Below are 140,111 nucleotides of genomic sequence, written 5' to 3'. Positions count from 1 at the left end.
TTGCACTTGGTCCCCATTAGGTTTAGGTCTTTGAGGAGTGGTCTTGCTGGAGGAAGTATGTCACCGGGGACAGGCGTTGAGGTTTCAAAGCTTTGTGCCGTTCCAGGCTAGTGCTCCCTGCCCTGCGCTTGTGGTTCAGGATGTGAGCCTTCTACTTCCCGCTCCAGCTGCCATGCCCGTTGCCTGTCGCCATGCTTCCCTGTCATGGCAGACTGTTAATCTGGAACCATAAACCAAAATAAACTCCTGCTATGAGTTGCCTTCCTCCTGGTGTTTTATTACAGTAATAGAAAAGTAACTAATACAACCACTACTAACTAACTAACTAAACAAATAAATAACTAAAGCTTTATAGACAGACTTGGTACCTCAAATCCAACTCTTGAATCTGAGGCAGGAAGATTACGATGCTTTTGAGGCCACCTGGGTAACAGAGTGAGACCTCATCTCATCACTTCTCCCCAAACCAAGAATAAAAGAGAAATGTGCAAAATAAAGTTAACTATTAAGAAATGATAATACATAAATATCACAGCACAATTGTGCACTTAGCATGTTGCTAAGTGATCTATGTGAATTGTCTTTTTATTTTCATCATAATCTTCTTTTCACAGATGAGGAACTGAAACACAGAGCTTCGGATTAAATAACCTATCCAGTGGCACACAATTCATAAATAACAGGGTTCATATTTAAATCTAAATAAAGGGCCAGCAAGATGGCTTAGTGGGTCGGACAGTGGTGGCGCACGCCTTTAATCCCAGCACTCGGGAGGCGGAGGCAGGTGGATCTCTGTGAGTTCGAGGCCAGGCTGGTCTACAGAGCAAGATCCAGGACAAGCACCAAAACAACACAGAGAAACCCTGTCTCGAACCCCCCTAGCCCCCCCCCCAAAAAAAAAGATGACTCAGTGGATAAAGGCACTTAGTGCCAAACCTCACAATGTGAGTTGGATCCTCAGACTCACGTGGTGTGGAAGGAGAGAACCTGCGTCCTCAGGTTACCCTCTGACTTACATTCATGTATCATGGTACACATACATTGTGCATGTGTATATTCAGAAGAGGTATATATCTAGGTGTGGATATATTATAAAATAAATATGAATAGAAGTCAATTATGTATATAAGCTCAAGAATCTAATAATAGAAAGTTAAAATATAACTGAGAGAAAAGTTGTTATTTAAAAAAATCCTGAAAAGAATGAAATGAGGGAGATAGAGTATGTTTGTATAAAACTAAAAGTTGGTTCTTTGAAGAGAGGCAGAACAATGCCAGAAAGTGTGAAATTCGACCAAGGGAGAGGAAGCTAGTAAAAGCTAGAGCAAGAAACCAGCCTTAATTATAGATTCTAGAATGTCCAAAATGGTTATTAAATTTAACCTCATAATTCTTGTTTGTTTGTTTTTGAGATAGGGTCTTATTATGTAGCTCTGGCTGTCTTGTAACTCACAGAGATCCTCCTGCCTCTGCCTTCCGAGTGCTCGGATTAAAGGTATGTGCTACCACACTCAGGCTTTAAGCTCACAATTTTTAAAGTCCAGATTAAAATTTATGATTTCTATAAAACATAAATTGTTCAAGTTAATAAAAATAGAAACCAGGAACTGGAGAGATGGCTCAGCTGTTAAGTGCACAGGCTACTCTTCCAGCAGATGCTAATGCTGTTTCCAGCACATTCATGGCAATTCACAACCCTGTGTAACTCTAGCCCGGGGAATCCAACATTCTTTTTTGGCCTCCCTGGGCACAAGACATGAATGTCATTCACAGACATACATGCAGACAAAATTACCACATATACATGTATACATATATATGTATATATGTGTATATAGTTATAGTACATATATATCTGTAATATATTTATTGTACATAATAAAATAACTATAAAAATTGAATCAAGAGGAATACCACCTTAAAAAGGAAGAAAATCTTAGCCACTGCAGCCTGCTCAAGGACCTTAGGTGATTTAAAAATGAAACAACGTACTGCTTATATTTCTGGAGAAGTCTGAGGTCAAGGCATCAGCCTATCCAGTGCCTTCTGAAGGCTTCTCTCCTTCACATATGGCACTTGCTAACCATGTCCTCACACAGTGATATGAGCAAAGCAGCCCCATCCTGTAGGCAGTTAATTGGGGTTACAGGCCCAAGGAAAACAGATGATCACATGTCCTAGTAAAACCCACAGTCAACCCTGAGGACAATGAAGTGTGAACTCTGCACAATTGGTGAGCCAGTGGGGGCCCACAGAGTCTCCATAGTAAGGCCTTACTCAAGGTCAGAAAGTCTGAGCTTGCTTTGCCCATCAGGGATGCATAATGGGATGATTTGGCCAAGGGCGTGGTTACTAGGTGTTTTAAAGGGTCTACACTTGTTGGTACTTTATATCTCGACCTTGCTGAGTCTTTGCCCCTCCCCTTGCTGATATATTAAAAGCCCATCATGATTAAACTCTGAGCTACTGGGTATTGACCCAGGGCCCTCCCGAAGCTATCCTGTGTCTCTGTCTTTCTCATTGTCTCTGCCTATATTTCTATCTAATACTTCCTCATTCCTCTCTCCTCCCCCCAAGAACCCTTCGACAGGTCAGAGCTAGACTCCTATGTGAGCCTCAACTCATCAAAATGATTACTAACCACCAGCCTTTGTTCTTTTTACTTTTTGGTTCTCCCATTCCCTCCCCTCCCCCCCATTAGGGTTTTTGGAGGATCTTTTTCTTACAGAGACTACATTCTTTCATCCTAACCCACCAAACAATCAGAATCCCTCCCCCATACATTCAGATTAACCTACCACATGCATCACAACTCCATGCCTAATGCCTAATTTACATATGGGCAGGACCAAATTGGCCTGTTTCCCCAGGATATTAAAACGACATCCAAACTGCTACTTACTAACACATCTTTCCTGTCCTTCATCAGCTTTGCTTTGCCTCTCAGTAAACGTTGCTTGTTTACCTTTTTGCTGTTCTCCTTCTAACTATGAGATACTGAACTGACTCAGGAGTCTGGCAGAGTGGAGCAGGAGGGGCGACCTTGCTCCCTGGGGAGTCTTTTAGGAGGGTGCTAGTAGCAGTAGTAATGCTGGAAATACAGTCCTTGGATTGGCTACCACTTCATGTCCATCATGATCACTTAGGTCATTCTTTTGGATGGGGATTGATACTTACCTTATGCCTTCCTGCTGACTAGTCATGAGAATCCATGTACTTTTGTTTATATTCGCTTTCTCTTTATAAAACATCCTTTCTTTTTGGCTAATTGTTATTTTGTATGCCTTTTTACTGATTTGTAGGCACTTTTACATGTGAGCTTATTTAGTGGATATATTCGCAACATACAAGATATGTTGTATAAACTATATAGCAAATATCTTTTTACTAGACTGTGTTATCTTGATGTCTTTTAAAAGATTTATTTTTTATTATTTTTAATTACATATAGGTGTATGTGTATGCATATGAGTATGTGTACTCAAGTGCAGGTGCCCACAGAAGCAAGAGGTGTGGGATCCCCTGGAGCTGGATTTGTGAATGGTTGTGAGCCACCTGATACCGGTGCTGGAAACCAAACTCCTTAATGCTAACTTTTGACAAACTACAAAATTTCAGTTTTTCAGTCTTTTATGACTCATGCTTTTGGTGGGATCTTATTTAAGGACTTGATGCTTGCTTATTCTATAGACAGGTCAGAAGTATAGGATCCATATGGCTTGCTTCCTCTTTTGTAAATAAATTTGTATGGGAGCTCAGCAATACCCATTCATTTATGAGCTGTGGGACTGCTCTTATGTGCTAGCAGTCCAAGCCCATATGGCAGAACTTCGTTTGAATGTGGCCCTTTACAGAACAGATTTCCCAGCTCTTCTAGACTATTACCTTCCCTCCCATGTTTAGGCATGACATAACTGGAAGTGATTTTTGTAATTTTATGAAATAGGGGCTGTAATTTGAATGAATGTCTTTCAAAATTGGTATGATGGAAAATTTGATCCCCCAAGAATAGTGTTGAGACATGGTTATTGAGAGGTTCTTAGGTCATGAGGACCCTCCCCTTATCAGTGTATTAATATCATTATTGTGATAGCACTGTTTGCTGAAAAACACCTTATCACTACAAATTGCCATGGTACTTTTGTTGCATAACAGTTTACTGTATATGAGCTGGCCTATTTGGGGACTGTTTTCTGCTGTACTAGGCTATTTATGATTGTAGTAATACCATGAGAAATATTATGGACTTGTGGTAAGTCTTATCTCTGATATCATAAGTCTCAACACTGTGTCTTCACTATGACAGGTCATTTGCATTTCCATATAAATTTTAGAATTTCCTAAAAAATTTCCACACACACACAAAAAAAAAAATCTGTTGATATCTCAACTGGGATTGCATTGAATCAAGAAATTATTTCCAGGGGCTGGAGAGATGGCTCATTGTCTAAGAGAACTTACTGCTCTTCCAGAGGACCTGAGTTCAGTTCTCAGCACCACATCAGGTAGATCACAACCACTTACAACTTCAGTTCCAGGGGATACAACACACTTTCCAGCCTGTACGGGTCTCTGCACATATCCAGAACACACACACACACATACACACACACACACACACACACACACACACACACACACACACACACACAAAGCTAAAGAAAGAAAAAAATTATTTCTGGCAGAATTGACAATTTTTGCATCAAGTGTCCAACCCCATGAATATAGTCTACCTGTTCACTTACTTACATCTTCTTTAAATTCTCTGGAGTGTTTTGTAGCTTTTAGTTTATTGACCTTTCAAGTCTTTTATCAGATTTATGAAAATATAGTCTCTTAAATTGAGATGCTATTAATAATATAAAATTTGCCATTGTAATCATGCAAATTTAGTGGCTTTTAGATCATTAACAATGTTATAAAGATTTCATCTCTTTTTAACCCCAGAACATTTCCTTTTAGTAGTCAATATTGTCTTTCCTCTCTCTCCAGCCCTCCCATAGCTATTAATCTATTTCTTGTTTCCATGAATTTGCATGTTCTATTTATTTCACATAAATGTAACATACAATATGTAGTTTATTGTGTTATCATGTTTTGATGTGCATGCTGTAGCCTGTATTATTATTTCATTTCTTTTTATGGCTGAATAATTAAGTAGTCTGTTGCATGGAAATACTACATTTTACTTTGAAATTTGTTAGTTGATAAGTATTTGGCTTGTTTTCACTTCCCAGTTATTATAAATAATGCTGCTAGCGTGCTCATGTACAACTTTTTATATAAACATTGCCTTCGTTACTTTTCTGTTGCTGTGATAAGACACTATAACCAAGGCAACTTATAGAAGATAGAGTTTATTGGGGGCTCACAATTCCAGAGGGTTAGAGTCCCTGACCATCATGGCAGGGAGCATGGCAGCAGGCAGGCAGTTATGGTGCTGGAGCAGTAGCTGAGAGCTTTTATCTTGATCCACAAGCATAAGGCAGAGAGAGCTAATGAAGTGGCATGGGCTTTTGAAACCACGTGCCCACCACCTCAGTGATACACCTCCTTCAACAAGGCCACACCTCCTAATCCTTCCCAAATACCAACTAGGTACCAAGAATTGAAATACATGAGACTGTAGGGCCATTCTCATTTAAACCACCACAAACATGTATTGTTGTTGTTGTTTTGAGACAGGATCTCTTTATGTAGCCCTGGTTGTTCCAAAACTCACTATGTTGCCCAGACTGGCCTAGAACTCACACTTCCTGCCTCTGCTTACCTAGTGCTGGAATTAAATACATGTGCCGTCACACTTGGCTCAATATATGAACATATATTTTCAATTCTCTTGGGCAAGTACACCCAAGAGTGGAACAGTTGTATCATGTGGCAAGTCTATTTTTAACTTTCTGAAGAACCAACAAATGGTTTTCTATAGTGACTACATCATTTTCCATTCTCCATACTCTGACTTGATACAAAATCTAAAATTTCTTTGTTTAATCTCTTTAGACAGTTTACAATAATAAAATTACCAATACCTGATTTAAGTCCAGCATCTTGCGTGTTGTTTGCTATCTAATTGGTTCTTTGGTGATTTTGTTGTTGTTACTTGTCATTTTACAGCCTATTAAATTGTTTTCTGAAGTTCAGTTTTGTCTCACTTTTTGTTTATTCTTTTTAATTTTTTTAGTTGTTTTCTGTATCTTAGTTCATCATCTTCATCCATATCATACTGCACTGTGGTATGTGTAACATCGAGCTTCATGGCAGGTACTCCCAATTCTTCCCTCAATCTGTGGGTTTTGTGCCTTTCACCCTTCTATGTGTTGTTAACTCAAACACAGTGTTTCTATTTCGGTTGTGTGTGTGTGTGTGTGTGTGTGTGTGTGTGTGTGTGTGTGTGTGTGTGTATCTGAGCGAGGCCAGAGGTTAACCTCAGCTCTCATTCCTCAGGTACTATCTACCTAGTATTTGTTACTTTTGAAATGACTTCATCGGTTCGTTGATGTGCATGCATGATGATCAGAGGACAGCCTTTAGGTGTTGGTTCTCTGTTCCTACCACATGAGTCCCAGGGGTCAATGTCAGGCTTGATGTCAAGTGCCTTTACCCACAAAGTCATCTCACTGGCTCTATCTTATTTGTTTTGTTTTTTGTTTTGAGTCGGGGTTTTTCATTGCTATGGAACTCACCAAGAAGGCCGGACTGACTGGCCAGTGAGCCTTAGAAATCCACCTGTCTCTGCCTTCCCAGTGGGGGGGCTGCGAGTGCCATCTTGCCTGGCTCTTTTTGTATGGGTTCTAGGGAATCTAGTGAGGTCATCTGCTTGGCAGACAGTGCCTTCACCATCTAGCCATTTGCCAGGTCTGAAGAAGTTTCTTAAACATCTTTGCAGTGTGGGGTTCAGTGGTAATATCTTTTCTTCGGTTATTTCTGGCGAAAAGTCCTTATTTCTTCTCCTCACAGAAAAGCAGCTCCACGAGATATAAAATTCTACCTCTCCAAAGCTTTCCTTCCAGTACTCTGCAGCTTTCTTTCCACTGTTCATAGCTCGTGTCGTTGCTGTGAGTTGTCTAATTCTGATCTGCATTTCTCTGTTTATAACATTTCTTCTAGCTGGCTGCCTTTGTCTTTTATTTTTAGCAGTTTGGATATGATGCTTCCAGGTGGTTTTATTTTTGTGACTCCTATTGATCCTGCCTGAGATTCCCCGATGGCTCTTGTCGGTTCCTTTTCATTGCTCTAGTGAGTGCCTGAGACACTCAGCTTGTGAAAGGGAAAGGCTTGTCAGCTCCCAGATCTGGAGGATTTAGGTCATGTTTGGTGGGCCCCATTGCTTTCAGATGGTTATGTATGTAGCACATCATGGCGGAGACCGTGGTGGAACAGAGCTGCACTCCTCATGGCTGGGACACCAAAGAAGAGACTAAGAGCCTGGGAGTTGGGGTCCTGTTCTCCCTCTTAATGATGATAAACCTCAGTGACAAAAAGACTTAGTACTAGGCCCACCTCACCTTCTTCTGCCTGCTTCCCTATGGCACCAACCAGGAAAGTCTTGAACATGTGGCCAGCCATTGGGGACAAATTACAGCAGCTAGCCATTACAGAGTCATATCCCCTCCTCTCCTCTCTCCTCCTCTTTTCCATCCTTGGACTCTGGAACCTGGACCAGTCAAACTCTCAAAGCTGAAAGACTATAGGAATAGCAGGGCTGAGTTCCACCAATCAAAATGAATCCTACTGATGTCATACCATAGAGCTGCCCTGTCAACCCTTCTCCATGCAGGGTCAAACCTCCCCCATCCATCTGCCCTCATGTGAATGACAGGAACTGAAAAAAGAGAGCAGACTTGGGTGAATCCATTCACCTTTTACAACTCCAGGCCACCACATTACCATCTCCACAACTGGCTGCGGGCCAGAACCTTTTGCTGCCAGTCTGAGCTTTTATTCTGTTTAGTGCTCGTCCGCGTGGGTGACAGAGTTGAGAGTCATCCCCAGTGTGTGAGCCAGCATCGTGGTCGTCTTCCCCGCCGGTGGCTCCAACCTGCAAAGGAACCAGCACAGAGCCTCTTCCCAGAGCTGGTTGCTTTTACCGGCACATCCTTTATGGCTAACCTCGTGGATCCTCCAGGTCTTCCATGGCACATAACCGTGAGGTGGGTTGTGACTGGTTTGTCTGATGCTGTCTTACAGTGTCTCTTTCTGGAGCTGTCTTCCCTGGGCAGTAGAGTCGGTCAGCTCTGCACAGACCGCCCTGGCTCTTTCAGTACCGCTGGGTGAGCTGTGCTTGGTACTTTCTTCTTCTCGGGTCCTCCTGTCCCCAACCTGGTTACCCCCTGACCTTCAGTGGACTCCTCCCTGAAGTACTTATCTCAGTGCTTCTGGGAAGTGTTGGATCATATCCTGTGTTATAAAGGAAAGCTGCATTTTCTTAAAGCAGTTGAGAGTTGTAGCTCTCAATAGGGAGGGTTTGACTACTTCAGCAGACTCCTATGTTTTAGGTAAATCTCAGAATTCAAGATTCCCATTGGTATCAACCCAGATATTCCAAGTGTCACAGTCCAATTCAGTACACATAGGGACTCAGCTGTAGTCGATTACAGGGTTTTTTTTTTTTTTGTTTGGAAACTGTTGTCTTTGGAGAGACTTGTCAGCTAAGTTTGGGGCTTAGTTGTAAGTTTCCTCTGTCCTCCTGCCATTGGAAACAGAGCCACTTCGTATGCTGCTAAGAGGGCCCTGAGGCTTCCCCCCATCTTTTAATTGCTTGTTAGTTGCTCTCAGTTTTCATCCTCGCCCACAGCACCAATCCAGGTTAGCATTAGCAACAGAAACTCATGAACTGCCACACACATCAGTCTAGCTGTGATATTTATTTTCATTGACATGTCTTCTCTGTTGACAGCTGGTAGGTTTCATGGTTGCAAAGCTGGATGCTTCCCTCACTGACAGATATAGTGGCTTTTCTATCAAAGCTATGGTGAATGATGTGGCTCCAAATCCCATCATCTTACCTATTTTCTTAGATGTCATCAATGCCAACCCTGGCTGGGCTTCCTTGTTTTCCCTTGTTCAGTATGATCATATGGAACATATTCTGCTATCATTCATCCCAGCCTTTAGCCAACATAGCCTCAGTGCCGTTAGTATCCCAGTTAACTAAGCTTTGAATGAGCATCGCAAACACTTCTCCCTAACATTTTCATCCAGTTGACAGTTAACTCAAGGTTTTGTTTTATAGTAAATCAATTTATTTTTCTTTAACAAAATGTCTTAAACTGTAGTTTATAAACAATAGAAATGCCGCATCACTCCCGTTTCTGGGGGCTGGAATCTAGGTCCAGACAAATCCAGTGTCTCACTAAGACGGTTTCAGAGATGGTGCTTTACATGTGCTCTCGACCCATTTTGTAGGAATTCCCACACCATGAGAACAGACCCTTCCCACCTAGTCATCTCACAGGGCCCTCAGCACCACTGCAGTGGGATTAGCTTTCAACATGTAATTTTGAGAGGACACAACTACTTAGACTAGAGCATAAAAATAACATACAAATTTACCATTTTAAAGTAATTAACTATTTTATAGTAATCAATAGCATTAAGTATATTCACAGTAGTGTGTAATCATCACACTGTCTGCTTCCATAATTTTCAAGTTACCTTGGAAATCAACTCCATGCCCACCGAGGAGTTTCTTCTTAGCATCTCTTTTCCTCATTTGACAGCTACAAATCTGCCCATTATTTCTACGTCTTTGCTTGTCCTAGATATTTCAAATAAATGAGATCCTGGGAAATTTGGCTTTTTGTGTCTGTTGTATTTCACTTAGCATAATGTCTCTAAGGTTCATCCACATTGTACCATGTTATCGATCAGTATTCCATTCCCATTTTACGACTGAGTACTATTTGTTTGTATGGATCTACCACATTTTATTTCTAGGCTCATCAGTTGATGGACGGCTCAGTTTCCATCTCTCGGCTGTTGTGAACAGTGTTGCGGTAAACAGGTATGGACAAGTTTTTGTTTGAACATCTATTTTCGGTTCTTCTAGGCGTGTACCTAGGAGTAGAATCGCCGAGTCAGACCTGGTTATAGCCCATGTTTAGCCTTTGGAAGAACTGATAAAAACAGCAAGTGTTTTGAGACTGGGTTCCCCTCTCTCTGTTGTTTCCTCCCCCCACCCCACCCCCATCATGGTTGGATAACTTTAAAATTTCTTCACTACCACTAAGTTTTGCTCATTCATTGCTTTTCCAAAACCTTCTAAAATAAAACCTACGTCAGTGTTCTTGGTGAGAATCTATCCCAGTCTTTCTTTTAACTCCATCATAATGTCTTCTCCCAGTGTAGCTGCTTCCATATTTCCATCCAGATTTCACCCATACATCTTTTTCCAAGCCTCCAGATAAACAAGTTCACTCATAATTACCTGAACACACCGTTTTTCCAGTTCTTCTGGTTTTCCTGAGATGTTTCTTCATTCAGCCCTTAACCAAGGATAGATTATAAAGTGTCCGTGACTTAATTACTTTACACAAAGCCATTTTCTCTCCAGTTTAGATCACCTTTGAATGTCAGAGTATTTTGATATGGTTAGAATTTTATAGATCCAGTTAGAGAATGTCATAAAAATTCTGGAAAAGAAAGTTTCAGAACATATTATACATTTTAAAATTACTTTTTAAAATGTTGTGTATGTATGGGTATTTTACCTGCATGATTTAAGTGTACCCCTTGTATGCAGTACCTAAAGAGACCAGAAGAGGTCATCAGATCCCCTGATGCTGGAGTTACAGTTGTGCGCTATCATGCAGGTGCTGGGGATTGAACTGGGTCCTCTGGGGGCTGAAGAGTTGGCTCAGCGGTTGTTGCTCATCATACAGGGAGGACTCAGGTCCAGTTCCCGGAACTCACACGTTTCACAGCCGTATGTGATGCACATACATACATTCAGCAAAATACACGTTAAAAATAATAATAATAATAAAATGAACTGGGTCCTCTGACAGAGCGGCCGTGCCGTTAACCAGAGCCATCTCTTCAGCCCCAGATCGTACAGTTTTAAAGAGAACAACGTCTCTTGGGAATGGAAATCATTTTATGTGAGAGTGTAAGGAAGACAGCCCTATCAAATTATGGTAGTAGTTAAAATAGTATGATGTGTCGCCTTTCGGGTGTGATCCCATGAAAAGAAAGTGATTTCTGAAAATACAAGTTATCTCTGAGAATTTTTTGTCTCTAAAGAGCAAAGATATTGTGTAAGACTAGAACCTCTGAAGAGACCATAAGCTCTCTTGTTCTCTAAATTTATCAATGGTAATGTCAGTCAGTCATTTACTTTAAACACACCAAAATGAGTTACAGTAAAGAGAAAGACTATTGGGAAAAGAATACAGTTCAGTGTATGTAAATGATTCTTAGAAACATTAAATTGGTTAAAGCCATGCAGTAATTAAGTAAATAAATTAAAATGTAAAAAGTAAAGCTAAGAGGGTCTTTATGCTACCTGAATAGATTAATAAATTATTTTGTGGCAAGTTGGCTACCCACACTACCATTTTTTTTTCTTTATTTGTATTTTTAATTGACAAGCACACACACATACATAAAGTTTTTGAAACAGATACTATGTAGTCCTGGCAGGCCTGGAATTTGTTGTGTTGACTAGATTGGTCTGGAATGCACACGGATGCTGGAATTAAAGGCATGTACCACCACACTTTGTGAATAAGCAAAGTTTCTGTGGATTTATGTTTTGGCAAATATGGACGAATATCTTAATCAAGCTAATTAACAATGCATTACCTCATACACTTATCTGTAGAGAGTGCTTAAAGTCTTTTCTGATAGCAATTTAAAAGAATGTGGTATACTGTTATTAACTGTTGTCAACATGATATACAGTAGGTTTCTAGAATTTCCTTCCTGTATAACTGAAATATTTTATCTCCTTTGTCAACATCTTCCAATCCCCCAAATCTTTTATCTTAGAGCAAAAATCCCTTCTCGATGTGGCTGCTGTGGGTGTGGATGAGTTTTTATTTCTCACAGTGCCTTGGACAGCTCTGCCCTCTGTGGGGGTCACAGAATTTTTGACTTATTGACATGAGATCTCAGATGATACCTCCTTAGAACAAAAGACTCACTTCAGAGATGGACTATGCAAACTAATGATCCTTTTGTACCACCTCCCTCCAAGAGGTTGCTGACCTAAGCGTGAAGAGGCAGGACTACTGGAGAGAAAGAGGACTGTCTTTCAGCATGTTGTATACATCGTCAGGCCGTGATTGGTGGATGGTGCTGTGCCCCTTTTAACTAGAACACTAGGTTTGGTAACGAAGGATGGGAATCACAGTGTACCTGCTTAGCATAACTCAGTGTGTCTTATGCAGTGGCAGAAATCCCTGACAAGAGAAACTTAAGGAAGGAGGGGCTTGTTTTGGCTCACGGTTTGAGGGGAAGAAGGCGTGGGGCAGAAACTTGAAGTCAGTCAGGAAGCACTAAGCTTGGAGTCTAGTGCTCTGGTGCTGGGCTCTGCTCTCCTGCTCTCCGTTTTATTCAGGCTGGGACCCCCGCCTGTGGAGGATGTTGTCCGCGGTTAAGATGATGGGGCTTCCCACCTTAATTAACCTAATCCAAACAACCTCTCAAAGGCATTCCCAGAGACTAACCTAATCTAGATAACCCCTCACAGATGTTCTCAGAATTTTGTCTCCCAGATATTTCTAGATCCTGTCAGCTTGACACTATTAACCGTCACACCCCAAGTGAATCACTTGGAGAAAGCATTCCAGTTTTGTAGTTTTTACGGTCTGTGGGTTGAAAGGCCTATACTTCCAGGGAATGAGTCCCTTTTAAAAAGGAAGGTAGATGCCCTCTAAACTTTCTTTTTTTTTTTTTTTTTCTTTTTTTCTTTTTCGAGACAGGGTTTCTCTGTGTAGCTTTGCACCTTTCCTGGAACTCACTTGGTAGCCCAGGCTGGCCTCGAACTCACAGAGATCCACCTGGCTCTGCCTCCCGAGTGCTGGGATTAAAGGCGTGCGCCACCACCGCCCAGCACCCTCTAAACTTAAGACTATAGCTGCTTTTTGCTCACGCAGACACTCTCTCCCTCTATAGCAGCTGGCAGATAAAAAGAGCAATGAGCGAAAGAACACACTGGGAGGGATCATTGACCTTGATCATCATGAAGAGGTAGGATACTGATACACACAGGGGCATGAAGAAATGGGATTGGTATTCAGGGAACCTACTGGACATTTCTTAATATTCCTATGCCCGGTTTTAACAGTATGTAGACAAACATGGCAGACACAGACTGGAGGGCCTCAGCCTCCTGAGCACTGGAGACCTGAGATATTCCATCAGATAAACCTAAGCCACAGAGAATGCTTGTCAGGAGGAAGATAATTTTAGAACGAGTGGTAGGAGAAAATGCATTTCCTCTCGGGATGCCACCAAGTGGCTGAGGTTGGCTCAGAGCTGCATTCAGCTTCAGAAAATTACATCGGGCTGTTAGCTGCCTCACCCAGAAATGCCTGGAAGGTGTATCCAGGCTCCTGCCCATCCCTGGCCCACACCCTGTGGTGGCACACAGTTCATAGCTCACAGATAGGTGGGTCCAAAGCCCTCTGCATCAAGAGTATAATTCCAGCCGGGCGGTGGTGGCGCACGCCTTTAATCCCAGCACTTGGGAGGCAGAGGCAGGCGGATCTCTGTGAGTTCGAGGCCAGCCTGGGCTACCAAGTGAGTTCCAGGAAAGGCGCAAAGCTACACAGAGAAACCCTGTCTCAAAAAACCAAAAAAAAAAAAAAAAGAGTATAATTCCAAGGCTCAGGCATGCTTAAGAGCTTCCTATAGAATAAGGCAGTGGCTAGATTTCAGCTTTTAGACATTTCTTGTTTGACATTTCTTTGTTTAGCCTCTTCTACATTGCTGTCCTGCCTACTGTCCCCCATCCTGATCACTTTCTCCTAAGAACACTCCAACACATCATTTGTAGGAGAATCCTGTGTCAGGCCCTGCTTCTGGGTCCATTTTCGTTTACAAAAAAGGACCTGCTTGGGAACAATGTGTACTTGCTGGCATGCAGCTAAGAATAAACCTTTTTCAAGGAGAGGGGAGGCCTTTCCCCTGACCTACAGGAGACTGACCCCTAGGTCCTTGGGGTGTTCCTGACTCTTAGATGGGCCTTCACTTCCCCCTCACCTACAGGAGACTGACCCCTAGGCCCTTGGCTGTCCTGTCTGTTAAATGGGCCTTCACTTGCCTTGGTGCTTTCGTTACCAGGTGGTAGGAAAATGAAGTGATTTATGATGTTTGGTGTTTGGGCCATGGGGTGGTCGGGGAAATGAAATGGTTTATAGTGGGGGTTTGGGCCGTGTGGTAGTCGGGAAAATGAAATGGTTTATAATTGGGGTTTGGGCCGTGTACTGTCAGTATTGCCTGCAAGAAGGACTTGAGAAAAACTATTAGCCATTTTGTATGTGATCAAACCATATAAAAAACTCTAGACATAGGCGATTGAGATGGCTCAGCATCAGCTAAGAGTGTTTATCACTAGCTTATGAGGTCTTTCATAATTTTCATCTGAGTTTTTCATCAACCTAGTTAATCCCATCACCTCATTTGTTAGTTTATCTTGCCCCAAGTGTCAGGGGCAAGTGCTTGAGAGTAGCTTGGAAGGAACACCATGGTAACCTTTGGGTATGACCCAAATGCTCAGAGGAAATATAAATTGGAATTTGAATACTAGAAAATTCAAACCATGTGTTCTAGTCTGGTAAGGTGTAGCTTAAGAACTAGGAAAATGGATAGGGACTGAGAGGATGGCGCTATTGGTGAGATGTTAGCCTTTCAAGCAAGAGGACCTGAGTGTGATTCCTAGAATCCAAGTTTTGTTTTGTTTGTTTAAAAGCATGTCATTGTAGTCCCAAGACTACTGAGGCAGAGCCAGGAAGTCCCTGGGGCTCTCTGGTCAGCCAGTCTGCCCTAACTGATAAACTCTAGGCCAAGAGAGACCCTGTCTCAAAGAAGGTGGATTTTATTCCCAAGGATGGTACCTAAGATGTCCTCTGGCTGTCATAGGCATCATACACATTTGCACATGAACACACATGAACAGACACATAGACACATATATATTGTATATGTACATATATACATACATGTATATATACATACACACACACACACATATAAACTTTGGAGAAATGTATATTCCCACCTGGAAAGTATAAATGTAGACACCGAGAAGCTGAGATAGGCTGGGGAGGTGGCACAGGAGATAAAGTACTGGCCTTGCAAGTGTGAGGACCTAAGTTCAAATCCCCAGAATCCATGTGTAATAGTCAGAGCTCTCTAAGGAACAGAAAGGATAGAATGAACATATATCTATATATTAAAAAGGGACTTACGAGTCAGACAGGCACCAAGGCTCTTCTTGAAGGATCGCCGCGATGGCCGCCCAGGCAGAGCTGCAGGTCCAGTTGAAGCTTGTCTTGGTGGGTGACAGTGGCACCGGAAGACAACGTTCACGTTCGAGAAGTGCCACTTAAAGGGCAAGTTCGAGAAGTCTGTAGCCACCCTGGGCGTGGAGATGCACCTGCTCGTCTTCCATACCAACAGAGGACCCATCAAGGTCAACGTGTGGGACACAGTTGGCCAGAAGTTCGGGAGCCTGCGCGATGACTACTACATCCAAGACCGTGTGCCATTCTAATGCTTGATGGAGCATCAAGAGTCACCTACAAGAATGTATCTAACTGGCCTAGAGATCTGGCCCGTGTGTGTGAAAACATCCCCATTGTATTGTGTGGCAATAAAGTGGATATTAAGGATAGAAAAGTGAAGGCAAAAATCTATTGTCTTTCACCGAAAGAAGAACCTTCAGTACTGATATTTTTGTCAAAAGTAACTATACTTTGAAAAGCCTCTCCTCTGACTCACCAGAGAGCTCATGTGAGACCCTAATTTGGAGTTTGATGCCATGCCTGTTCTTGCCCCGCCTGAGGTGGTCACGGACCCAGCTTTGGCAGCACAGTATGAGCGTGATTTAGAGGTTCCGGATGAGGAGGATGACCTGTGAGATGACCTGTGAGAACGTAATGCTGGAGCCCTGAGTCAGAAGTCTAGTTTTATAGGCCACTGTCCTGTGACGTCAGCGGTACAGCCTGTGAGCCACCTTATTTAGTTAAGCAGATCGTGTACTTCATTGGGATGCTAAAGGAGATGAACGGGCTTCTGACTGAATGTGGCGGTTAAAACATAACCTTTTTTTTTTTTTTTTTTGGACTTGCATATTCAACTGTTTGGAACACAGTTGTTTCCTTTCTGAATTTCAAAAATAAGAATTCTATAGCACATGACAATATTCAGTGGTGAAATCTTGTTTGTTACTGTCATTCCCGTTCTTTTTGTTTAGAATTAGAATAAAGTTGTATTTCAAATAATCTTAAAAAAAAAAAAAAAAAAAAAAGGATTTACTAGAGTGGCTTACAGGCCACGGTTCAAGTAGTCCAACAACGACTGTCTCCTAATGGGAAAGAGTCCAGGAGACTGGATTTCACATCAGTTCCATCTGGTGCTGGAGTCCCAGGGAGGTCCTAGGGCTGTGGTTCTCAACCTTCCTAATGCTGCACTCGACCCTTTACTACAGTTCATCATGTTGTGGTGACCCCCAACCAGAAAACTATTTGTTGCTACCCTGTAACTGTAATTTTGCTGTTATGAATTGTAGTGTAAATATCTGATATATAGGCCATCTGGTAGGTGACCCTTGTGAAGGGGTCATGATCCACAGATTGGGAACCGCGGTCTGAGAGAGTTGGCAGTTTTTAGTCTGGTTTGGAGTCCTGAGGAAGCAGGGCTCACACTGGGGAAGGAATGGCTCAGGGTAGATCAAGTTGCCAGGGAGAGTGACGGTAAACAGACAGGATGCCCAAGCTTCCTTCTTCCATGTCCTGTTATGTGGGCTGTCACCAGAAGGTGTGATTTAGTATGTATCTTTTGACCTCAAATGATCCAGTTTTAGGGTGGGTCTCCCACTTCAAATAATCCAACCAAGAAAAATCCCTCACAGATGTGGGAGCTTCTTGAGTTTTAGTTGATTCCAGATGGAGTCATGTTGACAACTAAGATTAGCCATCACTCTACATTAAGTAGATTTTGGTAGCCAAGTAACTCTGAACAGTTCACTACTTTGAAGGTTGGTTTCCTTATGTGTGAAATAGAAATATGTTTATTACTACCTTCTAGAGCTATGAGAGTATCATACAGAATCTATGAAAAAATTCTTAACTCAAATGAAGTGCTTAGTAAATGTAGCTATTCTAATAGCTTTCGTAATTGGATTTGAAAATTTAACTCATTGAGTATCCTAAAGGGCACTTCCCTGGTGTTCTATCTGCATGTGCTAAGCTACAGAAACTGCTCCATTTGGGGTGCCCCATCCTCCTGATGTTATGGATAACGTCTTGAGTTCCAAGCTGCTTACTGGCATCCACTTTCCTTGGTCCTGCTCATTTAAAGGCACCTCTGTGTGACATTCAGCTTTTCTCTTTCTGACCATCTTACCACTACGGTGTTTGTTTTTCTCCCTAAGTTGGAAGTGTTTTATCAGTTGAATCCAGACGTGTTCAAAGGTGAGATTAATTTTTCTGATCTAAGGGTGTTTTGTGTGCTTGGGGAGATAGTTAAGTTAATTGTCAACTTAACAGAATCTAGAATCACCAGGGAGATGGCCCTCTGGGCGTGACACTGTGGGATTATCTTGATTACATTAATTGATGTTCCAAGACCCATCATGACTGTTGGCAGGACCATTCCCCCTGGGCTGTTTAAGAAGGAGAAAGCAGCCTGAACACTAAGAGGCACTCATCACTCTGTTTCCTGACAGTTCATCCGTGTGACCAGCTGCCCCAAGCTCCTGCTTGCTTGACTTCCCCACGGTGATGGACTGTCCCTTGACATAGAAGCCAAAAGAAATGCTTTCTCCCTTGAGTTGCTTTTTTGGGAGTGAGGAGGGGGACTAAGTCACCTGGCTTTTCACGTGCCTTCTTATCCCTCTAGATTATCCCAGGCCATGTTTATGGGATTTCTGCCTCAGTCAATTGCTCAGAATTCGAGTTCCCTGTTGGGAACAGTGAATCAAACGCATGTGGAAGAGGATGCTAACAGCCTGCTCTTGAGGGCTTGAATCCAGTGCTCCACAAACTCAAGCTTTTGTTAGGCTGCTGCTTCTGTAATCCCAAGTTGCTGGCCTTTCTAGATCTCCTATTTTTGTCTACCCAGGCTCACTGGCAGAAATTCAGTGCCAATCTGACTTGGTAAATTTGTCATATGAACTTTGGCTTGCTGCCCTGTAACACAATCTTATAACTGGGTCAGTCCCTCCTGCTGACCCACCTGGGACTCGGCTCCCTGTAGAGCTCAGGACAAAGCTCCTACAAGCCTCGGCTCCATAAGCAACCTCCTATTTAATGCCCTGAAGAACTTCTGCTCTGTGCTGCATTACATGTGTGCTTTTAAAATCTCCTAATCACCTGATTTTAGGACAGACACTAATTTGTTACCGAGCTTCAGATTCCATTTTTGTTTTAGCGCCCAAGGAAAATTGCTCAAGTTGCTTTAATTAGTATCAATTTGGTTGTCAAATTTTCAAGATGAAGCTATTGTGTTTCAGCATTATTTAAGCTAGGGCATTAAAATTAGCTGGGGATTTTTTTTTTCAAGAATCACTAATTATGACCCAATTTTAAATGTAACATTTACAAAGAATTATTAATAAGTCTATATCCTATCTCTTTGGGCTATAATATCTCATAGTTATATAAAAAGTTAATTGCTAGCCAAAATTTGTATCCCTATTCATTGTGTAAAATATGTCAACGCAATTGTCTGTATTAGACGAGGCAGAATGTGAGTAATTGCAAAGTAATTTATATTTGTCTTTGGAGTGCATTTGCTCTTAAATTTGAATATGTCTGAGTCTGATGTCTAGGGAATTCATATCAAAATAATGAAGCTGTGTTATAAAGATCTCAAATCAGGAGATCCCCCCTCCCCCCCCTTTTTTTTTCCGCTTTCCTGGGTTGAGAAAAAAAGCCCAAATGTCTTCAGTAGATTTGTGTGTTGAACACAGATGTGCAGAAGTTAAATTATTGGTCTGGGAAGAATTCAATAGCAGAGTAAAAAGCTGTTAAAGTGGGAAATTTTAGATCTTGATTTTATTATCTAGTAAAGGTAAAGAAAGAGAATAAAAAGAAGAAATGTAGGAAACAAAGAAATTATACCAGGAAAAAATATTTAGAAAAACATTGCAGAATTCTGTAGCAAGAACAGGGAGGTAGCTGGGCAATGAGTGGCATGCCTTTAATCCTAGCACTTGGGAGGCAGGGGGAGGGGAATCTCTGTGAGTTCAAGGCCAGCCTGGTCTACAGAGCGAGATCCAGGACAGCCAGAGCTGTTACACAGAGAAATCCTGTCTTGGAAAACAAAACAAAACAAAAACAAACAAACAAAAAACATAAACAGTGAAGCAAAACTGCCCAAGAATTAGGCAGGGTTGGAATATATCCACCAAGTTCTGTATGCTATAGGCCATAGAGACAGAAGTAGAGATGGAGGTGAAGAGGCAGTAATCAGCTGCTGAGGTAAAGACTAGTAGTTTTGAAAATTAGCTCATATCTTATGGAAGGGCATCTGTTGATGTAAATATCAAAATAAGGCCGGGTGCCGCCTCCGCCGCCCCGCCGCCGCCGCCACCACCACCACCACCACCACCACCACCACCACCACCACCACCACCACCACCACCACCGGCACACCACACGCCTTTAATCCCAGCACTAGGGAGGCAGAGCCAGGCGGATCTCTGAGTTGAGGCCAGCCTGGTCTACAGAGCAAGATCCAGGACAGGCACCAAAACTACACAGAAAAAAATGCTGTCTCGAAAAACCATAAATAAATAAATAAATAAATAAATAAATAAATAAATAAATAAATAAATAAATAAATAAATAATGTTTTGGAGCTGGAGAGATGGTTCAGCAGTTAAGCGAACTAACTGCTCTTTCAAAAGACCTGGGTTTCATTCCCAGCATCCACAGGGTGACCATAGTAACAAATGATTTTTCTAACTGTAACATTCTATCCATCTAATTTGGTTTTCCATAAAACTTAAAAATGAAAGACATATTCATCAACGCCTTGTTTACTTTCTCTAACTACATGCCCTGAGACTAGTTACTGTGCTATAGACCTTCATATTTAGAAAAACATTTGGCACATATTAGTTCATCTTTGAATGAATAGAGTATATTAATGCAAATGTATGCATGTCTCTAGGTCTTTTTTGATGTCCTGAATGCCAAGCACATATTGTCTGATCCTCTCAGCCATTTTAAGGCTTCACCAACTTGCTTCCTTCATGTTGATTGTGTGAACTGTATGCAATAATTATGATTAATTGTGGTTTACTTTATTTGTATTGCATCTTTACAAAAAACTATTTGATATGGCACCAAAATTATTACAGTAGCCTAGCCACTCTGCTTGGTTGCTTTCTTCTCCTCTTTCTCCTCCTTTCTTCCTTCTAGAAGCATCTCTGTTGAAAGTTTCATGGTGTGGGGCTAGAAAGACGGCTCAGCAAATGACCAGCACCTGCTGCTCTTTCATGGCTCCCAGCCTGGTCCCAGCATCCACATCAGGAAGCTCACATCCAACTATAACCCTAGCTCCAGGTGACCCAGCGCCCTCTTCTGGCTTCTGTAGGCACTGCTCATACACACATCTGGTGCACATACACACACGCAGGCAAAACATGCATATGCATAAAATAAAAATCCATTTGAAATGTTTCTGTGAATAAGGAAAACACTCCCTAGAGAGAATCAGGTAGTTTTTCACATTGAGTTCATGAGGGTGTTTCCAAAGGCATCTGGCAAATAAGTCAGCAAATGGAGGGTTAAAATCCACTCTGAGTTGGGGGTGACACTGTGGAGTAGTCTGGCAGTAGGGATGAAATGAAAAAAGAAAAATAAAGCAGGAGTTAGCTGGCCAGTGAATGAGTGCAAGCTTGATTCCCTCTGAGTGAACCTGGACTTGGTTGCTGCCATCACTGGTGGATCAGCTTCATCACCTCTGAATGTGAACTCACACCAGTGTCTCAGGAGTGTCTGGCTTCTCTAGCTCTCTGGCCTGTAGATGGCCACCATGGAACCATTCAGAGTCTGACGGAGTAATCCAATCTCATCTCTTTCTCCCTCTCCCTCTCCATCTCCCTTTCCCCGACCCCCATCTCTGTCTCCTTATCCACCCTTCCATTATATCCTTTTCTCTAGAGAGCCCTAGGGGCTGGGGAGGTAGTTCAATGGTTAAAGCACTTGCCAGAAACTTGAAGACCAAAGTTCAGATCCTCAGAACCCATATACATGCTGGGTGGGTGTGGTAACCTATTTAATTGGGGTGCCTTGCTTACAGTTTCAGAGGTTCAGTCCATAATCATCATGTCAGGGCCCATGGCACATGCAGGAAGACATGGTGCTGGAGTAGTACCTGAGAGTCCTATATCTTGGAGGTAACAGGAAGTCGACTGTCACACTGGGTGGTAGGTATCCTGAGCATAGGAAACCTCAAAGCCTCAGGAAGCAGAGACAGGATCCCCAGGACAAGCTGACTAGCAAGATTAGCTGTATCAGCAAGCCCCAGGTTTGATTGGGAGTCCCTGCTTCAGTAAATAAGCTGAAAGAGGATGATTCCTGACAGCCTTGGGCCTCTACATACATGTGTACTCATATGCACAGACACCCACATGTGTGCCTGAACACATGGAAATGTATAAAAACGTACATACCACACATACATGCAAAAAGTTGGGGGAATTGGGGAAAATGGGGAAAGAGAGAACCCTGATGTGATAGTTTGAATATAATTGGCCCCCATAATCTGATAGGGAGTGTCACTTTTAGGAGATGGCTTTGTTGGAGTGGGTATGATGTTGTTGGGGGAAATGTGTCACTGGGGGGGGGCAGGCTTTGAGGTTTCCCATGCTCAGGATTCCACCCAGTGTGACAGTAGACTTCCCATTGCCTGCAAGATGTAGGACTCTCAGCTACTACTTCAGCACCACATCTGCCTGCACTCTGCCATGCTCCCCATCATCATGATAATGTACTGAACCTCTGAAACTGTAAGTGAGCCACCCTAATTAAATGTTTTTATTTTTATTTATTTATTTTTCTTTATAAGAGTTGTCAGGGCCAGGGCTGGGCGGTGGTGGCACATGCCTTTAATCCCAGTGCTCCGGAGGCAGAGTCAGGCAGATCTCTGTGAGTTCAAGGCCAGTCTGGTCTACAGGGTGAGATCCAGGACAAGAACCAAAACTACACAGAGAAACCCTCTCTAAAAAAAAACCAAATAACAACAGCAGCAGCAGCAACAACAACAAAAGAATTGTCATGGTCACCTGGCTGTTTTAGTACATGCCTATAATCCCAGCTCTTGGGAGGCAGAGGCAGGTGGATCTCCATTAGTTTGAGGCCAGCCTGGTCTACAGAGTTCCAGAATAGCTACAGGGAGTACACTTAAAAAAATGTATATATGTATACATACTAAAGTATTTTTTTAAGGAGTTGTCATGGTCATGGTGTGTCTTCACAGAAGTAGAAATCCTAACTAAGACACCTGATTAACATACCTGGATTGAAAATGGTTGGAAGGCCATGCATACAAGCAGTGGGACATCTGCCCTAGCTTTCTAAAAATCAACCATCTACCCAAAGAAACTTAGTGGGGATTAGGGATGTGGACTAAGGTGTCTCCAGAAGAAGAGAGAAGCGTGGAGAGATCAAGTCAAGGAAAGCCAATCAGGAGAGCCACCATTAGAGACCAGAAGGAAGCAAAGAAGGCTCCTCCCCCATTACAGGCTTTGAAAGGAACATGGCCCTGCCGACACCAGGATTTTTCAATGTCTTACCCTTAGGATCATGAGACATTTGTGTTGTATTCAGCCACCAATTAGTAGTACTTGTTAAAGTAGCCCAGAACTTCTATTCTTTTGAAGTGTGTTTGGTGGCCCAGAATGTATCTATCTCAGTGAATCCCTATGGCTTTGTAAAGAGGGGTTATTCTGCTGATTTGGGATGGAGTTTTCAATAAATGTTGATTAGCTTAAGCTTTTGTCTAAGCTAGTGCCGATTAAGATACCCGTGTCCTTCCTGGTGTTCTGCCATGTGACCTGTCAGTCACCGAAAGAGGCGTGTTGAAGTTGCCATCGGCAATACTGGGGTGAGTTTCCGCTTGCAGTTTGCAATCATGTTAACTGTACCTGGATACTTCTGTGTTAGGCAAATGCAGGCTAAGGATTAATACATCTCCTTGAAGAATTGAGCTTTATCTAGGTAGATAGATGGTAGATAGACAGACAGACAGATAGTTTTATTTATTTATTTATTTATTATTTATTTATTTATTTATTTATTTATTTATTTATTTATTTATTTATTTATTTATTTATTTATTTATTTATTTTTTGAGACAAGGTTTCTCTGTGTAGCTTTGGAGCCTGGCCTGGAACTTACTTTGTAGACCAGGCTGGCCTTGAACTCGCAGAGATCCTCCTGGCTCTGCCTCCCAAGTGCTGGGATCCAAGGCCTGCAGCACTGTACCTGGCCACTATAATATACTTTAAAGTACTTTTGTAGTCTACAAAAATCCTTCAACCCCTCTGTCATCTGCCAGCTCTAGACAACCATTAATCTACTTTCACTCTATGGATTTGGCTATTCTGGCCACTTTATAGTCATATTGTCATGTTGCGATGAAATCATATACTTGTGGTCTTTTGTAAATGGAATTACAAAATATGGTTGATTTTTTAATAGTTTCTTTTGCTTAGCTTAATGTTGTCAAGATTCCTCTATGTTGCAGCAGGTATCAGACATTTTGTTCATGTTTGTTGACTAATAATATTCCATTATATAAATAGATGGTTTTAGTTTATCTGTTCATCAGCTTATGATAATTTGGTTATTTTTCACTTTTTGGTTATCATGAATAAAGTTTCTATACACTTCTATATATAACTTTTGGGTAGTTATTATTATTATTTGTTATATACATATTATTTGTTATATACATATTGCATTAGTTACCTTTCTGTTGCTGTAAGAAAACACCATGACCAAAAACAACTTATGGAAGAGTTTATTTTGACTCCTGGGCCCAGAAAGAGAAGCTTTGCTGGCAGGGGGCGTGGCAGGGGCGTGGCAGGGGCGTGGCAAGAGGCAGCCAGAGCAGGAAGAACTGCAACCATGAAGTCTAGACAAGGGACTTGAAGTGTGGTGAGGCTAGGAACTCTCAAAGCCTACCCCCAGTGACCCACTTCCTCCAGCAAGGCCATACCTCGTGAAGGTTCCTAACATCCCCCCAAACAACTCCAACTAGGGACCAGGTATACAAATAGTGAGCCTATGGGGGAATGTGTGGCATTTCTCTTCCAAACCGCCACATCGAGGTGTGCATTGCTAGATTATGGGATAACTGTATAAAGGAATTGCCAGACTGTTTGGGTTGCCCAGCTACTGCATGAGCTTTACATCACCACCAACAGTATAAGGCTCAAATATCTCCACATACCCCCTCACTCGTCTGTCTCCTTTTTCTTATAGTGGCCTTAGTGGGTATGAGAGGGTGTCTCATTTTGATTTTGGTTTCCATTTCCCCGAAGACCAACACTACTGAGCATCTTTTTATATATTTAAGTATTTGAGTATTAGTAAACACCTATAAAAGGCCCTTTGGTTTTTTCCTTTTTTTGTATTATAGTTCTTTACATGTTGTGGACACATGTCTGTTTGGTGAAATTTCCAAATGTTCTACTGTGGTTTGGGTTTTTGTTTTATGGTACCTTGTTTTCATGATGTCTAACTCATTTTTTTCTTTTGTTGCTTATCCTTCTGGGGGCACAGCAAAAACTCCCTTCATTCAGTCTCTACAGTTCGCACACGTGGTGCTTACGGACAGTTTTTCATTTAGCTATGATCTTGAATTCCTTTTTGTATCTAGTGTGAAATACCGGCCGCAGTTACTCTCTGCGCGTGGACATGCTGTTGCCTTCCATTGCTGCAGAACAACACTCTCTTCTCCTTGAACGACCTTGGCATGCTCCGGCCAGGTGATTGTAAATGGGAAGGCTTATTTCTGGACCCTCGGTTTTATCCCGCAAACAGTCGGGATCGTTGACCTGTGTTGCGGGCAGGACTCTAAGCCTGAGCCCCTGTACTTCTCAATTACTCGGTGACGTTGACGCTATTCTTAGTCTCGCCTTGCAGAGGAAGTAGCTAGCTGAGATCGTGGATAGTCTGTCTGGACGCAAACTCGTGCTGACACGGCCAGCCTGATGACACTGCCAGCCTGAGCTCTCAGTCGTAGCGCAAAATAAATGTTAGCCACCGGAACTGTACTGAAAAATCCATTTAAACAAAAACTACCGTGCGTCAGATTGCTCTGTTGGGCTGGAGAAACACCTCCGACAGAGGCTTCTCCGTGCTTGCTGACTCTGCGTGGTGGGGTCAGAAACCCTTTTCACCTCCAGGCTGAGGACTCGTAACCTGAGTCAAAGCGCTAGTCTCGGTGGGTTCCCTGGGGGACTCGGAGCTGCTGATCACAGCCCACACTGCGACTGCTCTAGGTGGAGACAGAAAGGAGGCTGCCTTCTGGCGGGAGGCTGCCCAGGACCCGAGGACTCTCGCGAGAAGACTTGTTGTTACCACGGCAACCGCATCGCGGTTTAGAAAGATGGCCGGGCGAAGTGTGGGAGTGCCGGTGAGTTCAGCCCCAGGCTCCTGACCGGTGGCTGGGCTGCGGGCGGGCAGGCGGGACGGAACCCAAACTCCCTTGAACTTGAGCTCTGCCGTTCTGTCTGCAGAGACGCGGTGCTGCAGATACTCAGTCGCGCGCGCAGCTTGCAGCTGGACGAGACCTCCTCGCCCGCGAGCAAGAGTACAAGTGAGCATCCCTCAAGTCCCAGGGAGGTTGCTGGGATGCCTTTCCTGCAAGGTGGCTGCATCTGGGGACCCCCTCCCTCCACATCTGCCCTTAGCCTTGGCTATTTCACCAGAGCAGTCTGAGAAGATATTTGTAAGGGCAAAAATGCAGTACAAAAACTGTGTTGGGCGGCAGGAGGGTTCTCTTGGAAGTGGCTTGGAACACACGAATTCCACCTCCCCACCCCCCAGTCCCGTGAGTGGAGTTCCTAGAGTACAAGATTTTGAAGATCCTCAAATTACTGGAATTTACTTTGTGCAAATTTCTGAAAGGCTTGTCTTCTAAATGAATCAGGTCCTGGCTACAGAAGGAGGGAGAAAGGAGGATTTCTCTACTTTGTCTTGTTCTCTGGCATTTACAATGCTCCGCCCCCACCCCTACCCCCTTCCCCAGGTTGCGTGCAGCAGCCAGAGCAACTCTTTCATTTTCAGTTTATCTTTTCGTTGCACGGCTTAAAACTGCGTTTTGTTGTTGTTGCTGCACTTGCAAAGCTTTGACGGCTCGGCCTTCTTTCTTTTAACTTTCTGCTCCCCTCTCACATATACAGTGTGGAACTCTGCAGCCACAAGGGACACTTTTCTTTTCTTGAGGGAAATTACATCTGCCTTTGGATTGAAAAGCCCAGAGAGGCCTTTGACCATGCTAAACAGGGCCCTAGTTGTTTAATAAATGTTATTTTTTTGTAATTAGCATATTCTGTTAAACTCACTTGATAGCTTGTTTTGTTTTTGTTTTTAACCTGAGACAGGGTCTCTCTACATAGCCCTGGCCGACCTGGAACTTACTCTGTGATGTATGTGGCAGAGGAGTTTTTAGCAGGCAGGTCACGTTGGTGGATCAAAAAACAGAGAATTGAGGCAGAAAGTGATGCTGGACAATAAACCTCAAAGACGTCTCCAGGCGCCTACCTCCAATAGCCACACTTCCCAAAGCAGCCCCACTAGCTGGGACCCCAGTGTGGGGAACAGTTCATTTTCAGACCTTAACTGTCTCTGTTCCTACTCTTTCCCTCTCTTTCAAATTAGAATTCTGATTAAAAATTTTTATTGTCTTTACAGTGTCAATCTCCCCTGCCCATTTTTGTGCCTTCCTACTCTCCCTTGGTGGCTTCCGTGATTTGTTATTCTTTTAAAGTCGTCTCCAGCAGGGTTTGTTTTCGGAGCCCTTATATTCTAGATGAGAAAATACCCCTGTAACCTGGCTTTAAATTTCCCTTGACTAGCTTAGCTTACCTTCTGCACTGTCAAAGTTGGCAGAGTGTCTCCGAACCATCTGGATGGAATGAATCTGGACCCCTCCTCTGTGTGTGTGAATTACAAGGTGGTCTCCCCACCCCACCGTGGCCCCTCACCTGAGACCGTGGGTGGAGTCTTTACAGCCTGTGTTCTGTAGGTCATGACTCACATGCCCATCCACCTGTAGCTGCTAGGCTGTTTTGGTTTCATTTCCTCTTTGTGGCTCTCACTTAAGAGTTTCGAGTCATTCTTAGTGGTAGGGCATTTCCCTCGAGTTTGAGCCTAGGGATTATTTCCATACTTACATTTTATTTCTCATTTTAATGGATTTAGAGTAGAAAAATACTCTTGGTTGACCTGCATTGATTTAAAGTTTCAATTGAAGTCCTCCTGATTATTTTTAGAAAAATTTAAACATCACTTTAAATATAATAAATGTATTTCTTAGATACTTTCCCCTTAACCAAATAATCTTAAAATATGAAAGTATTTCTTAAAAGTAAGGCCTTTTTAAGAAAGGATGTGGTGCTGCTGTCCTTCCCCTCCTCCACCCAGTCCTCTTTAGGGTAGGGATGGAGGTGTTCATGTTATTTCTGAATCATGTACCAAAGGGGTGGGGGAAATCCCATAATGAGTCTCCTTGAGAACTTTTTGATAGAACTTCAAAAAAGCCATTATTGTTTGGAAATGGGACCTTTCAATAGGAGAAAAAGATGTGTCTCATAGTGTGAATCTTTACCAGGGAAATGTAGACAGGACTGGAGTTTAGTGCACTAGGCTAACTGTGCTCTCTGGACTGTTGTGAAGCCAGTTAAGATGCTGACCATATGGAGAGAATACAAACGTGTGTGTGTGTGTGTGTGTGTGTGTGTGTGTGTGTGTGTGTGTAGAGAATACAAACGTGTGTGTGTCTGTGTGTGTGTGTAGAGAATACAAACGTGTGTGTGTGTAGAGAATACAAACGAGTGTGTGTGTGTATGTGTGTGTGTGTATGTGTGTGTGTATGTGTGTGTGTATGTGTGTGTGTATGTGTGTGTGTATGTGTGTGTATGTGTGTGTGTATATGTGTGTGTGTATGTGTGTGTGTATGTGTGTGTGTGTATGTGTGGTGTGCGTGTGTATGTATGTGTGTGTGTATGTATGTGTATGTATGTGTGTGTGTGTGTGTGTGCGCCGCTGCAGATGACAATGGAAGGGAATATTAAAAATAAAATGGTCGCCGCCGCCGGGCGGTGGTGGCGCACGCCTTTAATCCCAGCACTCGGGAGGCAGAGCCAGGCGGATCTCTGTGAGTTCGAGGCCAGCCTGGGCTACCAAGTGAGTTCCAGGAAAGGCGCAAAGCGACACAGAGAAACCCTGTCTCGAAAAACCAAAAAAAAAAAAAAAAAAAAAAAAAAAAAATGGTCGAATGATGTTAGTAAACTTAATTTTTCCCTTTTAAAACATTTTCCTTATAATCATTCTTAGGCTTACTTGTATCAAGTAATAGCCATGCTTTTTGCTAGATTACAAATGACAAATGGAGGCCAAATAAATCCCATATTTCTGGTGATATTGGTACTGAGTGTATTGTATGGCTGAGTTGTGAGATGGCTCCCCAAAGATAGTAACACACAGCCCAGGCAGGCCTCCCTGACCCTGGCCACTCTAGTCATCAGGAGGCAGGATCCACCTGTCCTCTAAAGATGCACAGTTGGAACTTGTGTTCTCTACAGGTAGGATAATCCTGGAGCTGAGTTGAATTCCCCCAGTGTTCTCTTGCCTAGTTTACTAGTCAGATGACTGACTTCATGGGGATATGAGTAAAGGGCCATAGGAAGGCAGGGCAATGATTACATTCCTGCCAGAGGTGGGAAGAGACAGGCGTTCTAATAGCTGTGTTCATTGTAGACTAAAAATGTTGTGTGTGCTTTGACATACATTGATTATAATGTAATTGCCGAAGTTTAATTATTTTATTTTTGTATAATTAGAGTATAACTCAAGTACTACTTTATTTTCTGCTTTTAGACGTTTAAATGCAGAATTGGAGGCCAAAACTGCTGATCTGGTTAGACAAGCTGACGAAGCAATAGTAAGTAGATGTAGTTTTTCCATGTAAGTGCTAATTTTTAACTTTAAATTTAATACATAACATGCATATAAAAAATACCCAAAGCATCAATGATCAGCTCGATGAGTGACAAGCTAAACATGAATGTGTGCGCATAGGTCTAGTTCCAATGTGTATAATAAAAGCAGTTTCTGTTTAGATGCTCCAAACATGTAATCAATAAGAACATTAATGTGAGTAATCTTTTCTAGTATCAAAATATTTGAGATTGGCTATATAGTTAAATTAACACCAAAAATTCAGTAGAGTTGAAAGTAACAGGGCTCAAAGGTGAAAGCTAAGTAGTGAGAACAGACATTGAGATTCTAATGTTAAACTGCTTCCTACACTCTGTAGTTGCACGTACATGAGATTCTTAGCGTTAGAATCAATCACATAGGCAGGAAAAATGTAAGGGCATCTCACCAGCCCACGGATCTAAGCATCAGCCTCCATTCTGGTATCAGATTGGGTATTCATTCTTTAAGCATTGCCCCATAAGCACCAGCGTTCCCAATGGTAATTTACCAGATGTACAGCCTTCCTAGAGGGGTCAAGTGACGGCTTTCCAACTTCCTACTTCTTGTCCTGACTTCACTGATTCTTTCTTTAAAAATCCCGTTGTGGGGGCGGGGGGGGGGGGGAAGACCGTCAGAGCCAGGAGACCAGGGTGCCTGCGACTGGATAGCGTCCCCAAAACCTGACACTCTCAATAATATGGTTGTTTGAATCAGACAAGCACAGTGACAATACCAGCTGGCATGCCAACATTGATGGGGAAAATTCAACATGGTCCTTTCATGGATGAAGAACTACAGGTGACTGCTGAGGGTGGGTGGAGAGTCTGTTTCCTCCAGGAACAAGGTCCTACATAGGTTGCCCAATCCCGTGTGTTCATCTTAGATTGTGCACACAGGAACAACGCTACATGGACTCAGATGAAGTAGACTATTATCTTAAGGGGTGTTACTTTTGTTTATGCTGCATTTGTTTAACTCTGTGAAGCTGTGTTACTGTGCCTGACTAAAACACCTGATGGTCTAATAAAGAGCTGAATGGCCAATAGCAAGGCAGGAGAAAGGATAGGTGGGGCTGGCAGGTAGAGAGAATTAATAGAAGGAGAAATCTGGAAAAAGAGGAGAGCTAGCTAGCAGCCAGAGAAGGAGGAGGACTCCAGGGACCAGCCACCCAGCTACACAGCAAGTTATGGAGTAAGAGTAAGATTTACAGAAGTAAGAGAACGGGAAAGCCCAGAGGCGAAAGGTTTGCAGGGTAATTGAAGTTAAGGAAAGCTGGCTAGAAATAAGCTAAGCTAAGGCCAGGCATTCATAAGTAATTAAAAAAAATCCATTGCTCCCCAAAATGGAGTTGATGGAGGCAGGGAAGAAACTCTAATATTCTATCATTTTTTATGATTTGTTTTTATTTTAATTATGTGTGTGACTCTGTGTGTATGTATGTACGTGAGACCCACAGAGACCAGAGATGTCAGATCCCCTGGAACTGGAGTTACAGGTGATTAACTATGAGCTTCCTGAGGTGGGTGCTGGCACCCAAACCTGGCTTCTCCGCAAGAGTAGTAGGTGCTGTTGAGTCTTCACTGAGCCATTTCTTCACTCAGTATTTTATTTTGATGCTTCATATAAATCCATAATTATTTTTTAGTTGAGGATTAAGAAATGTAGCATCTATAACATTGCACTTAATACCTAATAATTACAGATCTGCTAGTTGTATTTGCAATTAAATATTTCACTGGAAATATTTTACAATTTTGCCAATATCTGAAGAGAAGGAAAATATTTGTCCAGAAGGACAGCATGTCGTAGTAGAATGAGAGGTACATTTTGTATATGCTTAAGGAGTCCCCCAAAGAGAACCTTTATTTCCACCCCAGAAAGCACAGAGTAAAAAACTGAGGGGATGTGGAAGGGAAAGGCACCTTTCTTCCCCTAGAAGCTAGTGGAATGTGCTTTTGCCATTTTTCAATTTGCGTTTGCTCTCTTTTGTTGTGTGACGGCTCCTCACCAAAAGCCTTGACTCTCCATGCCTCACAGAGCCTAAGGGTGTAAAGAAGATGAGGGCCTTAATGCCCTTTATATTTTAATCTTTGAGGTGATTTCCTTACACTGGAAGAGGATTTATTTGTTACTGTGTAGCATTTCTGATGTCATGGAGACCGTGGACGGCTGAAATGATGAGTGTTTAGAGAGGTGTTAAACTGGACTCTCTGAGTGCTGTTGTCTCGAATATTCACGGCGTTTCCTGTTTCACAGAGAGATCAGCAGGAAGTGCGAGCCAGGCCTTTCTCGGCAATAACTACATCATGCCGAGACGAAGATGGCTACAGCACGAGGTACGGGAGGGACTTCAGTTCTCCAGCAGCTTTCACTCAGTGAGCCTGGTAAAACTTGAATGGATAAAGTCTTTTTGAAAAGGTTAAAGTGTAATTCAGGGAGAGTATAGCATGTGAAATTGTAATTGGGCCTTTACCAGTCAGCTATAAGACAAGTTGTATCCTGTGTAACTCTCCAGGTGTTGTTTGAAAAGAGATATTCTTGTCTTCATTGGAAAAACTGTAGCTCAGGGAAGGTCAGTGCTGGGCACAGGTCAAACAGAGTAGTTCCCCTGGAGTTGACACCACAGCAATATGAGAGATTTCTAGACCTTTCTCACACACTATCACCGCTCCTTTAGAGTCGTGTGTGAAGATGAGGTAGTGAGAAATTAGTATAGACGCATACGTTATTTTTTGAATTTTTGTACATTTCTGGCACATCAAGAATTTAGGCAACCACAAAATGTTAGCTATACATTTAACAAAAGTGGGGGTTCTCTGTGAGTAGAATTGTTTTACTCAGTAGGGACAGTGATGGTCCCAAACAGCCCATGCTGTGGCTTTGGCTTCTGACAACTCACAGCTGTTTCAAGCACTAGAAAACAAGGTTGTAGCCACACCCTCAGCTCCTCTTCAGTGGGAGTCTCTTCTTGTTTCCAGTGAGCGCCCCATTTCACAGCCGAGTCTCCAGTTCTTTCTGAAGCCTGTTCTTCAACATGCAGAAGACCCAGGCATTGTGGAGACTAAACGGGCCTGACTCTGCTCTCCGGAAGCTAACACCTTAACACCTTTCTGTTAAGAGCATCAGCTGCTCTTGCAAAGAACCCTGGTTCAGTTCTCAGTCCCCAACATCTCACCACATCTGCAACTCCAGCTCCAAGGAATCCAACTCGTCTGGCCTCCATGAGCAGTAACATTCACACACACACACACACACACACACACACACACACACACACACACACACTCTCTCTCTCTTAAACATAATAAACATCAAAATAAAAATCTCTTTAAGAACATCTGCCAGCTGTCCTTCACCGTGAGGTAGGCAGTACTAACTGCTGGTGCTCTCCCATGCAAGACACTGCAGCACAGCTGTTGTGACTGGGTCCTCTGTATGGTAAAGGGCAAGTGTTGTGCCTTCGACAGGGAAGAAGACACTCTAGTGTGTGGTACTCACTGGAACCAGGGAAGAGAGAATCACACAGCACAGAAACTGGGTGTGGCTAGAATTGCACTGTGTGACTCTCAACACAACTGTGGCTTCTCAGAAGACAGCTTATGGACATGCGCTGTTTGAGGACTGTCACTGTTACTTTTTTTTTCCCTAGAAATATATCTCACATATATATATATATATATATATATATATATATATATATATATATATATATATGATATAAAAGTATTTTGTATCATTATTTGGCATGTGCATATGTTCATATAATGATAAATCACTTATATGCATCATATATAATTCTGTCTGACGTTTAATGAAACAAGATACTCAATAGCTACCCAAATTTCAAGGTTTGGATTACAGATAAAATTGGGTCTGGCTTTTATCCAGGAAATAAAAGAACTGAGATGATGTATTGGCAGCTGATCTTAGTTCCTGCTGAAGCCAGCAAAAGACTGAGTTTACAAGTATAAACATAAACTTGGTGATTTTCTTTTACTATAAACATAAACTTGGTGATTTTCTTTTACTAAGTTTTTCTCATGTCCAAAGTGGTGATGAGGCCTCTGTACACCTGGTACAATTGTATTTTTTGTTACACTTACTTATTTTGTGTGTGTGTCTCCGTGTGCCCACGTGTCCGTGTGCCCACATGCATGCAGTGTGGAAGTCAGGACCACCTGTGACACTTGGCCCTCTCTTTCCACCGTGCAAGTACCAGGGATTGAACTCAAGTCATCAGGGTTGACAGGAGGTGCCCGCTTGTCAAACCTGGAATATTTTCTTTCTTTCCTTCCTTCCTTCCTTTCTTTCTCCCCACACCATCTCTCCCCCTCCCTCCCTCCTTCCTTCCCTCTTTCTTTATTTCTTAACAGGGTTTCTCTGTGTAGCCTTTATTATCCTGGATCTCACTCTATACCAGGCTGGCCTCAAAATCAGAGATCCACCTGCCTCTGCTTCCCAAGTGCTGGGGTTAAAGGCGTACGCCACCGCCGCCGCCGCCGCCGCCGCCGCCGCCACCACCACCACCACCACGCAGCTCCTAGAATATTTTCTTAATGCAGCTGTTTCAACAGGTGGCTTTTATCATACGAAACATGGCATTTGATGATTTATTGGGATTATTAAAGATGAGAGATAATTCTATAAAGAGACCATCCTTTTCAGGTTGGAACAGTGATTATCTTCTTAAGACTCAAGCAGTGTATTCTGTGATAGGTCTTGAACACCTATGGTTACTCTGTCTGTCAGAAAGGCAGTAAGGAAACTAGAATTTGCTTTCCTTTCGTAGAGCATCCAAATCCTCTAGTGTGCTGAAAGCAAGGTTTACCACCCAGACCATCTCAGTCATACTTCAGACAAACCTTTCCTGAGTTTAACGTGAATCAGGACATTGTGCTGCAGCGTGTCTTGGTGGGAGAGCACCAGCAGAGGTGGCATGCACTCTTCTCGGTGGTGGGCCGCTGGCAGATGTTTTAAAACATTCTTTATTTTGATGTTTATTATTTTTGATTATATGTGTGGGTGTGGGTGTCTGTGCATGTGAATGTCACTGCCTGTGGAAGTCAGAGGTGTTGGGTCCCCTGGAACTGATGTTGCAGGATATTGTAGCTCTCCAACTTGGGTGCTAAGAACTGAACTCTGGTCTGGTGCTCTTAGCTGCTGAGCCTTCTCTCCAGCCCCTGGTAGATGTTTTTTAACTGTATAGATGTGTGTGGGAGAGGTAGGTGGTAGGTGGAAGGGGATGAAAAGTTCAGGAAACGTGCTAATGGCTAATGAAACGTCAGACATTAGCCTGAAATAGGAAAGTTCAAGATGCTCATGTGCAATTTTGGAAACATTTTTGTGTCGTGTGTAAAAAAGGTTATTTTCAATAAACTTAAAATATTTTGAAAGCTTACTTTCTTTTGCAGAGATATTTCTGGTAGATAAGACCTAATATATCTTCAAGTTAAGTAGCAAAAAACCTACGCATGGCCAGGTCAGTAGGTGACATCTGATAGAAAGTCGTTTCATTTTGTGTGTCCTCTACTGTGGCCGGTCATTCCTAGGGCATATCATGACACTTTCCCTGTAGCAGCAGTAGATAATAACATGGTATAGTCCGTGATATTAATACAGATGCTTTAGACAGTGGAACAGCGGCGGGAGCTTTCTGCGGAAAGGGACAGATAGCAAGTGTTTAGGATTTGTGGCCGTAGATAGTCTCCATCACAGCCACTCAAGTCTGCTGCTGTAGAGTGAGTGGGTGTGGGTAGATCCAGCCTGTTGGTGAGCCAGTGTATGCATACGCTAACAGATGTGCCTTGTTTTAAACTACGATATACTCTGTAAACCTAAGATAAAAGTTTCAGGGAATAAAAGGAATTTAGATTTATACATTCACTCATTAGATGCCTATTTACTTACGTTAGTTTAAAATTTTACATGTGAAGTGCTATGCCAAATTCATAGCATTAAGCAATGGGAAAGGCAGGTTGGACTCTACTCTCATGAGTTCATGATGTTATGAAAAGAGACCCTGACCCTGTTCAAGTGCATTGGAATGGTGGTGTTGAGCATGCTTTCGAGTAAAAGTGCTGCAGTGGGTTGTATGTTTTATTACTGGGGGGGGCGGGGGGGGGGGAGCATGAGCGCATGAGAGCGCATGCTCATGTGTGCCACCATGTATATATGGAGGTCAGAGGACAACATGGGGGATTAGTCTCCTTCTACCACGTGGGTCCTGTGGATCAAACTCAGATGGTCAGGCTTGGTGCATTTACATACTGAGACATCTTGCCAGCTCTAATTCCTTTAAGAAATGGATAGCTCATCCAGACCCACATCCTAGACCTTGTATTGGCCTATTCTAACATCTACCCCATCTATGACCTGCTGGTCCTGCAGAATGATAGCCACAGGATCTCCATGACTGGAGCAACAGCAGGACATCAGAGAGGAGTTTCAGGGAGGGTCCAGTGATGACGGTGTGCTGGACCAATGACTCATTGCGATGAACACTTGTGGGAGGGGCCGACTGGACAGAAGGGTGCACTGGGTGATGCCCTGCAGTGCCCAGTGCCACTAGGGTGAATAAACAGGTGTTAAAGAGGCAAGAAAGATGGAGGAGTGAGGTGAATTTTTTGTTGTTGTTTTTAATTATTTTTTTTTTATATTCTTTTTGGGGGTAGGATGCTGCAGGGATGAGGGACAGATATGGAGAGACTGGGAGGTGAGCAGAGTTGGGTGCATGATGTGAAATTCTCAAAAAATCAATAAAGAATTATATATATTCATATATATATATATGAATGAAATGGATAGCTCTGTGTATAGCCAGCCATCACTTATGATTTATACTAATAAAAATTTATGCTATATTTTCCTTAAAAAATACTGCTATACCTTCTCTGTAGCAAAATATTTAACCTAAGCACTTTTTGATGTAATATAAAACCTAAGCCTTTATTCAAAGTAAATTAATGTCTAGGAACTAGAATCAAAGTAAAATATAATTCCTTGTGCATATGTATTTATTAAATATATATTATGTCTAGATATAATTTATATGGAAATCAACTTTATAATTCATATTTAAGCTAATGTATTGCTAAGTGGAAACAGAGCAATATTTCCTCTTTAGAATATAATTACTGTTGACTTTCATTGTGTCTCAGCTTAATGTCATCTATTTTAATGTAGTGCTTACTTTTGGTTTGTAGAGATCTGCTGTCATCTGAAGGGATGGCTCATCCATGGTCAGAAACCAAGGTATGAAATCAAACTTTCTGTAAATGCAATTACATTCTGTAGAATTTAGGACTTCAAAAAAAAACCCCACACATTTATTTGCACCACAGCATGCATGTGGGAGTCAGAGGACAACTTGTGGGGGTCGGTTCTCCCCATCCACAGTGTAGACTCTGGGAATTGAACTCAGGTCATCATATTTGGCAGCAAGCACCTTTACCTTTTTAACCATCTTCCTGGGCCCTAGGGTTGTTTTTTGTTTTTAAAGAAAAATAGGGAAAGAGTGTGACTCAATAGATAGAATGTGAAACTCAGATGTGATACGCTCATTCAGCGTTGCTTATGGAAGATCTTGAATAACTTCTTCCTTGTAATTCCACTGAATAAATTGGAGGGTAGTGACAAAGTTCTAAGGAAAAGACTCTGTAGAATTAGGCTCTTCACTTCTCTATGAATCATAATCCTGTGGTGGTTTGAAAGAAAATGGCCCCCAAAAGGAGTGACACTATTAGGAGGCATGGCCTTGTTGGAGGAAGTGCGTCACGGTGGGGGTGGGCTTTGAGGTCTCTTTTGCTCAAGCTTCTCCCAGTGTGACTTTCAGTCGACTTCCTGTTGCCTGCAAGATGCAGCACTCTCAGCTCCAGCACCACATCTGCCCGCATGCCACCACGCTCCCCACCATGATGATAATGGACTGAACCTCTGAAACTGTAAACAAGCCACCCCAATTAAATGTTCTCTTTATAAGAGTTGCTGTGGCCATGGTGCACCGCAGTAGAAAGCCTAACTAAGACAGGTCCTCATCTAAAAAGCATGGGATGGGAACTGGGCACCCTGGGATCTCTAAGTTTCTATGCAGAGCTCTTCTGAGTTAAGGGATCTGCACACCTCAAAGCCAGGAAAGGCTGCTTGGCACACGGTTGGCTAATAAGGAGAACTGAATTCTGTGACTCAAAACATCCTGATTTATCATTCACCAGCTAGCTGAATATACGTGCATCTTTGGGACTCATTTTCTGTACTCCTGATTCCTTTAGTCCGGGTGATGTCTAGGTCTTTCCTGCACAGTTCTGGGATTCCTGAAAATGCAATTGAATTAATTATATAAAATGCCAATTTTTATTTGTAGCAAAATAATAATTCTGTATGTTACACAATTTTGGGGGCTGGAGAAATGACTCAGTGGTTAAGAGCACTGGCTGCTTGTCCAGAGGACCCTGGTGCAATCCCCAGCACCCACATGGCAGTTGACAACTGTCTGTAACTCCAGTCTCAGGGGATCTGACATCCTCTTCCAGCCTCCAAGGGCACCAGGCACGCATGTGGTACACAGACATACATGCAGGCAAAAGACTCATACACAAAACCAAAACCAAAGCTAAACCAAACAAACTTTCTGTTGTTAGAAATGATTAGAGTTGGGCACTGGAGAGATAGCTCAGCAGTTAAGAGCACTGGCTGCTCTTCCAGAGGACCTCTGTTCATTTCCCAGTACCCACAGGGCAGCTCACAACTGTCTGTAACTCCAGTTCTGGGGGATCTGACACCCTCAAACAGACACAACAGTGCACAGGAAAAAAATCATTTTTTAAAAGAAGAAACAAGTAAATTGTTAATTAATTGGTAGTTTCAATTCTTTTTCTCTAGCCAAAGACCAAAAACACTGGTCCTGTAAACAAGGTTCAAAACAGACTCCACTCTGCAGATAAAGAAAGGAAAACAAATTCAAGGTACAGTAGTATAGTTCGCAAGCACGACTTTCCTTTTCAGTTTACAGTCCACAGATTCAGCATTCTTAGCTATAAACTTTCTGTTTCTGCTGATTTTTATAAAGCCTCCAGTATAAAGTCACTGCATGTCTCCCATCATTCTCAGCAATTTAAAGCATTTGCAGCTTGGGACTGTTTACAGCAGTTAATAAACATTTTTTGTTCTCTAAAACAAAATCACTACCTTTCCATAATTTTTGTTGTTGTTTTTTGTTTGTTTTGGTTTTGGTTTTGGTTTGTTTTGGTTTGGTTTTTCAAGACAGGGTTTCTCTATGTAGCTTTGTGCCTTTCCTAGATCTCGCTCCGTAGACCAGGCTGGCCTCGAACCCACAAAGATCCGCCTGCCTCTGCCTCCGGAATGCTGGGATTAAAGGCATGTGCCACCACAGCCCGGCTTTTACTGTTGTTTTTAATGAGACATTATTGAAACTGGGACTGAGATCTGGGGTTTATTTTGTTTAAAGATTTTTTTCTTTTTTTCTTTTTGGTTTTTCGAGACAGGGTTTCTCTGTGTAGCTTTGCGCCTTTCCTGGAACTCACTTGGTAGCCCAGGCTGGCCTTGAACTCACAGAGATCCGCCTGCCTCTGCCTCCCGAGTGCTGGGATTAAAGGCGTGGGCCACCACCGCCCGGCTTGTTTAAAGATTTTTTAAAAATGTATATGTATGTGCATTTGTGTGAATGTATGCCACTTATGCCCTTCAAGACCAGAAAAGGGTGTCAGACTCCCCAGAGCTGGGGTTATAAGTGGTTGTGAGTGACCATGTTGGTCCTGGGGACCAAACTTGGGTCCTCTGCAAGAACAAATGTTCTTAAATGTTAAGCTCTCTTTCTGCTGCCCACCCCCCCAGCCTGGGTTAGGTTCTTGCAAACTGTCTTCTAGTTCTTGACAGCTTGACAGAATGCCACACATTATTGTGTTTATTAGATGGGAATGGTTTGTTAAGATATAAATTAGGTTATGTCATAATTGTTATTTACATTCTGCTGGATTTTTTTGTTTGTTTGTTTGTTTTTTTTAAGATTTATTTATTTATTATGTATACAGCATGTATGACTGCAGGCCAGAAGAGGGAACCAGATCTCATTACAGATGGTTGTGAGCCACCATGTGGTTGCTGGGAATTGAACTCAGGACCTCTAGAAGAGCAGTCAGTGCTCTTAACCTCTGAGCCATCTCTCCAGCCCCCTGCTGGATTTTTTTATTGTTGTTGTTTGTTTGTTTGTTTTGAATGAGTACAAAACTACCCTTAGGATCATAAGCATGTCTTCATGAGACTGGATATGATGAACTTTTTTTTTTAATAAAAGGAAAAGAGTTTGGTTGTAACAACCAGTAAGCGATTTAATCTTGGGTAGTCTATAGCCTATCCAAGCTGGTAATTACATTTATAATAATGGGGAAATCTTTCTTAACTCTTATGTCTTTTAATTACTTAAAAAGAAAAAAAAATAGAATTGAAGGGATAGAAGACAAAATTAACAAAAACAGCCTGAAGAGGTCATTGGCTAAATTGCATGTATCACTGCAGAACTCCCTATTCTGGCTTCACAGTCACCATTTAAATTAAAGGTGGTTATTGCAAGAATTCACAAGCATTTGCCTTCATGTTAAAAGTAAGCTGAGCTGTTGTTGGAGGGCTTCTCTCCAGGTTCCACCAAGCCCTGCAGTCCCACAATCCACTTATAAAATAATCACTCAGACACTTATATTACTTATAAGCTGTATGGCCGTGGCAGGCTTCTTGCTAACTGTTCTTATATCTTAAATTAACCCATTTCTATAAATCTATACCTTGCCGTGTCGCTTGTGGCTTACCGGTGTCTTTACATGTTACTTGTCCTGGCGGTGGCTGCAGTGTCTCTCCCTCCTTCTTTCTGTTCCCCCAATTCTCCTCTCTCCATGTCCCGCCTATACTTCCTGTCTGGTCACTGGCCATCAGTGTTTTATTTATATAGAGCACTGAGCTTTCAGAGTCAGTCTTGGTGACATCCCAATGCATTTGGCCTGGTCCAGTCCTTTGTGCCTTTGGAAGTGAGTTTTATTTCCTAATTCTTCCTCCACTTAATGTTAAAAAGTTAAATCCAACATTTTGGTCAACTTTAATTGTTGTCAGAATGTGTTTCTCCACATGGAAAATAAATGTTGCGTTTGATGGCACTGAAGACCTGGTAATTCTTCCGTAAGAGGTGAAATCCTTCCCAGTTTTCAGTCTCAGGAGAGGGCAGCATCTCCTTGGACGGTTCTCCAACAGCATGCAAAGCTGAAACTGTAGGCTGGGTCTGCCCAGCAGGCCTGGATCCCCCTCATAAAGACTGACTGCCTGCTAGGACTCTTAGAGCAAAGTCCTCAGAGTATCCATTGTAGATTTTATCTTAAGTTTAATTTTATAACAGGTTTATCAGCGTTGTTGTTTGGGCAAAGCTCCATCCCCTCCCCCACCATCCCATTTCTGCTCACGTGTGTCCATGCATGCTTTACTTCTTAGTGTTAAACTGAAATATCCCAGTGTGCAGACTGCCAATGATGTGGCCATCCCAGACGATTTTTCAGACTTTTCCCTTGCCAAGACAATTAGCAGAATTGAAGGGCAGCTGGAAGGGGACAACTTGACAGAGTGTGCAGATGACGACGTTTTCTATGGCGTTAGTAAGGACATTGGGACAGGTAGGTTTCCTTTTGTTCCCAGTTTTTCTTTTAACATTACAGCTATTTAGAAAAAGATTTGGGAGAACCATTCTTTAAAATTTTATTATGAATATGGATTTATGTCTAGGTAATAATAATCTAGAGAGATGTAGTGGATGGAAGGAAGATTCTAGATGAAGTAAATTGGCCAAGTAATTGTTGACCAAGGGTGGTGGTGTGAGTTCCCTGAAGTTGCCTCCACTTTTCATCTGTTTGATATTTTATATTGTAAAAAGTCATGACTATAGTATTGTTTTGAGTTTATTGAAGTTTTCAACTGAAATCAAAATGTCCCATAGCTTATCGCTGAAATAGTTTCTCTGAGTACCTTCCATCTATTTTTATTATATTCTGTTTATTGTATGTTAAATCAATATATTTAAAAAGGATAAATGAATTGATATAGCCACAGATAAGCAATCAAATGAGTTTTTCAATGAATATAATTTTCTTTCTGGTTGACTTACATTCTGCATATAACTAGAAAAAACACTGAGTTTTAATCATCTAAAAGAATTGTATTTGTTAGCAGCAGTGCCTCTAAAATTACTGAAATTATGAGGAGCCACCTGTGCTGTTGGAACAAAAATCCAGAACAATTGGAATGTGTGAGCACTGTTACTGTGAACTGTCATTTGGCTGTGTAATGAATTTGGGTGTGCAGTATGGTTAGCTGTGACTCCAATCTGGCTACCTAGCGCCTCTGTGATAACAGTTTCTCCATTTGAGGATTAGAGTTGGTTCAATGATGTCTTGAACACAGCTCATGCATCACAAGAGGCTGACAGTGTGTCTCTTTCAAATACACAGTTTACTGTTCACACATTCAAAGTGGGGGGTGGACAACTCACAGCAAATGCATCTGAACAGCCTGGCTCTGAGTGATGCCACCAGTGTCTGGAGGTGGGATTCACTCAAGACAGTGGCAGTCTTGCCCAGGACAGGTTGCAAGGCTGCCAGCCCAGGGCACGGCAAACCCCCATGACTACAGTCACTGGTGGGAAGGGCAGTGAGCGGGTGCTGACTCTGAGGCAGATGGTCCTTCCAAGTGGCATCGCTCGAGCTCAGTAGAGACCAAAGAGTCATGCTTCAGTTGTGCCTAGCCATTCAGACAGGGTGCCAGACAGTGAGTGGTCACCAAGGTCACTGAATGGTCCCTCACTGCTAGCACAGTGGCTTGTGTGCATTGAGGTTCGTTGGAGACCAGCCTCTGAGGAGCTGCCTGGTCCTTCTGTGGCTTGTCTCCTCCTTGTAGACTTTTTGGCCCCTGCTCCTGATTGCTATGGGCTGCCTGCTCCCAGGGCGTGGCTGATACACTCAGGTGCTCGCTTCTGCCCTCAGCATGGTCTGGCTGTCGGGATGTTTAGCGGGAGTGTCTCCATTTTATTTTCCTCTTTGTAGTTCTAAGTGTTCACTACAGATGGTCATAAAGTTTATCTCTGAAATTCTGATTCTCTGAAGAATCCGACACATTGTGTGTGATGATGATTGGGCTACACCCTAGTCAGTCACCATGGGAAGCAATTCATTTATGCCTTTGTAGCATTTATTGACCTAATCAATCCTCTGGGACCATTAGAGGGAAGGACAAGGGCAGTAAGCCAATCAGGAAGCTGGCTGTCACTCTTGAGATATCTTCCAGGACATGCTGGGCAGATGTTTGTTCCTGGAGCCAGTCACCCGCTGCCCTGCTACAGTACAGAGGTGGAGAAATTCAGGACCAGCCGCAGGCTTCACCATGAACACTGCACCTCCCTGTGGCCCTGTCTCAGTATTTTCCCTCTTCGGTGTGCTGACCTGGGTGTTTTATTCCAGGGAGAATATTCTTGTACTCCAGATGCTTGCTTGGAGTGGCTGGGTTATGGGTGGAATAGAGTGATCTGGAGTTAGTTTGGAAGCACAAATGGTAAGACATGAAGCTTTATTTTTGCTAGAGAGGATTTGTTTGTTTCTGTCAAATTCGTGGACATTGTCAGCCTGAGACCACTATAAACTCTGGTTGATATCGTTTGGATCGCTGTGGTAGGTGTGAGTGCCGTCTTTAAACGTATACGAGCCCCAGCTTGTAGGTCTGGTTTTTAGGAGGGGTTTCGTCCTTGCCCCGTCTTTACTCACTCCCCATGGTCTGTGTGACCACCTGTCGCTGTCCTTTTCTGTTGTCTGACCTGGGGAGTGTTCAGTGTTCAGTGTTCCCACCACAGTTTCCTGTTAGAATGCCTACTTTGACTCATAAAACATGATGTCTCCCAGTTGATAATGTCTTAGACTTGGTAAAAAGCAGTCATGTGTTGACTTGACTCCACAGAAGCCCAGATGAGATTTCTAAAGGCCAAGCTCCGTGTGATGCAGGAGGAACTGGACAGTGTGGTGTGTGAGTGCAGTAAGAAGGTAAGCTGGGGCGGCCTGCTCACAAGAGTGCTCTGCTGAAGACACGAGGGGCAGTCTTAATGTATTTTCAGATAGCCTTGTTCAGATCATAATCCACAGCTAAATATCATATTCAAAAATTGTATCTAAATACCAAACTTTATTCTGAAATGATGACTTACCACAAAGCTTAAGAATGTACCAAAACTGTTGAAATTAGAATTTACTATTTTAGACTTGCCAGATAATAAGCTATTCAGTATAAAATATCTGATTTCCATTTCTGACAGTGAATATGGAATAAGCTTTATTTTTCTCAGGAATTCATGTAAATATCTCATCAAAGACCATCTGAGGCTCTTGTGTCTCCTGCTGTGTGTTTTGATGTCAGTTCTTGTATATTTTTTACATAATTGACAATGTCATTGATTGTAGGAGGATGAAATTCAGGATTTGAAGTCCAAGGTGAAACATTTTGAAGAAGACTGTGTGAGACAGCAGCAAACAATTACGACACAGCAGTCCCAAGTAGAAAAATATAAGACTCTTTTTGAAGAAGCAAACAAAAAATGCGATGGACTCCAGCAACAGCTCTCATCCATGGAGAGGGTAAATTTTACGTTTCCACTCTTGGCAGTTGTTCCGTTATTAATATTCAATGAAACATCCCCCTTAAACAGAGTATTTGACAACTCTCTGAGGTACACATGCTGTATTTCACCTCCTAGACAAGTATGAACTTCAGTGGCTTTTAGTATATTCATGAATTCATGTAGCCATGATCTCCAATGTAGAACACATTCATAGCTTCCAAAAGATGACTCTTACCCTTCAGTCTCCACACCCCCCATCTCATCCATGCTAGCCCTGGGTTACTCCTTCTCTTCTGTTTTCTGTCTCAGTAGATCTGTCTGTTCTGCAAATTTCCTTTTTCATAGACTCAAATAATATACAGTCTTTGTGATTGACTTATTGAAGAAATTTTTTTTGTTTGATTTGTTTTTTTACTGTCCATCCATGTTGCAACACTAATGTTTTATTCTTCTTTAATTGTCAAGTATATTCCATTACATGAATATAACATATTTTTAAATTTATTGTTTGTTTATGTATTTGTTTACTTACCTTGAAATGCTGGCATTGAAGCCAGTGCCTTTCACAGGGACATCTGCCAACTGTTTCTTAGTGCTTATACAGAGCTCTGCTCCTCCAGCAGCGTGATGGCCCAGTCTCTGCACACTCTCACCGGCACACCCTAAGTTATCCTTTTGGTTACAGCATCCCACTGGCATGAATGGCTATGGTTGGGTCTCCATAGTAACTGATGATGTTACTCATTTTCCACTTATGTACCTTCTTTGGAGAAATGTCCTTTGAGACACACACACACACACACACACACGCACACGCACACGCACACGCACACGCACACGCATGCACGCACATGCACACACATGCACACACATGCACGCACACACACACATGCATGCGCACACAAGCACATGGACATGAGTTCTGTGGCCCATGTGTACCCCTAATATAAACACACACTCGCACACATGCAGTAAAGAAATTTAATAAAAATCATCTTTATTGGCTGGATGTGATGACCTCTGCCTTTAATCCCAGCACTTGGGATTCAGAGGCAGGTGGATCTCTGAATTCAAGGACAGTCTATTCTCCATGACAAATTCCTGGACAGCTAGGGCTACATATAGAGACCCTATCTCAAAAAACAAAACAAAACAACAGAAAACCAACTTGACTTAGGGATGTTTTAAAAACAGTAAAATGCATTTGTTCTGAATACTCAGTTTAGTGGGTTAGTTTGTCAAGGTGGAGAGCACAGACTTGGGAGTCAAACACATAGTTGGATTCCTGCCCTGCTGCCACCTCACTCTGGCAGTTTGCTGGGAAAGTCACGCCCAGCGTTCCCTTCTATCGTATGTTTTGCCTGGCACATACCACCGAGAAGATGGCCTTTGTTCCCACACAAAGGACTGACCTAAGCAATGTTGTCCTCCGACAAGCTAATCCACTGGATACGATGAACGCGGCTTTAACAACCGATTCAACTAATGTAAAGAAAATTTCTGTCTTCTGCCAGTGTGCTTTACATTCTTTCCCATGTCACCAGCCTCTGAGCACTGTCCCAGGCAGACGGTGAGCCACATTCTTCTACTGCACATTGGTTTTTTGGTTTTTATAATGCTCTAAAATTTCATATAGATGTACTCATAAGTGCACTTTTTATGTCTGGTCACTTTTGTTGAGCAGTTTTATTGTTTTTGTTTTTATGTATTACATGTTTTCGTTTGTTGCTCTGTATTTATTTACAAATACACCACATTTAAAAATTACTAATTACAGATGATATCACTGTGTTTCCATTTGTCATGGACACAAGTCTTTGTGAGTACATATCTGTTATCATGATGTTGGATAAATACCTATGAGCAGAATTTCTGGATTTTATGAAAAAATCCATGTTAAAACTTTTTAAGAAACTGCCAGGTATGGTGGTACCTGTAGTTAATCCCATTACTCAGAAGGTAAAGTCAGGAGGATTAACAGAAGTTGGAGGCAGGCATGAGTCCTGCAGTGTGTTCCAGGCCATCCAGGGCTGCCTAACGAATTTGTCTGAAAAAATGGAAAAAAAAGAAGCCAGGCATGGTGGGAGGCACTTGGGAGGCAGAGGCAGGCAGATCTCTGAGTTTGAGGCCAGACTGGTCTACAAAGCAAGTTCTGTTACCAGGGCTGTTACACAGAGAAACCCTGTCTTGAACCCCACCTCCCCAAAAAAGAAAGAAACAGCCAAGTCAAACAAACAAACAAACAAATACATGTAGGGAAACTATTAACCTGTGTTCCAAAATGCTTGTCCCACCTGGAATTCTACCAGTGTCCCGATCGTGTCCCCACACGTGGTCTGTCCCCACGCGTGGTCTGTCCCCACATGTGGTCTGTCCCCACCGCTGCCTCAGCTCAGAGAGGAGGCGTGTGTCTTTGCATTGCCACTTTTCCTTCTCTTGTCTGCTGATCTTGTCACATGCCATGCCGTGGGCTTCTCTGTGGTCCATCTGCACGTGTGACAAGACCTGGCTTCAGGGCTCTTCATGAGTCTCTGTAATCCCCTCACTGGAAGCCTGGGGATTGTGTATCATCTTTTGTCATTTTACTTTGCTTCATCTTTTTTTTTTTTACCGTGTGTTTCCACAGGCAGAAGTTTAAGTTTTTGGTAAATTCTATATATTATTATTTTCCTGGAATTTCTGGTTTTTCATTCTGTCCAGAAACTTGCCTGCTCCAAAGCCATGACAATTTTTCTTCTAAGCATTTCATGTAGTATGTGTATATCAGTATCATATGAATCATATATATGTGATCCATTTCAAGTTAATATTGTGTGTAGTATGAAATAATTTTTTTTTTCGAGACAGGGTTTCTTTGTGTAGCTTTGTGCCTTTCCTGGAACTTGCTTTGGAGACCAGGCTGGCCTCGAACTCACAGAGATCCACCTGCCTCTGCCTCCCGAGTGCTGGGATTAAAGGCGTGCGCCACCACCGCCCGGCGAAATAATTTTTTTATGTAGGTAATGTTGTGGGAAATACTGATCCCCTCCCCCATTTTATTACCATGTCATTGACTATGGGGCCCAGTTCAAGACTTTTAAAGCAAAATTGAAGACTTGGAATTTCCCATAAAAGTTTTGTTGGGCAATATGTGAAGTTTGTTGTTGTTTGTTTTTATTTGTTTGTTTTGGTAGCAGCAGCTTTTTCTGTTTGCAGGATGCAGTGTGTCTTCTCTGCATGCTGTAAAAATTACCAGGATGTAGTGTTAGGCTTGATGGTCCAACCTTTTATTTCAGCACTTGGAAAACAGAGGTAGATGTATCTCTATGAGTTTGAGGCTAGCCTGGTCTACATAGGAGACTCTGTCTCAAAAAAAGAAAAAGTTAGCAGTGTGATTGAAAACAAATGTTTTCCAAGTTGGTTTTCCCTTTCTCTAGTGGATTTACTTATGTGGAAGGTTTTAAGCTTGGTTTTCCCTTTCTCTAGTGGATTTATTTATGTGGAAGGTTTTACTCTTGGTTTTCCCTTTCTCTGGTGGATTTACTTGTGGAGAAGCTTCGTTTGTTTCTCTGCTGTTCCTCTCCTTGCCGTCCTTTTCATGCTCTCAAGAAGGAGGCAAACAATGGTTTTCAGTTTTCTGAGGAGGAAGTTACAAAGTCCCCAGCAGAAGAGGAGAGCGAAGGTTCATTGCACCCTCCTTTTCGAGGCTGGGCTGAGGCGGTGAGCTCTGCCGGTTTGAAACCCAGGAGGCCTGCTTTGCCTTTCCCATGTGAGCAGCGAGAGAGCCCACAGGCTCCCCTTGTAGCTGCCTCCCACAAAGCTGTTCAGCAAACTGTAACAGCAGATGGCCGCCAGGCACAGCTTGATTTGTTTAGAGACCTACATAAGGAGCAGCATGTGTCTTGTTTTGTTTTTCCCTTTAATTACTCAAAGCCACAGAGATGAGTTTCAAAGATGATGTGATCTCGCCAATGAAGAAATATTTAAAAAGACAAGTGTCGCATTAAAGAGAGCTCCAGCTCCCCAGTGATTACTGGGTTTTCTGAGTGCTCTTTGGGGGCTCTGGGCCAGCCAGGCTGTGTGTTGTATGGGATACAATGGAGGCATTCAATATTATAAGACAAGCCCGAGTCATTTTTAATTTTTAATTGTTTATGTGTATGTGTATGCCTGCTTACCTGTATGTGCACCATGTGCACGTGGTGTCCAAGGTCAGAAAAGGTCATCAGATTCCTGGAACTAGAGTTACGGGTAGTTGTGAGTCCTAACACAGGTGTTGGGAACCAAACTTGGTTCCTCTGCAAGAGCAGCAAGTGCTGTAACCACTGATCCATCTCTCCAGCCTTTATAAAGGTGACTTTGGTGCCTTTTACATGCAGCTATGATGCTGGGACATTGAAATGAAAACAGTGAATAACTTTAAAAGTTTACATTTCAGGGCTGGAGAGGTGGCTCAGCCATTAAAGGCTAGGCTCGCAACCAGAAATATAAAAGTTTACATTTCAGTGGGAGAAACAAGCAAGTCAGTGGTTTCGGTACCCACAGCAAATGGTGTGCTTGCCTGTATCAGGATGCTCTAGAAGCCCTGAAGAAAAAGATACCAAATCCAACCCATGTCAGGTGAGGACTAGGGACAATACCAGGAAGGCAGAGTCTGGGCACCATGAGTAGGTGCTAATTAGGTAACTGGGGACTGGAGGTGGGAGACTCCATGTCCAGGGAGAGATACCAGCAGTGCTGTTGAAGCCCCTGGTAGAGCACGCGTGGCGGGGGAGGGGCCAGTTACCACAGAGTTTATAGTTCATGAGATGGATTATTGTTTCTTCAAATGTTAACTGTCCATGTTCAGCAGCAGAATATTATAGAATATTTGCACAAATACAAGGACCCCATATTTTGCAAGATTTGTTTCTGCTCAGGTTGGCTGATTCCCAGTGGGCTAATGTAGAGCCCTCTGTCTATCCTTTGTTTCTTCATTGGTTCTCTACAGGAGCAGGATTCATGGGCAGGTGATGTCTTACAAGGGCTTTTGGGAGGTTTCCAGAAGACCTTGAGTGAACTGGACTTGGAGGCATATGCCTATGAGCTCAGCACTCAGGAGGCACACACGGTAGGGTTGGGAGTGTCAGCCCACCCTGGGCTACACATACAGCAAGGCCCTGTCTCCACAACAGTTCAGTTTTAAAATATTTGCTCCTAAAATAAATATGGAGAATAATTACATAGTGTTTTGAATCAACACAAGGCAGAAAATACTAAACAAAAGAGCAACATTCATTGTGGCTAGAGAGATGGCTCAGTGGTTAAGAACACTGACTGCCCTTCCAGAGGACCCAGGTTCAATTCCCAGCACCCACATAATAGCTCAAACCACCTGTACCTCCAGCTCCAGGGGATCTGATGGCCTCTTCTGGGCTCTGAAAGCACCAACCACACAAGTGGTGCAGAGACAATACATGCAGACAAAACACCCCCACCCCCCAAAAAACTAAAGGATAAAAATAAGAAATTACAAAAGCATTCACAACTACATTTTTAGGTGTCTTTTTCTAATACCGGTTTTGGGTGAGAATCCTAGAGAACTGTGTCTTTTGATGCTTGGCCTGCAGCCCCGTGTGAGTCACAGCAAGAAGCATGGGAATGACAAAAGTGTGGACTATAAGAGGGAGCTGATGATATTTCAGGACTCCGTGTGTTTTACCTACACAGGAATTAGAAAACAAAAGAAGATTACAGAAGCAGGCTGCCACAAGTCAAAGCGCCACAGAAGTCCGCCTGAACCGAGCTCTAGAGGAAGCAGAAAAGTACAAGGTGGAGCTGAGTAAACTGAGGCAGAGTAACAAGGTATGCAAATCTCTGTCCCGCCCGGTCCCACAGCCCTGCAGTCCCAAATAATCACTCAGAGACTTATATTAACTATAAACTGCTTGGTCGATTGCTCAGGCTTATAACTAACCAGCTCTTACGCTTAAATTAACCCAGAATTCTTATCTATGTTTAGCCATGGGGCTTGGTACTTTTTTTCAATCCAACATTCTCATCTTACCGCCTCTGCATCTGGCTGGTGACTCCGGCTCTGCCTTTCCTCTTCCACCTTCTCCTAATCTGGTCACCCTGCCTACACTTCCTGCCTGGCTACTGGCCAATCAGCGTTTTATTAAACCAATTCGAGTGACAAATCTTTAGAGTACAAGAGCATCATCCCACACAAACCTGAATAACTGCAGTGTGCTCACTCCTGGGAATCCCCTCCCCTGCAAGCATTGGAAACCACATTTATTGACTCCTTGTGGGGGTGGGTGGGGCACACATGCCATGGTGCTCATGTGGAGGTCAAAGGTCAGCATCATGGAGCTGGGTGTCTCTTCCCACCGTTATGTGCAGTGGGGGCTCTGACTCAGGTGGGAAGCTCACCTGTTGTCTTTACTCACTGAGCCCTCTCACCAGCCCGGAAGACACCTACTGCCTCTTTTGAAATTAAAATTTCTCATGTGCTGAGTGGTAGTGGCTCACACCTCTAACCCCAGCACTCAGGAGGCAGAGGCTGGTGGATCCCTGAGTTCAAGGCCAGCCTGGTCTACAGTGTGAGATCCAGGACAGCCAGGGCTACACAGAGAAACCCTGTCTCAAAAAACCAAAAATTTTTTTTCTTGTGTCATGATGAATGCTTTCTTTTCAGAAAAAAAAAAATTTAATAATAGGTACATTTTCCACCAATTAGGATTTTGTTTTGGCTGTTATAATTGGGTGACTGGAGTATTCACTCATTTCTTCACATAATCTTTAGAGGGGCCTATGTTATATGTCAGATTCTTCCTGAACCCTGTGGATAGCAATGAAAAATAAGTATCTTTTGTATGTCCCCTGCTACCTTCTTCTCTGAACCTCAGGCTTCTGCTATGCGTAGGGAGGGGTTGTATTACAGGGCCACAGTTCTGAGCCTTGCGCACTGGGAGGCTTTAAGTACAGACCCCTGGGCCCTACTAGCCTTAGAGGTAGTCTCCTCAGTAGTCAGGGTGAGGCCTGAAAATCACAGTCTCACTGTTGGTGGTAACAGCTGTTACAGATGTGTAGTGACCACTCCCAAACCTCTGGTGTCAGCACAGTATTCAGTCGATGCCTTGAGTATCTGTGGAGTGAATGGAGGTGAATATTGATGTGGGAATCTTTCATATGTTCTGTAAAATTAGTTCTGCATCAGCCTGATGGGAGGGCTTCCTTATGACAACATTTAGTATCTTAACAACGACTTAGGAACCACCTGATTTCATAACTGATGGTACATTCAGAATTTTCTCAGTAACACTGGTGGAAACAGAGACCTTGACTAGTCCTCTGAAACGATTAGCAGAAGCCAACATGTAACACCTTAACTCCAGCATTTTATCTGAGGCACCTCATGCTGCATGGCCAGCTGTCCCATGTGTAAAGGCCATCAACGATGACCTAACTGAAACAAGTCATCTTCACACACCAACACTCAGCGTGTCGTTAAGACTCCAGAAAGTGAAAGGAAGAGTAACTGTGTGTCGGGATTTGCTGTTCTGGTTGTTGATCTGATGTCTGGTTTGCCACACACATTAGAAAAATAGAAAGGAAAACTATTTTCTTGGCAACACGTGGCATTCATTCTATTCAGCAGTATTAAAAATTCAAGTAGTGAAGGCTTGGTAGCCAATGGTGGCTTTGATCTCAGTACTCGGGAGGCAGAGCCAGGCGGATCTCTGTGAGTTCGAGGCCAGCCTGGTCTACAAAGAGACCAGGACAGCCAGAACTACACAGAGAAACCCTGTCTTGAAAAACAAACAAACAAACAAACAAACAGAGTCTGCACAGAGCAGATGAGTAAGGGAGAGAAGCGAGGGTGTGTTGGAGAGGCCCCTGCTGGTGGGTGTGGGTGAGGTGCTGCAGCTCTGTGAGAACTGGGCGTGTGTGCTAAGCGAACAGCAGATCACCTTAGAAATGTTTCTGCCGGGCGGGGAGGAGGCCGAGTGAGATGAGGAGATGGAGTGAATGTATGTGAAGTGTAGACTCGGAGGGAAACAAGGAGTTGACTGAACTTTTAAATGAGGTCACTTAAATATGGTAAAGTAAAGATTGTATGTGTATAGCTTGAGTCTGGGCTCTTAGACATTCCCGTGACCACAGCTCAGTTCCCATCTCACTGCTCAGAGAGATCCTTGTGTCCTGTCCAGTCCTTTCCAGAGGTGCCGCTGCACCGACTTCCTTTCCTGAGTTCAACACAGGTGGACCCCCAGGATGGACGCTTGGCACTGGATCCTTGCATTGTGCAGGGAGTCAGGACTGACCTGTGCTGGGTTTTTCCCTCCACGCCTCTTCAATGAGTTATCAGTCACCCTTGTGGAAGAATCAGCTTTTGATTTTACTTCAGTCTGGTTTCTGTTTCCCTGACAACTCCCTTTCACTTGGGATTTCTTGTTTGGGTTTTAATTTGTTCTTTTGTCTCTGGCTGAAGTTCAACGTTAGATCACTGATTTTGAACTTTGTTTTCTGAAGCCTTTAAAGCTATACCTGTCCTTAAAGTGATACTCTCCATATGTTCTACAATTTTTGGCCTACTTTTTTGTTTGTTTTGTTTTGTTTTGTTTTTCAAGACAGGGTTTCTCTATGTGACAGCCCTGGCTGCCTGGAACTCTCTTTGTAGACCAGGCTGGCCTCAAACTTACAAGAGATCCACCAGCTTCTGCCTCCTGAGTTCTAGGACTAAAGGTGTGTGCTACCATACACAGCAATTTTTGGCCTGTTTTAAATACACACACACACACACACACACACACACACAATGAAGACATAACCAGAATATAATAAGCCTGTACATGCCTGGTGTAAAATGTGGTTAAGTTCTGACAATTACAGCTTGGGATTGAGGCTTGAGTTACCATGTTCAGGTGATGTGTTCTTTCTTAGTAGCACACAAAATGATGCTTCACTATGTATTTTCACATGTGTCGAACATAGTTTACTTAGTCACCTTCCTACTGCCCTCGCTCTTCCTCCTCCTCTTCCTGTTCCTCTTCTTCCCCTCAGGCAGCTTCCCCTTTTCTTTAATGTCATGTAGATTTATGTGTAAATCTGGACTGCATGAGAGGAAACATGCATTCCTATCTGAATCTGGCTTGGTTCATGTACTGCGATGACCTCCAGTTGCGTCCATTTTCCTGCAAATGACATGGTCTCATTCTTCTCTACATTCCACATTTCCTTTATCCACACATCTGTTGACGGGTCTCTCTGGAGGTTCTGGAACCTGGTGATTGTGAACCATTCTGCATTAACATGGGTGTGCAAGGATCTCTGTGGCATGCCTGATGTATCCAGGGTGGTACATCTGGATTACATGGTAATTCTATTTTCAGTTTTTAGAAACCTTCCTATTGACTTCCGAGTTTACATTCCCACCAGCTAGTGAGTACAGCCTCTCTCCTCTCTGCGCACGTCCTTCTCAGGGCTGTCTTGACGGGGGCCATTCTGACTGCTGAGATGAATCTTAGTGGAGTTTTCATCTGCATTTCCCTGGTTGACTGACTTTTTCTTAGATATGTTACATTTGTATTGCTTCTTTTGAGATTTGTCTGTTCAGTTAATTTGACCAATTTATTAATTATATGATTTGAGGTTTTGGTCTTTAAGCTTTTGAGTTCTTTATGGATTCTAGATATGAATCCCTTTTCAGACATCAGATGGCTAGATGTGAGAAAAATTAAAGTTACTTATTTTATGTATGTTTCCCTGAATACACACACACACACCCCATGTGTGTACAGGTGCCTATGGAGACCAGGAGACCAGAAAAGGGTGTCAGATCCCCTGGGCCTGGGGTTATAGGTGATTGTGGGCTGACATATGGGAGCTGGGAACTGAACCCAGGTCCTCTGCAGGGGCAGCAAGACTTCTTAACCTCTGAGCATTTCTCCAACTCCATTTCCTGTAGTTATTTAAAAAGTATTTCTTTAAGTGATATCCAAACTGCTCTTTTTAGTTCCTTCAGTCTCTGTGTTGGGTTCAATTTCTTTTTTTTAAATTTTTTCTTTTGCTAGTTTTTATGTGGACATGGAAACTGCTGCATTGAAATCTCTCCTTTCTCATATAAGAACTTAACCTGGGAATTTTACAGTATGTATTCTGTTGGTCAATTCCCACAAATTTTGATTTTGATTATTTTTAAACTTTTCATCATTCTATTTAAAACACCAGTTTTCCTTCTGTTTTCTCCTTGGACCCATACATTAGTAGAAGTTTGACATTCTTTAGACACCTTTCTTAAGGGTTTCAAGTTAATCCCATCATGGCTAGGGCATACGTGATATGTTTGGATCTTTATAGCTTTGTGCAGGCTTGTTTTATGATCCTGATATGGCTTAAGATGGTGAACGTTCCAGCACCTTCTGCCTTTGTTGATGGAGAAGTCCTCAGTTGTCAGCCATGTCAAGTCACTTGACAGTTGCTCATGTGTTTGGCACCTCACGTATTTTCTGTGTATTTCTATCAATGAATAAAGTGGTATAAATGAAGCTGGATCTGTCGGTTTCCTCTGCAGCTTTATCCACATCTGCATCCTGTTTGTCAACGCTGTCACTAGACAGAACATTCAGCGGTGTTGTGTCTTCTTGATGAATTGGCCACTTGGAAAATGACTGTGTTATTCCTGGCTGTAGCCTGCGCCCTGATATAACCTTGGGATTGAAGCAGCTTGAGCTCTGCTCAGTTACTGTTACCACTGTGTGTCTTCTGTTCTTGTCCTACTTACCGCGTTACGTCTTAAGACGACGTAGCCGATCTTGGCTTTTTGTGACCCAGCCTAGCCATCTCTTTTTAATTGAGAGTGTTTATACGACATTTAATGTCATTTCTAGGACAGCTTGTCTGTCATCAACAACTGTGTTCCTTTCACTGGCTCGCTTGCACTTCATTGTGTGCACTCAGTATTTATTACACATCTCTAACTATGTTCAGGTGTCACAGACGTTCAGAGATAACCTACAAACCATAAGCAGTTATCTTATGCTCTTTACGATTGCATTAATTTTTATGGTAAAGCACACATACAATTTACCTTCTTTTCTTTTCTTTTTTTTCCCCCCAAGACAGGGTGTCTCTGCGTAGTTTTGGTGCCTGTCCTGGATCTCGCTCTGTGGGCCAGGCTGGCCTAGAACTCACAAAGATCCACTTGCCTCTGCCTCCCAAGTGCTGTGCCACCGCTGCCCGGCAAAATTTGCCTTCTTAAACATTTTTAAGTATAAAATGATTATTGTGGTTTTAGAATCAGTCTTCACACTTTTCATCATGGAGAAAGGAAACTCAATAGCCCCACACTCCAGGCCCGGGCAGCACCTTCTGTTTCTGACTGTGAATCTAACTTCTGTAGGTCCCTTACTTTACTCCTATGAGTAGAATCACAAATTTTCGTTTTGATTGGCTTATTTAGCTCAATACAATGCTCTCAGGGTTGTTCCATCTTTTCAAATTTGATTCCTGTGAAGGCTCAATAGCAACCCATCATATTTCCATGCCACTGTTTGCTTGTTCATCTCTTGGTGGATGCTTGGATTTTGTACTGTTGGCTAGTATCAGGAGTGCCACTAGGGATGGAGAAGCCCAGATCTGAATGAGGTCTTGTTTTTGTTTGGGGTATGTATTCTGAAGAGGAATTGCAGGATCAGAGGTGATGCTCTTCAGTTTGGTTTCCATGGCAGCTGTATCACTTTACATATCTACTTGCAATGTGGAAAGGCCCAAGTGTTCCCATATCATCAATATTTGTTGTTTTGATTTTTATTGATGCCAGTCATCCTAATGGTTTGATTTTTTTGTTGAGGTTTTAATTTGCCCATCTCTAATTGTAAGTAAGTAATGTGTTCAGCATCTTGTATTTAGTAACCATTTGTCTGTCCTCTTCTTTAGAGAATCGTCCAGTCAAGTCCCTTGTTAAATTTTACATTGTATTGTGTATTCTGGACATTAAACCTTGTTCAGATGTATGGCTTGCAAATACTCTCCCACTCAGCAGACTGCCTTTTCACCATTTTGTGTCCTCTGTTTGATACAGTCCAGTTTACTTTTCCTCTGTTACCTGTGCTTCTGGGCCGTCCAGTAAATCTTTGCTAAATCCAGTGTCATTAAGTTTTATAGTTTCAGCCCTTTTACTCAAGTCCATTTATACACACACACACACACACACACACACACACACACACACACACGCATCTGGAGCACTTGCTGTCTTTGCAGAGGACCCAGATTCTGTTTCCAGCGCCCACATGGCAGCTTACAGGCAGCGGTAACTCCAGTTCAGGGGATATGATACCTTCTTCTGTATGAGGTGCACAGACTACCTACATGCAGGCAAAACATTCATACACATAAATAAAACTTTAAAGAAAGGAAAATAAATACAAGTAAATATCATGGACCTCAGAAAGAAACATACATGATCAAATGGTTTTTTTCTTACACAGGTGTTAAAAAATCAGGAAAGGACAGTCTCTTGAAAAATGGTGCTAGGAAACTGTTCAACCTACTCCCCCCCCCCCCCCCGTGTGTGTGTGTGTGTGTGTGTGTGTGTGTGTGTGTGTGTGTGATACACTGTTCTGATTATTCTAGAATATTACGATTTGATGTCCCGAAGCATTATTTTTGTATGTATTCATTTCCTCATTCATTTTGATGCTGTCACAGTGGAATTGTTTTCTTAGTTCTGTTTCTGAGGTGCTCACTGTTCGTCCGTAGAAGACTCCCATCTGTTGCTTTTGTAGGCTGCAGCTTTGCTGAATCCGGTTCTTGGTTATCCTGATTTTCTTAGAAATCCTTAGGGATTCCCATGTCTGAGATCTTGTCATCTATGAGGGATTTTCTTCCTCTCCAGTGTGCATGTCAATGTTCTGTCCCAGTTGCTTGGGCTACAGGGTCCAGTGCTGTGTGCTGCTGAAGTGACAAAAGCCAGTGCCTTTATCTTGATCCTGACCACAGGGAAAACTTTCAGTCACTCAGTTTGTGAGCTGGTGACTTTTCATGTATGGCCTTTAGTATCTGGGGGAAGTTTTCTTCTATCTGATACTTTATTTTTCTCACAAAAAATATTGACTCATCAAATACTTTTTCAGTATCATCAGAGATAATCATGCGGTGTTTCTCCTTTATTCTGTGAATGTGGAATATTAGCATATTAACATTGACTTTTGTGTATTGAACCATCCTTCTGTTCTGGCAATAGATTTCTTTCACTTGGTCATCATCTATAATCCTCTTAATGTGTTATTGACTTTGTTTTGCGTCAGATTTCATTAGTGATACAGATCTGAGGTTTTCATGTGATGCCTTAAGTCTGGCTTTGGTTTCCCTGAGAATGGCTTTAGATATTGCTTAGATAGAGCTTGGTTTTGTTCTTCAGTGGCTTGAGTATCATTAGAAGCTGGGTCCCAGTCTTGGTGGTGTTAGGAGGTGTTATGGAACATTTAAGAGGTGTGACCTGGGAGGTCCTTAGGGCATTAGGGGCTGTGCCCTCGGAAGGGACTGAGACCATCGTGTCTATCTGGTTCTCTCTGAACACATGCCTGCCTCTCTTGTGCTGTGTGCTATGAGGCCTTCACCAGAGCTAGGCTGTTACTGGCTCCATGCCCTTGAATCTGTATAACTGTGAGCTAAATAAACCACTTTTGGGGGCTGGAGAGATGACCCAGCAGTTTAGAGCACTGGTTGATCTGGGTTTGTTTTCCAACGCCCATGTGATGGCTCACAACTATTCATAGCTCCAGTTCCAGGGAAAAGGACATCCTCTTCTGGACTCCACATGCACTAGGCACACACGTGGTGCACATAGATACACAGGCATTTGAATATTTTTATTCAAAAAATAAAAGTTAAAAAATTTATGAGATTATTACATTATTTCTCTCTTCCCTTTCCTCCCTCCAAGTCTTCCTATATACCCCTTCTTGCTCATTCAAATTCACGGCCTCTTTTTTAAATTGCTGTTACATACATATATGCTTATGCGTATATATTCCTAAACCTTCTCAGTCTGTATAACGTTACTTGTAGGTATGTTTTCAGGACCAGACTGGCTATTTGGTGTTGTATAACTAATTGATATAAAAATATTTTAAACTAAAAATGAAACAGCTTTTCTCTACAGAGTTACCCAGCCTTAAGAATTTTGTTGTAACAAAACACTAATGAAAAATAGTCTGTTTTTCAGTTCTGGGTGTTTGTGAGTGAATGGTGTCAGTTACTTAAGGATGTGATAGAACTCATCAGGGAAGCCATCTGCTTCTCTACTTTTCTTTGTTGGGAGTTTGATGATCCAAACTCCTAACTTTGAAATTTGTATTTATTGAGTTTTGGTGAATTGCAATTATAGGGATTAATTTCATCTAGGTCATACAGTGTTCTACTCACACAGTCCTTTTTATTCCTGTAAAGTCTGCTGCAATGGCCACTCTGTGATTTCTGGTTTACTAACTTCAGTTTTCCCTCCTTTTGTGCCGGTGTACCTGAAGGTTTGTTGATACTCACAGGAGCAAACTGTTTGTAATCTCTGTTGCTCTGTTCTATTAATTCGCGTATGTATGCTCTCATATTTATTATTTCTATTTCTGCCAGCGTCCGTTTCTTTCTCCCTACTATGAAGAGTTAGGCTGATCATTCTTCAATGTGTTATGGCTGTGACCATCCCACATAGGAATGTCATATTCTCTCCTGTATATGTTGGTGCTTGAAGAGATTTTCTAATATTCTTTGAAAATTGGGTAGCTTGAACTTATTATATTTTGGTGTTTTTTTTTTTAATTATGTATTTTGTATGTGTGAGTGCTCTGTCTGCCTATACACTTGCATGCCAGAAGAGGGCACCAGATCCCATTACAGATGGTTGTGAGCCACCATGTGGTTGCTGGGAATTGAACTCAGTATCTCGGGGGAGGGAGGGGAGAGCAGCCAGTGCTCATAACTGCTGAGCTGTCTCTCCAGCCCCTTTATTTTGGTTCTTGAATGTCCCTGAAAGCTTATGTTGAAGGCTTGCCTGGTCCTGTGTCCACACTCCTGGGAGGTGGTAAAACCTTTAGGAGATGGTCCCTGGTGGGAGGGCGTCAGGTCACTGGGGGTGTGCTTTGGAAGGGAATATCGGGAACTGAGCCCTTTCCTCTCTCTTTGCTTTCTAGCTTCTTTAAAGTCCACTGCTGTCCTCTGCTGTGTGCTTTCGCCTTGCATACTGTGCTCCACAGGCCCAGGGCAACTGGGCCCAGGGAATGTGGTCTGAAACCGCTGATGCTGAGGAATGCAAGCCTCCCTCAAGTTGTTCTGGGCATTTTGTTACAGTGTCGGGAAGCGGACTCAGTATGTGCTTAGTTTATACATATTTCGCATCTACCTTCAGTCCACTGTTACAGAAGACACTGTATGGTTTCAGTCTTCTTGAACCTGTTAAGATTTATGGCTTACTGGGACTGGAGAGATGGCTCAGAGGTTAAGAACATTGGCTGCTCTTCCAGAGGTCCTGAGTTCAATTCCTAGTAACCACATGGTAGCTCACAACCATCTATAATGAGATTTGGTGCCCTCTACGCCAGAACACTGTATACATAATAGATAAATCTTTAAAAAAAAAATTATGGTCTACCATGATTTGTTCTGGAAAATGACCTGGTTGCATTTGAGAAAACTATTCCGTTATTATTAGGAGGAGTATCTTGGTTCCAGTTCATTTGCGGCCCATTTCCTTACTGATCGGTCTAGTGACTATGCATGACCGAAAGAAAGATGCTGGAGCGTCTACTTTTACTGTGGCGACCTCTCCTGTGGCTCTCCCTGTTGGTGTTTGCTTCTTAGGTTAGGCATGCTGATAACTGACAGCTGTCACAGCTTAGAGAATGGACCCTTCTGCCATCATGGAATGTTCTTGCCTCTTCATAATTCTGACTGGGGAGGGCTCTACAAACATCTGTCAAAAACAGGCTCATTTCTTTTGGCTACTGTTTCTGTGGATTATCTTCTTCCATCCACCGCGTGTGTCTGTAGAGCTAAAATTAGTTACCTACGGGCAGAATACAGTTGGGTCATGTTCTATTTTAATCCATCTTTTCAACTCGAACATTTTCAGTTGCTTAGTCCCTGGTTAATTACCGATAAGGCCATTGTGCTGTTTCCGGTGTATCTTGTTTTTGCCTCACGTCCTTTAACTCGTCTTCGTCTCTCATTTATGTTCTGGAGCTGTTTAGTCACTGGTATGCTTTATGATCTGGCCATAAAGTTAAAGGAATCTATTTGAAGCGGTAAATTAACCTCATCATTTGCAAACTTTAAGAGATCGGTCTCTTCTGTTGATGCCACCCTTCGCTCAGATCTACAGCAGACTCACTCATCTGGGGGTACTGTGGATTGTATCCATGGGGTTTCTACTTGGTGGAGTGTGGCTTTTGCTTGATGAGTAACAACACTCTTGCTGCCTCCTTGGTTTCTAGAGTTCACCAAGTGACTCTGTCTATGCTGTTTGAGTGCTAGAAGGTGGGTCTGGAGCTTCCTCAGTGGCCATACTGATAACATCACTCTTAGACTTTTTCTTTAGGAAGAGGGATCTCTCTAAAGCTACTTATATTCACTATACTGTTTTCTAGTGTCCCTTGTTTTCTCCTTTTTAAAAAACGTGTGTGTAGAATCCTAGCTCCTCTGGCATCTTACAACTTTTGAAAAGCTTTTCTTCAGCACTGCAGGTACAGATCTTCCTGGACCTGGTAACTTCTACTGACCTATCTCTACTGAGGATAGAATGAGTCTTTCACAGGCTCCTGGAACTCTCACCCCGGACGTGATACTTGTCTGCCCGTGGTTTAGGGAAAGTGGGTGCAGATTTTGAGGCTCACTCTTCGATTTCCCATCTGGAAGTCTGCAGTATCTTGTCAGTTCTGATCTCTGTCTTCAGTCCCTTAGGACTCCACTGTACACCATACACTGGAAAGTCCTGTCAGAAAGCTGGTTTAATAGGCAGTGTTTACCTCAAAGGATCAGATCACATGCAGATTCTGCTACTAAAAATCCTTATGGATTTTAAGTTCTGTCAAGTTTAGATTTCTTAGAATTGTTATTTTTTAAAATACATTTTGAAAAATCTTTTTTTTTTAAGATTTATTTATTCATGTATTTTATGTATACACCAGAAGAAGGAATCTGATCTCATTTACAGATGGTTGTGAGCCACCATGTGGTTGCTGGGAATTGAACTTAGGACCTCTGGAAGAACAGCCAGTGCTCTTAACCTCTGAGCCATTTCTCCAGCCCGAAAAATCTTTTAATAAGGGAGCTGTGATTGAGTTATTTAGTAAGAACAATCTTATATTTCAACTAATTTTTTTTCTTTTGTAGGATATTGCAAATGAAGACCACCAAAAAATTGAAGTGTTAAAGTCAGAAAACAAGAAGCTAGAAAGACAAAAAGGAGAATTAATGATAGGGTTCAAGAAACAATTGAAGTTAATTGACATTTTGAAAAGGCAGAAGGTGAGTCTAACAACAGAAGCTGTGTCAGATATGCTACAGACCTTCAACTACAGAGTACAGGGCTTTACTTCCTTTGGAGTGTTACACATAAAATTGTACCTAAAGATGCACTATACACATACATATAAAGTCACACATGCGTAATACATAGTGAGCTGCACTGGCTTAAAAATGTATTTTAATATATTAAATTTATATATACTTATGTGTGCATGTATATGTGTGTGTGTGTGTGTGTGTGTGTGTGTGTGTGTGTGTGTGTGTATAAATACGGTCCTTCCCAAGTACAGAAGGTATCATACACGAGAATGACTCATTTTAGTGGATCATTTCCCTCTTCAAACTTTGAACAGTAATTCCAAGGCACATTGTACCTTTCTTGAAACATGACAAAAGACAGTTCACACAGTTCTCTCACTTTCTTGTTTCAAAAGATCAAATAATGGGGGCTAGAGAGATGGCTCAGAGGTTAAGAGCACTGGCTGATCTTCTAGAGGTTTTGAGTTCAATTCCCAGAAACTACATGGTGGCTTACAACCGTCTATGAGATCTGGTGCCCTCTTCTGGCATGCAGGGAGAATACTGTATACATAATAAATAAATAAACCTTTTTTTAAAAAAGATCAGATAAAATAATAACTGAATTATTCTTTCAGCAGTAGTTTGGTCATTGTAATGCCCATTTAAAATGTTGAACTTGTGCTGGGCAGTGGTGGCGCACGCCTTTAATCTCAGCACTGGGGAGGCAGAGGCAGGTGGATCTCTGTGAATTCCAGGACAGCCTGGTCTACAAAGTGAGTTCCAGGACAGCCAGGGCTGTTACACAGAGAAACCCTGTCTCGAAAAACCAAACAAAAACAAAAAAACAAAAAACAAAAACAAAAATATACTTGCATAATTAGAGTATGTGTTCCAACAATGGGGCTTGTTAGTTGATAGCACGTTAACACGAATTTGCTGCAGTGTGGTTTTCTCTGAATCAGACAACATTGATGTTTTTAACAGATGCATATTGAAGCTGCGAAGATGCTGTCTTTCAGTGAGGAGGAGTTCATGAAAGCTCTCGAGTGGGGCAGCTCATGAGGGAGCGATTTTACTTCGATGCTGGTTTGTGACAGTTTATTCCACACGAAATTGTAGTGCTTCTTTACTGTTCATAAGTAATGAAAACATTTGTGAAATACGAAGTCCAGGTATGGCCTTGCTGAAATAATCAGTTTGGAAGGACATTCTGAGGCAAAGCCCGACTGTAACACTGGCTTTACTTCCTTTTTCTTTAATAGTTGTAACATAAAGAAACAAGATTTTGTCTTGAAAAATAAAAAAAAATTAAAAAAAAATAAAAAAAAGAAGAAGCAAGACTTTGACTCTTGATTCTTTTTTACAACCTACCAGACAGAACAGAGGACAGAGCAAGATGGCAGGACAAGACCCCAGAGACTGCCCCCCTTGGCTACTGAGGTCTGCCTGTTACCCAAGGCTGCTGCATTCAAACAGCATTCAAACAGGCTGGAACTCATGTCTGTCTTGAGGGCCCTGTGTTCTCGTTTTCAGCAATCGTGACACAGAGGTACCTTGAAAAGAGGGGTGAGGAACAGTTAGGTGAGAAGTGACAGCAAAAGAAACTTGATTGGGAGGACAAGGGCAGTTTCCCCTTCCTCTAGCACAGCAGAGAGACAGAGGGACAGAGACTTCACTGGTCTCCAGCACTGGGCCATGACAGTAAAACCCAGCCAGCTCTTGGCCCTAGACCAGTAAATATGCCTGCCCTGGTGCTAAAATGAAACCCATGGTTCCTGCGAGACAGGCTGAAGTGCCAGCCCACCTCACTGTGGCCGACTGCAGCAGCCTGGCATTGTCTATGAACTCAGAACCTCCGTGACCAGCAGGCCTCAGCCGTGGGCCCTCCAGTCCCCAGCCCATCCCGGGTGCTGCACCAGAGAAGATGGCCACGGCATTGTGGTCCACACTGAACGAGCTGCGGGGATCTTGGGCTTGAGGCACGCTGGTGCTGCCCTGGCTGCAGGGAATGGAGGCGGAGACTAGAGCACCTGCACATTCTAGGCCAAAGCCAGGCTGCAAAGCCTGAGCAAGTGCCCGCTTTCTCGATGCATGGACGGTGATGTCTACCCACAGGGTTTAACAATGGCACCATATAAACTAAGGTGCTAGTGACTGACCCCAAGGTGACGAACATACACAAACTGTCTGATGATTCCAATGAGCTTTTTCTCTAACAATGAAAATGCAGTACAGCATCAAGTGTCACCAGAAGGATCTGTCACCCTGGAGATGGGCAATATGGAGGAGTCGGGAGAGGAACGAGGAGTACAGCTTCACCAGTAAACACAGGAGGAGCTGGCACATGGAAGGGATGGGGAATAAGGATGACCGATTTATGAGACAACGCTTTCTAGATTGGAAGATAAACTATTCAGGTACAGGAAGCTCAAAGGCTGATAGTGATTTCACCCACGTAGGACTAGCCCATGGCGTAGTCTCAGCCTTTCAGAGACAGACAACACATCCTAAAAGCACCAAAGAGACTGGATCCCATCTGAAGGAGTTGGACCCTGGCAGCTCCTGTCTCTCAGAACCCGGGAAGGCAGTAAGAGGGTGGAGTGATTTCCAAAGCTCTAAAGGACAAAACCTGCAGAGAATAGTGAACCCAGCTAAGCCACCCTTCAGAGACAGACAGGTAACATCTTCTGAAACTAGCCCATGTGAGTCCATCACCACCAGACCTGCCTTACAAGAAACATGAAGAGGTTCTTCAAGCTGGAAGAAAGGGATGCTAATGAGCAGCATGGATGAGACAGAGCCCACTTGTAGTAAGTAGTTCAATTCAGTCAAACTGAGAGCATGCTAACGCTGATGGGGGCCTGAAATCACTCCCATCTTTAATAAATTGGAAGTGTTGAAAAAAAAGTGGCGACAGTCTGGTCAAGGGTACACAGTATAAAAGATGTAACTGAACCACACACAAAGAGGACAGAAGAAATGCACGGTGACTTTCGTAATCAGAGTTAAAGTTACCAGCACAAAATAACAAGAACTTGTAAGGGGCATACATGGGGGAAAAGCAGTGAACTTAACATATCAAGAACAATCTGTAAACTCTGAAGAAAGAAGAGGAAGAAGAGAGTCGGCGAAGCAGGTGGACAAGCAAGGAGCAGCAAAAGCAGCAGAATCTCCAGCACCGGCTTCCGTCTGAGTGGATGACGTTCTCCAGTGAGAAGACAGAGCTGGGGTCAGGCAGGGTTGCTACTGCTGAGACAAAACACCAGGACCAGAAAGCAAGTTGGGGAGGGAAGGGTTTGTTCAGCTTACACTTCCTCACTGCTGTTCTAACTGAAGGAAGTCAGGACAGGAACTCGAACAAGGCAGGAGCCCATATGCAGGAGCTGATGCAGAGGCCTTGGAGGAGGGCTGCCTACTGGCTTGCTCATCCTGGTTTTCTCAGCCTGCTTTCTTATAGGGCCCAAGACCAACAGCCCAAGGATGGCCCCACTCTCCGTCAATCACTAATTAAGGAAGTGCCCTACTGCTGAGTCTCATGGAGGCATTTTCTCAACTGAGGCTCCTTCCTCTCTGATAGTTCTAGCCTGTGTCAGATTGACACACAAACCCAGCCAGTGTATAGAGTGACTAAACCAATTCATATGATGCCATTGAAATACTCACAGAACAGAGACTGAATGTGAAGAGATGGCAAAAAGATAGTCTGAATGGCTGTCAATCCCTGTGCTCAGGAGGCAGGGGCAGATGGATCTCAAGTTCGAGGTAAGCCTGATATACTGAGTTCAAGGACAGCCAGGGCTATTCAGAAAAACTCTGTCTCAAAAAATTAAAAAAAAAAAAAAGAGGAACCAAGAGAGACTGGGTACTTAAAATAGATATTAAGTCAAAAGCTATAAAAAGAGGCAAAGAAAACCTTACATAATGGCAAAAGGATTAAGTCATCAACAAGTAACAGTGGTGAGCATGCATCTACCAACAACAGAGCTGAAAGACCTAGATATCTGCAAAAAGGAGAGACCCACTGCAATGTTACAATGGCAGAAGACAGCTACTACCCACACTCAGGGCAGGTCAGACAGAAGAACCCAAGAAACCCTGGACTTGGCTGTGGCTCAGAGTGCTTGCCTGGATGCACAAAGCCCTTCAGGCATCTCATCATCTAGTTTGGTGGTCCCCACCCGTGAGCCCAACAACAAGGGCAGACATAAGAAGGTAAGATGTTCAGATCATCTTCAGGCAAATAGCAAGTTCAAGGCCAGCCTGGGACACATATCACACTTGGTGTCCAAAACCACAAAAAAACATACACACTGGACTTAATTTACACTTCAGCCTAAAGCCTAAAAAGACATAGAACACTTTCTCCAACAGCATAATACATACCTTCTCCAATGTACAGAACATCCTCCAGATCAGATCACATGTCTTAACAGATTTAGAAGACCATTGTACCATGGATCTTTCTGGACTATGATGGTGTATAAAACAGACCCAACAAGAGGAACTTCAAACCTTTACAAACACATACAAATTACATACCACGTTCCCGAATAACCAGTGGGCTCATGAGAATAAAGCAAATTTAAATCGTTTTACACAAAACAAGAATGCAACCAAATGCCTGTAAAAGAAGAAAGTGTCATCTTAGCACTGCAGAAATGTCCAAGTAATGTACTGAAACCAAATCCAATCTGATCAGTACAAGGAAAACAGGGAAGATCGAAGAAGAAATAAATTACAAAAATAACAGGTCATGCAGCCCTAACCTGGAAAGTCAGATCCCAAATACTGCAGAATCTAGTTGTTTTTGTCACTAGTTTGACACTCTAGGTGTAGAATACCAAATCTGACATCATGTGGCAGGTTGCAGGCGAAACAGGTTCACCAAAAGTAATGTGTAAAATTACCTCCAGGCTAGGAGAATAAGGTCCATTAGTAAACAAGGGCCAGGGAAATAGGTCAACAGGAAGGGCACCTGCCCCCAGACCTGCTGCCTTGATACAAGGGTCCCTGGTCCCTGGGATGGGTCCCACGGTGGAAAGAGAACCAACTCCTTCAAGCTGTCCTCTGACTCCCAAATGCAACAGGACAAGCACAGGTCACATCCACACTCACAAATAGTAAAGGATTCAGAATGAATAAAGAAATAAAAGGAATAATGCTCCCTGGGCACGGTGGTGCTTGCCGAAACCCCAGTGTGCAGAGGAAGGAGGGTCAGCAGGAGCTGCTCAGCAGGGCGCTCCATGCCGGTGTGGGGATGTGAGCCACTGTCCCAGACAGACCGATGAATTTCACTCTTAGCGTTAGGGCTCATTCTCAACACATCATATTATGTATATTTTAAATATTCCAAGATAAAATATCAACAACCACAACAAAAAAATTCCAACTTCTACCCCAAGCAATTGCGGATACAGTGTGTACTCAACCCACATGAAACGGCCGGTTGTCGAAACACGGTATCAGTAACCATTAGCCAACAAAGAGGAAATACCTAGTTAGAGGTGAAAAAAGGGACACACCCATTGTACTGTATACAAAGGATCGTAAGAGTAATATAAATTATTATCTTGAATAATTCAGGTAACAGAAAGAATTAACTTCTGGATATATAACCTACCAAGCGTTAACTATGAGGAGACAGAAAATCTGAACAGACCCACAGTGAGAAGGAGGTCAAGGAGATCAAATCCATAATAAAAAGTTCCATTGGGAGCCAGAGAGGTGGCTCAGTGGTTAAGAACGGTGCTGCCACTGCGCAGGACCCACGCTCAGTTCCCAGCACCCACATGGCAGGTCACAACCACCTATGTAACTCCAATTCCAGGGACTCCAGGCCCCTTTCTGACCTCCATGGACTCCTGCACAGACATGGGGCACATACATGCACACAGGGATATACAAACACATAAAATAAAAATCAATAGTTAAAAACTCCTCAAAGAAAAACCCAGGACCTGATGGCTTCACTGCTAACTTCTACCAAACATTTAGAAGACTATTCTAAAACACTGACATAAAGACTTTTCCAGGGGTTGGGGATTTAGTTCAGTGGTAGAGCGCTTGCCTACCAAGCACAAGGCCCTGGGTTCGGTCCTCAGCTCTGGAATAAAAAAAAAAAAAAAAAAAAAAAAAAGACTTTTCCAAATTCGAGTATGATCTCCCTGATTCTAACACCACGCAAGGGCAACAAACAAGTAAACAAAAGCAAACCAACTCCCACAGTCTGATATCCCTGATCAACTCGGATGCAGAAATGCTCACCACGACCCTAGCAAACAACCTTCAACAGTGCATAAAAAACTCACTCACCATGATGAAGTGGGTTTCATCCTCGTTGATTCAACATTCAAATCAATAAAGATATGTGACACTAAGAGAATGACAAAAGTTTGCAAATTCAGTAGAGCAGAAAAGCCCAAGACTGAACACCATTCACCACAAACACTGTCCACAGAGTAAGTTACAGAAGGAATGTATTTCAACAGGTGACAAACGGCTGGCAAACATCCCGAGCAGGAAAAGTTGAAGCTTATCCTCACATGTTTGTGTATCTACAAAGTTCACCCTGGAGAACTGTGCAACAGAATTACAAATAAACACAAACATTTTCATAGTATTATAAGTTTGCTATTTGTGTTGGGCTGCATTCTTAGCTGTCCTGACCACAGGCCAGGCTGGCCACACCTGCAAGACCTGAAATCAGACAGTGAAGAGCACTGGCTGCTTGCTCTGGCGGAGGACTCAGGTTTGGTTTCCAACACCCATATGGTGGCTCACAATCATATGTAACTCCAGTTCCAGGGGGTATGATGCCCTCTTCTGGCCTTCTTGAGCACTGCATACATGTAGTACATATACATGCAAGCAAACGCATGTAAAATGCTTTTTTTTTTTAAATCATAGCAGAAGTGCCAACAAGAGATAACAAGCAAAAGAAGTAATCAACTGAGTAAAGTTACACAATATAAAACCAACACATAAGACTCAGAAGCAACAGTAGCAAAAATCACAGCTTGAGCTATAGCTCAGTGGTAGAGCACATACAGAGCACATATGAGACCCCAGGCTCAACCCTAACATAACACACACAAGGGAAAGACGTGGCATTTTCATGCACAGATGGCCAAGTATGAAAGAAAATGTACAATAATCCCATTTGTAATATCTAACGAAAACCTTTAAGACTAAATTTAACCAATGAGATTGAAGATGTATTGAGAACTATAAAATATTGAGGAAGGAAACTAGAGACACATAAATAGCTAGTGTCTTTGTACAGACTGCCCAGAGAGAGTCTATAATTAATGCAGTCCCTGGGGCAACACCCAGGGCAGTCTTCAGAAACAGGAAAAACAATTATGTAACTCACACGAAACTACAAGAGCACACATCACCAAAGTGACCTTGAGAATGTAAGCAACAGACAAACCCCAGCTAATTCAAAGCCAGCTACAAGACGCTGTACTAATGAGGTGTTAGCCCTGGGGGGAGAAAAGGGCAGGAAGCGCCACCACGTGGAACCAGGCAGGTTTTTGGTTTGGTTTGGTTTGGTTAAGATATGACACACAAAAGCAGTTATCACAAAGTTGCACAGCAAGGGAAACAACAGAGAGAGAGGGGGAACAAACCACAGAATAGGTTAAAAATGTTAAAATCCAAAACATGCATGAGCCTAGCAGGTGGCGCACGCCTTTAATCTCAGGACTTGGGAGGCAGGGGCAGGCTGATCTTTGGGAGTTCCAGGGTGGTCAGAGCTTCACAGAGTCTCTGAAAAACAAAACAAAACAAAACAAAACCCAGAAAACCAACCATGTATGGATTCTAACTCAATAGCAAGGAGAAAGGGAGAGGGGAACCGTGGGAGAGGGGGAGAAAGAGAGGGGAGAGGGAGAGAGATCAAGAGAGCAAAAAGACCTAAACAGACATTGCTTGAAGACGTACAACCAACCACTAACATTCCTTTCAGGGAAATAAACAGGAAAACTACAGTGAGCAAACACCCCAGCCAGATTAAAACACCTTTATATACATGTGTGTGTATAAGCATATATATGCATATACAGTACATAACATCACATATATGATATCACACACATATATGAAATAGGAACTGGAGATGGCTCAGCAGATCTGAACACTGGCTGCTCTTGCAGATCCTCTACACCCACGTGGCAGCTCACAGCTGCCTCTAACTCCAGTTCTAGGAGATCTGACACCCCCCTTCCGGCCTCCCTCAAGCACTGCATACATGTGATGTACATACAAACATGCGGACAAATCCCCATAAACACGAAATAAAATAAAGGATAGCAACTGTTTGAGAGGCTATGGAGAAAAAGGAACCACCACGGGCTGGCTCTTGGGAATGGAAGGAGTATACACACGTCATAGCAAACAGCCAGTATGCGGGTTCCTCACGAGAATAATCATTATCAGGAATATATAAATTAAAAAAAAAGCAGTGTATTGAAGAGATATCTGCACTGTCATAAGGATGAATATACAGAGAAATCTCTGAACAATACTGGAAGCATTGACCAGTTACTTCTGTTTGGCCGCTGTGGTTCTATGGAATTCTGCAACATGGCAGCCTCGTAGAAAGTACAATGAATACAAGTGACCGATTCTGCAGTTACAGTACTGATGTCTTTAATTGTTGTCTAACTGTATAAACAGTGAAACAGGAGGAGGTTTCAGAACATGCAGACCGACACCGGGACCTGTCACCAACTGTAAACAGCAGTTACACTGACATCTAGTGGTAGCCTCTGAAAAACCCAGGTCCCATCAGCTCCCGCTGCGGATCTTCACTTCTCTCCAGCTTCATTCCTCTTCTGGTACGCTTTCCTAAACTCTTCACCAAGCATGTCGACATCGTCCTCTCTTTTAAACACTCCCTGCAAAAAAGCATTTTGTTGGTTACTTTTGAATGCGAGAGTACTTCACTGAATGCTCTTAGGGCTAGCATGCGTGGACGCAAAGCTAATAAATTAAATCCATCTAACAGGTCAATGAAGCTTAGTTTCCCAAGACTATGGCTTCACTGAGCTGCCCCCAGCTCCTGACTTGTCACCTTCAGAGTGGAGGGAGTGCAAGGGCACAGATCCACAACCATGACTGCCTACACTGCCTGGAAGGAACAAGCTTAGGGCCGCTCTGCTCCACCCTCGTCTAACCGAGCTGACGAGCTGTCATACATGCGGAGGGGTGGGAAGCGTGATTAGGCTGACCTAGGCTACATTACTGCCTGGCTACATGCTTCCTGCCTCAGTTCCAAGCTCATTTTGGGACATTAAGTTTAACTCTAATAGGTCCTGTCTGCCCTACAGAAGTATTTTTCTCACTAAAAGGTTGAAATCCAAAAGTCCTCTTAGCATTCATAGTCTATTTCATTAAATATAGCAGTCATGGTAGGTTTTAACATCAATTTATCATTTTGTATTAAATCTACCTAGCTGATGTATTAAATCTACCTAGCTGATGTATTAAATCTACCTAGCTAATTAGACTGCAAGACCCTGTGGCCAGGAACTTTTAGTAATTTTTATTCTCCTTTTATTGGTTAGGGACTGAAGACAAAACACATACTTGATTCTGCACAGTCAATAATGACCTCAAACAATATGACTTGTATGGCTTTATGAATCTCCATGTTTACATGGACTAGAAAGCTCATTATTGGCAGTCACTGTGTCTCAGATACACATGAAAATCCACTGCTTTTCGGACTTACTCTCAAAAGTGGAGGCTGCCCAGTACCTACTTACAACATTGTCTCTTACAGAGCGGACTCAGACTCAGGTCTATACATCCTCATGTGTGTCACCAATGACCAGGCTTCAATGCTTGCCCTTATATAGCCGCTCTAGGGTAGTTTGTTTTTAGATGCCCCATGCACCAGGAGAACAGAGGGCCGTAAAAGTGTTAGCTCAGGCACTGGGGATGCAGCTCACTGGATAAAGCCCTAGTGTGTGCAGGCTCTGGGCTAGATCAGCACCAAATAAGCTCAGCAAAGTAGCACAAGCCTGTAGTCCCAGCCCTCGGGAGGTAGAAGCAGGAGGACCAAAAGTTCAAGGTCATCCTCAGCTACATAGGGAGTTCCAGGCCAGGCTGCGGCTAGACCTTGTCTCAAAAAGTAAGCAAGTAAGTAAGAAATAAAAGAAGAAGTTCCATAACTCTGGCTCAGATAGCTAATAACGTTCCAAGACCAACCCTTATCATAGAGGTGTTTCAAAGGGAGTATGGGGCTTCAGCACTGGCCAGGACCTCACTGCTCCTTCAGAACAGCACGAAAGCACAGGAAGGCACACCCTCGGCCATTCTAGCAGCCGTTATTATGCGTCACGAAGATCACACGCTAAGGCAGTCTCACTCACTTTGGGGAGGTAGCCTAGCAGGTTCGTAGCATGCTCTTTGAGGAGTCTCAGCCTTTCTTCTTCAATGATCTGATTGATGCAGCCCTGCCGCTTCTGCTGGAGCTGCAATTCCTCCAGTTCCCGTTGCTGAAAATGAAAGCCAAGTGTCTTCACTGTCACAGAACACATTAATCTCTCAGCAAGTTTACACGTGAAACTATTCTTGCAGGGAACTAAATGATAATCCTGATGGGCTAACTGTAAGTTTAGAAGACAAGAGTGTATGTCTTTTACACAGATAAATATACATACCTGTAGTTTTTTAATAAAAAGATTGAATTCTTTTATTTTTTTATTTATTTATTTTACATCCTGGCTGCAGTCCCCGCCCCCTAGTCCCTCTCCCTCAACCCTCTGTCCCCCCCCCCCCATCCACTCCTCCTCCATTTCTGTTTAGGGGGACAACACACCTGTATTTTCATCATCATTTCCACCCACATTTCTGTTCTTCTTTACTCAGTAGTACGGGTGTTTGTGCCCAGGGCCCTCCACCTGCTGGGCAAGACTCTACCACTGAGCTACAATCCTAGCCCTTATGACAGCAAGTTTTAAAGAGGCAAGTATATATTTTTAGGAAAATTTTCAATCTCAAGAAAAAAAATGTATTCAAAGGAGCAATTTCCTAATAAATTCAGCAAACTTTTATGGAGCTCCCACCATATACCAGGTACCCAGGATACCCAAAACAGTTTATAGTGCAAGACAGAAAAATAAAAAAACCCAAACACATAAAAGAGACCAGGGTTGTCTGAGGATCTAGTTTTGCAAATTCAGGTGTGCAGCACGCTGCAGAGGTCAGAGTCCTAGCAAAGGAGCCCTGGTGCTTTTCTGGAGAATTCTGAACTGTTGAACACTCCCAGCCGTACAATGCAGATGTGATGCCGTCTGCTCAGTCTTAGGGCCCTCAGGGACACACAAGATTTTCCCACATACGACTACTGAGCAGGATCTGCAGTGGTGGGAACGGAGCCTGGTTTCACACAGGCCACCTAAGAACTCTCCCCAGAGCCCAGCCCAGCCCCTCTTACTGCATTTTATCAGACTGTGTAACCTCTCTAACTTGGGCACAATACAGGATTTCCTTTCTCGTGCGCTAGCCCACACTAAGTGCTCATCCCTCTGTCGAATAATTCTAAGTTAGTGCGTGAGGTTTAGAAAGGTGTGGGACAAGGGCTGAATAGATTGTGGAAAGAAACGCATTGGGGAGTAGTTAGGATGTTGTCTAAACACACACATTCTTAGAGGGAGACAGGATTACAGACACCTACTTAGGCCTCTCTCTAAAATACAAATGGGCAGTGTACTCTTTTAGGGCTGTACAGTGTCATGAATTATTAAGTTCTGTAGTTAAGACATCCACATCTGCCCCTGGGCCAAAACAAAACTGTTGCTGTTTCCAAACCCAAGTTGTATATGTGTGTCACTGGGCAGCTCTAGTGATTTCCATGTGGACATGTCTTGCTGAGCTATCTGTGAGTGTTCTGACCAGCTTCTGTAACCCCTACATATGCCGGGCCTCACTGGTCCCACCCTTTTACAGGAGAGAATTCAAGACCTTCCAGGCAATTCCAAAGTGTTTTCCTTGTCTGCCTTCTTAATTACTGTGCTAACAGCTATTGCCTTCATTAATTCAACATCTATAAATATTTACCACGTGTCAGGCACACTACACTTATAGATCATGATCTCCCTTAAAGGCTACATCCAGGCCGAGACTGATTTACACCAAGCCTAAGCAATGGAGGGTTTTATCTGATTAAGAGTCCACTGAGGCTTAAGTGTGACAGGGACAGGAGAGTTATAAAAATCACTGACTGGCAGACTGACCAGTTACAAGGAGACCAAGCAGAAACGGTAGGAAGCAGGAGAGCCTCTTGGTTTTCTGTGATTACACCATTTCCAGCCTTTTAGCTTTTTGAACATGTTTTTGGTTTTCCTCCTCATCTTAAGCTACAGTGCTCTCCACAACTCAATCCTAAACCCTGTGTGCTTTCTCGTTATTAGACCAACATCTCACATAAACCTCTTCCTGCTGCTTAATCCCAGGCAAGCACTTCTTCAACGAACAAACAAAAACAACCCCAGCTTCCCTCTAAAGGGAACTGCACAGGCGGCCTTGAGTTCGTCGTACTTGGAACCTTTGGATTATTTTGACTCCTTCCTTTCTTCCACCCTATATGCAAAGGGGAAATTATCACACAGTTTTATTTTACTTTAAAAAAAAAAAAAGAATATTCACATTCTCTCTGTCACCTCCTACTGCTGCTGTTCACAGTCCGTAGGTTAGGACTACCACTTCCGGTATGCACAGCTCTGACTGTATGCCTAGGAAGCTTCATCTCTTAAAGCATTCACACAGGACTATGTTCCTCAAACATATCCCTTCAGTGACACATGCCATCTGAGGAGTCTCTCAGTTTTGTCAATGGAACATAAATATTTAAGTCAGTATGTCAAACTTACATTCTGTTCCCTGTACAACTTCTAAATCTCCATTTCTAACAATCAACCTCCTCCGGCCACAAAAATCAATGTGAATACATACTCCTTCAAAATCAGCTCTTCCCTCTACATAATCTGTAGGACACGCCCTTCAGTCATCAGTAGCCACCTTGAGTCCTCACCTCTCCAGAACTAACTGGTCCCCTCCTCATCAGTTCTGCGGTCTGGCATCTGAGGGACCCTTCTCTATTTGCAGATACTAGCGCTTCTCACTGAGATCCAGTACATTGCTGACTGCTCTTCCTGATTCAGTATCAGCCCTTCTACATCAGCTCTCAACGCTGCCACGTGAAACATCCTTCTGCATGCCAACCTTAACACGCAATTTTCCTAATTCTCCAGTGACTTCTCTTGGGGGGGGGGGGAATCCCATCTTAATGTACGAAAGTATCATAATGTGTAATTCCTCTCTGCTAAACCAACATATACCTCCATACCTCTGTCATCATACATGAAATATACTTCATTTTTGGTTTTTCTCAACCAAGACTGTAAATTCATGGATGGCACAGATGTTGGTTCTCAGCACCAGCACATAAAAGCCTCAATAACCAGTTTCTAGATGCCTTAGTAAATGATCACTCAGTAGACTTACAGATCATGTAAGACTAGTAAACAAACACCTAACATTATATGACACGCAAACGGCTCAGTGGATAAAGTGCTTGCCACACGAGCTTGAGGACCTGAGTTCAATCCCCAGTGCTCAGGTGAAGTCAGGTGTGTGTAATTCCAGCAATCAAAGAATCCCCGGAAGCTGCAGGTGGGCGAGCCTCCAGGACCCCTACAGTGGAACTACTGAGTCCTGCTTCAAACTGCAGGGAGGACCACAAGGGAGGCTGTGCTCAGCAAACGTTTACTGAGGACTAGAAGAGCTGGTTGCTGTCCAGTGAGAACCACAGACCCCAAGGCTTTCCTTACTTTGTCTGCGAGGAACTGGCTGCGCCGTTCTTCAATGAGTTTCTCCACCGCCCGTCTGTGCTCCAGCTGCTTCATCCGTTGTTTCTGGGCATTCAGGAGCTCGATGCGGTCATCCTCGGCAAACTTGGCCAGCATGGCTTTTCTAAAGGCCTCTTCCTCCTCTTTGGCAGCCTGGAGTATTATTTCCTTCAGTGCCATTTGGTCCTCAAAGTCTTGCTTCATCTCCCTCTGCTTCTGCAGCTTCTGCTCTGCTTCCTCCTGCACAATGACGGAGCCAGAGTTAAGGGTTTCCTTGCACCTTCGTGAGAGGGCAATCTCAGCACACAGGGGGCAGAAGCAGGAGGACCAGGGGCTTGAAGCCAGTCTGGGCTAGTGAGATGCTGTCTCAGGAAACAAGAAGACGAAAGATAAGGGCAGATTTGGGTTTGATGCGCATTACAATATGAAATCACATCAACAGAATTAAGCCTCTCCATGACAACACTGCCCCACTTAAGACTATTTGAATAAAATGTCATGTTCTTTTAAAAAATTTATTTTTACTTATATGTGTGTGTCTGCGTGTGCATATGCACATGTATGTATGAGAGACTCACTAAGGCCAGACAAGGATGCTGGGTACCCCGGAACTGGAGTTACAAGTCCTTGGGTCCTCCAGGAGCAGCAGGTGCTCTAATCACTTAGTTCTATGGCATGGCAGTCATTTATTCTCAGATTTTAAGTTGTATACAGCTGCTGTCTTGTTTCTAAGCTCAGATTGAATGTGTAACTGCTTTGAGAGGACACACCAGAGTTTTCTTGAACCCTGAACAGTTCTATCATCTGTCCACACACATTTTCCAGTTTGTAACTTCTTCCCTTTGTGAAATCAAAGCTGCATGTACTCACTTTAGTATCCCAACCCTCCTATCATTCTCAAAAAACAAACCTCCAAAACAGTTTAAAAAACCAGTTATCTAGCTATGGAATTAGAAGTTTTTCAGGGAAATAGAAACTTACTGGACACAACTAAATTCCTTTCCTGTAAGCGTATACAAAAAATGTAAAAATTTTATAGTACTCATCCATCACATTCCTGACACCCAAACTCTACTAATCACGTCCTGGACTTCCTGTCCTATCACCTACCTGCTCAACCAGAGCTGGCACAAATTTTAGCTCACCTTTTCTATCCTGGTCCTCCTTGCCCGATCCGAGCACAAACTCTCGGCAGCCCATGTTGTTCACTCACTCGAGTCAGCTAATGTCCATCTGCTCTAACACCCTTAACGTCTGCACCCGCCCCCACTCTCTAGGTGATGTGCTTATGCCTTACTCATCCCATTCCCAAAGTAACAAAGCGCTTCTTCTTTCTCTTTGAGGGTCTGGGCACAGGATGTTTTATACTGAGTATTTTGTACTTACTTGCCATGTCATGCACAGACATCAAAGGCTTGGAGAAGACAGTTTAGTGTGTGACATTTAGTCTCGAATGCATCTTGAGTTTATCACATCCCTCTGCACACAGTAATGTGCTCCATATAGTACTAAATCTAATATCTATATATATTAGATTATTATATATATATGTATATATATGCATACATATATATGTATGAAGTCCTGGGAATCTACCACCTATGCAAAATTTGATTTAATTCAACAGCGAAGCCATCTTGGAAAAAAAGAGAGAGAGAGGTATTTGGCCAAAGTACTGGTCTACTGTGAAAATGCTCACACATCCTCTGCTAGGTCTGCAATGAGGACTATACTAGTTATCAGTATGAGCTGCCAAACTTCCTGTCCTTTCCTGTGTTCTAAACCTTGTTACATGGTCTTGAAACCTTCAAATCATTTGCTGTACATTGTTGGGTGGTGGTGGTGCACACCTTTAATCTCAGCACTTGGGAGGCAGAGGCAGGTGGATCTCTGTGAGTTCGAGGCCAGCCTGGTCTACAAGCAAGTTCCAGGGCTACACAGAGAAACACCCCCACCAAAAAAAAAAAAAAAAAAAAGGTCATTTGCTGTACAGTCGGTCACTCTGACTCCAGTGATTTTCCAGAGATTCTCTAGGTTCTCTGCCAGAATCACAGCATTAAACAAGGACATGTATGCAGGTGCCGCATTATGGAGAGAGTTCCAGGAAGCAGCAGTGGGAAACAGAGGGTAGCAGGAAAGAAGAAAAGCCAACACAGGGCATGCTGGGAAGATGGCTACACTGTGGGCACATAGGCTGTGCTCTCAGGACCTTCCCTGGGGGGACAGAGGAGTCATCACTCATCACTAACTGTCTGATGAGTAACTTGGTGAGGGATGGGTAGAGAGGTCTGCTCCTTGCTGCCAAAACTCTTCCCCTACTGTGGAGAAGCTGCCAGCATGGTTAATCTTACAAATGTGCCCCACAGCTGTCCCTGAATGACAAAAAAAAAAAAAAAAAAAAAAAAAAAAAAGGCGAATTTCACAGGATGCTGCCCCAGGAAAGCAGCTATCTATGAAGTTCTACTCTATCATCCATTCACAGAACATTGAGTGCTCATTAACACGCCTAAAGACTCAGTACAGCATCTTGTTCATACACCCATCATGGACATGCAGGCTACTTTCATATTTTAGCTATCAGAAATCCTGCTATGAACATTTGTGTATAAACACGTGTAAGCACAAGATCATTGATTTGTACCTATTCCTTTCTAAGAATGTACTTAAAGATAATACTGTCCACTAACCTCTGCTATATCTTACATGTTTTGCTCCATTTTTAAAAATGACCACCATTCAGTAGGAAATATCTTTCCTTTGCTCATTGCTTATCTGGAAATGCATTATTTCATTACTGTATACTTCAGGACTATATGGTCATTCTCATTACTGATCCTTCACTGTAGTGAGAAAACAGATTTGATGACTTAAGATCTTGTGACTGTAGAGAGTGTGCTTTGTGTCCTGGGAGCTGCTATTTGTTGGGTGGAGTCTTCTCTAACATCAGCTGGATCAGCGTGGTCATGCAATGCTGTCATTAGGCAGCGTACTCTGTTTCTGGGGACTCAGGCATATTAATGACAGAGGAATACTGAGATCTCCTCCTCTTCTACTTCCCCCTTTCACTCCCTCCAGTTTTCTCTCATGTATCATGAAGCTGTACTGTTAAAATTCATAGACTTTAGGATTATCACAGTTACCTGGATGGAGTTGATTAAAAACTTCCCTGCCCCGAGTTCACTTTGTCTCATATTAACACACACACCCCAGTTTGCTTTCCCCTAAATTGTCCTCCACACTGCTTTGATGTCCCTTCCATGTGTGCTCATGTAAGCTGTGTGGACTGTGAACAACATCATGTTCTTTAGGATGCTCTACTTCTATCCAATTTGACAATCTTAGTCTTCTAACTGCAGTATTTATGCTGTTGACATACAATGTAATCACGAATGTGGCTGAGTTTAACTGCGCTGTCTTCCTCTAGCTTCATCTCAGCGTTCTCTCTTTCCTAGTCACTCTCTGGCTCTGACTTACTTTCACTTTCAGTTTCAGGATCTCGGCTTGTTCCTCCTGGTACAGCTCCTGCCGGACCTGCTCCAGGTCCTCACGCTGCCGCAGCATTTCCTCCAACCTTTGGATCAGCTGTTAAGAAAACACATGTTAGCCGGGCGGTGGTGGCGCACACCTTTAATCCCAGCACTTGGGAGTCAGAGCCAGGTGGATCTCTGTGAGTCTGAGGCCAGCCTGGTCTACAGAGCAAGATCCAGGACAGGCACCAAAACTACACAGAGAAACCCTGTCTCAAAAAAAACAAAACAGAAAAGAAAAGAAAACACATGTTTAGGAAACCTGAATCAGGAAACGGCTTCAGGAGTTCTGCACTTTTTAGAAAGCAGTTCTTTTCATACCAAATTCTGACGCTGGGCCCTCTTCTCCTCACTCTGCTGGATTCTGGCCAGCCGCTCGCCTTCTCTCTGCTGCTGAATGTTGGCAAACTCGATGATTTTCCTGTTTTCTTCCTCCATCTCCTCACGCTTCCTTTGTCTCCAGAGGGCTTGCTCCTTCTGGAACTCTTCATTGTACTTCTGAATTGCATTCCTTTTTTCTAACTTTTGCTGTCTTTCCCTAAAAAGCAATCAAGGGGATGGTTTCATAGCTACAGAAATAAAACAACAAAACATAAACAACTGCTTTCGAGTCACTAATGCAGCACGCTTTCTGGGTATCAAGTATGGACTTTCCATGAATACTACCCAGCCTCTCTTCTAATGGTGACATTTAAGACATCTCACTTCAGAAAGGTGGCACTCTGTCCACAGAAGCCACCCAGTACTCTGCACTCAAGCTGTGTGCCAAGGAGAGGCATCAGAAAACAAGCGTTCTGACACATAAGACGTACAGATTTAAGAAAAACAAAGGCTTCGGCCATTTACCACTTACACACCTATTATTTATTTTTCAGATCGTCTTTTAATATTCATGCTGACCAAGACGAGGAAGAGCTGTTCAACAAATGGAACAGCTCCCGCTGGGGGCACACCCACTGGGCAGGGCCCCTCTGGGGTACACTTACACCTGGTCTTCCTCGTAGATCTTCCTGACAATTTCGTCAATCATGAGTTTCTCTTTGAGCAGCTGCTCATACGCCTCCTGCTTCCTCCTCTCCTGATCTTCAAGCTGCTTCTCGAGGTCCAGGTTGTACTGGGCCTTCTCCTTGTCCCGCAGCTCTTGCTTGGCGTTCTCTTCCTTCAGGAGTCTCTCGTGCTCCTCCATCATGGTCCTGGCTATCTCTGCATCACGTTTCTAGCGTTAAAACAACATTTATCTTCCCACTTTCGGGAGTGAACCGTTTATTACAGCACTATAAACAGACACGGTTGCACGGGACACACACACACACACACACACACACACAGACCTGTTATGTAAATATTTGTTATCTATTAGGTTACAAGCAAGAGGAAGCCTTTGTGACCTGGAGGGGGTGAGTGATGAGTCAGGTGCTGAAGGGGTGTTCCTAACCTTTGCAGAAACTCTGAGGGCAACACCTGGCAAGGATAATAAAGTCCACATTCAGAAAATACGGAGCAAGGCTGTAAGTATTCTATTAGTAACTCTTGGGCCGCCCAGCCCCTGCCTCCTCTGTAAGCTGATCTCGGCAGTGTTGGTGACTGACGCCACTGTTCACCAGCTGCCGTGGACACCCCTCCTGCCCAGCTGCTGCTCAAGGGCTCGGAAGAACTCTCAAGCTCCCCTGGCTGAAGCTCCTCTGCCACACATGCTCCTCTGTTATTTACTAAGGCTCAGTGTGGGGATGTCAACTGCAAAGGTCACCTACGTCCCCGTGACGGTTCTCTCCATTTTCACTCCCACTGAGTTACAGACGAGCCTTTCTTTTCCGCAGCATTTCCAAACCGCCTAATTCATAAGTTTAAACATACTGGAGTAATGACTCAAACTACCCTCTGTGTGACCACATCCCAAATGCAGGCACAGTTCGCAGACTGGAAAACAAATGTGGTAATCCCTAAAGTAGCTGGCGGGCATCATGCATGCCGGGTTATCATGACTTAAACAAAAGTTCTCTTGTCTTGGCTCATACGGCATTACCTTCTTCTAGAATATGTAAGATAGCAAAAAATATATATATGACAACAAAAATGTATATAGATTACCACAGACTTGAAGAACACACTGTGCTCTAACATTACAGGTAAGAACACTAGCTAGGGCTGGACAGATGGCTCAGGCCAGGAAAAGCACTTACCGCTCTTCACGTGAGCTGGGTTCAGTTCCCAGCACCCACAGTAGGCAGCTCACAACCACTTGCAACTCCAACTCTGGGAACCCAGTTCCCCCTACTGGACACCATGGGCACTGCATGCATACAGTGCATGTAGATAAGCAAGCACACACACACACACACACACACACACACACACACACACACACACACACACACAAAATAAATAAAAATAAAAAAAGACCTAACAAGTATATAGATCTTCCATTTGTTAAGTCCTAGGAGTATATGACTCTAATTTTGTGAGTCAATTTTGGTGTAGAAGATAGTAGCAACTTTGGAAATCAAATATCTACAATGACTATGCATGACTTCATCTATCACAGTAATTAAAACTACAAACAACTGAACAAACTGTACATTATGTTCTACTTCAACATTGAAAAAACAGAATGATACAGCTCACATACAGGTCTCCACATTTTCCTCAGGTTGTCATGGTTAGCAGCATGGGCTAGAAGAGTGGTTCTCAACCTCTGGGTCTCGACCCCTCTGGGTTGAATGACCTTTCACAGGGGTCACACACCAGATGTTCTGCACATCAGATATTTACATTATGATTCATAACAGGAGAAAAATTACAGTTATGAAGTAGCAATAAAATAATTTTATGGTTCAGGGGTCACCACAACATGAGGAACTGTGTTAAAGGGTCACAGCATTAGGAAGGTTGAGAACCACGGTTCTAGAATCTTCTAAAGTAGCCTTTTTTAGGAGTTCTCATGCTGCACCACACTGGTTTAAATATTGTGTTATCACGTCTATAATCCTATGTGTATAAACATGTTTGCTGGTAGTCACAATCCACATGTATAAACACATGTAACTGGCCCATCTGTGAAAATGAGCTCAGGCGATACCATGCACCTTGGTTTTATGTGTTAACTCAGCAAGTCTTATTTTCTTACTCATGACATGGCTGCTGGAATACCTCCAGAAACTTGCTCTCCTGGGAACAACCTTGCCTTCAAGAGGTGGACAAGGATGAAAACAGAAAACCAGGAAAACAAGGTTACCTCAGAAAACAAGAGTTAGAACGGGGGCTAGAAACAGAGGCCTGGGGAAAGGAGAGGCTTCTAAAACCACAAGCTATAAATACTCAAGGATAAAAAGTGGGAAAACATAGTCACCACATTTTAGGACCCAGCTGGACTGTGTTGGCTTGTCACGGTAAAAGTTCAAGAACACAGTCAGTGTGGGACGTGAGTTACCTGGGCCTGAGGGCCCCAGCGTTCAGGCAAGCTCAGCTGTGGACATCACTGAGAGTCTGAACATTACAGTCTGGGGACCCTGGCTGAGGAGGTTCCTCACAGAGCACTCTCTCACAACCTGGCCTGAGTACCAGGTAAAAATGACTGCACAGAAACCCGAGGCAGCTTTACCATTTGCTCGTATTTGATGGCGTCCCTCTCGACAATCTGGGCAGCTCTCTCTTTATTCATGTAAGCGGCTTTCAATTTCTGTTCCAATTCTCTGAGTTCCAAACTGTGGGGGAAATGCAACTTTAAACTTGAAGACAATAAAAGAATTCAGCTTCACAGATAATTTGGTGAGTTCTTATTCACTCAAAGCACACAACTGGTATCACTCAAGTCCACAGTTAACTCATCACATTTAACAGACACTTAAAGGTTAGCCCTTAAGCCTTCTGCTTGAGAAGGATTACTCTTTTCTAATTCAATCTTCCTGTACATGTATTTATTTACTTTAATTTGTGGCAATCTTTTCCTTCCACCCTGTGGATCTGAGATCAAACCCAGGCCTTCAACCTTGGCAGTAGGTTAGTATTAAATTACCTTTGCTACCACATTTTATTCTATCCTAGAGAAGTCGACTCCATCTTTATCTCCAGCCCTGGTGCCCCTAAATCTTGACTTAATTTAATCTTAAGCAGCATTGAGAAATGTATTATAGGGCAAGGAGCGGTGGCAATTTTCCTAGAACCCAGAACTTGGGAAACAAAAGCAGGTGGATCTCTGAGTTTGAGGCTAGCCTGCTCTACACAGGGTGTTCCAAGCCATCTAGGGCAGAACAGTGAGACCCCATCGCAAACAAAAACAATGACAAAAGGCGAGTATTCTAGATTCTGTAAGTCAGGATTTCTGTAATCAGCAATCATTTTAAAGTTCACCCTTATGGGAAAAGGCCGAAGGGAACTGATACTGAGTTTCCCATCAACACTCACGCTTACTTCTATTAATGCAGCTGAGTTTCTCAACTACTTCTGTGGGTTGAGGCTATGAGTCAGTGGTGCGGCACTTGTCTAGCACACGGAAGGCCCTGGGTTCAATACCCGGCACCACAACAAACGAAAGTAGTTGAAATGAGCATCTGTGAGTTAATGCGGTATTTCCAGGAAAAACATGAACTCTAAGGGCAATGATCTGATGAAGAGTCTCAGCTTCCGGTGCTAAGGGTGACACAAGGTGCAGAGACAGACGGGACAAACGCAAGGGGCGGAGACCACACCACCTGTTCTCTCTCACTTGCTGCCTCATCTTCTCGTCCTTCAGGCTTTCATGCTTCAGTCTGGCCAGCTCGTTTGCAAGTCTCTCTTCTTCCTGCTCAAGCTGCCGCTCCCTCAACATCCTGTTCTCTTCCGCCTGGGCAGAGAAGTGCACGCTTAGTTACCTCCATCCTCAGCGCAGACTTCTCCCTGTCAACGCGGCCTGGGCTTCAGAACAGCAAGCCACGCGCCCTGACGGCAACAGTCAACTGTGTACTTTAAATAAAAAAATATTTCAACAAGTAACATTTCAAATACCTTACCATAGAAAAATTAGATATTACCAACAGTGTGAGGAATATTAATGCACCTATATCTTCATTCTTTTCTAAATTTACCAATATTTTACAATTCTTTCTCTACTCTGGAATTTCATTCAAATTTTCTTATTCTCGCGTTATCTCTGCCACAGTATTTTAAATCAAATCCCAGGTGGCTGGAGAGATGCTCAGAGGTTAAGGGCACTGGCTGCTCTTGCAGAGGACCAGGTTTGGTTCCCAGCACCCACATGGCGGCTCACACCCATCTGTTCCAGAGGCTCTGAAGCCCTCCCTCTTCTGACTTCCTTGGCGCAGACATGCACACAGTGCACACATTCACATAAAAATAAACACAGCTTTAAAAAACAGATAAATAAGACATAGCCTTGGCCACTCTGCCCGCTGTGGAAACAGCTCCGTGTGGATCTACCTGAGAAGAATTTCTTTTTCGTGACCACACCACAAATTAGCAATATTTCCTGAGTGAGGTCTAAGGTCTTGCCCACATTCATTCCCCAACTATCTCCAAGATGCTTTTGTCAAAACCAAACAAGGTCCACACATTGTTATCTATTTATCATGTATACAGCATGTATGACTGCAGGCCAGAAGAGGGCACCAGATCTCGTTACAGATGGTCGTGAGCCACCATGTGGTTGCTGGGAATTGAACTCAGGACCACTGGAAGAACAGTCAGTGCTCTTAACCTCTGAGCCATCTCTCCAGGCCCCACACATTGTATCTAATTGTCTTTCTCAGTCTCCTCTATTTTACAGATTGGTCACACTCCCACACCCCCACACCCCTACACCCCCCACCCCACACATACTTTTTATCCCCTAAGCCAATGATCTGTAGTGATTAGAGCCTGTCTAAGTTAGGGTTTCCATTGCTGTGATAAAACACATGACCAAAAGCAACTTGGGAAGGAGAGGATTGATTTCAGCTCACAGTTAGTTCCGCATTATCGTCCATAATGAGCAGGAACGTGGAGGCAGGAGCTGATGCAGAGGACAAGAAAGGATGCTTCTTAGTGGCTTGCTCCTCATGGCTTGCTCAGCCTGCTTTCTCACAGAATCTACGATGGCCAGCCCATGGGTAACCTGATCACAGTCAGCTGGATCCACCCACATCAACCATTAATCAAGGAAAAGGATCCACAGGCCAGTCTGGTCACTTCCTCAATTGGGGTTCTCTCTTCCTAAATGACTCTAGCTTGTGTCAAACTGACATAAAACTATCGTACTGTATCTCCTGTGTTCTCTGGTTCTCTCTCAGGCCTCCCCTACACTGGCCTCTCTTCTGTGGTCTGTAAAATGGCAGGCAGATATGGAGGCCTCATTGCTTTCTGAGTTAGGAAGCACATGGTGATGCAGGCCTGTGACCTAGAACTCAGGAGGCCAAGGCAAGAACACCACCAGACAGCCAAGCCTAGCTTGCTCTCAGACTGAGTTCCAGGCCAGGGCTACATATCAAGACTGTCTCAAAAGTAAATAAACCAAGAAACAAAACAAAAATAACACATGAAAAATTATTAGCCATCAAGAAATGCAGATTAGGAATTGGAGAGATGGACCTGAGTTTGGTTCCCAGCACCCACCTCAGGTGGCTCGCCATTACCTGTTACTCCAGATCCACTGCATTCCCATGAATATATCTACACATCTACACACAATTAAAAATAATAAAAACAAATATTTTACAAAGCAAATTAAAATTACACTGGGATATCAGCATACGTACTGGAACATCCACTTAAAACACACATACACACACACACACACACACACACACACATACACACACACACTTAAAAAAAAAAACAAAACCCAGTGGTGCTACCACACAGTGAGAAACTGTACTGTGCACATGTTTCTGGGTGAGAATGTAAACCAGCACAGGCACTCTGGAAATAAGTCTGGTGCTCTGTCATAAAGCTGACATACAATTACCACAGAATAAAACAACTACATTCTTAAGCACTTGTCTCAGGAAAAGGAAACACATTTACTTAAAAATCTGTATTTAAATACTTATGGCAAATTTATTCATAATGTCCAGTATTGGAAATTCCTCCTAAGGTGACGGTCAAGTACATTGTGGTACATACACACTACAGAACACTGTACTTGGCAATAAAAAGGAAATAAGCCATAAAAATAAATAATAAAACATATATAAAATACAATACTGGACACATAGCACACTTAATAAATGCTCAAAACAATAAAATATGAGGACACTCTTTTCACACTTACGAGACTCCACCTCTGTTTCCTCTACTGCAGTCTCCTAAAAATATTTAGAAACACTCATGATAGATTTAGCCAGTAGATCAGGATATAAACACATGTATATGGTGCCTGAATTCTTCAAAAATTAAAAATATAAATAAATGCATACCTCATACATACGTTCATCTCCTCCTGTTTAATGATGTCTATGTTTAATGTCAGGAGTTTTTAAAAAGGAATTCTTAAATTTTTTATAAGACACTTATAGAAGGCAACAGTTGTACCCACATAAACAAAATTGTGACGTGAACAATTATACATTTCATATTTATGTTCAATATCAAGAATGCTTATTCTTGCCACACACTGTTCTAAAGGTTTCACATTTGCTCCTTATTAAAGCAATCCTAGGCAGGGAGTACCATTATTGGATTTTATCAATAAGGCATAAAACTGACCGACCAACTGACCCTAAGTTCTTCAGCTGAAATAACCAGGACTCAGAAGGATTCAGTCAGCTCCCAGCTTCTCAATTTCCTCAACACCAGGACTGGCAGTCTTCTTCCAAATTTTCCAAATGAAGAAAACTGAACAACGACCCCTGAAACTCACTTTTTGGATGGCTTCTTCCATGTCCAGCTCAAACTGCTCATTCTGCAGCACTCGGAGGAGTCTCTTCCGTTCAACCCTCTCGTCGTTTTCATTTTGCACGACCTGGTTCCTGGCTTGCCTCTCTAACTTATCCAAGATTTGTATATGCAACGATCTGCGGAAGTTTTCATCTACTAACTTCTGGTGCCGCTCACTAAAGCTCAGAACTCTCTTTTTGGGGTCCTATGATGCGGGGGAAGGAAAATACACATAATTCAATATTGCACGATCCCTTTTTCCAAAAGATACTGCTGAAAATCCCTATAACAAACGATGTAAAAATAGGCAACAGTCTGAGGGGTCTTCGGCCCCCTTCCTGAATTCATAGTACACCAGATGGAAGTTCAAATGTGATAGGGTAACATAATGATGTACTGATTAAATTGGTACTAATAATATTCCCTGTTTTGTAGGCGAAGCAGGAAAAGCTGAAGTAACTTAACTCAAAATTCAACAGTACCAGTGAGAGCAAATAACGTCAAGCCCTCCAGCTGCAGCTTTACCACCACTCAGAGAGTTGCCCCCCAAAAAAGCAGATTTTAAGATGTATCTATACCGGTGGGAGGGGGAAAAAGTGCAGAAAAGCCTGGAGCGTCCCTCAGGAAACAACCCAGAACCTTCTAGAAAGCAAATCAAAGCCTCTCACTGAGCTCTCGGATTACGCACTTTGAACTATATTTCAGAGGTAGCGAGCTCTAGACTGTAAATAAAGATGCAGTTGGGAGGTCCCCAGTCCCTGCCCCGGCCGGCCTCCAAGCTGCTCACCATCGTTAGCTGACTTTAAACTTCCTCCAGACGGGTGTCTCCTGCCTCAACTGCAAACGCGTCTTCCCGAGCAGCAGCCGCCTCCGCACAGTGTTTACGCTGTGTCCCGGCAACCGCCAGAGCGCGCCGCCCGCCCAAGCGGGAGCCAGCCTCCCATTGGCTGGCACACTATCCAATCAGCTCGGGGAATCTTCGTTGCCAGGCAGGCGCCTCCTTCTATAGGACCAAACCAGAAGGCGCGAAGTTCGGTCGCTGAGCCCTAGCAGGAGCCGCTTTCATCCAAGGGGAGTTCATTTCCGCCGTCTGGAGCCCAGCTGAAGCCTCAAGGGACGGACGGACGGACGGACGGACATACACAAAAAAGCAAAGCAAAACAAACAAACAAAACCCACCCCACCCTCGGACTTCTCACTGCGATGGACTAAGGGAGTGAGTGTCCTCCCTCGAGCATCCCCAGGTCCTGGCGAGCTGCCCAACGCGGGTGCTGGGCCCTGAACTCAGGTCCTCTGGAAGAGCAGCGAGGGCTCTTGAGCCCCGAGCCATCGCTCCAGTCCTGATAAACTCATTTTAGAGATGATGTATTTTGAGAATTCAGAGACACGGATGAGACCTGTTTACTTCCCTAGAGCAGAAGCCACTGGATAGCTAGGGGAGCTAGTGGAAATCACACGTGGTGATCTTGAGGAGCTGCAAGAGACCAGTGTGAGGATGGAGAGCATGGCGTAAAAGCAGAGCGGGTGTGGCTGCCCCTGCCATCCCAGTGCTCTGGGAGACAAGCGCCCCCTCAAGCAGGCTGGCTAGCTACCTTTTTATACAGCCCAGGGCCACCTGCCTGGGGGTGGCACCACCCACTGTGGGCTGGGCAATTCTACATCAATCAGGAAAATGGCCTACAGACCAATCTGTTGGTGGCAATTCTTCAACTGAGACTCCCTCCTCCCAGGTGTATCAAGTTGACAACCAAGAGACGCTATCACGCATGACTAGAATATATTGTATAAAATTTTTTTAAAAAAAGATTGGCCACCATTATCATATATATAAAACTGACTGTGGGGCACATACAATGCAAAACGTTTTTGAACTCAGGATGCAACTAAATGCCTTGGGATTCTACAAAAAAAAATAATAAATGTGGCTTAGGTATAAGTAATTTTAAATTTTAACTAATATACACAAACAAAAAGTTGTGTGTGTTATGGACCATCATGTAATGTCCTGATGCAGGGATGGATTACATAATTTTGTTCGTTTGCTTTTTTTGTTTTTCGAGACAAGATTTCTCTGTGTAGCTTTGGCGCCTGTCCTGGATCTCACTCTGTAGACCAGGCTGGCCTCGAACTCACAGAGATGCACCTGGCTCTGCCTCCTGAGTGCTGGGATAAAAGGTGTGCGCCACCACCGCCCAGCTACACTGCATAATTTTAAATCAGTTACTATACATCAAACATTATTTCTTCAGGGTAAAACTAAAAACATTATCTCTGCCTTTTTGTAATGCACAGCACGATACTGTTGTAACCCATTTGCTGCTACACCTGTATGTCTGACTGTCTTAGTAACTGCTGTCCAGACTCTCCCCATGTCTCCCTGCCCTTACCCCCCTCAGCCTCTGTTTTCACTAGTCCACTTACAATCCACGAGAGCAGCACTCTTGAAGACTATGTGTTCACACAGTCGTGCATTATCTTCTTTTTGTCTTGATAAGAATTTCTTGAGATTTGATTTTCTGTGCCCGGGAGGTTTCCCTGCGTGTGTGTCTGTGCACCACTTGTGTGCCCGGTGCCCACCGACACCAGAGAACGGTATCGGCTCCCCTGGAACCGGAGTGAGAAATGGTTACTGGAGCTGCCGTGTGGGTGCTGGGAACCAGACCCAGGTCCTCTGCAAGAGCAGGCAGTGCTCTAAACCGCCGAGCCATCTCTCCAGCCCGGCTGCAGTCACGCAACATCTGTGTCGAGCACCTGATCATTGCAGCTGACCTCTCCAGTTCCCTCCACACTGCCACCAATGACAAGGCCTCGCTCTTCTCTATGATTTGCCCATCTGTCGGGTGATGGACACAGGTTGTTGCCACGACATGTGAGTTCAGAGGCTCTTCAGCATACTGATTCCATTTCCTTTGGATATATACCTACTAGGGACGTGGTGAGATAAGACAGTGGTTCTACTTTTGACTTTGGGGGAACCGCGATACTGTATTCTGTAGTGGCCATACTGATTCCCATTCCCATCAACAGTGTACAAATTCCCCTCTCTGTGCTCTCAACGATGTTTATTGCCTTTCGTCTTTTTGAAAACCATTCTTGCTGTGGTGAAGTGACATCTTCTCATTGCTGGTTTAACTTGCATGCCCTGGATCATTAATCATTAGTGATGTTGGGAGAGATACTTTTCCACGTTGGCCTCTTTTATGGCTTTGGTGTTGGGAATGTCTATTTAGACCCATTGCCTTTTTAAAAAAACAGGTTTTGTGTGAATGTGCTATTGATTTTGAGTTCTGTATTAGCCAAGTTTTGTTCGTTGCTGTGATAAAACTCTGACCAAAAGCAGTCTGGGGAGGAAAGGGACTTTTTGGCTTACTGGTTGCAGTCAGTCATCTAGGAAAGTTAAGGCTGGAACTCAGGCGTGAAGGCAGACACTGAGGCAGAGACCGTGGAGGACTGCCGCTTTCTGGCTTGCTTGTCTACTTGTGTTATACATCCCAGGCCCACTTGCCTAGGGATGGTCCCACAGGCATGCCCACAGGGCAGCATGACAGATACAATTGAGAGCCCTCATCCCAAGTGGCTCTAGTTTGTCAAGTGGAAAAAAACTAATGAACATGCTTGTATATTCTGGATGTCACCTCCTTGTCAGATGCATAACTGTGAAGACTTCCCTCTGTAACACATGTTGTAGCTGTATTCTGATTCTGTTCATTATTTCCTTTGTGGGCCAGAAACTTTGTGGTTTGACATAAGTCTTGTGTCCGCTTTTGTTTTGGTTTCCTACATATAAGGGTAATCACGTGGTATTTTCCCCCCTTAATTCTTTTTTTTTTTCTCCTGGTAGCACCATGGTTTCAGGCACATGTGGATCTTTGACCTGCTTTCAGTTGAGTTTCAAGCTGGTGAGTGACGGCAGTCTAGTCACGTTCCTCTGCACATGGACATCCGGTTTCCCCAGCACCCCGAACTGAAAAGACTGCCCTTCTCTCAGCGGATTCTGGGGGCTCTCACAATGAGCTACAGTGAGCGGCCTGCAGATGGTGGGTTACTTCCGGCTTTCTATTCTGTCGCCCGGTCAGGGAAGCCAGCCGTGTTGAGTGACACTTCCACGTTGTTTGATACAGCAGCGTTTTCACAGGCTTTGGAAGCCGGGCATACAATGCCTCCTGCTTTCTTCATCGCGTTCCTCCTGACTTTGACTTGTACAGCTTCTCGTCAAGCAGCTTCTCACTAAAACGTGTTCACCGGCCTGTCACCGGCCAACACTCTCTTCAACCTTGACATAGTCCAGTCATTTAAAGCAGTTCCCAGCATTTATCAGACTTAAGCATTTGCTCGGTGAACAGATGGTTGAGGTCATATCGCTGTTTTGCATGTAGAGACAGAGCTACCTAGAAATCGCTTTTCTGAGGGATTAGTCTTCACTAGCCCAGTGGGAATTATGACATTGATTTTTTTTATCTCTCTTTTCTGAAAACAAACTTTTTGTTTCATTTTTCTACCTCAGTTCTCCTGGTTTCTGCTTTATCATCAGTATTTCTTCCCTTCTGTTTTCTTTGGGTGTAGCTTTATTTTTCCAGTTTCTTAATGCAAAGGCTTAAATATTTGAGGCCATTTATTTTAAGTACAAGCAAATATTGTTTTCCCTAAGCCTTAGCTGCCTCTCATATAGATTTCTGATAGGCTGTGTTTAGCACTCATTTGTTGATAGGCTTATTAGTTGATCATTGAGGGGTCTTAATAACTTTTCTATGGCATTGATAAAACACTCCGACCAAGGCAACTTAAAAGAGAAAGCATTGCCGGACGGTGGTGGCGCCCGCCTTTATTCCCAGCACTCGGGAGGCAGAGGCAAGCAGATCTCAGAGTTCAAGGTCAGCCTGGTCTACATAGAGACATAGAGGACAGCCAGGATTACACAGAGAAGCCTGCCTCAAACACACACACACACACACACACACACACACACACACACACACACACACACGGGGGGGGGGGGGGGCGGGGAGCTGCATTTAATTTGACCTATGGTACTAGAGGGCTGCAGTCCATGACTGTGAAGTGGAGGCAGAGTGGCAAGACAGGCTCTCATCTAGGTCTGCCAGTGGGAGAGAGTGAACACACGGGGGAAGTCCCACCCCCACGACACACCTCTTCCAGCAAGGCCACGCCTCCTAAATAGATCCTTCCCAAATAGCTGCCGACTGGGGACCAAGCATTCAAATGCCTAAGACTTAGAGAGAACGCCTCATTCAAACCTTGACACTGAGTTACTTAGAAATGTCCACTTCTCCTTGGTTTCTGGTTGAGTTCCACGATGGCCAAAGAACACATTTTGGTGGCTTCCATTCTTCTAAATCTGTAGTGGCTTATCATGCAGCGTGCAGTCCATCCTGGTGTCTGTTCCATGTGCACTTGAAAACTATGTTCTGAAAAACAGTGTGGTCTGCTGTTGATGGGTCCACAAGGCCAAGTTGGTTAAAGACACAGTCTGGCATCTTCACAGTGTTTCTGTCTTATCAGTTACCATGGTGTGTTAAAGCTGCTGGGTGTGATTACGGATTGTTTCTCTTCTTAGCTTTTGTTTTTTTGTTTCAGACATGTGTCTCCTGGGAGTCTGTGGGTGCATATAATTTGGGATTATCTTCATGTTCTGGTAACGCTGGCCTTGATAATAATGTTGGCTCTGAGGTCTGTTTGATACTAGCCATCCAAGATGTTTTGTTTCATTTTTAGGTGATATTCCCATGCATAGTTTTCTTTACACTTTACATTGGCTCTGCATCTTTGTACTTACTCAGTGGGAACAGTGAACATGTCTTTGTGGTTAAAGTGACTGTGGCCAGGGTTATTTATTTGGTCCGACAACCTAGCTTTCAATTGGTTTGTGTATGCCATTTACGTGTGATGTCGTTCTCGGCAGACATGGATAGAGACTACATTATGATATGTTTTAAGTATGTGTTGGGCCAGTGAAATGGTTCAGTGGAAAAGGCACTGGCCACCAAGCCTGATGACCTGAGTTTCAGCTCCAGGACCCACATGATGGAAGGAGAGAACCAATTCCCACAAAGTTGTCCTCTGACCTCCATACTCACATTGTGACCCATGCATGTGCACACATACACATGCACACACAATGAATGTAAAATAGTTCATTAAAAATATAGTTGTTGTTACATTTATTCTTTGCTCATTTTCCTTCATTTTTCTTATTATTTCTCTGATTTCATTTTATTTGTACTATTGCCTATTTTTAACTTCTTAAACATTTACTGGTAAATATAATTCTGCCTCATTTGTCTGCATAAAACATAAGGCAATACACTTCTAATTCTTCTGAGTCATCTTTTTTTGGCTGCTGTCATGCATTTTACTTTTTTTTAAAAAAATTATTTATTTATTTATTATTTATTTATTTATTTATTTATTTATTATGTATACAGCATGTATGACTGCAGGCCAGAAGAGGGTACCAGATCTCATTACAGATGGTTGTGAGCCACCATGTAGGTGCTGGGAATTGAACTCAGGACCTCTGGAAGAACAGCCAGTGCTCTTAACCTCTGAGCCATCTCTCCAGCCAGCGTTTTACTTCTACATATGCTATACATCCAATGTTCCCACAAATGTTAAATTGCTGGGTTTGTCTCAAAGTCCCCAGGTTATGTGTATGTTCACATGTGCTTGCCTTCCACCTGTGACAAACCCATGGCAGGTGTTCATCTTTGTCAGTTTTATTTTTCAAGATTTATTTTATTTGATGTGTATGAGTATTGTATGTGCAACACGTGTGTGCAGTGCTCACAGAGGCCAGAAGAGGGCGTTGTCTCTCCTGGAGCTGGAGATGCAGACTGTTGTGAGCTGCCATGTGGATGCTCTGCAAGAGCAGCAGGTGCTGTTAACCTCCAGCCCCAGCTCTGTTTCTTAGCTAACATTTCCATTTAACCCTTTGTTTATGGGTACTGTCTTCTTGGCTGAAACTGCTCACCTTCTCACATACATTGTCTGCCTTTTCTATCAGATCTTTCCTGTATTCTGCAATTAAAATTTTTCTGTATCTGATAATTTTACTATCTGGCTCATGTGTTGGTCACCCTTTTACATTTCAAGTTCTTTTTTTTGTTTGTTTGTTTGTTTGTTTCATAATTTCATTTTTGTTTAGTCATTTTTTTGTTGGTTTTTTGAGACAGACTTTTTCTGTGTCACAGTCTGGCTGTCCTAAAACTTGCTCTGTAGACTAGGCTGGCCTCAAACAGAGTTCCACCTGCCTCTACCTCCTAAGTACTGGGATTAAAGGCACGCGCCGCCGCCGCCGCCGCCGCCACCACCACGCGCTGTTTTATGATTTTGTGTTGAATGTTAGACACCACATGTGAGGCAGGAGCACACTACAACATACCAGAGCCACATGGGAAATGAGCAGGCCTCTGGGACTAAAGACCGTATCAGGCTGAGGCAGTGTTGCCAGGAGTGAGGCTGGATGTGAATGAAGTTGTTGCCATGGTTACTTCAGCATCCTTCTACCTTCCAATTCTCCAGTGTCACCTCCAGCCTCCTTCTCAGGTGATCCCCCGAGTGGTCCTGATCCTGCCTCCACGCTCTGCCTTCCCTGTGTTCTGCCCCTCAGGGCATCTCTCCACCTCGCTGCTCCTCCTCCTAACCAACACTTTTGGTTGTGCAGGCTCATGAGCCAGGCGGAGGAGGACAACTCTTTGTGGTCCCAGCCCAGTCCCGATAGGTGACAAGTCCTATGACAGAGTCCTGAGTACAGGGTGGAATGTGATGGAAAATGTTAACAAGAATTTGCTTTTTCTCCTGCCTTTAAAGAAAGTTCAAGATCCTTAATGCAATTTATAAATACCTGGGTAGGTCTGTTCAGATTTCTTCTTCAGTCTTTGGACACCATGGATCTCTTTGAGCTCTTTTGTATATGTGGGCCTGTCTGCCCAGCGGGCACTCTCTGGCTTCTCCACACACACCCACATGTTCGTAAAAGGATAATTTTACACAATGTATTCTCATTTTAAATAGTGTATGTGAATGTACATCTCTCTGTCTGTGTACCTGTATGAGAGTGTCCACGGAGGCCGAGAGTCTTCTGAAAGTGCTCTTAACTGCAGGACCACCTCTCCAGCACTGGTCTCCTGCCATAAGAGATGTGATGACTGAAATCCAAAGTTCACTTCACTTGTCCTTGAGGTAAGTCAGACTCCCGGATGCAGACCGGAGAAACAGGCGTCCACTGTCCAGCTCAGTCCCGACTTCATGACACATGAACGGAAAGCAAACACTTGATGTCCAGCTTCCTTCCTTTAATCCCTGACAAAGAATGTACTACAAAAATATGTATTACAACTTAAAAAAAAATCTATCTTTATTTTATGTGTATGTGTGTTTGCCTGCACATGTGTGTGCATACCAAGTGCATGCAGTGTCCACAGGGGCCAGAAGAGGGCATCAGATTCTTCCTAGAGTTGGAATGACAGGTGGTTGTGAGCCAGCATGTGGGTGCGGGGAATCTAACCTGTGTACTCTTAACCACTGAGCCATCTCTCCAGCCCCTGCTCTAGCACTTTTAATTCTCAATTTTGTTTCCCTAAATATCCCCTCATGTCTGCCTACTAATTTGGTATCTCCCGGAATCATGCCATTTACAATTGACAAGCGATTGTTTACATTTTCACCTGTCTTTTTTTTTTTAATCTTCCTCTTTTTTAGAAGCATAACTATTTATTTGTAACAAAGGAGTTTGTGTACAGTGCTGAAAATCTACAACTTCTTGTTAAATTCACATTTGCACTTCACCTTTTTAAACAAACATTTATAACCATTATTTTATACAGATAGAGATATGTAAAAACAAAATCGAGTTCAGTGGACCTTCAGCATTTTCCACTTAATTTTTTTTAACATAAAAACAGGTTATAATTCCAAAGTCCAGAGTTATTTGAAATTGGAAAATATCTTCTCTGTAGAAAATAGTAAAAATGATAACATTTCCCAATAAGCCCTTTTAAGTCAAATAATAGCTGAATTATACATATAAATATTTCACTATTAGGATAAGAATTTATACCGTGTCAAGCTGATGAAAGAATATGCTGGCTGTACTTTCAGAAGGGGAGGCTAATATTGATGTAACCAACCGTCTTATTAAATAAGAAACACAGAAACAATGTAAAAGAGAAAGCCGAGAGGTCAGAGCTCAGAGCTAAAATCTCACCCTTCCTCCTGCTGTCCCAGCTTCGCGAAAGAGAGCTACTTCCTGTCTGTAAGTCGATTTTCCAGTCATTCTGCCTTCTCATTGGTTGTAAACCCAAACACGTGACTGCCTCGTCACTGTCTGAATGTACAGCCCCCTAGGTCTTAAAGGCATATGTCTCCAATGCTGGCTGTATCCCTGAACACACAGAGATCTATGGGATTAAAGGCGTGTGCCACCACCGCCACACTCTTGCTATGGCTCTAATAGCTCTGACCCCTGGGCAACTTTATTTATTAACATACAATCAAAATCACATTTCAGTACAATTAGAACACCACCACATTTCCCCTTTTCTATTTTAATAAAAAGAAAAAAAAGAAAAAGGTTATAACTAACAAAAGAAAAACTATATACAAAAGTACAATAACTATATACAATATATACAAGTAATAAATACCTAAACAGTTATTTGACAAATCAGAGAAAATAATTCCATTATCTATCCTATTTTGGTAAATCCAAGATGTATCTAATGCACTTTCTATCCTAATTAATTTTCAACTATAACTAACTAATCTTCAACTATAACTAACTAATCTTCAACTCCCTCAGAGACCCAAGAAGGGAATAATATTAGCTAACAAAAATAAAAACAGGAAGTGCATGCAAGCAACTTCCAAAAAATTTTGTGAGTTGACAGAAACAGCCAGCTGCCTGGGCAGTCACCTGAGGTTTCTCCGCAGTGTTGGGGCATCATCTTCAGCCTATAGGCTTAGTGTATCTGACAGACTCATTTGTGATGTAGGATGTACACAAGGTCAACAGTTCAACCTCATATTGGGTGAGAGAAGTCCACGTACCAGAAACACCTGAATTCCACTAGTGTCGTGTCATGATTCAGGATTTTAAATTCTGGAAATTGTTGACAGTTTTTAAATTCAGCTGTCCATTCTTCTTGGCTGTGTATATATGGCTTCATCTCAGCATCCCCTTCTTCTTCTCCACATCCCTCTATTAAATGCTAGTCTACTTTTGAGAGTCATGAGCTTTCAGCTGCTGTTCCATTGTACAACAGAATCCATCGGCCCTCTGCCTGTTAAGCTGCCTTCGAAGAAAAGGGCACCGTAACTTTTCCGGATGCGAAGGCCACTTCAGGGATGGGGCCATATTGTCCTGGCCTCAGAAGATGCCTTTTGATAAAGCCATAACCATACTTGTTTTGGCAAGAATCAGTAGTCCCTTGTTTCGTGTTCTGTCTGTCCATTTTGTCCTGTTGATTCGAGGATACTTTGTTGTCTAGTGGCTAACTTTTGCCACAATGAAAGTTGACTCCATACGCAGTTTCTTCAATGCCCATATTTTCTCTGAAGTAGATTGGTACTGCCAGGAGCCGACATGTCTCAAAAAAAAAATTTTCTAAGTTATTAAAACATTTTAAATGCCATATTCTATAGATCTCTGAAGGGTTTGAAGATGATCTGTCTAAAACATCTCTGCTCAATTTTTTAAACATATCTAATATGACTACAAGTTCTATTATAATGTCTAACTACTAACTTTCATTTCTTTATATCCTAGTAGTTGGTAATAATAACATTCAAGGATCAGAAATTTGTATTACATTGTTAAATGAATGTTATAAATACAATTAGAAATATACATATAGCATTTTCTAACAATATTAGTTTCAAATTTGTATACAATATAAAACAATTCAATCCAATGTAAAGTATTTAAAATTAGTAATTGTCTTTTTCATTTCTTTCTTTTTTTTTTAAACAAGAACCTTAAACCTAATCTCCTTTGCTTAGCCTTTTTCCTAACCCTTGACAATAATTTGTAACCAACCCCCCTAAACATTGAAAATTATCCCAGAACCAAAACCCATTAAAAAGACCAAAAAACCACCCGCCCCACACCACCTCTTTGGGAATGTGGGTGTCGTATTCTTAAAATTGCTTCCTGCTGGGTATGGGCAAATTTTCTTTATCCTGAAAGAAAAATTTTAGGTTAATTGTCAAATTCTAGGAAAGGTAACTATATCCTTCATTATCCAGTCTGTGTATAATGCCAAAGTTCAGGGTTTATCTCAAGTCCTTATTCAAGTAGTCTTTGAGACTGGATCATCTCAGCTAGTCATCTCAAAATTGCTCTGAGCACCTTGTAGTTCAAAGCTGATCTGTGGATGATGTTTGTCAGCTTATTGATATTATTATTGTCCACGTGGAATTGTTGTTGTTGTGGAGCCCCATCTTCTTTCTGGAGACTTCAGTTGATGTTAGGCCTGGCCATGATTTCCTGCAGAAAACTGATAAGAGACTCGAACACAAAAACATATATATGCAGCTAGCCTTTTTTCTAGAATTAGTTAGTACTCTATATGACCATTCATATCTTAACAAAGTTTAAAATGTATATATATATTAATCTTGTAAATTTTGATATAAAATTTATACTTTAAGAAAAGTTTAAAGAATCAGAATAGAATCAAAAGAGTTGAGATTAGTAATAAAATAGTCCCTTAATTAATTTTGCCTTTGTCCTGTACCATAGCAGAAGATGGCTCTTTTATTCTGGCATGATACAGGGAGTTTGCATTTTCCTTTTAACAACATGCTTGAGTTTAAAGAAGGAGAGAGCCATTCTCCAACTCCAAAGTCAGCTTGAAATTTTAATTGAACTGGGACTATTAGAAGACCAATAGTGTTAAATCTTGAGAGGAAAGCAGAAACAAACATTTAGGAAGACATAAAATTTTTTAGATAATATATACCCATACATCGTTTCATTCTGTTTCTTGGGATAGATGATTTGTCCCTTTTCTTCAGTTGTCTCATTTGTCCAGTGTTCTTCAAATTCCTTAACCTTCATTCTCCTAAAAGACAAAAACAAAAACCTTTCCCCAAGACTAATTTTGGGGATGTTTCCTTTTGACAAGTTATTATCTGATTAAATGAAAAGGCATGTTTTATTGATACAAGTTAGTTTAAATTGGATGTTCATGCTGGTTGATGAACTATCACCTCCTCTAATTAAGAGGTCTCTCTTGTTCAAATCAAACCTTTATCAATTTTGATGGTACCCACAGCTTATCTTCTCCTGTAGAAACAAAAGCAAAACCTCGTCCCCAATGTAATACATACCCTGGTTTCCATTCTGAGGTCAGCACATCCTTAAAGTATATAGGCTGATTTAATTCTGTAGTTTTTTCTATTATCCAATGTCTCTCTGCAACTGTTGTTCCTTTCTCATTGGCATTCAGAAAATTCAAAGTTAGAAGAGCATTATGCAGTCTATTTCTGGGGGTTTTTGTTACCCATTTCTGTTTATTTAGCATATCCTTTAGAGTTCTGTTTGATCTTTCTATAACTGCTTGACCTGTAGGATTATGTGGTATGCCTGTAATATGCTTTATATTGTAATAAGCAAAAAACTGTTTCATTTTAACAGAGACATATGATGGAGCATTGTCAGTTTTGATTTGTGCAGGTATACCCATGATGGCCATAACTTCTAGCAAATGAGTGATTACAGAATCAGCTTTTTCAGAACTCAAAGCAGTTGCCCATTGAAATCCTGAATAAGTATCGATAGTGTGGTGTACATATTTCAATTTTCCAAATTCTGCAAAGTGAAACACGTCCATCTGCCAGATTTCATTTCTCTGAGTACCCTTTGGGTTACATCCTGCTGGTAATGGCGTTTGATTGTAGAAGGAACAAGTAGGACATTTCTTTACTGTTTCTTTGGCTTGTTGCCAGGTTATAGAAAAATCCTTTTTTAAACCTTTACTATTGAAGTGATGTTTTTTATGAAATTCTGAGGCCTCCAACACATTTCCTATCAATAATTTATCAATCTCATCATTGCCTTGTGCTAGAGGGCCTTGCAGACCAGTATGGGATCGAATGTGAGTTATATATAAAGGATGATTCCTTTTCCTGATTGTATCTTGTAATTGAATAAATAGTGAAGTTAATTCTGAAGCATCAGGGATAAATTTTGCAGTCTCAATATGTAACACCACTCTTTCAGCATACTGAGAGTCAGTTACTATGTTGAGAGGTTCTGAAAAATCCATTAATACCAACAGAATAGCATACAATTCTGATTTTTGAACTGAATTATACGGACTTTGAACCACTTTACTTAAATTTTCTGATTTGTAACCTGCATTTCCTTCTTTGTTGGCATCTGTATAAAATGTATGAACTCCAGATATGGGTTTTTGCCGTACAATTCGAGGCAAGATCCAATCAGCTCTCTTTATAAGATCAATTCTATTGCTTTTGGGATATTTGCTGTTAATTTCTCCCAAAAAATTACTGCAAGCTCTTTGCCAAGGTTCACTTTCTGTCCATAATTTTTCAATGTCCTCCTTAGTTAATGGTACGACAATTTCTGCTGGGTCTATGCCTGCTAATTGATGAAGTCTCAATTTTCCTTTGTAAATCAAGTCAGAGATTTTTTCCACATAAGTTTTTAATTTTTTATTTGGTTTATTTGGTAAAAATATCCATTCCAATATAATATCTTCCTTCTGCATTAATATTCCAGTAGGAGAACGCCTAGAAGGTAAAATAACCAAAATGCAATCCAGCTTTGGATCAATACGATCCACGTGTCCTTCATGCATTTCTTTTCTACCAAGACTAATTCTTTCTCAGCTTCAGGTGATAATTCTCTTGGACTATTTAAGTCCTTGTCACCTTCTAAGGTTTTGAACAAATTAGTCTGTTCATCATTTTTTACCCCAACAATAGTTCGTAGATGAGAAATATCTCCAAATAATCTTTGCAAGTCATTAAGAGTCTGTAGTCTATCTCTCCGAATTTGCACCTTTTGGGGTCTAATTTTTTGTAGCTCTATTTTATATCCTAAATAATTAATAGAATCTCCTCTTTGTATCTTTTCAGGAGCAATTTGTAATCCCCAGCAAGGCAAAATTTTCTTTACTTCTTCAAACATTCTTTCTAAAGTATCTGCATTTGAGTCAGCTAGTAAAATATCATCCATATATTGATAAATTATAGATTTAGGAAATTTTTTACGTATCACTTCCAATGGTTGTTGTACAAAGTATTGGCACAGAGTTGGGCTATTCAACATTCCCTGAGGGAGGACCCTCCATTGAAATCTTTTAACCAGTTGAGAATTATTATAAGTAGGCACTGTAAAAGCAAATCCTTCTTTGTCTTTTTCTTGTAAGGGTATTGAAAAGAAACAGTCTTTTAAATCAATAACTATGAGAGGCCATCCTTTTGGTAACAGAGTAGGCAAAGGCATCCCAGATTGTAGAGAGCCCATTGGCTGAATTACTTTGTTAATTGCTCTAAGGTCTGTTACCATTCTCCATTTACCAGATTTCTTTTTAATAACAAATATAGGAGAATTCCAAGGGCTGGTTGATTCTTCAATATGCTGAGCATTTAACTGTTCTTCTACCAGCTCTTCTAAAGCCTGGAGTTTCTCTGTTATTAAAGGCCATTGTTGGACCCATACAGGCTTGTCTGTTAACCATTTTAAAGGTAGACCTGTTGGTGTCTTTGGAAGATCATCAGTTATTGTGCCCTGTTCTTGTATAATATGGATGGCTGGTGACCACTCATTAGAACAATATCTTCTAATATTTCTCTCAGTAACATGTGTTAGTTTATGATTTGGTTCTGAGATTGGAGGGATGTTAATCTGAGTATTCCATTGTTGCAACAAGTCTCGACCCCACAGGTTCATAGTTATGTTAGCCACATATGGTTTTAATTTTCCTCTCTGTCCTTCTGGACCTATACATTCGAGCCATCTTGCACTCTCTTTCACCTGAGATAATGTCCCAATTCCTAACAGTTGAACGTTTACCTCCTGAAGAGGCCAAGTTGGATGCCAAAATCCTGGTGCAATTATGGTAACGTCCGCACCTGTGTCTACCAGACCAGACAACAAAACACCATTTATTTTTATCGTTAATTTTGGTCTTTGTTCATTAATAGAAGTTTGCCAAAAAATTTTCTTTATGTTTTCTCCTGAATTTGCTATTCTCTCTGTTTCATCATCCTGACCAGCATGATTTATTCCAATAGGCATTTGGTTATTTAATTGCTCAGAGCAGGGATTTCCTCTATGGCTGCAGGAAAGGTTTGAACTGGATTTGCAATCGGGGCCTGTGTGAGGCCCCTCTGGGAGTTTCCCGAAGACTGAGGCAAAGGATTACCCTGTGTGTCCTTTGTTGATCTACATTCATTGGTCCAGTGTTTTCCCTTACCACACCTTCTGCATACTCCAGAAGGAAGGGGCATTCTGTTGCCATTGTTCCTTGAAGAAACATTTTTTCTAAGAATGACCTGTCTACAGTCCCTTTTCAAATGTCCTTGCTTTCCACATCCGAAACATCTAACACTCCTCAAACCTTTTGAAATTACTTCTCCTACCCACGTATCATCATGCTCATCAGCCTCAACATTAATTGTTTCTCTAATCCAATCTTCCATAGGTGCAGATCTTGCCCTTAATGGCTTGATTATTCTTTTGCATGCTGCATTTGCATCCTCAAAGGCCAAAGATTCAATTATTGCCTTACCAGCTTCTGAATCCGAGACCATTCTCTTTACTGCTGAAGCCAGTCTTTGTAAAAAATCTGTAAAAGACTCTTTTGAGCCTTGCATCACCTTTGTAAATGACTCAGATTTTTTTCCTGGTTCCTCAACTCTGTCCCATGCATTCAAGGCTGCCGTTCGACATAAAATTAGGGTTTGGACATCATGTAAACATTGTGTTTGTACTGAAGCATATTGGCCTTCTCCAATAAGCTGATCCTGGCAAACTTGTATTCCTTTATCCCTCCATTGTTTTTCTATGTTTTTAGCCTCCTCCTTAAACCAGGTCAGAAATTGAAGTCTCTGGCTGGGTTCCAGAACACCTTGTGCAAGGTCCCGCCAGTCCTGTGGTACTATCCTATTATATGTTGACCAAGAGTTTAACATTTGCTTTACATATGGGGAATGCATGCCATAAGATACTATTGCCTCCTTAAACCTTTTTAAATTCAACATTTCAATTGGAGCCCAAATATTTTGTGTAGCCATTTGATCAGGCATCTGCTGTACGGTTACAGGATAAATTAAGGGTGACTGTGTGAAAACAGGCTTTCTTTCTGCAACCTTATGATCCTGACTTGAAACAACTTGACTGTTAATTTCTTCTGTCTGAATTTTTACAGGTTTAACAAGTTCTTCTAAAGCTTTTATCCTGGCACTTAAATTGATTATCTTTTTAAATATTAAAATGTGGATTAGTATAGTGATAAGCTGCATAATTCCACCAATACTAATATTATATAGTTGTTCCATTATCAGACTGCCTAAAATTTCAAATAAAAACCAATTTTCTTCCAATGTACACATAAAACCCATTTGTTTTTTAATGTGGAAAAAATTCTCTTTTAGATAGTTTCCTTTAAAATATCTGATATGTTATGACTTACCAAATCTTCGTAGAACAGTAGAAATCCGAGGGGATTTTCAAAGCAGCCACCTAGTGTCCCAGGTGTAAATCCAGAGAGAGAGAGAGAGAGAGAGAGAGAACGCACAAGAAAGCGTAGCTGGCTAAAGCTTAAATCCAGCCACATGTTCCCTCTTGTGCCGAGTCAAGGCTTGGGTCTGGCTTCCTTAAGCTCCGACCACGTGCGTTGGCTTTACAGGCAGGGCCCTGTTCAGCAGGGCAGGTCTGAGTTGTTTGTAACACCTGTAACACCTGTTTTAAGTAAGCAGGATTTAAGCAAGCAGCTCACCGATAGTCCAGCCTGAGGTCAAGCAGACCTAGACCCAGGCTAAGAAGCCATCGCTTGGACTAAGAAGCCGATTGCCGCCGGCCGCCGCCTGCCGCCACCGGCTGCCTGCCGCCCTTGCGGGACAGCGGACCTGCCGCCAAGCCAAGCGGTTTTTAATGGATTCTTGTCACGTTGGGCGCCAGATATTGATGTAACCAACCGTCTTATTAAATAAGAAACACAGAAACAATGTAAAAGAGAAAGCCGAGAGGTCAGAGCTCAGAGCTAAAATCTCACCCTTCCGCCTGGGGTGTCCCAGCTTCCCGAAAGAGGGCTACTTCCTGTCTGTATGTCTTTTTTATAGTATTATTGTTCTGCTTTCTCATTGGTTGTAAACCCAAACACGTGACTGCCTCATCACTGTCTGAATGTACAGCCCCCTAGGTCTTAAAGGCATATGTCTCCAATGCTGGCTGTATCCCTGAACACACAGAGATCTATGGGATTAAAGGCGTGTGCCACCACCGCCACACTCTTGCTATGGCTCTAATAGCTCTGACCCCTGGGCAACTTTATTTATTAACATACAATCAAAATCGCATTTCAGTACAATTAGAATACCACCACAGGCTAAAATCTTTTTAGATTATGGATTAGCCTATAGAAAAATGTCTGCCGTAAATCAAACAGTGAAGGGGAAGATGAATAGGAATCTCACTTACACAACTTAAGTAAACATAGCTCTCTGAACAGATGAAGATAGGTCTCTTCTATATTCACCTGTCTTATAGTGAAAGGTGGACTAGGTCTGGAAGAACACAGCCCTGACCTACATCAGGAGCATCTCTCCCAACAGAAGCAGGCCGGCAGCCTTCAAGTTTGCTCAGCCAGTGGATTCTTTGCCTTAACAGTATGTTTCCAAGATTTCTATAAGATTTTAAAAGGAAAATGTTCTAAAAAAAGACTTTTCCAAAGCCTGGGTAAGTCACGCTTTCTTATTATCCTTTATCTAACAAGAGCCAATTGATTTCTAGACAACCAAATGATCTGCTGTCCTGGCTGCGTACAGTCAAGCTGCCACAGTTCCCTTGAAATATCCACAGACCAACATAAATGTCTTTTTAAAAAATCGACATTGTATAAATCTTGTCACTACATACTTAGAGGAGAACACAATGCCATGTTTTGTTAACTCAGACAACTAACTAGACATCTGAATGGCACTCACGTGTTATTTTTGCCAGGAAAAAGTTTTAACGTAGAGACTGGTTCATTAATCAAATGTACAAAGTACTTCACTCATCAATACACAGACATCAGCTTAGTCAGGCAATTAAATCTATCCATGACATTTCATTTATAAAAATATGGAGCTAACATTTTAGAATACTATCCACAATAGTCAATAGTTCAACTGCATTGCTAATTGTCTGTATTTATCAAGACATGCTCAATATAGAGCCTTAGGCATAAAATATCTTGATAAGCATAAATTGAAAGATTGACTATATATTTAAAACAGGTTAATTTGCATGTTAGCATGATCAGAGGTATAAATTCAAAAGAAGAGCCTGTGTGGGAGGAAGGAAGGGCAGTGTGTGTAGACAGAATTACGGAACTAAAGAGCCGACAGAGCTTTTAAAAGGCTGACCTACATAATGGATTTACAGCCACAGAGAAAAGCCAGAAGGCCAGGGGTGTCCGACCGAGTGGAAGTCCAGAGTGCTCAACTGGTAGCAGCAAAATGAGATAATGGCGTTACGTAAGCAAATGTGAGGTGGGCGGAAAGCCCGAGTGTGAGGACCTGAGTCTGAGTCTCCTGAACCCACGTAAAAGCCAAAGGCATGGAGCGAACGTGTGGGGAGGTGGGGCAAAGCCAGGAATCCCGACAAGTTCGTGGGCCAGCTGCCCGGGTGCACACAGAGGAGAAACAACTGAGGGTCTCAGAGCAGGTGGAAGGCGAGGACTGATACCGGAGGTTGTCCTCTGACCTCCACATGCGCACTTGGACTCACACAGGCTGTAAACACACACACACACACACACACACACACACACACACACACACACACACACACACGGAGAGAACATGAATGTGCTTGCTGAAGAGCCTTTGGGGTTGGGGTGCAAGAAGTGTAAAGCAAAGATGAGGTGAGAAGAGAAGGCCATAAACAGTGAGCAAAGCCCAGCCCAAGCTTTCAGGTCTGAGAGCCGCAAGCATCTGGTGTCTCCACACCTCTGTTCTTTTTTTTTTGTTTTTTTGAGACAGGGTTTCCCTGTGTAGTTTTGGTGCCTGTCCTGGATCTCGCTCTGTAGACCAGGCTGCTGGCCTCGATACACCTCTGTTCTTAACTTCCATCCACCTTCTATGTAAATCGATGCAGGGTGGAGCCAGGCACACAGCCTGCAACGGCCTTCTCCCCAAAGGGTCAGAGTCTCTGTAGCCGTGAGCCCAGGTTTAGGGACAGCAGGTATAACACAGTCACTGGAGGGTTCATTAGAATTCAATTCCCAACAGCCAACCAGCAGCGCGGCAAAGCCTTTCAGCAGACACACACTCCCTCGTCAGCATTTGCCTTTCTCACTGAAGACCTTCAGCTCTAACAGGGATCTCAGTCATGGCTGCCTTCTTCTAAACACCCCTGTTATTACAGGCCCGGTGGAACAGCTGGACCATCCAAGAAGAGAATCTGGGAGAAGTCTAAACAACGATTACATTTTCTCAAGTTTGTGGGCTGGCTGCTGTGGAGCAGTTTGGGGTTAACGGGAAAATGGGCGGTATGTGAGTAACCCCCTGTATGCCCCCCCCAACCCACAGTTTCCCCTACCACATGTTAACCTTATCAATTTTATAATCGATAAACTGTTACTGGTACATGATTGTTAATTCAAGTCTAGCGTTGACTAGAGCCGGCTCTTAGGTTGGTACTGGTCTCCTGGCTGAGACCAATGCATCCAGGTGAAATTCTAGCCCCAACAGTATCATGAAAAACATTCACTATCATCCAGTTCCTCCATGCTCCATCTACTCAGCCTCCTTCCCTCCCTGCTGCTGGAGCCCTGGAAGCCGCTTGTCTTTCTGTTAGCCTTTTCCAGGATGGCGTCTTTGGAATCAACTGGCTTCTTTCCCTTAATAATAAGGATCTTCTAAGTTTTGTGGAGAGCTCACTTCTTCTTATCCCCTTGTATACCATTAAGAAATCGTTACTGGGCAGGTAAGACAGCTCACCAGGTAAAGGCACTTGCTGCCAAGCCAGATGATCTTCGTTGGATTTTCCCAAGGACACAGATGCTGGAAGGAGAGAATGGACTCCCACAAGCTGTCCTTTGACCTCCACATGTGTGCCATGGCACACGTACATACATACACATACACACACACAAAAAAATAATAATAAAAGGAAAAGACAAAGTTATTACATTGAAAGATAATTTCTAGTGGTAAATTACTGTTATAGTGGTATTTATTATTAAAGGATTACTTATGTCCTCCCAGCCTTAACAGTAAGTTTGTGTTTGTCCCTTTTAGGAAAATAGCCTTTCACCTACAAACCTGAATGAAAGCTCTAGGCTCCTGCGGAGATTTTTCCCCAATCACGAATGGCAGGACCACGCCCATCGGCACTTCCCAGTAGTCACAGCACAGCGGGCCTGCGCACCACAATCACAGGTCTGAGGCCAGGCATGCCAAAAGGGTCTCGCCACAAGTTGGTACTAAACAGTAAAAAATTATTTCCAAAGTTGCATTGCTTTCTCAAACGAAGCAATTAGAATCAAACATTTTTTTTTCATTCAGAAAAATGCCCAAATCTGATCTAATCTGCTGCAGCTGGACCCCCACCTGCAGAGGCTGGTTAAAGCACTCTGAACACCACACACTTATCTTCTAAATATTGATAATGCCATTTTTCATTTCCTCGACATGAAATCCCACAGGGAATAATTATGCTAATAAACCTTAATGATTCTTGCAAATAAATGATCAAACCAAATTGCTGCTGCTGATTTATATTAATGGACGCCTTTAGGAAGAGCCTGCCAGCGAGGCGCTGCCTCCTGAATTCTCAATTCGTCTTATTTAGCTGAAGAGCATAGGAAATTTGTTAACCGGATGAAGTGTTTAAAATATAATGTGTTTGCGCAGATTCCGCACTTCATAATGTTCGCGCATTACCATCGTGCCTTGTGGCAAATCCACATTTAATGGCTTCGTCGCAGATAACTTCCTTTCATACTTCGTCTCTGAGCTGCGGCTACAAAGTGACAACTTTCTGATTGGCTTGGGATTAACCAGCTCTCCCGCGGTGAACACCATGGCTGCACTCTGCCCCGGAGGATTTCAGCCACCGTAATCTGGAAATCGGTCACCTAGTGACGATGGGACCCAGAGCTAACCACATGATCGGAGGGTGGAAGGTGGTAAATGGTTTATCTGTCATTAGCGGCCTTTCTCTCTCCACCTCGATGCATTCCCACCCCGTCTATAAGACATGAGGGGCTTCAAGGCCAGTCTCGTCCACACAGCAAGTTCCAGGCCAGCCAGGATTCCATGGGGATCTTGTCTACAAAACAGTAACAGACACACACAAGGGGATTGCTGACTTTAAATTATAACTGGGGGGCTGGAGAGATGGCTCAGTAGTTAAGAGCTCTTGCAGAGACCTGGGTTGGATCCCCAGCACCCACATAAGTCTGCTCACACCTCCTGTAACCTTAGCTCCAAGGAATTCAACACTCTCTTCTTACATACATGGGCACCTGCAAGCATGGGTATGCATGCATGTATACACACTTGTAGCAGGAATCTTAAAAGTTCTTATTAATAAAAACAAACCCGGAGCCAGGTATTGAGGTGAATGCTGGAAGATCAGAGAGACCGAACAAGCCACAGCTACCTCACCTCACCAATTCCTCAGCTGATCCTGTTTCCTCAGACTGGAAGCTTCTGAGCCCTCATCCAGAATCAATCTCAGCTGAACTGTTGCTCAAAGCCTAAAGGCTTAACCAGCCAAAAGCTTCTAGTTCCTGGTCTTAATGCCTTATATACCTTTCTGCTATCTGCTATCACTTCCTGGGATTAAAGGCTCACTTCTTGGAATTAAAGGCATGTGTCACCATGCCTGGCTGTTTCCAATGTGGCATTGAACTCACAGAGATCCAGATGGATTTCTGCCTCTGGAATGCTAGGATTAAAGGCCTGTGCTACCACTGCCTATCCTCTATGTTTAAAATTGTGGCTGTCCTGTTCTCTGACCCCAGATAAGTTTATTAGCACAATATTTTGAGGAACACAATAGCACCACACACACTCACACACATACACAATTTATGTTTTTATTTTTTATTTTTTGGTTTTTTGAGACAGGGTTTTTCTGTGTAGCTTTGTGTCTTTCCTGGAACTCGCTTTGGAGACCAGGCTGGCCTCGAACTCGCAGAGATCCGCCTGCCTCTGCCTCCCAAGTGCTGGGATTAAAGGCATTTGCCACCACCACCTGGCTACACATATACAATTTAAAAATAAATCTTATGATTAGAAGTGAATGACAGGCTTGCTGGGACCGGGGAACACCACACAGAAAGAGTGCTGGTCTCCCATGGATGGGAATATAAATTTATCTGAGTAATTCTGTGAAAAGCCACTTGCATTTAAAATACCAGGCAACTGAGGAAAATATCCTTGATCCAGACAACTACTTCAGCTATCCAGACAGCTGCTTCAGCTATCCAGACAACTGCTTCAGCTATCCAGACAGTGGCTTCAGCTATCCAGAAAGCAGCTTCAGCTATCCAGAAAGCAGCTTCAGCTATCCAGACAGCAGCTTCAGCTATCCAGACATCTGTTTCTGTTATCCAGACAGCTGCTTCAGTTATCCAGACAACTGCTTCAGCTATCTGCTTTGTACATTCAAAGTCACAGGGGAAAGACAGAAGAGGTGCAGACAAGAGGGAAAGACAGAAGAGGTGCAGACAAGAGAGCTGAAAAGCTCCAAGTGAGTAGGACACTAGGACCATCCCCCCACATGTCCATACCCAGGCTATGGCCCGATCAGTCCAGTGACAGATATGACAGGACTCACCACACTGTGCTCAGAGACTGACAGCTGTGGTGGGGGAGGGGGTGGTCTGTCTGCTGTGAAGAACACCAGTGCTCACCTCTGATTGTGCACGTTCTCCAAGCCCCTCCCCGCGGGGTCTCACTGTGTGCTCCTCGCTGGCCTGGAACTCACTATGTACACCACACTGGTCTGGAACTCACAGAGATCCACCTGCCTCTGTCTTCCAGGTGCTGGGAAAATCCTTAATGGTTAAAAAAAAAAATGTGTGTTGTATATACCTTCTTTTTTCTTTCAAAGCTAGTGTCCACATAAAGAAAATTTCATCTATTTATGATATTTTTCTCTACTGAAAAATTAACCTAACCAAAAAAAATTAAACTAGTTAGTATACATTTTTATTTATTGTGGAATTTATTATTTAGCAGAAATGGGGATGAAGTAAATATACAGGTAGGGACTGGCTAAGCTAGTTGTGGTAGAGGAGCTCTGTGCCGAAACATGCGTGGGCAGGGCCAGAGGGCTTGTGCCTTGGAGCAGTGGCTTGGGATGAACACTGTCATACTGTCACACTGTCACACTGTCACACTGTTACACTGTCACTGGGAGGGAGGATGGCTGGCCACACGGCTCTAAGGCCCTTGGGAAGAGACGGATGTAATCCCTCTCTGGAAAGAACAGCAGGTGAAGAAAATGCCCTCACTGAGGGGACTGGGAGAGCCCAAGCTCGCCAAGAGCACAGAGGCAAGAAGACAAACATTGGCACTTACATCGTCTGGCACCCACTTTGATCATTGCTAGATACTGGGGAAAAGGGATAAGTTAATTAACTAAAGCAACAAGCAAGAGCAGTATGGAAGTAACAGATGTCAACACGTGTACAGAAATGAGTGGATGATATCTGGTTATAGAAACTGGCATGCTATCTTAACATTTATTATGTGCCTACTACACACACACACACACACACACACACACACATACATATGTATATATTATATAACATAATTACCTTTACTCATCAGAATAAACTCACCCACTTTACATGAGGCAAACTCATTCACAGGAAAAGAACAAGCCAACATCACACATGAGTCTCCTCAGCTCATAATCCTTCCCAGAGTCCAGTCATTTCCAAAACAAGGATCACAGACAGAAAATAGCAGAGTGTGTCCAACTTCGTAAGCAAGGCATCATTTCCTGAGATGTTTTAGTGAGCCTTAGAATTCGAATATTGTATCATTGTCTTTCTTGCTGCATGTCTGATGTATTTCTTTTTTTTAATGCATGTATTTGTGTATGGGTATATGCATATGAGTGCAGTGCCAGCAGAGGCCAGAAGAGGGCACCAGATCCCATGGAACTGGAGTTACAGACTTGTTTGAGGCTCAGACAGGAGTTACATGATCCTTGAGGCCTCTTCTAGCCATGATCCTTGAGGCCTCTTCTAGCACTAACCTTCTAAGAAATAAAAGTCAGCTCACAGATTAATTGGGTTAATTAAGGGCTCGGACCCTTGCAAAACAACATTCATGAGATGAACTCCCAGGTGAGCCATAGATGTGGGTGCTGGGAACTGAACTCTGATTCTCTGTAAGAACAGCAAGTACCCTTAACCTAGGCCTGTGGGGGATAAAGGGAGAGAAGAAGCAGGAGGAGGCAGGAAGGGCCTTCAGCATAACACAAGGCCTGATACCTGACACAGGAGATGGGAAGAAACAAAGGAGGGGGTCTTAGTCCACACACAACACTGAGAAAGTCTCTGCTGGGCCACCAGGAAGTCCCCATTAGTGGTTTCCTGTTAAAGGGTCTCACTTAGGGCCACTGCGGGTTGTGGGCGTGGATTGGCAATCCTTAGGGAGAGACTGGCCTCCACATGGATGTGGTAGTGAATCAAAGGGGCAGCAGCCACAGGTCTCTGAAGGAAAGCGGCCATCAGGTTCTTAAGGGTAGACTTGAATGGAACGCCTGTCTGATGGCCGTGCTGATGCACAGTGCTGGGCACAGTGCTGGCCGCTGACGCACAGTGCGGGCCGCTGACGCACAGTGCTGGCCGCTGACGCACAGTGCGGGCCGCTGACGGCGTCCGTGCTCCCGTGGGTCTAGCTGCCTTTCCTCTAACATCGTCGTGTGTCACCTTCATTGTCACTGACGCCTCACTGAATGCCTCTCTAAAACAACTACGTGGGCAAGCTTGCTCTGCTCACACCATGCAAGCAGGTGGGTAGGATCCCCGAGGGACAGTGCAGCCTGCAATGTATCACCAGGCCAAGACATCACTCACACCGTCACCCCACGACCCCTGTCTTTCCAGGAGTCCGCATTCAGGCTCTTCTGTGTCCCCAGAGTTTCCCTTTGGATGTGCAAATTCAGATAACCTCCACTATCTCCCCTCTCTCCGGTTGAGACCCTGCTGCACAGTTAGTATGGGAAAGCCTGCAGAATTTAAAAATGGAGGCTCGGACCCTTGCAAAACAACATTCATGAGGTGAACTCCCGGGTGACTTTTATGGAAGGCTGTCACAAAAGGACTACGTCTTAGCCGGGTGTGGTGGTGCACACTGTTGGTTCACGTAGGAGGGAGACAGAGGCAGCAGATCTCTGTTGGAATCCACCTTGGTCTATACAGAGAGTTCCAGGCCAGCCAGAGTTACATAGTAAGATCCTGTCTTGTGAAAGAAAAAACAATAAAACCAGAGTCTTCCGGGAGTGTCTCACAGTGAAACACAGACAGACGCTCGTAAGGGCCCTAGGATGAGATGCTGAATCAACTTGCAGGGCACAGTGGCAAGGGGAGATGGTGGCTTTGACCTTCAACAAGTCACTTAACCCTCCTGGCATCTGTTTCCTCCCCCTCTAAAATGAAGAGGGTGAGTTACATGATCCTTGAGGCCTCTGCTAGCACTAACATTCTATGAAATAAAAGTCAGCTCACAGATTAATTGGGTTTCTGAGCCTCAAGCAATTAATTACACTGTGGCTGCCCTTTAGCAGTCCCATCACAGAAGAAAATTAGATTCAACTGGCAGATTGTAATCTGCACCAACTCACGTTCGCTTTTAAGTTCAACACTGTTTTTAAGATTGGTAAATTAACATGCTCGCAAGGAGTTCCAGGGAAGGAGTCGGGCCTGACAGACAAATGGTAACACCAAGTCCTCGGATCTTTCTGTTGAAAGCAGTGGCTGTGCAGCCCCCACCCACCCCCTACACACACACACACACACACACACACACACACACACACACATTCCGGATCTTGGAAGGCACTGGAGAGGTCTGTAAAATGATACAGTGGTCTTGTGAAATCCTTCACCAGTTTCTACAGTGCTCAGGGCTACCTGTGGTCCAGGATTCCAGTCCTGCCTAAGCCTACCTTACGATGCTTTCCTTATTGTACTGTCTGTGTGTGTGTGTGCTCTGTGGATTGTACATGAGTGTGAGTGTGCAAGTACCTGTCACTCCACACACAAGTGGAGGCCAGAGCAGGATGTCTGGCGCCTTCCTTTACCATTCTCTGACAGAGCTGCAAGCTTCCTGTCTAGGTGGGGCTAGGCGGCCAGTAATCCCTCGGGATCTGTCTCTGTCTTGGCTCCCAGTGCTGGGCTTACAGACACAACCAGCTGTGCCCAGCTTTTATTAGGCGCTGGGGATTTGAACTCAGGTCCTCAAGCTTTCCCAACCAGCACTCTTACCCACCACACTGTCTCCCCAGCCCCCATTTTTCCTGTGTTCCCTCACTTTGCCTTTACCTGGACTTGAGCCAAGATGGAACTAGGAAACAAATGTTCCTTTTTTAAAGAAAACCACAAAATCAGTCTTGATTTCCAGTTAAACGATTTTGTTCTCTTTTTAATGCCCATCTAATTAAACAGTACTGATATTGAATATTATAGCTCTACTGTTATAGCTCATATATACATATACACACACATATATATATATACATACACACACACATATATATACATGTGTATGTATATATATATGTGTATATATTTTAGACTTAAGAACTTAAATCCCAACTGGGTGTAAGGTGACATCTTTGATCCCAGCACTCACACACATCATATATACATACACAATAATAATCACTGAAATTAAAACATGTGACACCATTTTACATATATATATATTTTAATTTTTATTTTTGTTTTTTTTCATGACAGGGTTTCTCTGTGTACTTTTGGTGCCTGTCCTGGATCTCGCTCTGTAGACCTGACTGGCCTTGAACTCACAGAGATCCGCCTGGCTCTGCCTCCCGAGTGCTGGGATTAAAGGCGTGCACCACCACTGCTAGGCCTCATTTTATATATCTTAATTAGACTGACCGGCCACCTACATCAAATCGCCATCAACTCTCTCTTGGGTTTGCGAGACAATTTTCTGCCACAGCATGCAGATCACTGTTGCACTACACTGTGGCTCATGTATGTCTTTCTCGAAGATACTTTTTAGTGCACAGAAAATTTAAGTTTATTGTAGTCAAGTTTACCAAATGAATTTGTTTAGTTTTACTCTTAAGATTCCTTTGAAAATGTGAGATGATGAAGCTTCTAAAGACATAACTTCAACTCACCTGAGACTGTACACATTTAGAATAATATGAGCCAGGTGCCCAGTTTTATTCCAGGCACCCTACGGACACACTGCAGGTTTGGTTTCTGACCACCAGAATAAGGAGACTGGTGTAGGGTTTTGTTTTTGTTTTTTTAAACTCTTTTAGCTCTTCTTTGGGGAGGCCCGCCACCCAGCTCCTAAATAAATACACATGGAGGCTTATTCTTCTTTATGACTGCCCGGCCTTAGCTTGGCTTGTTTCTAGCCAGCTTTTCTTAACTTAAGCTAGCCTATCTATCCTTTGCCTCTGGGCTTTCCCCTTTCTCTATTTCTGTATATCTTTTCTTTCCTTCTTATTCTGTGACTGGCTGTGTGGCTGGGAGGCTGGCCTGTTCTTTTCTGGCTCCTTGATATTTTCCTCCCAGATCTCTCCTATTTATTCTGTCTGCCTGCCAGCCCTGCCTATCCTTTCTTCTGCCTCGCTATTGGCCGTTCAGCTCTTTATTAGACCATTAGGTGTTTTAGACAGGCAAAGTAGCAATGCTTCACCGAGTCAAACAAATGCAGCATAAAGGAATGCAACACATCTTTGCATCATTAAACAAATGTTCCACAGCATAGACAAATGTAACACATCTTCAAATAATATTCCATAACAGACTGGCATCATCAGTAAGCCACACACAGCTTTGCTTCCTAGAGGAGATCAAAGTCATTTGTGCTCTGTGGGTAGTATGATTCCATTGCATGCAATAACAGCATGTCTAAAAACTGTGTACGTGCTTGGCACGATGGAGCACACTTTTAATCCCAGCACTGAGGAGGCAGAGGCAGGCAGATCTCTGACTTCAAGGTCAGCCTGGTCAACAGAGTGAATTCTAGGCCATCCAGGGGTATACAGAAGCCCCTAATTTAAACACACACACACACACACACACACGCACGCACGCACGCACGCACGCACGCACGCACGCACGCACACACACACACTTAAAACCACTTTATTGGGGCTGGAGAGATGGCTCAGCAGTTAAGAGCACTGGCTGTTCTTCCAGAGGTCCTGAGTTCAATTCCCAGCAACCACGTGGTGGCTCACAACCATCTATAATGAGATTTGGCATGCAGACAGAACACTGTATACATAATAAATAAATAAATCTTTAAAAAAAACCCACTTTATTGAATAAAAATATGCTATTGTCTGCACTTTTACCATACTGTATCTTTTTGATGGTGGACAATCTTGTCTTATGTGGATGACTACAGATTGAAGGCTGGACGTCTGTGGCAATTTCTTAGAATCAAACAGTAAGGACAGTTACCTTCCTTTCATAAAACAGTCCCTGTGGCATGCAAGACTATCTGGCAGCATCTTATCCCCATCTTCAAAGATGGAGTCTGTCCTCACAGAGCTACCAATGTTTGATCAACTAAATGTGTGTGGTTCTATTTTGTTGTTTCTGGTTGTTTTTTGTTGTTGTTGTTTTGGTTTTCCAAGACAAGGTTTCTCTTTGTAGCCTTGGCTGTCCTGGAACTCACTCTGTGGACCAGGCTGGCCTCTAACTCAGAAATCTGCCTGCCTCTGCCTCCCGAGTGCTAGCATGCACCACCACCACTTTTTAAATTAAATTTAATTTGTTTTTATTGTATGTGTGGTTCTAAACCCTCTTATTTAATCAATGCTCACAGCACCTTCAGAAGGTGATTCTGTCCCAGGAAAACCACTTTCTTTGTTTGTCTATGACACAGTTCTTCCCGGAACATTTGATGGTGAGCTCGCCTTGACCCCATCTCTTCTTCCGGCTCCACCTCTCTTGTCATGTCCTCCACATCTGAAGTCACTTCCTCCCTAAAGTCTTAAGTCTCTCAGAGTCACACATGAGGACTAAAGTGCGATTCTGAAATCCCATTGTTTTTTTTTAAACCTTGCCCCCATTGTGATGGATTGAATGAGAACGGCCCCCAGAGGCTCATATATTTGAATGTCTGGTTCCCAGTTGGTGGACTGTTTGAAGGATTAGGAGCTGTGGCATTGTTGGAGGAAGTGTGCTCCTGGGAGTGGACTTTGAGGTTTCAAAGCCCACGCCAGGCCTAGTCTCGCTCTGTGTAACGTATAGATCAGATGTTAGCTCTCAGCTGCTGCTCCAGCCATGCCTGCCAGCCTGGCACCACGCTTCCTGCCGTGATGGTCATGGACTCAGCCTCTGAAATTGTGAGCAAGTCCCCAGTTAAATGCTTTCTTTTACAAGCTGCCTTTTCATAGTGTCTCTTGACAGCAAAAGAACAGTAACCAAGACACCCATGAGCCTTGAGTCCTCAGTGGCATCTACAATGGTGGACTCTTTCTAGAAGGTCCAGCTCCATCAGAGGAGTCCCTGCTCATGGCTGCTGTGGCTCTATGAAATATACTTTTTATTTGGTGTGACTCACGGGGCCAGGATGCAATGGGTAATACATATCTTAAATAAGACTCAAAAGCAGAAGTTCTCTTGACTATAGGCTGCAGAATGGACGTTATGCAGGAAGGCATGGAGACAACATCAGTGTCATTTTATATCTCTACCAGAGCTCTCGTGCAGTCGACCACGTGTGCTTCAGGAAGCTGTAACGTTTTGAAAGGACTCATTCTTCTGAGCATGTCTCCAGCATGAGCTAAACACAGTCAGTATAGTGTATATATGAGCTACTTTCCTGTTGCTCTGATAGAATACCACAACCAAAGACAACTTATGGAAGAAATATTTCATTTAGCTTTGTGGGTCCAGAGAGATGAGTCCATCATGGCAGAGTGGCATGGCAGCAGAAAGCTGATTGGTCACACCTAAACCTCAAGCACCAAGTAGAGCAACGTGGAAATGGGGTGAGACTAGAAACTCTCGAAATCCTCCCCCAGGGACACACTTCCTCCAGCAAGTCTTCACCTCTAAACCTCCCCAAACAGCACCACCAACTAGGGACCAAGTGATAAACACCTGAGCCGACGGGGGACATCCTCATTTGAACCGCCACACTGTGGTGTCATGTGTGGGCTTCATTTCCAGCGCATGGGCAGAGTGATTTCCTGTAATTCATAGGAGCCTGAAGAGGTTCAGGATGGTAAGTAGCATTTCAACTTTACCAGCTGCGTTAGCTCTTAACAAGAGAGTGAGCCTGCCCATTCAGAATCTGAGACCAGGTACATCTCTCTAGCTAAGGAACTCCTGATGGGATCTTCCAGGCTGGGGCTGGACTTTGAAAATCCATGTCCAGCATGGCTCCATGCATCCACTCATGGCCAGGCCTTCTGGGTAATCTCCTGCCAGTTCACCTGTCAACTGTATGCTATGGAGAAGGTGCCGTTCTTTAAATTGCACGGAGCGACTTCTGCTACCTTCAGCTCCTGTGGAAGCATCCCCACAGCCAACCACTCACATCAAACCTATTCTCAATTACTATTTTCATTAGCTTTGTTGTATAAATTCAAAATACTTTCAGACTAGCCGAGGCTGGAAGCTCCACCCTTACCCCAGAAATGGCACAGGTGGCTCTTGGCCTCATCCTACACCTCTAAATTCAACCTCAGCAAATAAAGACCTTGTGTTTACTGGTCTTACTATGCACTACCAGCACTCCATATTTATTATCTAATTTTACCCTTGAGCCATGCTAGGATTAGGTAGCATGGTTGTTGCTAATTTAGAGTCGGGAAGAAAGACCCAGAGCTGCAGATTTAGGATATGTCTGCTCATTCACCTGTGAGGTGGTAAAGCTAGATTTGAGTGTCCACATGACAAGCCAGTGGGCCACACTGCCATCCTAACAAAACACTGATAACAAGGGCAGAGGCTGGAGGGAAGCGGGCTAACTTCTGACCTCATCTCCAAATGCTTAGGGCGGTTCAGGGAGAGAGGCCTGGACTGAGGAAGCGCCTGGTACCAACTCCTAGCCCAGACCACAAAATTAGATTTTTCTGGCAAGTAGATCATACCTAAAAACTTGTGGTTCACTGATTCTCGGTCAGAAAGGAGCAGAATTTACTAAACAAAACTTGCCTTTTCATGTTCAGGTTTTGCAGAATGCTGAAGACGAGATGCAACTGTGTCTTATTTCATGGACTAAACTTCCCATGACAAGAATTCACAGTAGAACATTATCGCCTCTGGGCAAGCTGAGAAATAAAGTCCACAGCCACATTGGTGCAGGAAGAATCTAGGGTTCCTTATGCAGGGACCTCCGTTTTCTTTCCCTCTGTGCTACAGAATGATTCACTCCCAACCCCGCTTACTCAGCTCCCCAGTCTGTGACTCTTACACAGGCAACTATGAGATGTCCTGATAATCAGCCCTTCTGACGTCATCCACACCGAGTAGTTAATTTTGTCTATTTTTTTTATTTTATTTTTTTTTAAATTTATTTTACAACACCATTCAGTTCAACATAATAGCCACAGATTCCCCTGTTCTCCCCCTCTCGCCCTCCTCCCCCTCCCCCCAGCCCACCCCCCATTCCCACCTCCTCCAGATCAAGGTCTCCCCCGAGGACCGGGGTCGACCTGGTAGACTCAGTCCAGGCAGGTCCAGTCCCCCTCCTCCCAGACCGAGCCAAGCGTCCCTGCATAAGTCCCAGGATTCAAACAGCCGACTCATGCAACGAGCCCAGGACCCGGCACCAACGCACAGCTGCCTCCCAAACAGATCAAGCCAAATGACTGTCTCACCCGTTCAGGGGGCCTGATCCAGTTGGGGGCCCCTCAGCCTTTGGTTCATAGATCCTGTGCTTCCATTCATTTGGTTATTTGTCCCTGTGCTTTATCCAACCTTGGCTTCAACAATTCTCATTCATATAAACCCTCTTCTTTCTCACTAATTAGACTCCCAGTGCTCCACCAGGGGCCCAGCCGTGGATGTCTGCATCCAGATTCCTCAGTCCTTGGATGGGGTTTATGGCACAACTATCAGGGTGTCTGGCCATCCCATCACCAGAGTAGGTCAGTTCCTGCTGTCTCTCGACCATTGCCAGCAGTCTTTTGCGGGGGTATCTTTGTGGATCTCCACGGGCCTCCCTAGCTCTCTGCTTCCTCCCCTTCTCATGTGGTCTTCATTTACCATGGTCTCCTATTCCTTGTTCTCCCTCTCTTTTCTTGATCCAGCTAGGATCTCCCACTCTCTTTCCCTCGACCGTTGCTCTTCATTGTTCCCACTCATGACCAGGCTGTTCATGTAGATCTCATCCATTTCTCCGTGTCTTTTTTGGGGTCCCATTTTTCAGGTAGCCTCACTGGTGATGTGAGTAGCAGTCCAGTCATCCTTGTTCCACATCTAGCATCTTCCTATGAGTGAGTACATACCATATTTGTCTTTCTGAGTCTGGGTTACCTCACTCAGGATGATTTTTTCTAGATCCATCCATTTGCCTGCAAACCGTATGATGTCATTGTTTTTCTCTGCTGAGTAGTATTCCATTGTGTATATGTGCCACAATTTATTTATCCATTCTTCAGTTGAAGGGCATCTAGGTTGTTTCCAGGTTTTGGCTATTACAAACAATGCTGAACTGGATATCAACGTGTAGAAGGTTGCAAATAGATCCATATCTGTCACCGTGCACAAAACTTAAGTCCAAGTGGATCAAAGACCTCAACATAAATCCAGCTACTCTGAACCTGCTAGAAGAGAAAGTAGGAAGTAGTCTTGAACGCATTGGCATAGAAGATCACTTCCTAAATATAACACCAGTAGCGCAGACACTGAGACAAACAATCAATCAATGGGACCTCTTGAAACTGAGAAGCTTTTGTAGAGCAAAGGATACGGTCAACAAGGCAGAGTGACACCCTACAGAATGGGAAAAGATCTTCACCAACCCCACATGTGACAGAGGGCTGATATCTAGATATATAAGGAACTCAAGAAATTAGACATCAAAACGACCAACAGTCCAATTGAGAAATGGGCTTTAGAACTAAACAGAGAATTCTCAACAGAGGAAGCCCAAATGGATGAAAGACATTTAAGGAATTGCTCAACATCCCTAATCATCAGGGAAATGCAAATCAAAACAACTCTGAGATACCACCTTACGCCTGTCAGAGTGGCTAAGATCAAAAACACTGAAGACACTTTATGCTGGAGAGGATGTAGAACTAGGGGAACTCTCCTCCACTGCTGGTGGGAATGCAAACTTGTACAATCACTTTGGAAATCAATATGGTACTTTCTTAGAAAATTGGGAATCAATCTCCCCCAAGATCCAGCTATACTACTCCTGGGCATATACCCAAGAAATGCTCAATAATACCACAAGAGCACTTGCTCAGCTATGTTCATAATTTTGTTTATTTTAAAGAAAACTTATAAGACCTGAATTCAGATGAGTTTGCCCTTTAGTAAGAGTTGGATCTCATTGTTCTAATCAGACTGGCATCCCAGGACCTGAGATTCTGCATATGCTGAAATGGAATATGATGGGATTGCCATCAGAAACACTCCTGTGTATGACTATATTAGCACAGAAGATGGAAGGTGTCTTGGAAGGAGAGCTCCAGCATGGAAATAAAGCCATTTCAGTGGAGACGCTACACAGAGTTTACCCAAGACATAGACACATGGGAATAGGTGGGAGATGAAGCCAGAATGGTTCGAATGAAAAAGATCATCGAAGAGACAGGAAGAAAAATGGTGCAGCTGTGTCCTGGAGGCTTTGAGAGGTCTGGATAAACAATGCCAGATGCTGACAAGAAGCTAAACACAGCAGGAGAAGAGGGCTGGCCAGGTGTTGGGGACACAGACATGAGACAGCTGTCAGAGTGAAGGCCTGCTAGCCACGGGCTGAAGTGTAGACACTGAGGACATGGTCACAGCTGCTGTCTCTTGTGTCCCTCTACCTCAGATCAGGATCACCTAAGTCCTGGACTCACTTTTAGTCTCTCTGGCTGCCTTTAGTCCAAGGGCTTGGACACCCAAGCGCCTTCAGATAACACTATCTCAACAACTTACTCAAGCAACAGGTATTTCTCAAACTCATTCAGTATGTTCAGATAGCTCACATTGCAAGCTGCCATTTAGATATATGTACATGTATACGTACACACACACACACACACACACACACACACACACACACACACACACACACACTAGGGGCTAGAGATATGGCTCTACAGTTCAGAGAGCATACTGCTCTTGCAGAGGACCCAAGTTAAGTTCCCAGAGCCCACATCAGGCAGCTCACAACTGCTTGTAACTCCAGCTCCAATGGATCTGGCGCCCTCTTTTGGCCTTCATGGTCACCTGCACACCAGTGCACATACACACATACAAACAAAAGTAAAATAACTTAAAAAAAATAGATATACCTTTCTTGTTCTTACAGAATTTCCAGTTCATTGACACAAAATATAACAGGTAGAAAGAAATGATCATGGTACCCATTGTGCAAATCTGTTCTCCACACTCATTTCCACAAATCTAGTTCTGGCCTTGACATTGACAAGATGTCCTCACCCTTCCTCTTATATCCCTTCTCACCTGCCCCAATAATATAGCTAACAAAAATTGACAATTTCCTCTTTCTACATCACAGTTGTGTTCCTATAATTTGTTTATTGAAGAAGCATTAAGTGGGGACCTACTAAGCACAAAAAGAAATTTTAAAAATCTTCCCAATGTAGAGCTAATTTCTATTTCAAACATCTTAAGTATAATCAGATGTAACCTTAGTGGGCATCTGGTTCACTAATGAATCTACTTTTTAGGAATCTCTTTGTAAATAAGCAGAAAGCTAAATAAACGCACATCTACCTTAAACTCCCCGAAGGTGCTTTCAGGGGACCACACTTCCTCCCTGTTCCCACAGAATTCCACACATCTTGCAAGGTCAAGTTTTAGGGCCACCAGCTCCATGAGACCCTCCAGGGCCTCTGAGCTGATACCACCCCTCTCCCCAGAGTTGATGTACACATCCTCTTCTCTAGGCCTCCCTGAAAGGTCTGGGAGGCCTGGGCCAACCTACAGACACCTGTGCCTCCTCTAGTGAGGTGACTTCAAGTTTACTGGCTTCACAGACTTAACCCAGCAGCACTATGCACCCGGCTTCCTTGTTTGTGGAAGGAGGTGACCGCATCACAATCCCCGGTAACTCCAGCTTTTTCTGGTCCCTAAATTTAAAGTGCTAGGCACTTACTACCTAGCACTGGAGTCCTCATTTCAAAGATACAGTTGTGATTTCTGGGGGTAAGGGGGAAATGCACAAGAAACAGAGGACATTAGTTGAATAGATGCTGGTTGAAGTAGAAGACATAACAGGTTCACACACAGTTGCTGTGGATAGAGCAGCACCCAAGAGCCGCCCCAGAGTATTAAAGGGAGGAAGCAGCTGAAGTGGGCTTTGACTCCTCCATTAGGTAAAAGGTATAAATTCTGAACTCTTTAATCCTGAGCCAAGGACACTAGAGGGAGCCAGGGTATGTGAGCTGGGGAGAAGGCTTCCAGCTCAGTGAGCCTTAGGTTCACGGACTCCAAAATATTTATTCACCATACATTCAAATGCTTACTCTTTGGGTCTCATTTCTATTCTCCCTGGTGCCGAACCTTTTATGAGGAGACAAATGTTAACTATTTAATGTCTGTGCTGTTCATGTTGGTTTGGCCAGTAGCTCCCCCCTGAATCTTGACCATTAACTAATCTGACATTAAGCAATACCCTGTTAGGGGTTGTAGGAGTGGGAGCAGTCACTGTACCTCCCCATACAGAGTAGACTAGCTCAGAGCGGGGCTGTCCCCAAATGCCGAAATCCTAGATGGCCACACCCTAGCAGGGCTGGAGTCTAGCCATTTCTTTCTACATATTCTGAAACAAAGGTCACAGGACTGATGGCGTGGAGGTCAAGTTCTCCCATCGCCTTTTCACACCGCCCAAGCCCACAGACAGCCCTAGGCTAGCAGTGTTTCAAAGGGTATGGATGTTCGGGGCAGCGGGATGAGGTCAGCGGGTCCATATCACCAGACAACCCTGGTCCTGGGTCTTGATGGACAGCTCAGACCAAGGTTGAGGCTCCTATTCATGGTCGAGTAACATAAGTAAAGAGCATTTGGGAGGTGAGGACAATTGAATCGGGCAAATCTTAACATATTGCCCTCCTTCAGAGTGCCGCCTTAAACAACGTGAAACTATACATCTGCTAGAGCATTTGATTATTGTTTTTTTCAACTGTATAAACTGTGGATTTGTCCTAAAACTTGAGACATAAAAATAAAAGATAACATGATACTTGGACCCTAAAGTCCAGCTTCTTCTTCTTTTTTTTTAATTTTATTTATTTTATTTTACAATACCATTCAGTTCTACATATCAGCCACGGGTTCCCCTATTCTCCCCCCTCCCACCTCCTCCCCTTACCCCCAGCCCATCCCCCATTCCCACCTACTCCAGGGCAAATCCTCCCCCAAGGACTGCAATCAACCTGGTAGACTCAGTCCAGGCAGGTCCAGTCCCCTCCTCCCAGACTGAGCCAAGTGTCCCTGCATAAGCTCCAGGTTTCAAACAGCCAACTCATGTAATGAGCACAGGACTTGGTCCCACTGCCTAGTTGCCTCCCAAACTGATCAAGCCAATCAACTGTCTCACCTATTCAGAGGGCCTGATTCAGCTGGGGGCCCCTCAGCCTTTGGTTCATAGTTCATGTCAACTTCTTAAACTGTGGGTTGTGATCCCCACCTGGGGGTAACCAAATGTGGGATTGAAAAAATATGGGCAACAATGAAAGATTTCTCTACATGCAGCAGTCAAAAAATAACTCATGTGGGGCAGTGGTGTTACAAGCCTTTAATCTTAACACTTGGGAGGCAGAGGCAGGTGGATCTCTGTGAGTTTGAAGCCAGCCTGGTCTACAAAGTGAGTTCCAGGACAGCCAGAAAGGTTATATAGAGAAACTTTGTCTCAGAAAACCAAAAAAAAAACAAAAAAAGAAAGAAAAGAAAAGAAAAAGAAAGAAAGAAAGAAAGAAGGAAGGAAGGAAGGAAGGAAGGAAGGAAGGAAGGAAGAAAGAAAGAAAGAAAGAAAGAAAGAAAGAAAGAAAGAAAGAAAGAAAGAAAGAAAGAAAGAAAGAAAGAAAGAAAGAAAGAAAGAGGAGCTGGAAGTTTTCCTGTGTCCTGTAGCCACTGGGTCCCAAATAAACAAACACATAGAGGTTTAATATTAATTGCAAACTGTTTGGTCTGTGGCTCAGGCTTATTGCTAGCTAGCTCCGACATCTTAAATTAACCCATTTCTATTAATCTATATTTTGCCACATGACCATGGCATTACTGGTCTGCTGGCATCTTGTTCCTTGGGTAGCTGGATGGCGTCTACCCTGACTCCATCCACTCTCTTCTTGTCTCTCTCCTTGGATTCCCCACCTGGCTCTATTCTGCCTTGTCATAGGCCACAGCAGCTTCTTTATTAACCAATGGTAGCAACACATATTCACAGTGTACAGAAAGACCATCCCACAGCAAGAAAGAAAAGAAAAGAAAAACCTCACAATTAAACATGAAATACATCCTTGTGTCTCTGGCAGAGAATGCCTTTGTTGCTTCATATGACTTTGTTGTAGTCTCGGATCTGAACACACGGTGTTCCAATCTGTACCAAGCACAGTCACACTGTGCGTCACCCGTGATCACTGTCTGAATTACCTCAGCTCAGGTCAGAGGTATTGTATGAGTTATGTTTTTACTGTACCCGTACAAGGGCTTCAACTCTTCCAGAGACATAATGGTTTGATTATAGAAAACAAGGACATTTGATATTCTTGTTCCATAATTCCTCACCATGTGAGTGTCAAATTAGCATATTGTTGGATTGGATTGTGTTAGAATGCTTGATTTTTAAAACCTGCTTGTATCAATTGCTGGATTGAGTTTCATAAAAGAAACCAACAAAGAAATTTTGGCTTCAACAGCTTCTGAAATGGCTCTAAGGACGCTTCTAACATTTTGTGCTACACATTTATGCAAAGTGACATTCTCAGCTTTTGACAAAAATGATAAAATTGAAATACTCACCCCACGGAGCAAACTCTTCATGACTGAGTTCAGATGTCACTGCCCCCACAAAACTAGCCAAGTCCCTCAGATGACCTGTTATTTCCCCGTCTGAGCTCTCTCTGGCTGTCTTTACCTTCCCTAGAGGGTTCCGCCTTTGTCGATCCATTAACACATCCTCTTGGTCAAGCCGCATAGGAAGGCCTGAGACCCTGGCTCACCTCTCAGATGCCTGTTTCCCAACAGCACCCAGAGAAACTTCCTTTGGACCAGCTTCCCATCCTGGTAAAGGAAACAGCTGCATAAACGTTTCCTCAAATCCTGTGGAATGAGCCATGTACTGGTGCTGTGCGTTTCTGACGTCAAAGACGCACAGACACGACAAACAGGGGCACTTCGATGTTACGACGGAGAAGAATAAAGTGGTCAATGACACAACCCTAAGAGGGGGCCGAGAAACAGGAGCGAGGCACGGGGTCCAGGGAGCCGCCCCCCGGGTGCTGAGAGAGGTTGAGCTGAGCTCTTGAGTGGGGAGCTGCAGAGTCTGCGGCAGCCCTTGCCTCTGCTGAGAGGTCAGTCCCAAACGTCACTGATCTCTGACGCTCGCTCTGGCCACCGAGAAAACCGAAGGGCAGCCCGGAGCCCAGAACAAGACATCTCGGGCTGGGTAATAAGCCCCCAGTAAGGACTTTCAGCAGTTATTGAGAGGGTTCAAGGCCTTTCCTGATTTCTCACAGAGATCTGGAGGACACCGGCATGGTCTGATACTTGGTCAGAGCGATGAGAAAGTAATCAGTACAGACAGCATCTTTGTCTGCAGTTTCTAGCAGCAAGTCTGGCGTTCAGCTTCTAGATGATACTGAATCCCAAGGGAGATGCCTGGCAGGTGAATGACACCAGCCGACGCAACCTGAAAGGCCTCGTGCCACGCGATGATAAAAATAAGTATTCTCTATCTCACTTCAGACAGTCCCTCTGAAGCCCGTCTTCTGGAAAAGCATCATCCCCATTGAGAGGGTGTCAACGGTCCTGCTTTAACAAACTCCGCTGAGCGGGTGTGGGAGGGGCACCTCTGGGTCACCTATTTACCTTAAGGATTTCAGTCACATCCAGTCACATGCTCTGCTGGCAGCCTGTTTATCAGGATGAAGCATTCTCTTTGGAGCGAGCCTGACGGCAGGATGGGCTGAGCTCAGATGACAGTTTGCCCTGTGGAGATTGACTTTAATGAAGCAAGAATAAAAAGGGAGATTAAGTACAAGCGGAAACCCGTGACAAGTTCTGAACTCACCTCTCTGCTGGAATTGAAGGCCTTTCTGCAGCTGAGTGCCATCTCTGCTAAGAGGGAGGCGTCATCTGTTCCGTCGCTAAGGATCCCATTATCCACATTGGCCCCTGTGTGAGCAAAGAAAAGTTTTCTCTCAAGGTAGAGAGCAACTCCTGGGAGTTTTATTTAGATCTGCCCACAAGCCAACTTTTCTTTTAAGATTAGAAAAGTTGAGATAGGTTTGAGAAAATATTTTGTTGATTGAAAATGACATTGTATTAGGGATTAACAATCACTGGTATTACTCTGCCATCTACACTGAGCACTCAGGCTTACTCAGCTCTTCATGGCATACACGTGGCTAGTTCTGTAGGGACACCTTTTAGAAGAGCGAATATCCTAGAATAAACGCACAAACCAGCTAGTCTTCTTCATTAAAAGCCACCTCCTAGGAACCTACCCCACCTCAATACCCCACTGTCTCTGGTTCTTCATTTCATGGATGGTTTTTGAAAAATAAACTTTAAAAAGCTGTGTTGCCAACCAGCCAGTGGGCAAGTCTGGGATTCCCACCCACCTTTTGGAGATGGAAGTTTCATTTATCTCCTGAGTAGAGGTATTTTCTTTTCTTCACTGTTGTGTGGCTATTGAAAGAAAATAGGTCTTACTAAAATGGGAATGAAGTCTGACTTGGCTGTAGCACATTTCATATTACTTAATTCATCTGGGAGAGGGTTCATGACTGAGTGTGTGTAAATGTGTGCCCCGAGACGCCTGAGGATGCCATGTGGCCGTGCTTAGCACTTGTACCAGTAGATGGCACTCCAACCCAGACCGACGCTCTACCCTCCCACTGAGAAGGTTTATGGGTCGGTAACTAAGCAGGACACTGCTAATCTGTCAGTGTGTACCCAAGTGAACACGTGTGGTAACCCCAAAGCAAGCCAAACATTTGCCGACTCCCTTATGGAAGCCGATGTGTGCAGCGCTGCCGTGCCCACATTTAGAATGCCCGAAACCAGATGCGACCCGCCCAGTGTGCCTTTCTGGAAGGGGTTGGTTAACCAGCCTTCTCCGGATAGAACAGAAGGGACATGAGGCCTCAAGGCAGACATTCTGGGTAGAAGTGGCTTCTAAAAAGGTTTTGTGGGAGCCAGAGAAGTACATGTGAGGAAGATTAAAAACAGCCTGGGCCTGCTTCGAGCAAGCCATATGAGACCCACTCACAGGGTAGCCAAGCTTCCTCTAGTGAGAAGGAAGAGGAGAAACAGCCAGATAAAGTTCTGTCTTGCATTTTTGTTTTTTATTAACAGGAAATAAAATTGAAATTAGCCAAAAGTACTTATATTTTACTTTACATTGTATAGCTGCATATGTATGTATATATGTATATTAAAAATTAAACGTCTAACAGATGGCTGGAGACGTGAATTTTTTTGTTACCATAACAAATGATTTCCTTCTAACTGCCTCCTGCAATCGTCATGTGTGCTTTTTTCTGTGTGAGAGTATATGTACATATATGTTCACATGTGTTCGTGCCTGTGTTAAATATAATAAAAGAAGTAATAAGAAAAGAGGAACATTCAGTCCTTTCAGAAGATGGACTCATTAGGAAAAAGGGCCTAGAAGCCAAGAAATAAATCATACTTTTATAAGTTTTGGGGAGCAGACGGGAAGTTTCACATCATGTGATTTAGTTCAACATACTGTATGTGACAGAATGTGGAGGAGCCAGTTATCACAAATTAAGAGCTGCCAAGGCACTGCACACCGTTTTTTAACTCTCTGTCCCGTAGAGAGAGCTGCAGAAAGGTGTGCCCTGATCTCTTCAGGCTGTGCATCTGGCCCTTTAAAAGTGACTATTGTCTTTTAGGGGTGGGTCTGTGTTCTAACAGTGTAAATGTGAGTGTGAGTGTGTGCACAGGCCCGTGTGTGTGGGTGGGTATGCAGGCCAGAGGTCAGTGCTCAGCCTCTTTCTAGTCTTCCACTTATTCATTTTTAGCACCAGCCTGTGCCTGTGGAGGTCAGAAGACAATCTGCAGGAGTCTGTTCTCTCCTGTCCACCACGCGGGTCCCCACGATCAAGCCCTGGGCGTCAGGCTTGGCAGCAAGTGCCCCTCATCCCACCACCAGTCAGTCCACTTGATTCCTTGTGAGAAGGCCTTGCCGAGCCTGGAGCTTGCGGATTGGCTCGACTGACTAGCCAGCAAGGTCAAGGGGTCTGCCCGTCTCCTCGGGGCCGAGGTTTCAGGAGGGTGCCACCTACACTGACTGTCTACACAGGTGCTGAGGATCTAACCTGGGCCCTCAGGCCTGCACAGGGCGAGCCCTATATGTGGTTTATTGATTGTACCTCAGCTTGGAATAACAGAAAGGTCAAGACAAGCGAAGAGAGGTGTCACATCCAGCATGGCTCCAGGGATTGACCTGCCTGGGGCATCAGGGGAATGAGGACATGAGAGAACACACAGACTCACCTGGAAAAGCTGGGATAGGGCGGGCTGGGCGCTGACGGAGACGCTGTGGTACCCATGAGGTCAGCGTGTTTATTATCTACAATTGAGCATGAAGGCAGGGCTATTGCACACAGCTGGACAAGGAGACAGGGTTTGTGGTATACAGCTGGATCAAGGAGACAGAGACAGATTAGCTAATCGTGGTAGGAGCAGTCTCTGTAAGTGAGCAGTTTTCAGGCTGTAAACATCTGGGTGGAGAAAGCTATGGTGGACATTTTCTGCCCACACGATCAACTTCTATCAATATCAACACTATCAAAATCAATATCGCAGCCCAGAGGACGGTTTTGCCATTCCTCTGAGCCTCACTGGGTCGGAGAGGGGCTTTGCTTTTCCCATGGGGTTGAAGGACTGGGGTCCTTGACATGATTGTACATGTCAAGAGAACCCATCACTCAGGGCTTCCTCTGCTCCCCATAGGCGTGCGTGCGTGCGTGGTTAGGATTAGCCGGTTCTGGTTCTGAGAGCCCTTCAGGGAGTGGAGGAGACTTAATGGTATGGTACTCTCTGATGCAAATTCAAAGCTAAGGCAGGAAGGTGGGGCTCTCAATAATCCTGTAGAAATGACACACACAAAATGACTAGTGAAATTAGCACCAGATGAATGAAATGTCTTTGGGATTTCTAAGACAGCACAGAGTCAATTCACCTTCTACAGAAAGGGATTTCTGTTCCCGGTGGAACCAAGACTATTGTTAAAGTGGTCACTCGCAAGGACAAGCCTATAAAACACTGTGCTGGGCCCCCCAAGTTCTGGAACCACTGACTGGGTCAGCACTTTGCTCATGGCTTTGAGCAGTGTTGTGTTTTCAGTAGAAAAAAAAAAAAAAACACCAAAACCAAAACCCAAAACAAAGATCATTAATTCTTGAAGTGCCTCCAACTAAGAAATCAGGTACTTACCCTTCTTCTAGAAGAGGTTTGGGGAAGCACCCTTTAATGGGCTAGATATGTCATTGGCTAGCCTAAAGAATAGCAGCTCCTTGAATGCGAAGGGATGTTCCAGGTTGCTTCATTACAAAGCATTGGGGTTTGCTGAAGGAGGGATTCATGGCCGCCTTGTGACCAAGAGTCTGTGGGAAAGGCGAGAGGAACAGCTGACGTGCTCGGACCTTCGGCCTAGTCAGCCTTGTTCCCTTGAGCTCAGAGCTCTACCCCACTGTCACAGTCCTGTGGGTGGTGGCCTAGGCCCTCCTCACACAGTTGCCCCCAAATACCCACAGGCCTACGGAATGGAGGTGTGTGTGCCTCACTGGAGATGTGGGCTGAGTCGAGGGCAGTGTGGAAAAGATGAACAGAAAGATAGGCAGGAGGTGTCCCACTGCAGAAGGCCTCTGATACCCAAGAGTTCTCTCTCTCTCTCTCTCTCTCTCTCTCTCTCTCTCTCTCTCTCTCTCTCTCTCTCTCTCTCTCTCCTTCCCTCCCTCTTTTTTTCTCTCCTCTCCCCTTCTCTTTTCTTCCTTGCTTGCTTTTCAGGGAGGGTCTCATATCCCGGGCTGATCTCAAACCTGCTTTGCAGCCAAGGTGACCTTGAACTTCTGTTTCTTCTGTTTTCACCTCTCACGTGCTGGGACCACAGACTTGTACCCCCGCGCTCAGTTTGGGGTGGAACCCAGAGCTTTTAGCATGCTGGGTAAGCACCTGAGCCACATCCTAGTCTTGGAGGAACAGAGTCGGGACCAAAGCCACACAGAGTTTTAGTCTTGGCAGTTTATTACGTATTTGCCAAAGCACTTGCAGCCTAAAATTTTTATTTCCAACCATAAGCCACAAAAGAAATCGTACAGCCCCTAAAATATTCATGTTATTGCTGCTGCTAGGATTTGAGGCTTTGCTTTGGGCGATACCTTAGCATAAAAGACGACGGACTGAAAATAACTGGCACACAGCCATCCACTAGCTCATTTGCTCTCTTTCACTGTAAGACAATAAAAGAATTAAATGACGTCTCATTTGGCTTTGCACATTTGCATACTTAAATGTTTGGATACTTCCCTGTTAAGTAAATGGAGCCTGATAAGACAGACTGCTAGCATGCGAATACCTAACATCTTCAAATGGATTCATTCTTCCTGGCTGTAGATTATTAGCACTTTTTGACTGTTATACCACATGAATGATATGTTGTTGAATATCCAATGCAAGATATTATCCAAGCTACACATAACTGTGAAAAAAATTATACAGACGTTTACATTTTTCTAAATACATACAGCATGGAAATACTTAAAACCACTGAGTCACCGATTAAGCCATGTTAACATTTAATAGCAGATGACAATGGCCCTGAGCCCTTTTCCTGCTTAATTACAGAGGCTTGCTTTGACCAAGGCAAACTCTCAAAATATGTCTAAGAGTCCCCAGAGTATTCATGGGCATTAAAAACAAAAAACAAAATTAGTTTCAGGCCCAGCCACCCTATTGATGTGGGCTGCACATTACATCTGCCTTTCCGGTGAATTCCAGATTAGTTAACACAAGGCAAGAACCATTAGGAAGACAAGTAGACGGACTTTAAATATCCGGTCCAGCTACCTGAAGTCTAGAACTTTCTTAGGCATCAGTACAGAGGGGACATGAAGATTTTTCTCTTCTCTTTCCTCAACTGTCCGCTGGTGTCCCCATGCAGAGCCATGTGATGCCCACCTGTTCTAGCTCACGAAAGGCACACACACTGGCGTACACATATGCATACACACACTCACAGATGCCTATGTATTACTGTCTCTCTTCAGACGGTGTGCTAGCCACAAGTCTTTCATTTAAGGAACTTTTAAACACTTTCTTGGTGGAGCCAGTGAGATGGCTCAGCCTAATAAAGGTGTCTGAGACGCAAGCCTGATGGCCAGAGTTTGGTCCCCAGAACCTACAAAATAAGACAGTGCACATCTGTGGTCCCACATTCCTAAAGAAAAATGGAAGATGGGGAGACAACTCCCCAAACCATCCTCTGATGCCACACATGTTCTGAGGCACATGTATACACACACACACACACACACACACACACACACACACACACACACACACTGTACACATACATTAAACATAAGTTTTACATCCTCTCAAACACCCCATGGAGACATTCAGTAAATCTTCTTTATGTCCCCTCCTTCCAAAACAAAAACCGCGAAGCACACCCCTCCATTTAGTGAGCTCTCAGTGTAGCAGACTCAAGGTGGATAAAGAGGACAAAAGTAAACAAAGAAATTCAACCCCTTCCTGCATCTCTCAGCCCACAGTCAGTGTTTTCTCCTCTACTAAATTCTCGAATTATGAGACTTAAGTTCCAGAGGCCACTTTCATTCAGACAAAAAAAAAAAAAAAAAAATCCACAGAAGGAAGACTTATATAATAACATTAGGAACTTGGTCGACTGACATAGCATTTGTGTTTGTTGGTTGGTTTTTGGAGACAGACTGGCTTGGAACTTGCCACATAGCCCTGGCTGCCCTGGAACTGGATTTGCAGACCAGGGTGGCCTCGAACCTGTGGTGATCCTCCTGCCCCTGCAGCTTGTTGGATTACAGGTGCACACCACCACCCCTGGCTTCAAGTTACCTATTATGTATCTATCATCTTGAAAAGAAAACACACTTTGTTTCATGTACGACTGAAGCATTCACACGCATCACTACAACACAGAGGAAGTTTTGATAAATTCCAAAGACTCAAATGGTGTGTTACCTGACTATAGGCAATAAAATGCAAAACCAATAATATAAAAAATTTAAAGACACATGCCTAGAAACAAACAAAAAAAAAGTAACAAACCCCTTTGGAAACTGAAGTGGTATGCACCAGAGAAAACCTGTAGGGCTCATTAAATCATGAGTTAGAGGGAAATGTGTAGCTTAAGTGCTCATCAGGGGGAAATTCTCCAGGTTAGCCTGGGGAAAGAGATAGAAAGATAAAAAACATATTCTGGGGAAAGAGTTGGGGGTAAATAAGATCAAGATACTTTGTATACATGTATGAGGTTTAAAAAAATAAAAGTTTCTCAAAAATAAATAATAAAATGTTGGACAATGGTAAAACAAAGAGAGAGAGAGGGAGGGAGGGAGGGAGAGAGAGAGAGGGAGAGAGAGAGGCAGCCAAAATAAACCTAAATTTTAAAAGATCAGCCAAACAAGCTTATAGCAAAAATAGCGAAAAAGGACATTGCTAAGGCCTTGGGGTTCAGCAGGTAAAGGTGATTGCCGCCAAACCCGAAGATCTGTTGGACCCATATGGTGGGAGGGGAGAACCCACACTCACAAGCTGTTTTCTAACCTCCAGATGCATGCTGTGGCACACGCCTGCATGTACGTGTGTTACATGCACACACACACACACACACAAGACACTGCAAATAAGGTACAGAAAAATTATAGATGTGAAATTACATAGATACACAAACACATAATATAGTAAAACACAGGCAAAAGCAATGTGTTAGAAAGTATGCAGCACCAAAAATCATACAAGATACAACGAGAATAGACTCAATGAAAACTGGAAACATAATTCATTCTTCTTTTATAAACCAAACCAAACCAAACCCCTCCAGCTCCAGAATTAGACAAGTTCTACCAAATTTTATAGAAATACCAATTCCCACCGCATGATGGGCAGAGGGTCAAGGACTAGGAAAAGAAGCGGGCTGCTCACATATCCTGGGCTTCAGTACAGAATGGAAAACCTAGAGGGTTGTCAGTCTGCCAGAATTCTAAAAATCAAAACAGGTTTTTAGAGGTTTGCCAAATACAACATCACTTCATAAAAACCCAATAGTGTGTTCATCACAGCAATAATAATTAAAGAATATGATTTGAAAATGATGTCATTTATGATCGCAACAACTCCTAACCAATATCTAACAGTGAAATAATAAAGCACATAGAAGACCAATGTGGAAAAGGAACTAGCTCTTTTTTAAGAGAGAGAGAGAGAGAGAGAGAGAGAGAGAGAGAGAGAGAGAGAGAGAGAGAGAGAGAGAGTCTGTCGTCTGTCTGTCTGTCTGTCTGAGGGGACCAGAAGAGGGCGTCAGATCCCCTAGAAGTGAAGCCGAGGGCAGCTGTGGGCCACCCTCCATGCATGCTGGGTCACTGGCAGGAGCAGTACTCTCTCCGAACTGCTATTGGCCTCCAGCGCTGTCCTAGGGTTTCTACTGCTGTGAGAGACACCATGACCACGGCCACTCTTTTTTTCTTTTTGGTTTTTCTAGACAGGGTTTCTCTGTGTAGTTTTAGTGCCTGTCCTGGATCTCGCTCTGTAGACCAGGCTGGCCTCGAACTCACAGAGATCCGCCTGGCTCTGCCTCCCAAGTGCTGGGATTAAAGGTGTGCGCCACCGCCATCTGGCAACCATGGCAACGCTTATAAAGGAAAACATTTAATTGGGGTGGCTTACCGTTCAGAGGTTTAGTCTGTTATCTTCATGGTGTGATGAGGTCATGTGCGGGCAGACATGGTGCTGGAGAAGGAGCTAAGAGTCCTACATTTTGACCCTACGGTGACAGGAAGTGCAGAGACACTGGGCATGGCTTGAGCATATGTGAGATGTCAACCCCTGCGGGGACACACCTCCTCCAACAAGGCCACACCTCCTCCAACAAGGCCACACCTCCTCCAACAAGGCCACACCTCCTCCAACAAGGCCACACCTCCTCCAACAAGGCCACACCTCCTCCAACAAGGCCACACCTCCTAATAGTGCTGCTCCCTATGAGCTTATGGGGGTCAATTACATTCAAACTACCAAGAACTAAAACCTTGAAAGATCACTAAAAAACACCTAAAGAAATACAAAGACGTACTTGCTAATGGGTGGAATGCTTACTATTTTAAGGTAACAGTTTTCCTCAAGTTAACCCATTTAAAAAAAATCATTTGGATCTAAATTTCTTTTGAGGAACTTGACAAGCATTGCAAGCACACCGGCTTTAGGACACGGCCGTGTTTTTAGTTATTTCGTACAGAGCCTCAGTTTGCTTTTTTCTGTCGTTATAACACAGGTGATATTTAGAAACATGTTAATGTGTTCACTTTATTTGCCTTGTGAATCTGGTCTTCCCCCTACCTCCTTGGGACACGTGCATAAGCTCCTGCATGTGTGTCGGAGAGGGAAAGAACTGACACTTGGAGCTTTTGATATTCAGAACAGAGTTTGGCAGGAAGATGCCAGTCCCCAGATTTGACTAGTTAATCACCACAGAAATGTAAGAACTCTGACTTCCCTTTGAACAAGTTAACAATGAAGTCTGGAGAAATCACTCAGAGCCCTCATGTTACACAGAAGATTCTCTCATTCTGTTCTCTCCCCTCCCACACATATACACCCCCACTCTCTCTCATACACATTCTCTCTCTCTCACACACACACACACTCACATACTTTCTCTCACACACACATACACACACACACACTCTCACATACTCTCTCTCACACACACATACTATCTCACTCTCACACACATACACACACACACACACACACAGACTCCCATACTCTCTCTCTCACACATACACACACACTCTCAATTCTCTCTCTCTCTCTCTCTCTCTCTCTCTCTCTCACACACACACACACACACACACACACACACACACACACACACACACCTTACTCCACAGCTACACCTAGAAGTACATTGCTTTATGCTGAAAAAGAGGCTTCAGGAGGAGACTCCTTCTCACATGGAGAAAATGTAAGAAGGGAATTAGACACCGGGCTGTAGAGCGTCAGTGGGAACAAATATCCCACAACAGCCCATGGGAAGAAGCTGGCAACTACATGTAGCTGGGCCAGAATTACATACAGTTGGATGCTGAGGAGGGCAGGCAGAGTATCTGGATTCTCAGCTGGGAACCAATGTGTGAGCCGAGAAAGCTCTAGGGGTAGATGAAATAAGGCCTGTGGGTCAGACCCATTCTGTAAACAAACACCCCCTCCTTTCCATGTTATGGACAGGTGCTCTGGCGCTGCAGAATTAGGTGATTTCAGCAGAGATCCAGTAATCCTCCAATGCCTAAAATATCTCTTCTCCGACCCTTTGTGCCCCAGGCCTCATGAAAGTCAGCAGAACAGACAGACAGACAAGACATGGGGCCTTGGAGAGTCAGAGGACATAGGAAGCCTAAGGAGACAGACTCCTTTCTTCAGTCATGACATCATATAACCAAAGCCAGTGCCCTGCTCCAGACACACAAAGCCACCCATGAGAGAAGCTGGGGTTCCAGGCCTGTCTGGCTGACACAGCCAGACCCTAAGAGTAAATGAAGAAGGATAAAAGACTGAGCATTTTTACCTATGAAAGTGTTGCGCTGTCGTGAGTCAGCCTGCACATGTTTTCCCCAGTGAAAGGGTGGAGGCTCCCACGGAAGTCCAGATCAGTGACAGGTGAAAGAACCACGAAGCTATGAACTCCCCAGATGTAAGTTTTATAGTGTACAAAACCCCTGCCAGTTTACAGATTCTGAGACCTGATGGGAGCCTTAGTGAGACTTCAGACTCTGTCCATTGTGCAGGTCAGATGGACGAGCCCAGGAAGGCCCTTGTTCCTTGCCAGCTAGAGAGTAAACTGGGTCTAGAATTCAGTTTCCTGGTCCAGTAGTTTCCAAAATACCCAGCATTGGGGTCTGATGAGCACTGCATCCTTGAGGTCTCACAAGGGAAGAGCCCATTTGAGCATCACAGAAATGCGGAGAGTTTAATAAACTTTGCAAGGCACACCCACAAAGTAGAAGCGTGTGCAGGGCGTGCAACAGAGCAGAATTTTTACCTGCTGAGGCCTGTGAAGATGTGTGCGGGTACTTAGGAGAGGAAGACCAACAGGAGCAATCATCCATGACGGGAGAACCCGGTGTTGACACTCTGACATTCCTGTTTGTCTCAGTTTTCATTAGCTGAATCCAGAATATATAGAAACCCTGAAGAGCAGACCACAGAATCCAGTCTTCCCAGACACAAAAGGATGAATATGAACCATTCTAGAGAACCATGCCTGAGCCACAACTACAGTACAAGAAACACACCACTGTTTTTCATGGAAGAGAGAGAAAGAGAGAGAGAGACAGACTGACAGTGACACACAGAGAGAGACAGACAGAGAGACACACACAGAGAGAGAAATGGAGAGAGAGAGAGAGAGAGAGAGAGAGAGAGAGAGAGAGAGAGAGAGAGAGAGAAAGAGAAAGAGGAATGTTACTACTGATTAGGAGACCCTTCCGAGGTTTGTGGGATTACTGAATAGTACAACATCCAGCAAACAAGCCACTAGTCCCAGAAGGAAAGTTCTAGAAAAAGACTTTTCTTCCTCTTTTCTTTCCTTCTCTTCCTCATCTCCTTCATTCTCCTCCATTTCTGTCCCTCTTTTCCCTCCCTAACTTCATTTTTTTTTTTTTTTTGGACAGGCTCTTGCTATGTATGTCTGGCTAGCCTAGTACTACCTGTGTAGCCCAAGCTGGAATTGAACTCTAGACAATCTGTTAATCCTAAAGATTCGAGGAGAAAGACCACTGACCCAATCATCATGGCCAAATTAATTAAAGCAATCAATGAATTAAAGCAAATTTTTTTAATCATGTACACAGGCTGCCTCCTCCTAAGGTGGGGTTTGAGAGATCAGCCTTGGACGTGAGGAAGATAAAGCTTTTGTAGCTCAGGGGAGGGCCCCAGATCGGGGGTTTGGCCGGCAAATAGGCAGGGTTACAGAAACAGAAAACAACAAGGTGGTTGTAACGTTTTAAAAACAAAAGCAGGGCTGCAAAATGGCCATTACAACTTTTTGAAACAAAGACACAGTTGGCATTTCCTGGAACAGGCAGTACAGGACCATCCATAGTTATTACATAGTTACTACGGTTACAGGTGGAGCACACACAGCCCAACCCTTGAGAAACAGATTTAGTCATAATCAGGAACGAGCCTAGCTTGTCTCTGCTATAAGATGGCTTTCAGGCCTAAGATGGAGGCAGGCTGGTTCATCGGTTTCTCCAGCCTCAGCCTCCTGAGTGCTGGGATGATGGGCACGTGCCACCCTACCCGGCTGTAGACACGGGCTTCGGATCTGTGATTGTATTTTTGTTTTCTGTGGCCGCTGAACAAATGGTTACTACGTGACTCATAGCAACAAAACCGCACGGGCTCCAGGTTGGTGCGGGTTAGGAAGCCAGGCCCAGGTCAGCAGTTTTTCTGTTCACCAGACACATCAAGATGTTGACTCCAGTGGGGTCTCATCTGGATTGTGGGGTCTTCAAGTTGTTGGAGACTTTCCTCTCCTGATGGAGAGAGGGCTCTGGAACCATCACCCAAGCCTACACGCAGCTCCTGAACACACCAGGAGAAAGAACACGGATCAGAAAAGGTGGCGTTCTCTATTTGCAAAGGATCCATTTTCTGGGTTGCCATGTGTCTGGCTCCTAATCTTTCCCTGCTGTGTCTGTGGCGCTCTGCTCAGTTTCTCTCGAGTCTCAGGGATGTCATGGACTCAGTACAGAGGGCCCCACAGTGCCAGAGTCTAGAGCTGACAAGTGACAGTGAAGAAGGGGTTGTCACAGGATGATGAATAGCTGCCCTCGGAAATTTTGATTTGTTTCTGAAATGATAAAGCCGGACCCGCCAAGGCAACTTGGTCATCTTCTCGGCTACAGAGTGGCCTCCCGGTGAACACTGGGTCACAGCCACCAACCCTCTGGCAGTGGCTGAAACAGCAGCTGTAATTATAAGAAGCAGAGAGGAGACTCTAAAAGATCTCTTCTGAGTGGCAAAATTTCTGAAAAATCAAGATAATTACAACCCGAGCTCGCCCTGATTTGCATGGCTATTTATAGCTGGGAGGCGCTGCTGCTGCTGCTGGGGAGGTGGGGGGGGGGGGGAGCTCTCCCTTCCTTCCGATTTTCCATTTGCATGAAATCCTGTGTGGCTCTTCTCTGAAGTGTGTGCATATGCTGAGTCCATGTGAGATGCCACCACGGGCACTTGTCATAAGAATTAAATCCCTCTCAAGGTTGTTTACAGCTCAGTGCCTGTCATTCTGCTCCCTGGAGCTTCATAGCTGGCTGGGCTCTCCCCCCCACCCCCAGCTCTGTGGAAGATTTAATTTCTTTTTTTGTTTATGTGTGTACTTACCCTCGCAGGTGCAGGCTAGAAAAAAAAAATTGCTGTACCCAGATGTTTTGAAGCTGTAGCAGCATACATACAACTCAGATTAAATAGAAAAATTGCATAAGATACGGCAGGCGTTTCTAGAACAGTAGCCTATAGGGTATTTAATAAACCCATCATGTTTTCTTGACAATAAGACTCTCGAATATAACTTCAGGAGCAGAGGAATAGTTAAAGCGTCGTTACCTCAATTCATTTACAGGTGACTATACAATGAAAGGTGTCGTTTCTGAGTGGAACTCATTACAGGGACCCCATTTTCACTTTGCGAATATCTTCCCAGCACAGAAGAGCCTGGGAATTGGGTGGAACCAAGGCCCATCATGCTGTCGCAGTTCATTACTGCATTAGTTAGACCGTGGGGATCCCAGGCCAGATTGCACCTTTGCTTTGGCACACAGCAAACATAATCCAAGCTCAAACAGCCCTCTTGCTGCTTGTTGGGATCTGCACTAATATGCAAGAGCCATGCCCAAGCCGCAGATGGATAATGCTTGCATGGATCCCGATTGGCTTTTCATTCACCCAAGGCGCTGGGTTAACTTACTTTGTACATAGCAACTGTCAGATAAAAGTGGACTCGCTCAGGAGAAGGGGCGCATGCTTAGAATTCTCAAGGAGGTCTGCCAGCTTCCAGAGCTTATTTCCCAGGACTGCATGGAGGGTGGCTCAGCCCCTTTGGCAGCCAGCAGTTGTAAATATCCCCTCACAGCCAAAAGCTAAGCCATGGAGCTAGTCATCAAGCCTTTCTGATAAGCCCTCCCCTCCACCCAGGACAAGCTACTGTGTGTAATTTCCCCAGGGGATCTGCCTAAGGT

General features: G+C 43.5%; 2 protein-coding genes, 1 long non-coding RNA gene and 1 pseudogene across 4 annotated transcripts; 3 read left to right on the top strand and 1 right to left on the bottom strand.

Annotated features, from left to right (window-relative positions):
• Positions 1-15,190: 15,190 nt before the first annotated feature.
• Positions 15,191-16,339, top strand: LOC102927588 (GTP-binding nuclear protein Ran-like; annotated as a pseudogene).
• Positions 16,340-25,065: 8,726 nt separating this feature from the next.
• Tex9 (testis expressed 9) lies at positions 25,066-62,714 on the top strand. 2 transcript variants are annotated; one of them, XM_006973781.4, is made up of 12 exons: positions 25,066-25,824; positions 25,928-26,007; positions 29,292-29,355; positions 31,650-31,729; positions 36,596-36,644; positions 38,271-38,353; positions 40,881-41,059; positions 43,386-43,468; positions 43,883-44,056; positions 49,729-49,863; positions 61,393-61,527; positions 62,533-62,714. In XM_006973781.4, exons 1-12 carry the CDS (start codon positions 25,798-25,800, stop codon positions 62,608-62,610), a joined length of 1,167 nt encoding a protein of 388 aa, XP_006973843.2. In that variant the 5' UTR covers positions 25,066-25,797; the 3' UTR covers positions 62,611-62,714. The 2 variants fall into 2 exon arrangements, with proteins under 2 accessions (XP_006973843.2, XP_042137175.1); XM_042281241.2 differs by lacking the exons at positions 25,066-25,824; positions 38,271-38,353 and having other exon boundaries at positions 25,932-26,007.
• A 7,469-nt stretch (positions 62,715-70,183) lies between these two features.
• Positions 70,184-87,706, bottom strand: Mns1 (meiosis specific nuclear structural 1). The gene is made up of 10 exons (XM_015992613.3): positions 87,567-87,706; positions 86,763-86,984; positions 83,623-83,753; positions 82,533-82,635; positions 79,921-80,150; positions 79,256-79,472; positions 78,882-78,989; positions 75,390-75,647; positions 71,928-72,053; positions 70,184-70,448 (listed from the first exon to the last, which is right to left on the bottom strand). Exons 1-10 carry the CDS (start codon positions 87,567-87,569, stop codon positions 70,359-70,361), a joined length of 1,488 nt encoding a protein of 495 aa, XP_015848099.3. The 5' UTR covers positions 87,570-87,706; the 3' UTR covers positions 70,184-70,358.
• A 6,412-nt stretch (positions 87,707-94,118) lies between these two features.
• On the top strand, positions 94,119-107,460 carry LOC143274277 (uncharacterized). The gene is made up of 4 exons (XR_013052817.1): positions 94,119-94,644; positions 94,900-94,978; positions 104,603-104,726; positions 106,401-107,460. It is a non-coding gene; the product is annotated as an uncharacterized LOC143274277 (long non-coding RNA).
• The last annotated feature ends 32,651 nt before the right edge of the window (positions 107,461-140,111 follow it).

This window comes from Peromyscus maniculatus, chromosome 7, assembly GCF_049852395.1.
Source record: "Peromyscus maniculatus bairdii isolate BWxNUB_F1_BW_parent chromosome 7, HU_Pman_BW_mat_3.1, whole genome shotgun sequence".
NCBI lineage: Eukaryota > Metazoa > Chordata > Mammalia > Rodentia > Cricetidae > Peromyscus > Peromyscus maniculatus.
This window is presented reverse-complemented; position numbering and strand designations above follow the sequence as displayed.

What these genes read in the sequence shown, in the direction of transcription:
- Tex9 (XM_006973781.4), top strand. Translation starts at nt 25,798, where the DNA reads ATGGCCGGGCGAAGTGTGGGAGTGCCG. An exon ending in ATCCATGGTCAGAAACCAAG is followed by an intron (nt 36,645 to 38,270) that starts GTATGAAATCAA and finishes CTTTTTCTCTAG; the next exon opens with CCAAAGACCAAAAACACTGG. An exon ending in AACTGAGGCAGAGTAACAAG is followed by an intron (nt 49,864 to 61,392) that starts GTATGCAAATCT and finishes TTTCTTTTGTAG; the next exon opens with GATATTGCAAATGAAGACCA.
- Mns1 (XM_015992613.3), bottom strand. An exon ending in GGGCCCAGCGTCAGAATTTG is followed by an intron (nt 78,990 to 79,255) that starts GTATGAAAAGAA and finishes TTTTCTTAACAG; the next exon opens with CTGATCCAAAGGTTGGAGGA. An exon ending in TCCTGAAACTGAAAGTGAAA is followed by an intron (nt 75,648 to 78,881) that starts GTAAGTCAGAGC and finishes GTCATTGTGCAG; the next exon opens with GAGGAAGCAGAGCAGAAGCT.